We start from the raw sequence: 141,930 nt of genomic DNA on the forward strand, positions 1-141,930 counted from the left end.
GGCAGCCGTGAAATACTTTTCCAAAGCTGAGCAAATGAACACTCACATTTTTGGATGTGGACAAAGACCTCTCACCCTAGGCCAAGGTAGTGGAGGTTGGTGTTGGATTTTTCCTTTCTGTCCAGCAGAGGCCTGACTCATGTGGGTGCACAGAGCAAGGAAGCAGTCTGCAGACAGCAGGGAGTCAGTCCCGCTACTAGCATGACTAGTAGTGGAACTAAGCTGAGGCTGTGCCAATCTGAACCACACCTCGCACATCCCATCCCTCACCTCCACCTGCCCTGAGGGAGCTGCCAAAGCTCTCTGAGAAGCAGAGGGCAGAATGAGTTCTCCACACTCTCAGACCACTGTCCCTGGGCCTGAAGCAACAGCAGGAAGTCAGCATCATCAGGAGGAAAAGGACCTTTATTCCATACCTCAGAGAAGCGGGGGAGAGAGCACAGGCCAGGGAGTCCAAATCAATTGCAAGAGACAACGAGACAGCAGATGGAAGCAGCACCAGACACTGCCCTTGGGCCCCTGGAGGAGCTGGTGGGACAACCTTTGGGGTGGGGGCTGGGCCATTCAGACTGCAGGTAGTCCAGTCTGGGAGGAGAATGTGGGGGCAGGGAGATGGGAAAAAGAAAAGAAAGCAGGCTCAGGTCATAGGGCAGGAACTCATATCCAGTCCTCCTCTGCACTGGCCAGCAAGCCCCCTCCAGTTCCTCCGTTGGCCAGCCCTTAGCCCCAGACCTTCCCTCTCATGGGGAGCTTACAGCCCAGGCTGTAAGAGGACAGGGGTGGGAGGGAGGCAGTGCTAAGTCCCATGGCTCGCATAGGTGGAATGGGTTTTCTTTTAAATAGGTCATTGCACTTCACACACTGCTGAGCGGGGAGGGGCGAGGGGGGCTGGTGCACTGCTTCCCCTCTGCGTGGGGCTCGTTTGGCCCCAACCAGAAGCACCTGAGGGCTCTCCCCGAGCTGACTCTTGGATGCTAGTTCCCGATTCTGCCCGGCAGCCTCTCCAGCTGTGCAGAGAAAGGGGCCGCCTTCCCAGGAGTGAAGCCTGGAGAGGAGATTTCCCGGTGGTTCCCTGGGTGTGGGTGGGGGGAGGCCCAGCTGCTGCCGTCGCCCCCTCCCACTCCCAAGGATGCAGCTGCTATGGAGAGGTTGGGGATTTAAATTAAAAAGTAAAAAGACAGCAGGCACTGAGAAAAGAAAGCCCTCGCCCTCTCCTCCGGGTGGACCGGCAACTGAGACTGTCCCAGTCCTCCGTCCCTGAGCAGGAGGCCCCAAGCCGGAGGTCAGTGGGCCAACTCCATGAGGCGCCAGGTCACCTGGCAAGACGGTGCCATGGGCCAGGGTGCAAGCCAGCGGTGCTGCAGCTTTGAGGAAGGGAGGAGTCCACAGTTCTTTTCAGAAACTCTCTCCCACCTCTTCCGTGTGGTGACGTCAGACACCCACAGCCTGGTGGAGAGCCACCCCACGCTGAAGGGGGTCAGCATGTTCCATGTAGAGCAGCAGTCAGCTGGGGGGTAGGGACTGATGCCCCTCACTGCCACCTCCTGGGCTGCAAACAGCTCCCCAGGGTTATGCGTGGGTCTCTGTCAGCTTGGCCTCTGTGTCGCTGTCGCTGGTATAGTTATGGGAGTATTGGGCTCTGGAGGTGCTGTCGACGGGGTCGGGCTCATCATCTGACCGGTCATGGGCAGGGGACTTCCAGTAGCCGGTGGGGCTGCAGGGCAAGAAAGGTTAAAGACACAGGTGAGTATCCCTCCTCCCCTTCAAGCACCAAAGCCCCTGCCTCTAAGGAGAGCAGCAGAGCCTGTCAGACCCCCAACCAGAGCAACACAGGGCCAAGCAGAAACCAAGCCTGGCTTTACCTAGAAGGCACTGCAAACAGCACAAGGGGCAAGTGGCTTTACCCCACGAAAGATTAAAAAAAAATCCCAGGAAAGGGATGCTGACACACATGGGGCTCAGACATGAGTGAGCTTGGGACATCAGGATCCTCTGCCCTGGACATTTTGATCTAGCAGCTCCTGGGTGGAACTCGGGATTCTACACATCCAATACCCAGAAGGTGCATGACCTACCCAGGCCTTGGTGGGGGTCTATGACTAAGAGCTGTGGGGCTCCTGGACAAGTTATTCCTAAAGAGGTTCCGGTTTTTCTGTGAGGAGGTGTTTTCCTCCTTCCCCACGTCTTTCTTAGACCCTGACTTCGTAAGTCCTGTGAGAATTTCTTACGAGGTATACAGGCTCAGGTAGTAGGGATGGCAAGGCACATTTCAGTGTGGCCTAAAGGGAATGATCCCTTTTCTTGGCATGACCACCCAGCACCGTGGAACCTTCATCAGGCTCTGGGCACTGTGGCTCCAGCTGTCCTGTGTGTGGAGCAGCCTGGCCCCCCGCAGGGAGTCAGATTCTGACACCTGACAAAGGAAGACAGGGTCACATCTTCTATGTATTTCCTGTACACAGGAATTCTGGGAGTCCAACTGCCTGTAATTCTGCCTTAAGAATGTGAGGAAAGGACCCAGTGCAATGGCTCAATGGCTAAATCCTCGCCTTGCAAGCAGTGGGATCACATATGGGAGCCGGCTCCCTGCTTGTGGCCTGGGAAAGCAGTAGAACATGGCCCAAAGCCTTGGGAACCTGCACCCGCATAGGAGACTTGGAAGAAGCTCCTGGCTCCTAGCTTCAGATCAGCTCAGCTCCAGCCATTCATGAAGAGTGAACCAGCATCATTCTCTTTCTAAATTGCCTTCTCTCTGTAGATCTGCCTTTCCAATAAAAATGAACAAATCTTAAAAAAGATGAGAAGATTCCAGTTTCCTGGCCCTTTGAGAGTTTCAGCCCCAAACGCAAGGAGGAAGGCGGGGCTTCACCAAGAAAGACACATTCTTGGTTTTCTCCAAGGTTTCCATGAGATCCAATAGGCGGCACAGAGTTCTGTGTAGGAGCCGTGAACCTAGGCATCCTAGCTCTGCCATCTGATTCTGTATCATGACCCTGGGAAGTATTACAAGGAAGCTGATTCAAAGAGACAAGGCATTGTGTCCAAGATCATAAGGCCTGGATGTGAACCTGAATGGGGACTCAGACTGCAAAGCCTCTGAGAGGGCACCCCATTGTCCTGCTGGATGGGGTGACCTTAGAAGGAAAGAGACGAAAGCTGAATTCTCTGCATCCCAAGGTGGGGAGGAAGAGGCAGACAGAATCCATGTTCAAATTATGCAAAGTGGTTCAGGGATGGGACCGCCTGGTTAATAGTTACCGTATTTCTCATGAATGAATTACCATTTTTAAAGGATCCGGAATAGCACAAAACACATTTCATACAAACCAGACTGAACATAAATGAGTCTCACTTGGATGGGCCAGAGGCACTTAAGGACTCTGGGGTGTCTCTGGGACAAAATTACGAAGCTCCGTGATGACTGTATAACATCAGAAAAAAAAAAGTGGGGCTATTTTAGCTTTAGGGCTGTTTGAATTCTAAATTAGTGGAAGGCAGATCTTGTCTTTTTTTTTTTTAACGTCAACTTTCTGGGCACTGGGAAGTCTGCTGATAGGCACAGGGGTGCCTGGTGGGGGCGGGGCTCCAGATGCAGATGAGTCGGTGCTGAGAGCTGAATCTCTTCACCCAGGTCGTCCCCTTCTTCAAGGCTTGGATACACAGTTCCGGTAAGATGCTGGCAGTGGCCCAGGTGGCCAGAGCTGTGGAGCAGTCAGGTCACCTGGGTATGCCCCTGGGGTGCTCTCTGGCCAGTCTCCACAGTGGCTTCTACAGCCACAGGCACCAGAGATCCCACAATGGGCAACTCGTCTCCTCTTTAGAGTGGGAGCCGGTGCTGGCAATTTGAACATTTTAACCAAATTGTTTAAAAAGCTTTCCGTCGCCCCACAAGCCGGTGTCTCCTTCTCAGCGCTGTCACAAACAATTTGGTAAATAAGCTAATTCCTGCTGGGAGAGAGCCTGGGGTGGCAGCTCCCCTCCCCTCGACTTTGCTATGGATGCTGTGTTTCCGCGTTCCAAATCCTCGCTGTTCCTGCTTACCAGATGGGAAGCTAAGCGACAGTTCTGCTCGCCCCGCCCCCCCAAATCGGTTAATGTGTTGGCAAGGACCTCCCTCCACAGACCCTTTTTCCCTGCTGGCTCTGTGTGTCACTAGCTGGGTTCTGCCGAAGTGTGCTTCTGCCCAGCTCAGCACGATCCAGATCCTGCTCTTGAGTGGTGGTGGCTTCCTGGAGACCTGGTGGGACCGTGTGGCTGGCTGGTGGCAGGAGCAGGCTTCCTATCTTTTGTTGGAGCTGGGGTCAAGGGTTGCAGTGGGCTGAAGGCACTAGGGCCTGAAACCTGTCAGTCCTGCGTCGGGTGTGGGATGGCCCGGCCAGGGCTGTGTCTGCTTCTGGAGGGGAGGGCACAGCGCACAGAAGGGTCAGGCCCTCTGAGCTTTTAGACCTTTCCCTCCCTTGGTCCATCAGCTGACTTCCTGCCCGGGACTGGAAGGGAAAGGCTGAGATGCTAGAACAAATATTGTTACCCCTGTCTTTCTGCCTGTGGAACGGACAATGGCTGGCTCCTAACGCAATGGTGATGCTTTTCTCTGGAGTATCCTGCAACCGATGCAGGGGGGAGTGACACTGCAGGGCTGAGCCCAGGGGTTGGTCTCTAAGCAGCTCAGGTTTGAAGAACAAGCCGGTCACGAGTCTGGTCTGGGTTTGAGTGCCACATCCTCCCATCCCACTAGCCATCTCCAAGCAGCTCTGGTCCCATGCACTTCTTTACACACAGGTCTCTTGTGGTAAAACACATGTAAAGCAGATCCAGCTGCTTCACAGCACAAGCATGCGACGGGAGTGTGTTAGTTCATGCACATGGGACACAAATAGTTATGCCCCAGGGGGGCTGCACTCGGGAGTTCTACCTCCTGGGAAGCAGCAAACTTGACTCCCAGCCCTGCCCTAGGAAGGGACTATGCCTGACATAACTGGGGTGAGCCAAATGTCATCACCCACCAAGGGAACTGGCAACAATGGGCCCCCAGTGAGTCAGGCTCTGCCTTTCTTCTACAGTGGGGGGTGTGTGCAGAAAGGGGCCTACTGCCAGGTCTCTCTCCCCATGGGAGGAGAGCCGGGGGAGGAAGGAGAGCTGGGAGGGGACTGTCACTCAGTAGGTGCTAATTTCTATTCATTAGAGCTTCACAAGATAAGCAGTGCCAAGGGGACGCCCACATGGGGGATGTGGGTAGGAGAATTGGTGAGGGAGTCAGGCGTCTCCAGGGTCTGCCATGGGGTGCTTGCGGTGCCACGTGGGCTGCAGCCTGTGAACCTTGTCCTCAGAGTTTTACCAGGAAGGGAGATGGCTCTGCAGGGTGGCAGGTGAAGAACTGAGCAAAAGCTCCACAGTAGCTTATGGCCACTGACACACTAACCTGAGGCCAGCCTGTTAGGGCCACGGACAAGCACCACCTGAAAGGGTGCTGCCTGGCATACAGTCACGTCACAAACCCCATGGCCCCTGCATTGGGCCACGTGGAGACATCGGAGCAAGACTCCATTCTTATCCCGACCACCTCACTTCCCAGCTGTGTGACCTTGGCAAGTGATTTAACCACTGTAAGCCTCAGAGCTCTCATCTATGTAATGAACTAAGGAGATCTTTGGTATGAGCTTTTGAGGAGTAAGCGAATGAGGCGTGCTGGGGATCTAGACTGATCCCCTAGCTCAGGGTAATTACCACTACCCGCAGGGAGTTCAGCCAACTGGCTAACTGCCTAACTTGACCCCTGGTTCCCATGGTACCTCCGAGGCCAGGTGGCCCAGGAGGAAGGCAGGAGTGGGGTCTGAGATAGTGGCCAGCGGGGGCAGGGAGCATTAGTTCACACTGGTGGGAGGGACACGCCATGCTGCACTCCATGTCAGGTGCCACCTACTGCACTAGTCGCTCTCAGGCCGATACAGGTAGCGCATCATCAGGCTGTCCACCTCTTTCTTACGCTTCTTCTCCTCCTTCCTCGATGGCCGTTGGGCCCGCCCAGCCTCCTCACTCTCCACTGCTGGGCCCTTCTTCACGCTTGAGCGGCTGTGGCTCGAGACAGTCGAGCCACTGGACGACGAGGAGGAGGAGGAGGATGAGGAGGAGGAGGAGGAGGACTCGGTTCTCTTCCTTCTCGACTTGGACTTCTTGCTCTTCCTGGAGCGCCCCTTCTTGCGCCACTTGTGCTCTGAGGAGTCTCCGGAGCTGGAGCTGGAGCTGCTCCTTCTGCTCCTGTGCTTGCTGCGGCTCTTGCGGCCGCTGCGAGACCGGGACACGTCCGCTGCGGAGGCTGAACGGCGGATGCCGGTGGCTCGCTCAGGGGGGTCGAGCCGAGCGCTCCGGGCACTCTGGATGCTCTTCCGGTCATCATCCTCAGAGTCAGGCTCTAGGCTGCTCCGCTGGAACGGGACAGGTTTGTAGCTCAAGACCTCGTTGATGGCAGCCTCCAGGTCAGGGTCCAGGTAGGAGCGGCGGCTCACGGGGCGGCTGCTGGCGCCCTGAGGCTCAGCAGAGGCAGAGGTCAAGCCACGTGGAACGGACAGACTGCGGGCCAGTGATGGGTGACTGTACTGGGAGTGCGCCTCGCTCAAGGCCACACTGGCTCCATCATCCCATTCATCCAGGCAGCTCCGGCCCAAGGACAGGCGTGAATCAGGGCTGTCACGGCCCAGGCCAGAGACCCGGCTTGAGGAAGGGCTGATGGTCCTGGGCAGGCTGTCAAGGCGGGAGGTGCTGCGACGGGCGCTCGGAGACCCCGACAACGAGAAGCTCAGGGAGGAGCGGGCCCCTTCCTCACCAGATCCCTGCCGAGTGGCCGAGGAGGCCCGGCTCACGGGTGCGGAGACAACAGAAGCCCCATCCATGTCTGAACCCCAGCGCTTCTCCAGCCGGCGGCCGGCTCGGCTCCCGGCCTCGGAGGAGAACACGGAGCTGCACTCGTCAGGGTCTTTCCGGGGCCCAGAGGTGCGGGGCCTCCGGGGGGGCCTCTCAGGGGAGGCCGGCCGCTCGCTCAGCGTGGAGAAGAGCGAGTCCTCATCCCCCTTGCCCCCGATGGAGTCTTTTAGGGTGAGCCGTTTCCGGTAGCTCAGGGAGCTCAGCACAGAGGCCGGCCTATCCTCCACCCCCTTGCCCTCCTTAGGGAGCATGTTGAGGGCCGATCTGTGGGAGGGAAGGCCCAGCAGGGGGGAGAGAGAGAGAGAGAGAGAGAGAGAGGAGCAAGCATTAAACCTGGAGAATCAAGACCCAGGGGGTGGGAGGCAAAGGGGAGAGAAAACGCAGCAGCCTGGCAGAGTGGTGGAGAGAGCGTCGGAGGAAATGAAGCAAAATAATTTGCGTCAGTGAAAATAGCTTCATGGAGAATGTCATGTAAATTAGACTATTGTTCTATTTCATCACTTTTCCCCCTCTAAAACGTTTAGTTCAATTTATTTCATTGTCAACTACCTGGAGCCTCGTGCTATGCCGTGGTGAACGGCAGTGGGGCGGGGAAAGCAGCATTATCTGCAATAACAAAATGTTGTTTGGCCAAATAAATTAAACCAATTAGAGGGGGGTCTGCTGGCTGCTTGGGGTGAGTGGCTGGACTTGGGGAAGTGGCCTCTGGGGAGCTAGACAAGAGGGGAGCGGTAGTACTTGTTCTACTCAGCCTAAATGCTGTCTAGGGAAGGTGTGGGAAGGGTGCTTTGGAGGAGCAGAGTCAGCCTGAGGCGGGGGGTGGGGGGAAGGGACCCTGTGTAACGGGACAGCAGGAGAACGGTCAAGGAGACTTCCAGCCTGGCCAGTGGCTAAGGATGGGGAAGGGGCACCGAGACCCAATATCCTAATACCACAACCGTGTGGAAGGCAGAGCAGCAAGTTCTTCCAGCGAATGGGTGTTTGCAGGAAGCCTGGCGGGTGGGCGGCAATGAAAAGACGGGAGGAAGAAGAGAACGGGCAGAGCAAGACAGCAGTGTGCCTGTGGCTGGAACCACAGTCAGGGGAACCAGTGTCTTTTTGCTGCTAGTCCTTCCTATTAAGACAGCTGAGATTCAGCCAGGTAGTTCAACCAACATTTGTTGAGTGGGTATGTGGGAATGAAGGTAAACTTGTACCAACCCAAGCCTCCTGCCTAGGAAGAAAACATTACCTGGCAAGAACAAGGGAGACACAGCCCCTGGCTAAGCAGTGGCCGAGCTCCTCCTATGAGGAGCACACACCCAGCCCTCACAGATGCCAGGTGAGCAGTGCGGATGGCATGAGGCCTGTCCTCTTGGCATCACAGTGCTGCCCGTCTGTTTCTGGCAGCCTGAGATGGCTTTTCCCTCCCAACACACGACCACCCACTCACCTCGAGCTCTTCAAGCTGCCATCATCGGAGGCTGCCTTAGACAGTCCTTTGTTTTTTGACAACCAAGACTTGACCCCGTCGACCCGGTCCTCCAGCTCTGAGTCCACATCCGAGTCTCCCTCACTGTTAGAAGGAGAAAGCAGGAAAATGGACAAGGTTGGGTGGGAGGTGAGCCCCGGCTGCCCAGGAGGGAGAGCTGCAGGGGGACGAGGACATAGAAAGGGCAAGGGCAGGTGGCATGCACGTTGTGAGATGGGAAGGAGAACGAGAAGTTAGGTGAGCACACCACCCCTAGAAGCCTGCCCTGCTCAGTAGGTCACATGGTAGGTGCCCTCAATGACAAGCAGCCAACCACCCAATGAGGACAGAAGACCACCCTGCTCATCAGCTACAGCCATGTGGTTTTTGCTTAAAAGGAGGTATCCTGGGCCATTCAGCTACTCTGTGAGGCTTGTTCTGAGGTTTCCCATCTGCCACTCCCCAAACTGGGGGGATGGTTGCTACCATTTTCTATGCCTTTGTTCCAAGACCCAGGCTACAAGCTGTACGTGACTTCCACTTAGTTTGCACTTGGAGGTCTCCCTGGCTCATAGCATCAGCCATCTGGGCACTGGGTTAAGGAAGCCCAGGCCATGTCCTAGACCCACCCTGCAGCCCAGCCAACCTCCCTGGCCCTTAACAAACAAAAAAAAGAGGATGGAGATTGGGGTGATGGGAAAATTAGCATTTGCCAAGGAACTAACAACAGCTCCAAGACAGAATTGCCCCTAGAGACCCATGTGGGTGCATAAAGTCCCATTTGGGGTTGTTTCTCCCAATTTCTCTGTCTCCCGTCAGGCAGCCTACATCCATGAGTTTACAGCCCTTGCTCCCTGGTGCTGCTTCAGGCCACGCTGACCCTAGCACTTTCAGAAAACCCATAGGAGTTAAAGAGAGCCTCATCACAAAGCAGTTGGGGTCTGGAGATAGCGTCTGTCTGCAGATGCTTCTAAAATCCTGCAAAATGCCTGCTCTCTAAGTTCGCCTGCCATTGATAGGCTAGTATTTCTCCTTGATGTAAATTTCCTTTCATCTGTGTCAACAGGAACAGCCCCATTCCTGAATTATGTTCCTGAATAAATAGCCACACAGGCACGCACAACGCACACACACACTGAGACACACACACAGGGAAGCCACCAGACCTTGTTCTGGAACTGTGAGCGAGCCTGACTTCATGATGGCTGGGTGTGTGGTGGTGGGGTACAGAGGAAGAATGCAGATAAATAGGCATATGCTATGAGCTTCCGTCACATACACAATGGGAACCAAGATGAGGCTGGCTGATGCCCCAGTCAACCAGGAGTTTACCAGACAGTCCCATATCCACTAATGCAAGCTGTGTGCCTGTGTGAGCCCAGCAGATTTACTGCAGTGTGCAAGCCCCCACGGAACGCCAATGCCACCTGATTTATGCACCCGTGCAAAAAACCTCCCTCTCTAGCTCCGGAACCTGTAATTTATCACCGCTGTTCATAACCATATTGATTGCCTTTAGAAAGGAGGTGCTGTATGCATCGCAAAATCTATGTCTACATGTTAAAAGCGTTTCTGTATAAATCTCCCTTAATACCGTGCTGTTTACTGCTTTCATTAAGGTTATGGCAATAACAACTGTATCTCTAAGTAAATCGAAACATTATTTTTCTGCCCGCCTTAGCACACTCGCTCGATAACTTGGAGCTGGGGCCCAGGGTAACTAAGGAAGGAGCCACATCACTTCTCTACCATCACTGTGAGCCGGCTCAAAAATGGATGTCTTCATGTGCCTGCATGAGTGCAGGCTGAGGCGTGTGCACATGTGTGTGGATGCGTACGCCTGGCAGTGGTATAGAACGGCCTCTTCAGTGTACATTTTATCAGCCCCTGGCAGCCCTACTGCCCATGGATGGCAAGGCCAGAACACACTGGAGACTGATGGTTGTGGGTCCACAATACAAATTCTCGTCCCTCCATTCAGAAGGGGTTAAGGAGCTGCCCTGCCTGCTCATGCCTTTCCTTCAGCTGTAGGCATCTGGACAATGTTTGGGTTCTTTTCCTTAAATAATCAGGCCCGTAAACAAACTCCAGGGGCAGACAGGCTCAGGGGGCAGTTGAAATTTTAAATGGCCGGAATTAAACCTCGCGTCAAATACAATTTATGTCCGGGCTCATGTGCTATTAGTTAACTGGGAGCCGAATCACAGGGGAACAAACAAACGGAGACAGAACGGCAGGGGATATTAATTGTGTGTGACAACCGGGCTCCAGCGGCCCTCTATCACTGTTACACACTATTACATTTATCATTAGCTCTCCTGGAGTCCCCTGCACTGGCGCCAACCCATCCTGACCAGGGGAGGAGGCACGCCAGGCAAGAGTGAGTGGTGGTGGGTGGGGGTGGGGGATGGGGGAACAATGCTACAAGAGAACAACCAGCTTCCCAAACCCACCCTGCCCACAGCCTTGTTCCTATGCACTTGCTGTTCAGCTCCCGCTCAGGGAGAAGGGGTGGGTGTCCCTGGCTTCCTGTTCCCCGACAGTACTGACACGGTACCTTGGTCCCTCTGCCCAAGGTGCCCGCAGGGAACAGAGCAGCAACAGCAGAGAAGCCCTGATGAGCTGCCTGAATGAGTCCTCCCCACAAAGGGACTGTCAGGGCCTTCTCCAGCCCTTCAAGAGAAGGCGGTGGACTGGACCTTTAAGACAAAGCACATCCTCTTCTTTATGGCAGCGCTGGCTGCACAGGAGCCCAAGGATGCTGATTAAGTACTGCCCAGACCCAGACCAGGGAGGCGGGTGAGGGTGCAGAGGGTTGGACTCAGCAAGGCAGGCTGGGTCCCACCAAATGGGGCCGAGCCCCCTTCTCTGATGGGGCCCTCCAATCCTGCCCACCAAGGGTGGAGTCCAGCAAGTTCTGGACTTCCAGAGGAGCACAATTCTGCACCGGCTGGGGTTCAGCTTAAGGACAGAGTCTGCGGTGTTAGTATTAGAGACCAGCAAGGGACAGAGTGTGGGAGGCCGTGTGGCCATGCGTGCGGCATGCAGTGGGGGCCCAGCGGGGAGCCCAGGGTTAGGGGTGGTTAGACACCCGCGAGGAGAGGCAGAGAGCACATGCGCTCTGGTCCTCACAGTTTATTCTTTCTTTTCTGATACTTGGTCACCATGTCCTGCAAACTGGAAACAGAAAGAAAATGGTGGGCAAGGGGGCCGGAGGAAGCAGATGGGATCATCAATGGGAAGGCCCAGGTGGACCCCTCAGCTGAGGCCTCCTCCTCCCTCAGCAACAGCTGGCTCTGCCTGGCTGGGGGCGGGGGAGAAGGGGAGGAGTGACCACAGCCTCTGGCACTGGTATCCTGCTTGCCCCCTCACATCAGAGTAGGTTCCCAGGAGGGGTACAGGTCTTGAGAGTTTCTCCAGGGCCAGAGCCTCTTCCCTCCTACCTCCCCCTGCCACTCTGCTGCTCTTCTCAGCCCAAGACTTTGTCCACAGCGTAAGACAGCAAATCTCTCCCTCTCTCCTAAACCATTCCCTGGGTGGGTTTTATGCGAGCAAATCTCTGGGATGGTAACAAGGCACTGTAGCCTTTAAATCTTGCTCTCCCCAGAGTGGACAGGCGCCACTGGAAACGCGGCTAAGTGGGGGGATAACTCATCTCAGACAGGCAAAGGCAGGGAGCTGGGTCCTCAGGAGGCAGTAGGGAGGGGATGGAGACAGCGGGGACAGTATCTGCCTTCTTCAGCCCCTGCCAGCCGGACTCTGGCAGCCAGGGTAGAGTGAGATGGTGGCTTGGTAATGGGGAGACAGGCGGTGGTTCTACCTGGAGGCCTGGTCCCAGGGTATCATCAGGCCTCCAGGCAGGCTGCAGGTGCCATGGAGGGTGCCCCCACCTGTTGATGAGGTCCTCGTTATCATCACTCTCCATCTCATCCTCAATGGCAGCCTGCAGGTCACCGATGCGCTTGAATGCCAGTTTCAGGTCAGCCTGCAGGCTCTGATTGGCCGCCTCCAAGCTCTCCAGGTCCATCTCCTAGGAGGGAGGTGGGCGGTTTGGTGTGGAGTGCCGGGGCCTGCCCCAGCCACCCAGGAAGAAACCCGCTCGTGTCTCCCCTGGCTGGAGGAGCTGCCTGAGAGTTGCTTAAAACCTGCACAGCCTCCCTGCTCTGCTGTGCTGGGCTGTGGAGGACTGGCCCTACCTGCTGGAGACTCCGGGATCATCCCTGAGCCAATCTCTGGTCATGCTCCTCCCTCCTTCAGTTCTCTAACGGAGAACTCCCAGCCCCTGCTCCCCACTAGCCTGCAGGGAGCTGGACGTCCAGTAGCTGCTCAGGGGGCTTCCTGAGGCCCCATAGAGGTGTAGGGGTAGCAATACCAGTTCGTGCTTCTTGCGGCTCGCCTCGGCCTCCTTCCTGGCAAGCTCGCCCATCTCCTCCTTCGTGTCCCGGAGCTGCCGCTGAAGCCGCTTGTTCTGCTCCTTCTCCCGGTTCTCGGCTGCAATGCGCTGATCCCGCTCCTCAGTCAGCTTCTCCATGTTCTCCTTGAGTCGGCTGGCCAGGCCCTGGATCAACAGAAGGGGAAGACGGGTCCATCAACCAGGCAGAGAGAGAGGCAGGCTGAGGTAGGGTTCTGTGTCAGGAGCCCTGGGGCCCAGCTCTGGCTCCACTACTCACTGTCTGTGGCAGGAAAGAAGCTCAAACCCTCAGCAGCTTCCTTTGCTTTGCTGTAGGGAGAGTGGGTCCTTGAGGACCGAGTAAGGGGGAGAGAGATCTTGAAGGCCCCTCAGCAGATGAGTGTGCTGTTCCCATCATCAGCAGTATCCACATGGACAGTAGGCCCTGGGTGGGTCTGGGCCTGCCTGCTGCTGGGCCCTCCCTGCTCAGCAGGGCTTTTCTCTGAGACCCTGATCCCAAAAGATAGATGCTGTGCTCAGGGGTGAGGGGCCTCCCTGAGGGCTCTAGGGTTAGAAGGTGACTAAGCAGGGGTGACTCCTGTGCCCTGCAGCAGGATAAAGAGCAAGCAGTTGCCAGAAGACAATGCAGAGGCAGAAGAGAAGGACCCTGCATCTAGCACTGACCCTCCTGTTACTACTGTCTGCCCCCAAGCCTCCCTCCACGTATCTAAAATGCCAGACTCAGTCCATGTGTGGTTAACACTGACAAATCTGGACTACAAGCTTGCCTTTCTGAGAGACAGAGTAGAAGGAAGGGACCAGGTCCCAGAGCAAAGGGTACAAGTCCAGTAGGTGGGCCCTGCAGCTGCTGGCCCAGGGGCTCATCTGCCTGCCCCCAGCTCCATGCCCTTGGGCGGCCTGCTAAGACCTTAATGTAAAGTGGGCTTCAAAATATGATCCTCACCCTGGGGTTGTGTGGGCAGAAAATGAGCCACTGTGCCCCCATGTAGTCTAGTTTTCCTGGGGACTAGGGCCTCAACCAGAGGCCATCACACCTTCTGCTCACAACAAGAACATCAACACCTGCCTGTTTCCACCCCTACCCTGCATCGATGTGGAAGGCAGGAGGATGCTCGGCCCCCACAGTGCGACTGCAGCACCCAGCCCTGACAGCCAGGGCGTAGGCCAATGTGGGTGAGCCTAGAAGCACAAGGAAGAGGGGGCAAGCCAGGGAGAGTGCTTTGCTGCCTCTCACCTCCTCTCTCAGCTGTGCTGGGAAAGTGAGAGGAAGAGAGAGCTTGGAAGTTGCAGGGCAGAGGGCTAGTAGGACTGAAGAACATGGAGGTGAGCAGAGGGGAGAAGGGGAACAGACTGGGAGAGTGTCAGCCTGAGAGGAAAAACGTGCAAAGGGAAAGGCGGTCAGGTGCGGATGGAGAAGAGGCAAAGGCAGAGGCAGGAAGAGTGGGAAGGAGTGAGGGAAAAGGGGCATCGCCAGGCAGGGGAGAGGAGGTGCGGCAAGATGAGAGCAGAGACTTCAGCCCTCACACAAGCGCTGCCGCCCGCTGCATATTTATGACCCTGCCAGCGTGCAGGGGGACAGGCGGGGTGGGGATGGGGGGAGCGCGTGTGCAGGAAAATATGAAGACGAAAAGCTAAGCTGCTCTGGTCCCTTGGCAGAAAGCAAGCACGGAAACGGAATATAAAGCAGGCTGGCTCCATGGCGCCCATGGAGGCCCCCCGCTCCTGCAGCAAGCCCAGCAGCTTGGCGGGGCCTCAGAGGGGCGCCCGGGGCCTGCCCAGCTCCGTGGAGCAGAGCATGCAAGCCGAGCATGCGTGGCTCTTGGCTGCTCAGGTTACAGCTGGCTGTCAGGGACAGCCTTGGCCCGATCGCTGCAGACCCACCTCCAGCCGTTTCACTTGGGTCCTTTCGAACTCCAGGCGGGTCTCCAGCTCCCGGATCTTGGCTTCCTGCCTGCTCACAAGGGACTTGTCCACCATGGACTGCTCCAGGAATTCCACCTGGCTCTGGAGGGCTTGTAGCTGGGGAGGAAGGGACGCCATGGAAAGAAAAGAACTGAGCCCAGGGAGGGAGGTGTGAGGAGTCAGGCCAGGGTGTCACCACAGTGGACCGGAAGGCTGGGGCAGGGCAGGACACAGAGGCAGAGTGGAGGGAGGGGGCTTCTCCAGCTACCCCAGGGCTTGGCACAGATTCTGGCTTCTGAGAGAAAGGAGAAACCTAAGACCCAGAGAGCCAACAGACACACAAACGAGGCACCAAAGCCAAAACGTCTGTTGTGGTGATGGAGCTCCAAGCCCAGCTCCTTCCATCAACCTGTACTGCCTGTGGCAGAGAGAAGTGCTTGGTTTTCCATCCCGGGAATGTGGGGGCCCTCCCCATTTGTGGGGTCCCTCACCCTCTCTCCGTTAGGAGAGCCCGCTTCCCACCTTCTCCTGCAGCTCTTGCTTCTCCTTGTTGGACTCTTCAAGCTGAGCTTGGAGGTCATTCATCTGAGCCAGGTCCCGAGAGGCCTGGAGAAGGGGGTGAAGGCATTGGGGTGCAGGGACCTCTGTAAACAAGTGTCCAGCTCCCAGCCCACACGAAGGATCCGGGGCCCACAGAGAAGTGGTTGCACTGGGGGCCTTGGGGGAGGCCTGCAGGATGGCCTCCACAGCTGCGGTACCTGTGCCACGGCCGCCTTGTGCTTCTTCATCAGTTCGTTCATGTCCTCCTGATCCTCCTCCAGCCGGTTCTGAATCTCATTCTTCTCACGCTGAAGGCGGCTCAGCTGCTCCTCCAGCTGGACGGAGGCAGAGAAGGATCAGAGGGCATGGGGGCCCAGTGTGCCAGCCCGAAGGCTCTTGGTGGCAGGACGGGGCTTCCTCCCACATCACTCGAATAGGTAGGAGAGGGGCCAGATTTGGGGAGGACCATGGGAACCAGGCCCACCCTGGGGAGAGGGCTCCAGGACCAAGGCTGCTTAGAGAACTGTGTTGTGCTCTGGGCCAAGGGAATGGCGACGGGAAAGGCTGTCTCTGCAGCCTGGGCAGACCCTGGGCTTCTGGGCTAAGTGACAGCTGCTTTCTGGCAGCTCCTGGGAGGCTAATGAGAAGGCAGACAAAGCCTGCCCAGAACAAACGACCCATCAGCCTGGCACGGCCAGCCCAGGCCCTGACCGGCACACTGGCTGCTTCAGGCCCAGTAGGAGGACTCCCTGGCTCCCTCGCTGGGATTCTCTCTCCCCCTGGGACCGCCCACTCCCCTCAGCCCAACCCCCACAGCCAGGCCACTTCTGGGGTTGGGGGAGGGGAGGAGACAGCCAACAGCAGCTTCAGGAAATGAATGAATCTATTAGCCTGTAATTCCAAACCAGAATGACTGCGTTGGCTCCTTCTCGGCCCCATCCATCTTGTTACTGGGCTGTGGGGAACTGGGGGAAGCCTCTGCCAAGGAATTTATGAACTCGGATTTAAATAAAATGGTAATTTTATAACAGCCTTTTTTAACACAATTAAGGAATTTGAATTACTCACCTGAAAACTGCTGAGGGGAGCACGGATGTCACAGGAATAAGCCCAGCCCATGAGACTGGCATCACTCAGCAGCTGAGGGACTGCGGCCAGTGGGCTGTGATGCCTACCGCCCAGCCTGGCCTCCTTCCCCGCCCTGAGCCCTGCCCAAGGAGCTACCAGTGGCTGCAGCGAGTGGGGGAGGTGGAAATTAAAAGGGAGGCATTAAATAAGAGCTCTAATTAGCTGCCGCCTGGGCTTGTCAGTGGACCGGGCAGGGAAAGGGGAGGGCGGCCGAGCCATCCCGTCCTCTTATCGGTGCTTCTGCTAATCTCCAGGCACCTGTTTACATCCCTCAGCCACATTAGCTGCCTTTATTTATGGTGTCGGGGCCTGCAGCCAAGCTCCCACAGGCAGGTGGTTAAACGGGGAGACTGGCCCTGGCCGGCTCCCTCATCTACCCGCCCCCCTCCAAGGCCTGTGCTCAGAGTGGGAGAGACAGGGAATGGGAGGCCTGCTCTTCTGGCAGAGAGCCCTGTGGTGAAGGAACCTGTTCAGAGTGCATGGAGCCACTGTCGCGGCTACATTCTCCCTCAGCACCGCTCCCCCCGCCCGCCCCGGGCCCTGCCCTGCCTCCACTGCACCCTCACCGCAGTCTTGGCTTTGGCGATATCATCAATCTGTAGGTGCAGGTCTTCAATTTCCACCTCCATGGCTTTCCGCGCTTTGACAGCTGCTGCACAGGTGAACTCTGACTCTTCCAGCTGCACACAGGCCCCACCCCCCGCCCCAGGGAGAGGCATCAGCCATCCGCTGCGCTGCAGGCTGGAGGCTCTGCAAGCTGCTGGCAGGGCTGGAGGAGTCCAGCGGCTCTCCTCCCCTTCCTCCTCAATGCATTTAGACCACAGGACTGTGGCCGTGTTGTGATACAATGGCATCCCCTCCTCTGACAGGGACTGGCAAGCATCGGGCCACACCCACACCACACACTACCACACTGCATGGCACACAGACCCTCGGGAACCTGCCTGCTGTGAGTGGATTCTAACCAACCACTCTCTTTCAAAAGCTGCTGAGAGGAGCGAGAGGGAGTGAAAGAGAGTGGGCACCTGGTTCTTCAGCTGGGCGATCTCCCGCTTGCTGGGCGCATTGTTCTTCAGGTGGTCCAGCATGATTTGTGCATCAGCCAGCAGGGCCTTGGTGCGCTTCAAGTCTTTCCGCAGTCGCTTTTCTGACTCAACATCTCGCCGGCTCACCTGGGAAGGGAGGGGACACCAGCAGTGGGGACTCCGGGCTGCACCACAGGGTCTCCCTACTGTCTACCACAAGTCCACCCTCACCTCACCTCAATCCCATAGCCCCCATATGAGCAGTGACATGGGAAGTGCCAGGATCAGGCCAGCCAGTGAGAAAGGCCTGGGGTGTGCCAGTGCACAGGACTGCCCCACCCCTAGGGATGGTCACAGGTGCTGCAGAGCCCTCTCTGCTTACGCTGGTCCCAGCTTCCCATTGGCAGCCCCCCCCCCCCCAGGTCACTGGCTGCAGGTGTTTACCTGATCGTTAAGCGCCGTGAGCTTGCCCTCCAGCTCCCGCTTATCCCGCAGCACCTTCTGCTTGTCCTCGTACTCCTCCTCCAGCTGCACTTCCATCTGCTTCAACTGGGGTGCCCAGGAGACACAGACCCATCTGCCCAGTGCCACACAGATCCCTTCCCTTCTGGTCCCTCAGCCCAGGAAACCAGTGGAACAGGGCCGAGCCTGGACTATCCCTAACCTCTGACCCTGGAGTTCAGAGCAGCCTGCAGGGGAGAGGGGCTGGCCAGTCACAGAAGTCCCCTTAACCACAGTAGGAGGCTTCATGGCAGGGTGAGCCTGTGGAGTGGCTAGCAAGGTGAGTGCTGGCATAGAAAGCTGGACATTCCCACTTCTCAAGGGCCCAAGCTTCTCTAGACTCGGAAAGAACACACCCCAGCCAACACCAGCATCCCAAGACCCTTGGTCAAGCAAGGTAATGGCAGACCACGTGGCTAAGATAGGAAAACCAAACCTCTTGCTGGGAGAGACGCTTGCTCTAGCAGTTCAGACACCGGGATAAGATGCCCCTTCCCTTATTAGTGCTTGAGTTTGACATCTGACTCTGTTCCTGACCCCAGCTTCCTGCTAAGGCAGATGCTGGGAAGCAAGAGGTGATGGCTCAAGTAACTGGGCTCCTAACACCCACGTGGAAGGCACAGATTGAGTTTCCAGTTCCTGGCTTCGGCCCTCCAAGAGTGAGGGAACACCCTTTCTCATCCATCTTCCTTGGTTTCTCTCAAATGATCAACATTGAATTTAAAAAGAAAGAAAGAGAGAGGGGGGAAGGGAGGGAGGGAGGGAGATAGAGGAAGGCAGGCAGGCAGGCCAGCCCTTACTTGGAAGCAGCAGTGGTGTAGGAGACAGCTAAGTGCCCAGGTGCCTCACCTTCTTTTGACAGGACTGCCGGGCCTCCTCCACTTCCTCGTCCCGACTCTCCATCTCCTTGGTATGTGTCTGCCTCATCCGCTCCATCTCCATCTCTAGACGCAGCTTGGCCTGCAGTGGTTGAGAATGGGGCCAGGGTTCCATTTTCAGCAGCCTGCTGACCCTCTCCTGCCGCGCAGCCCTCTCAAATCTCAGAGCAGGTGCACCCAGCCAGGTTCCTTGACTTGCATCTTGCTTCCAAGGCAGCAAGCTTCTCTAGAAATGCAACTCCCTTTACTAGGTGTCTGGCATTGGCCCACAGACAGGCTGTTGAGGGTGGGGACAGCTCTGTAGCCTTTCCACTTGGCCTGCAGGCTCCAGCTCCCTGAATTGACTGGGGGGATTTAGTGGCAAGCTGGTGGGATGGCCCAGGGCCCTTTGGAGCGTCCCATGCTCCTCACTCCTAGAGCTTGATCAAGTTGTGTTTTTGCAGAAATCTCTGTGAGAGCTTAATTGTCTTCACACTGTGGCTGGCACAGATCAGGTGCTCACTCAACATTCTGTTGAGTAGGTGAGTGAGAGAGCAAATAGAATAGATATGGGATCCTGCCCTCCTCTGGCCCTTACCCAGAGTTGACTGTGGGGTTGCTGGCACCTCTGGCAACACCTCATCCCTCCCTTGGCCAAGCCCTCTGGCACCTGTTCCAGCATCTGGATGGTCCCCGCCTGCTCATCCAGCTCCTCTTCCTGATCCTTGACCTTGGCCTCCAGGTCTCGAAGTTGTTTCTTGACCTTGGCCAGAGAGGCCTCATCCTTGGATTCTTGGGAAGAAATGTCCTGGAGCTCAGCCTCTAGGGAGACGACCTTCTGGGTAAACCCTGCGATGTCCATGTCTTTTTCCTGGGGGCAAATGAGAAGATAAGGTTGGGGCTGGATGGTGAGGTGGATGGGACATCTGCAGATGGTGGAGGTTCCACCCACCTCCAGCTGCTGCTTCAGGCTGAAAGCCTCGGCTAAGAGCATGTCCTTCTCCCGCTGCAGCTTCTCCCGCTGCAGCTTCTCCCGCTGAGCCTCCTCGTGTGCCTGTGAGAGCTCGCTGTCAAACCTGCAAGGGTGCAGGGCAACTCTGTCATGTGCAGGGAAGACAGCCAAGAGTTCGTGTCACGGACATGCACAGGACACCTGCAAGGCTGGGGTGAGTGTGTGTTGTCCTCACGTGGGAGTGCTGGTAAGGTCAGAGGTCACAGGTCAGGCTGAGGTTGGGGATGGGGGCCAATTCACTGAATGAGCCCTTTTATAAGATGGACTAAGGGGGCTCATAGCCTGGAAAAGGCAGAGGGGACCCTCTCCTTAGGACTCAGGTCTCTCCACCTTCTATTTCAACAGAATAGAACGAGGGGCGAGGGTGAGGGAGGAATGGGAACCAGAACGAGTACAAGTAGATGTCCCACCTCATCTCACGCCATACAGGGTAACTTGGCAACTGCAGATAAAGCTGTTGGTTCCTGCGCCAGCCTCTGGGCTAGGCCCTGGCCAGATCTACCTGCCCCAGCAGTCCGTGTCCCTGGGACACCCCCTGTGTGGGTCCAGTAGTCCCCCATGTGCTCCAGTGGGCACACAGCTCAGGGTCTCCGCTCCTTCATTTCCTAGACTCGGGTTTCCCGCCCATTGACTCTGAATAAGGAGTGAACCATGACTGCAATTTCTCTTAACATTGTTCCTGAATAGTTAACAGGTTCCCATGGAGATCGAACAACTCCCCCCCCCCACTCCCACTTCACATCTGAGAAAAGTAAGAGAACCCCGGGTGGCTGAAAGCTAATAAGTTGCCCAGCGGGGAGTGTGGCAACATGGTAAGGAGGCTAGGATGGCTCTGGCATCAGGGTGCTCAGAAGGGGGGGGTCCCACTGAAGGTGTCAGGCTTTGTGTAAGAGGGCAGGTGGGGTGTGAGAGGAGGGAAGCAGATCCTGGGGTCCTTGGGTGCTGGAACGAGCCCAAGGCCTTCCTGCTTCCCCTTGCCCTTCCCAGGGTGGATGGCTGCCCAGTGGGGAAGGTGGTGGTGTATCGGGGAAGCCGGGGCTGATCTCCGAGGGCCATGGTTGGGAGGGCTGCCCCTCCCCAGAGGCAAGGGTGCCTCTACTGAGAAGCCTTCCCCTTTAGTGGGGAGCCGGGGACCCCCACTGCTACCAGGGTGTGTGGGCTCCTCCATGTTGCTAATAAAGGCACCCCATTCCCTTCCACAGTCAGGGAAATTAATTTAGATTGGATTTTCTCCTGTGAGGCTGCCCTCCCCCCCCTCTGAGTCATTACCGTAATGAGATGAAAGTGGTGCGGTAGTTTAGCCACGACATGAGTCGTAAGAGTGTTTGTGTAGCTGAGGCAAGCAGGTCTGGGGCTAGCCTGGGTGGGGGCAGGGGGCAGGGATGGAGGCGGTGACAGGTCCACACCTGGGGAGCACATCTAAGCGTGGAGGCCTGTGCAGGCCTTTGACGGAGATCTGGTCTGCATTTCCCCTGGAGGTTGGGAGTGAACTTCTGCTAACCTGCCAGGACCTGTGACCACGCCGGCAAAGCCCCCAGTCAAACTGAGGTGGTCCCAAGGAGGAGTTAGAGGAAGCCCTGTCTGGCTGCTCTAGAACATTCTCTGGGTCCAGGGCAGGGGCCCACTCACCTCCTCTGTTTCTTCTCCAGCTCGTGGTTGCGGACCTGCTGGCCCTCCAGGTGTAGCTTGGTGTCTTGCAGCTCCCCAGTCAGCCGCTGGCATTTCTTCTTCAGCTGCTGCAGGGTCCGCTGGCTCTCATCACTGTCGGCCTGTAGGTCCCCAAGCTAGGGGGTCCAGAGAGGTGCACAGTCAGCAGTATGGAGAGCAAGGGGACACCCAAAGGGGAGGCACAGAGTTGTGGTCATCCTGGGAACGTGAGGAGATCTAATGGTGCCTGTACTGAGGCCTGCTCCTCACAGGGTCTGCCTGCCTCCGGTCAGACAGCTGGGCAGCACATGGTCCCTCCTAGGCATGGGCTCCGGCACTACCCATTGCCTTACCCGCCTCTCCAGCTGCCTTTTGCTTTGCTGCTCCACCTCCAGCTTGTCTTCAAACTCCTGCTGCAGGCGCTTCTTGGTGAAGTCCACCTCTCGTACTGCTCGCTCATACTTCAGCCGCCACTCGCCACCTGTGAGGTTGGGGGCAGACGTGGCAGGACAGAGGTGAGGACAGCCCCAAGAAAGGAGAGGCAGTGGGAAACCACAGGTGGAGTCAGCTAAGATGCAGAGAGGTCCCTGGGTAGATGGCTGGGAAGAAGACTATTGGGGGTCCTTATTCTTCCCAGGTACTACCAAGCCAGGACCCTGACCCCACACATTATCCTTCTGATGATAACTCCGTGCATTTCCTGGTGCCTCTTCTTTCTCATTTGTTCCTTGCACGTTGTTCATCTTAGAATGGTCCTCCCGGGAAGGGGAGGCAGGTGTGGAGCAGGTCATGAGGGCCTGAGCTAGACTTCAGCTCAGGCCATTGCCGAGTTCCTCCTGCCTCAGACTCACCAGTGTCGTCGTCGTCTACCTCACCGTTGAGCTCGGCTGCCCGGATGAGCCGGGCCTCCATCACCTCCATTTCCATCACCTCCATCTGCTTTTTCAGGGCATCGTACTGGCCCTAAAGGGGTGAGGATGAGGAGAAGGCTATTCCACTCTTACTCAGAACCACCCAGGCACAGGGCCCCCCTTTCCCTGGGAAGCGGGGCTAGTAGTGAAGCTGCCAAGTGTCTTTGGGGGATGCAGTCACAGCCACTGTCCTCAGCCCGGCCCCGCACTCACCTGCAGTTCTTTCATCTCCTTCTCCGCTCGGAGCCTCTCAGCAGTCTCAGCGTCCAGCAGTTGGGAGGTGGACTCCCCAGTGTTCCGTTCATCTGTCAGCTCCGATGTCAGCTCTGAGATCTGGGGTTTGGGGGAGGGACATACCTCCAGCTGCAGCACCTGCCTTGCATAGCCAGAATCCCTGGGCAGGGTCGGGGCGGGTCACAATGATGGTGGGTCCATCTGCCTGGTGGCAGTGGCCACTCACCCGGGTCTCTAGCCGGTCACTGTTGAGCCGCAGCTCATTCCGCTCCTTCTCCACCTTCTCAAGCTTGCCCCTCAGCTGCTGGATCTCCTCCTGGGGGAGTAAGGAGGGAAAGTGGCCAGGGGTACTTCAAGGAGTCAGGGATCTAGGTCTCCACCCTCTGGTACAAAGCTGGTCAGGACATCAACTGAGAGGCAAGCCCCAGTAGAAGAGTAGCTGCTGCCCAGGACTCCTGTCCCCAGACCCTGAGGAAGTCCTAAATTGTATCCTCCGGGGTGCCAGCACCCCCGAGGGACCCTTGTCTGATGGGCAGGGCTCAAGAACTCCCACTCTCTGGACTAAACCCAGGCGTGCCTGGGAACCAAGATATTCCTTACGTCCTTGCTCCGGATCTGCTCCTCCGACAGCTGCACTTCGATGAGCGGCCGCACGGTGGTGAAGAGCTTCCACCAGGGCCAGTCCTTCACTCCCCTGTTCTTCTTGATGTTCTTCTGCACACAGCGGATGGCCAAGTCCTGGATCTGCAGTTGGTGGGAGGGGCAGGGTGGAAGGCAGGGCTCTCAGCTGTCCCAGCTGAGCCTGGCAAGGATTCCCACCCCTCGTGCCACCAGCATGGCCGTTGGGGGGGTTGCTTATATGGTCCCCAAACACTTCCCCACCCCAGCCCCCATTTCCCTCTCAGGGTGGGGGGCACAGCCCTGGGCACTCACCGCCCCACCGTCATTAGGGATAATCTCATCTGCTTTATTTGCTGCCTGATTATTTCCAGCACCCTGGCCTAGCTGTGCTATAAAACCTAATCTTGCTGAAACACAAGAGGCGGCAATACTGGCTGGTTTATGGACTTGCTAATAAGAAAAGGAGTCGCTGACACAGCTCCTTAATCTTCATGGAGCAGCCTATGGTGCAGAGCCCACCTTAGTCTGGGCCCTGCTCCCCAACCCCTCCACCCAGCCCTCCCACCAGGCCAAAGGGCCCTGTGCTGCATACACTAGCCTCCGGGAGCTGCTTGCTCCCTGCCCTGGCCAGGGCGTGGCATTCCAAGACTGCCCACCTCTTCTCCCCAGGTGGTAATAACCCAGCGCCCCAAGCTCAGCCTCCCTGCCCTGTACTTGCGGGAGAGCCCAGCTAGGCTGGGCCAGGGTAGGGCAGTCTTTAGAGCACCTTTCTCTTCTTGAAGTGCTGGCGGGCAAGGTAGCCCCTGCAGGCTGCCTGAAACAGGGTCAGATGCCTACTGGTCTGTTCATCCCGCTGCTCTTCCAGCCGCGCCAATGTGCCTGCCCGGAAGAACACCTGCAGGGAAGCAGTTGGGTGAAGGCCGGAGTCTGGACCGTGGATGGTTCTGCTGAGGGAAGGTGAGGAGCTGGAGGAGCAGGCAGGTTGGAGAGTGTGCCCGTGGGCTTGGCAAGAGCCTGAAAATCCACTTGTCCAGGAAAGGAGGGTGGAGTGAAAAGAGGCCCTGGGAAGGCTAAACCAGAGGGAGGCTGGGATGGGAGGAGCAGGCTGGGAAATCTAACTTCTAGGCCAGAGGAGAGAAGAGAGACGAAGGAGAGACCCCTGGGGCAGGGGAGGACCCCCTTTGGCCAGGGCAGCCACGGTTTCTTCCCCTGAGGATTGCAACAGCATGGCCATGCCCTGTGCCACACCCCACTTAGGGCCCACCCACTGTCCAGCCAGCTGGAAGCAAGAGGGAGTCACTGTAGGTGAAGAGTGGGACAAATGGCAGCAGTGGTGGTAGGGGGCTTCTGCTCTTCGGATCCTCACCTGTGCTCAGCTTCATGTCAGGCAGGCTCCTCTCTCAGGTCCCAAGCACTCCACCTCCACCCACCCAGGTTTCAGCTTGTCATGAAGTCAGTGAGGTGGGCGGAGTTGGCACGGAAGGTGACCCGTCATACAGGTTTGGGGGGTGAGAGAGCTGGCAGCTGAGTGTCCAGCAGCTGAGCGCCCCCACACCCAGCCTTTCCTCACTACTCTCGCTGCCCTAGGGTGGCGTCAAGTCAAGGTTCCCTGCTCACAGAAGAACAGTGAGGGGCTGGGGGCAGCCAGCCAGGGAATAATCTGGTGTCCTGGGAGACATGTAAAGGCATGCTTGGGTATATGCAAACCTCTACCTGGCACCTGGTGTCGAAAAGGTGTGAATGCCAAGAGAAGCAGGCAAGGCAAATGGTCTCAGAGGCCCCTTTAAAGGCAGACATGAGGAGAGGAATTAAGCTTTCTGCTGAGAAAGCCATGCCATGGGCCCATTCACACTCCCTGAGGCTAACCTGCTGACTCTGTGCCGGACCCACATAGGACTAAGAGCAGTCTCCCAGAGCCATCTCCTTCACTCTAAACTCATTTACAAAGTCACAGGTCCATAAGCCCACACCCCACCCCACCCCCAGAGTCCTTTCCTGCACCTTCAAGATCCTGTGGTCATAAAAAAAAAATAAAGAACCTGTGGTCTCTGATAAAGGCCCCTCCCCATGCTGAGGCAAGGTGATGGACACAGGAGCCCTCCTTGCTCACCAGCTGGTGCAAACCCAAAAGCCTGTGTTTTCTTCCCCTGACCAGATGTGAGTAGCAAGCATCTGGCTTTGCACCTGGGACACCAGGAAGCCCTGGGGCTCTTGGATGACGCAGGACACAGAGGAGCTGCGATGGTAGCTGGGGAGAGGAACAGCCCAAACAGGCCCTGTCCTGTTCAAGTTGTGCCCGAGAAGCTGGGCTCAGGCTTGGATGAGATGCCACCCCCAGTGCCAGCCAGCAGCAGCCCATCTTGCTGAAGTCAAGTGTGAATGGAAAGAAATCCTTGATTGCAGGCAGTTCCAGTGAGGAAGCCAGTCGGCCAGCAGACGCTGAGCTCACTGGGGGGGAGGGGTTTGGGGGAGGGCAGAAGCCGGACTCAGAGGGGTAGACACAATGGGAAAGCACAAGCCATGACTCCTCAGGCAGGATGGACACAGAGCACGGGGAAGGCTTAGTAACCTTCGAGCCTGTTTGACAAGAACTGGCTTCCACCTCACATACCCCATGGGGCCGAGACCGAGTCTTGCCTTTCTGCTGCTGGGTGGCCAGGTCCAGATCCCTGTATCTCTGGTGCCCCACTGCTCTCCCTCCCACCCCCAACCTCAGAGCACACATGCAGGAAGCTACTTGTGCAGGGGTCCCAGTTCCATGGGGAGAGGCCCACACTCCACGCAAGGCTCCCTGCCTGGGGGGCGGAAAGTTCCTGCTGACATCCAGGCAGAGGTAGGCCTGCCTTTCCATCAGCACGTTCAGGTGAGGAGTCTGGCCTGGGCAGGTAATGGCAGCAGAGCCTGCATAGCTAAGTCCTGCGTGCTCCTCTGGGAACCTGGCCGCTTCAGGCAACTCGCACGGGTGCTCTGCCCTTTTTACGGATGGCCTCTCTGCTCCTTCCCACTCCCCACGCCAAGATTCAGGCCAAGTTCAAGGCCACCTTCCAACACACACATACCCATTCCTAACATTACAGAGGGCATTCATGGCACAGGAGCCAGTAATTCAGAGTGGGTGAGTCACATTTACTGCCCCCCTCTGCCTGCCCTGAGCCAGAACATCTGCCTCCCTGGCCTCTGGCCTGGAGTGCGCAGCTTGAGTGGAGGGTAGAGGGAGAAGTGGGGCTCAAGACTCCGATCAAGGGGCGGTCAGGGAGGGCAGGCCTGGCTGTGCCTGGTGGGGTGGCTTACCCGGCTAAGCCCTGGGCAGCAGCTGCTCTTCTCCAGGTCCAAGGACTCCAGCAGCTCCTCCACGGCCTGTGGAGGAGAGACTTCTGTCAGAGAGCCCACAGGGGTTCCTCCTTTCCCCTTATCCCTCCCCTCCTCCTCCCACAGCATCTGTTGTCTATTCCATGAGCCCTCCTGCTGGGTTCTGTGGTGTCAGGCACTGTGCCAGACTTGGGACATAGGGGTAACCACCAGAGGAATGAGCTGTCTGGTTGGAGAGCAGAAGTTGGTGAGGAGGAGGCGCCTCTGTCAGCCATGGGAACCCTGGGAGGCCCCCTGAAGGTGATGCTGTTTGTACTGAATGTTTAGCTAGACAAAGTAGGGAAAGAGCATTCCAGGCCCAGGGGCCAACATGAGCAGAGGCCTGGGGGCAAAGGAGCAGGAGGAACGGAGGAGACATGCAGCAGGCCACCCTTAACTGCAGGCAGGGGTCAGGGAGGGTTCAGGTGAAACTAGAGAGGCAGGCAGAGCCACTATGCTCCGGGAGCCCTGCAGGCTTCTCTCGGGCAAAGATGTGACCAGACTGGCATTCTGTAATCCCATTGGCAAACGGGTGGAAGACACGGAGCGACCCTGCAGGCAGTTACATCAGAGAAGCTGGAGTTGGACCAGAAAGGGGAGGTAATGCCAAAGGAGGAGGAACCCAGGGCCACCTGGAGACCCCTACCTTAGGGGTGAATGGACCAAGGTGACCCCTACCTTAGGGTGAATGGAAAAGGTGAGAAGCAGGAGAGAAAAGACAGCCTGCGCTATATCTGTCGGCACCTGCTGAAAATGAGGTGCCTCCTCCACCCAGCGCGAAAGGCCTGGTAGCGGCTGATGGAACGTGTACGTGAAGCTCAGAGAGAAGCCGGCAGAGGTATTGATTGGGAGCCGTCGATATATATGTGGTAATTGAAGTGATGGGTGTGAATGAGGCTGTGTGGGAAGAGGCAGAACAGGAAACACATTTGGCCAGGGACAGTGTACTGAAGAGGGAGGCCTTGACTTGAGGGGCGAGTGCTGGAAGGGCTCAGAGGAGGGAGGAGGGAGAGGAACATGGAGAGGCTGTGCGGGGAATGTGCCGAGAAAAAGGGGGTGCAGCAAAGGCATGTGGTGCCAAGACTGCAGGTGACAATGGAGAAGTGCACGCGGCCAGCGGCACGGGCAGGTTCAGGGGTCAGGCAGCCAGCCCCAGGCAGCTCTGGTGGAGGAATGGATAACTGCCAGGGGGCTGGGGACACATCAGGGTCCCCGGCAGCAGAGGTGGCACCACACGGCTGCCCTCTCTCAGAGAGCTGGGTTGGAGACTGTCCCCTTGGAGAGAGAGCAGAGTTGGGGGCCTCTGGGAGAGACAGAGGGGGAGGGGGCGAGTGGAAGCCGAAAAGAGAAAGCAGCTCAGGAGCAGGCTGTCTGAAGAAGGCAGAAGGTAAAGCCTCCTTTTATCTGACTCTGGGGGCAAAGGCACCTGCTGGAAAGAAGACAGGATCACCACAGTGGGGGCGACTCAGGAGAAAGAGGTAGAATGGAGTGTCCACAAGGGAAAAAGGCCACAGCAACCTTGCTGGGCTACCTCCTGGGCCTGCCTAAGGTTGAGAGCCAAGGGCCTGCAGGAACTCAAGGTACACAATCTCCACCCACTCCAAGCCCTGGGAAAGCCAAGAGGAGGAGTGGGGACCCCAAAGGCAGGTCCTGCAGGGTTGGGGGCAAATGGTGGCTGTGCAGGGAAGCACAAGGATGTGGGTAATGGAGTCCAAGCAACTGTAGGGCTGGACAAGGAGATGAATCTAAGGGACAGGACAGAGCAGAGCAAACAGGTGTCCTGGGAGAAGGGCAACAAGACTTCCGGGCACTAGGCTGTGGTGAGGGAAGGCCATACCACAGCCTGGGACGTCAAAGGCAAGGTGCTGGGTACAGCCCAGAATAGGAGGCTGGAAGGAGGTCGTGGGTCAGTGAGAAGCAGGTGTGAGATGGGTCGTCAGCCCCCATACCTGTAGTGGGTCTGTCGGTGGACAGTGGGTCTCTGCAAGTCTCAGAGGGGTAGGCCTAGGACTTCTGGGGCAAATGGAGAAAGGCTGGACGGGGGGCGGGGGAGGCTTCCTGTACTGTCTTGCAGAGGAACTACCCTTGTAGAGGAACCTCTGCAGGGCTGAGGGGCACCAGGTTGGTTGCTGGCTGTGGTGCTCAGGGGAGAATAGGCTCCACTCAAGAGTCCCTTTAGCTGCCTGGGCAGATGCTTCTGGGATAAAGGGCATAGCCTGGGATGCACAGAGGTACCCCCTCTGCAGCTTAGCAGCCAAGGGGCCAGGGAACATTGCACTTGACCTGGCATCAAGGAAGGTATCTTGTCCCAGCCATGACAGTTTCCTGTGATGGGAAACCATCCTACCCCTGTCCTCTAGTCCCGTGATCCATTCCCTTGGGTTCATCCTCCACAGGGCCATTGCTGGTGTCCCTATACCAACCTTGGGCACCTCAAACTGGGAGCCTAAGTGAGGCCAGCCCACTTTCTCTGGGGAAGGGCAGCTGATGGGAGCAGTTTGGGAGGGGCAGTGGAGGGGGGGCACACTATAGATCCACACCTACCCGCCGTTCATCCACCACGATGTAGTTACGGCCATGTTTCTTGGTGAGGTGCGGGGCCAGGACATCAAAGCGACGGCGGAACTCAGAAAACACCATGTGGTCAGGGTAACCTGGGAAGAGCGGCCAGAGTCATTGGGGACAACTCCCCATCTGCTCCTCTCACACCTGCCACCCACAGGTATGCTGGACAGTGGGTGGGGAGGAGACTGTGGGGATGGGGGGATGTGAGGAGAGCTGAGCAGGAGGAGGCTGAGGGACAAGGAGGGTCCTCCATGGTGGGACAGGTGCCTCTTTGTGCAAAAGGCAGGGAGGGCAGGCTGTGGGGATTCTGGGTGGTCTCTAAGTGCTGTCCAGCCCCCAGTTCAGTGGCTCTGAAAGAACCCAGAAGGAGTGAGGTCTAGCCTGCATGCGCTGTCTCTCAGGATGCTGTGGCCTTGGGCCTCCAGCTCAGCCTCTGTGGGTCTTGGTTTCCTCTTGCACGAACCCGAGGGGATCAAGTGGGAAGGTGAATGGAAGATCCAGCTCAGCTCGCCTGGTGGGTACTTAGGGAGCTGTCCACAGAAGTAGGACTCAGGGCTCCCCTCCCTGGGCCACCTTGACCTAGAGCCTGAGGCCAGACAACCAAGAAGCTTGTGTAGATTAACATTCCCTAAGAGTGACTGGGCCCAGTGTCAGGGTGACAGTACGGTTGGGAGCAGGAGGCGACCCAAGTCCCAGAGATCTCACTGCTGCCCATGGCGTGAGACTCACAGCACCATTGCTATTTCAAACTGAATTTCAAACCAGAAAGGGACTCTTAGGTCAGACCCAAGTCCTCTTTGAGACACAGAAACCCAGGCCTGTGAGGCAGAGTGGCTGGCCTGCCCAGGGCTACAAAGGCTGCAGCTAGAGGTGGAACTGAACTCCAGGTCCCGGCGCTTCCATCAGCTGGCCGGGGTGAGGGGCTGGCTCCCAGATGTGGGAAAGCCTCCAAGTGGGAGACGAGGCTGATGCATGTGCCTGATAATTGAGACAGGAGGCGGGGGCTGCTGAGAGGCCAAGACAAAGTGAGCTATTGATTGTATCTGAATTGCAATTAAATTGATGGGCCAGGATAGCAGGTCCGGACGCCTGGCATCTTAATTAATCATCAGCGCTATCGATGGTGGCTGGGTGCAGGGGGAGGGGCGGCCACCGGCAGCCTCATCGATCTGCTTGTTTGAGTAAAGCACATTGATTTTGGTTCAGAGTGGTAACAGTCTGGTTTTGAAATAATAAACACCAACTCCATATCCCAACGTGGGGACAGATCGATGATTTACTTAGAGCAGGACAGGGAACCCGTTTCCTGGCTTAGGCTGACTCTGGGGGATCTGGCTGGGGGTGGGTGGGTGCCTGCTTGCTTCTCTACTGAGGACAAAAGAGCAAGTGCCCAGCAACTCAGTCCCAGGGCAAACAAAGCCTCACAGGACAGGCCTGCTCTGGGGCCAGCCTGCCTGAGCTGAATCCCACAATGCTACGTGTGAGTTGTGTGACCTTAGGTTAATGCCTTAATGTGTTGGGGCCTTGGTCTCCTCATCAGGGCAGGATAATGGGGGCCTGGCACAGGAGACGATGAGTGTGGAATGAGTTACGGACAGGGAAAGTTTAGAATCAATCGTGCCTGACGTGTGTGACAAAGGGTTGCAGTACAGTAATGACCTTCATGTCCTCCTCCGGGTTCCCTCCCACAGAAGGGTCCACAAGAGATAGGTCTGTGTAACCAACCTTTCTTGGGGAGCTTAAGCATTTGGGAGAAATTTAGCACCTCATGTTCACTGGGCAGGTAGCTCTGGGGTCTGCTGCTGCTTGGGGCAGAGCTGAGGTCAGACGATGTGTGGTGAGGTGTTGGAGGGGTTGGTTAGAAGGTGGCCGCAGCGTGGAAAGCAACGGAGAAAAGGATGGGCTGTGGGCTGACAGTTGTGGGAAGAGAGCCCCGGAAAAGACAGGAGCAACAGGAAGAGGACCAAGCACCACTCCAGCAGCCCCACAGTGCCCTCTGGGACAAGAAGCCAGGCTCAGAGGGAAGGCAGCCTCACCTTGGCGGTACATGCGCATGGCGTCAAGGAGACGGGAGCCACGGAGCTGGGCCCGCAGCAGCGGCACGTCGAGCTGCAGAGGCCCAGCTTCACAGGGGTCTCCCGGGGGCAGATCCAGCTCACTGCTGCTGCTGACACGGCGGGATGAGGCTGACCGGGGCTCCCCAGCCCAGCCCTCAGCCACGGGCAGGAAGCAGTGCACGAAATGCATCTTGGACTTCTTGATGGTATCAATGAGGGCGTCCTGCCAAGGGGGCGGGGCCTGTCCTCAGTGGGCTGTGCAGGCTGGGGCATCTCCCCTCCTCACAGGACAGCAGGTGTCTCCACCACTGGCCAGGATGCATGAGCCTGGACATCTCTGCCCCTGCCAGACCTAGCTGGCTGCTGCCAGGCTGCAGCATGGAGTCAAGGTGGGCATGGATGAGCTGAGTATGTCTGTGCCACCCAGCCCGCGTACTTTTTTGCCTGCCTGCCCTACAGGGACAACAGGGGCCAGAGCTAGTTTACTCACCACCTGCAGTTTGATCTGAATGCACAGGGATTTCTTCTTGATTGCGGCCATGCCTGTGGTGAAGGTCTTGCGCACACTGGTGGCCCGGCGCAGTGCCAGCTGTGAGCCGCCTTCCAGCCCTGCGATGGAACCTGACAGTACGCTGGCGCTGCCCGCCCGGCCCAGGAACAGGCTGCTGATGAGCTTCCTGTCAGGGCAGAGAGGATGCGTAGGGAAGGGAGCAGAGAAAAAGGGCTTTTGCGTTGTTCAGTGTTGTCTGCCAAACTTCCAGAAGTCTCAGTCATCAACCGAATAAACGAATGAATGATGGTTTATGTCACTGAGGGGCCTTAAAGACTGCTGCTGCCTTGCTTGCAGAATGTGGGGCACTATTCAAAGGAAAAACTCCAGGCCCCTCCAGCCACCCCTGTCCCCCATTTCTACTCTATGAGCCACCCACGCACCCTTCAAGGCCTTCTGGCCTTGGGTTTCTCTCTTCCCTCTAGCTGTTTCTCTTGTAAGAGGGGCCTTGGAGACAACTTTCCAGGACAGAGAACCCTGAAGGTGGTTGTGAGGGGAGTGGGGCTCTCACTTTTGGGAGTCCTGCAGGAGCCGGGGGGCATTCTGGGTGGCCGGGTTCTGCTTGGTGTAGCCCAGCCAGCCAGCCACGTTGTACTCCACCCAGTTTGTGCCACGGCCATGGCCCAAGAGGAAATGGTGTGGTTTGTTGCTGCGCAGAAGGGGACTTTGGCCTGAGGGTGGGAGAAGCAAGATATTGATTGATTGATTATCAGGGCACAGGGATGTCCCCATTGGCATCCGTCAGACCCTGACAGGGCCCCCTCTCCACGCATGCCTCCCACCTTTCTTGTCGCCTTCCTGGGGTCCATAATAGGAGAAGAGGCGCTCCAGGAGGGTGTCTTCCGTGGCCCCTGGCACCAGTGCCTCCTCTTCCAGCAGCCACAGCAGGCCCCTAGCCTCGTCCGTGCGAGCCAGTGAGCGTACCTGCGGAGAAGGCAGGAAATCCCAGCTTATCACATGGAGCCACAGGAAAGCAGCCAGATGAGGTCCCAGGTGCCATCAACAGGACACACACACACACCCTGGCCACTCATTCACTGCTGACACCCTGGAGCAGGGAGGTGGCAGTGACTGGGAAGAGACTCGAGGTGAGAGTGAGACCAACAGAAACACAGGCTTCCTGAGATGACTTAGTTATGGGCATTTGAGGAATGAACCAACAGATGGAAGATCTCTCTGTCTTTCTCCCTCTCTGTCCATTTATTTTTTAAAAAAAAAATTATTTATTTTATTACAAAGTCAGATATACAGAGAGGAGGAGAGACAGAGAGGAAAATCTTCCGTCCGATGTTTCACTCTCCAAGTGAGTGCAACGGTCGGTGCTGAGCCAAACTGAAGCCGGGAACCAGGAACCTCTTCCGGGTCTCCCACACGGGTGCAGGGTCCCAAAGCCTTGGGCCGTCCTTGACTGCTTTCCCAGGCCACAAGCAGCCGGGATTAGAACCGGCCCCCATATGGGATCCCAGGGCGTTCAAGGCGAGGACTTAAGCTGCTAGGCCACGTCGCCAGGCCCTGTCCATTTATTTTATTTTAAACAAATAAAAAAAAATTCTAAGGAAAAAAGGGACAAACTCTGCGGGGCCCTGAGCAGGAGCGTGGCATCATGGAAGCTCCCAGGGAGTGTCAACATCCATGGGACTAACAGGATTCTCTGTGAGGGGGGAGCGCAGGAGGCCCCGGGTCACTGCAGGTAAGACCCTTGCAGGACACGAGCTCAGGGACCAAAAGCATAAGATGGGTGGTTTCACAGGTGGTGGAAGCCAAAATGGGCAGAGCTCAGGCACCTGGAGAATGAGTGTCTTCTCCTAAAGGAACAAGCACCACTCAGTGGCCACCAGCGTTGTCCTTGAAAAGCACTGTTCCTGCTCCCAGGTCCTGAGTTTTCCAGAGAAGGCGAAAATCTTGGATTCTGGTTTCCAATACTCTGTGAAGGCCAAGCACACCAGGCCTATGGCTATGCCTGGCCTGAAGGTGCCCATGCTGTGGGACTCCCACGGCGCCTCGGCAGCAAGGATGGAATGCCCCCATCCCAGTTCTTTGTTCTTTTTAAGATGTTACTTATTTATTTGAAAGGCAGAGTTACAGGGAATGGGAGGAGATAGATCTTCCATCCACTGGTTCACTCTCCAGATAGCCAGCTAGGGGAGGGGCCTGGCTCAAGCCAGGAGCTTCCTCCAGGTCTTCCATGTGGGTGTAGTGTCCCAAGGACTTGTAACATCCTTTGCTGATTTCCCCAAGCCATTAACAGGGAGATGGATCAGAAATGGAGCCGCTGGGACATGAACTGGTGCCCGTGTGGGATGCCGGTGCCACAGTTTGTTGCTTAACCCACTGCCCCCTGCCTGCCCTCTTTTGACCTGGCCTTTACAGACACCAAGAAAGGAGATGAGAAAATTTTAAGTATGCTTTTCTATGGCCCCAGCTGCCTGGGCCAGCTCTCCCAGGTGGTCAGCATGGTGACCAGGGAGAGCTAAGGGCAGGACTGAGTGGCAAAGCTGGCAGAGGGGACTCGGCAGGCAGGCTCACGGAGGTCCCTTCTTCAGAGGTGCAGCTGCCTGAACCCAAGGCCCACAAACAAGGGAGACCCACAAAGAGAGGGAGTGACCAAGCCTCATGCAAACACACCATCCAGCCCACTGCTGCCAGGAGTCCTGTGTACTGACATCCCCTGCTTTGACGGAGGCCACCATAGGTAATCAGTGTCAAAGAAAGCAAACCCAGCCTCTCTGGCGAGACATGCCACTTAGGCACATTAAACCTTTGTCGCCAGGGAACTCTTGCTGTCCTCAGAGCCCTGCCATTTAGTGTTGGCCAAGCGAGTTCCCATGTGGGAATGAGCAGGAGGGAGGCAGGCATCCAAGCAGAGGAGGGAGGAGAGCAGCCATAACTCCCAGGCAGTGCCTGTATGTTTTCCCCAAGGTGGCCAGGCCCCCAGGGTACCAGGATGCTCAGGACACTCATACCCAGGGTGACAAAGCTGACCCCCCAAGTTGAAGGGTATGGGTTTCCATCTATGCCCACCCACCAGGTTGCATGACAATTTGGCACATCCCACAGAGTGAGACGCTGCCTCCTTGCCCGTCTCCCCAGGCTGTATCCCTGCCCCTCATGGGACTGGGAGGAGGGGATAGTTATGTCCTCAGGATTCAGGTCCTCCTCACTGACAGAACCCCGAGGTCTCAGACAGGTCCAGAACAGGGGTAAGAAAGGAGGTACGCCTTCCTGCTCAGCTGTAACACTGTGGGCAGGGCTTCTGTGGCACTCTCCCAGATGGACATGAGCATTACCAGGCCCTGCTGGCCACCGGGCCCTCCCTCATCTCTGGTAATGGCTTGGGCAGGGGAGAGGCTCTCTTAGGGGCAGGGTGGCGGGAATGAGAGACAAGAGGAACTGAGTCCATTGACCTGCCTACCAGGGACTGATGGGAGGCCTGGTCCACAACAGCCACTGCGTCGTCCATGGTCGGCTCCGGGTCATCAAACGCCACCTCGATGTTCTCCTAGGGAGGGAGACAGGCAGAGCAGTGCTGAGCTTGGGGCTATGTGCAAGGGTGCACCCAGTGAGCAGGCCCAGGAGCCTGGGCTGAGCCTGGGGAGGTGCTCTGGCACCTCAGATACATGCTGCAGGCTGCGTTCAGGTAGCTTGTCTCAGATCCAGTGCCCACCCTATGGTCCTGTCACTTGCATCAGATGGTTGGTAGTGCAGCCAGCCTATGGCCAGTGTTACAGTTACTGGAGAACATGTAACGACAGTGGGCTGGCTCCTCTCCAATGCCCTCCCTGGGCAGGCAGCATTCCTAGCTCCTCCTCCTCCTGAAGACACCCTCTGATGTAGGGGAAAGGAGGGAGGGAGGGAGCGGTAAACACAGGCTGTGGCACACATCAGGCAGGAGCTGCGTGCTGGCCTTGCAGAGCCCATGGGTGCCTTGAGAGAGGGGACTCCAAATGCATGCCCAGCTTCCCTGAGAGTAAACATCCCATAAAGGCCAGAGGCCAGGTCCAAGGCGGGGGCGGGGGGAATGAGGACTTGCACCCAGAGATCACAGGCTGGGGTAGAAGATGGATCGGGGAGTGGGCAGTGAGCAGCAGTGAGATGAGGGGGGCCTCCTTGCGGGGTCTGGGACAAGACCTACCTCTTTATATCTCTCCAGCTCCTGAACGAAGGTGCGCTCGTGGAAAAGCCCATGTAGCCGGTCCTGGGCATAGTTGTGACACAGTTCCTCAAAGCAGGCTCCCCGGGCTGAGCCCCCCTGCTCGGGGTTCTGGAATCCTGGTGTGTCCACGATCATTACAGAGCACAGTGAGTGCTGGCTGGACTTGAGGGCCCTTTGTGGAGACAGCTGGGGTCACAGCTGGCCAGTGGTCACTGCTACCCAGGCAACCCTAAAACACCCCAAGCCAAATCCCCAGCCCGTGCGGGTGCCTGACCATAAGGACAAGTGAGTCCGATGCTGCAGGCAGGATGCAACCGGCCCGACCCCTCCTCTGCTGGGGCCCTGTCTGGCACACACCTGTTCACCAGGGAGACGAGGAGGGTGAAGAGCTCACTGTAGAGGCCGGATGCCATGCCCTCCAAGCACTCCAGTGCACTCAGCTTGGAGCCTGTGGGGGAAGGGGACTCGCTCTAGCACCCTGTGCCCAGGAATTCTCCACTTCCTATCCAGGGCCCCAAGGTGGGGTCTGCCCTCTCCCATGGGCAGAAGCACCCCTCATTAACTCTGGCAGTTTCCCCACCTCCAAGGGATGGCAGTGAGCCCAAGGGGAGCGGGGAGCCTGCCAATCATGTCTACCCACAAGGGGTTCAGGGTACCTGTGCCGTCTCCCAGGCTGCTCTCCTCTGGGCCCTGGCGGAACGAGGTGGAACGCTGCAGGCTGCTGCCCTTGTGTTGGTGCTTGAAGATGGCTGAGGACAGCTCCTCCAGGCCGCAGCCCAGCAGATATGCGGCCTTCTGGGCCCACTCATGGCGAGCAAACTGTTTGCGTCCGGCTGTGGGTGGGGGGAAAAGGATCTGGCATCCTGGGTCTTTCTCCTTAGGGACCCTGATGGCCACCAAGCCCTTGTGCTCCCTCATTCCCACAGGACTGGGCATCGGGCATCTCCTGGAGGGAAAAACCAGCCCTGGGGACTTCGAGCTGACAGGGACAGCCAGCCACCATCAGCGAGCACTTCCTGGATCCCTAGGCAGAGTGGGAGAGGAAAGCAGTAATTCCACATGCTGCCACCAGAGGGCACTCAGCTGCAAGAATCCCTTCTCCAGAGCGTTCAACTAGGGAGGGGAAGGACAAAGTCAGAGGCTGAGGCAGCTCGCACACCCAGATGCGGCTGCCTGGGGCAGGGGGTATCATTCCGGCACCTCCCTTCCCTTTCTGGGACATGTGAGAACCCTCCCTCTTATTCTCGTATGCTAGGGCAGACCACAAACACCCACATAGGTCCAAGAGTGGGGAGGCAAAAAAGCCACAGGGGATAGGGTGCAGCCCACACAGAGCTACGTGAAGCAGCAGACATGTATCTAATCACAGCAATTAGGGAAGGCTAACAAGAAACAATGGTTTACCTTCAGTGGCTTCTGTAAGGCAAAGGACCAGCATGCAGCATGCAAAGGAAAACAGTGTGTTAGCAAACGGACCTAACGGGTCACGGATCTAACGGGTCACGGACCCAGGAGAGGACAGGAGGAGGCTGGGGCTTGTGAGGATTAGCGGGCAGGAAAATGAGGCCACATTCAGACCTGGGGATGCATAGAAAGATACGCACCTAGAGACACAGACACATACAACCACACACGCGGGTGTGCACATTAACCACTCAGACCCCTCAATGTTCCCATATACACACTCAGACCCACACTCTCACACACAGACACCCACACCTACAGACATTCACACACACACATAAAACCATTCAGATCCACTGTTAGACACACAAACACCTAACCCCACACAGACACACTCACACAGATATGCACACAGAAGCATAAAGTTTCAAAGGGCTGGATATTACTGCAGTGACACATGCAGAGGGCACAAAGACACCGTAATATTCATTCTGTCTCTCTGTCTCTCTCACACACACAGAGTCCTGGAAAACACAGGAAGCTCTGAGGCCGTGACCGTGCTCAGCAGCAGGGTCCGTGTCCACCTGAGGAGCTGAGGAGGGTGAGGGGACACCCAGGTTGTCGTCTCCTCAGAGTCCATCCAAGGCTCTCCCTCAGGACTCAGCCACACACCACCTGCCCGCCTCCCCTACAACCTGGGGATACTTCTGTAAGGTTGCTTGCTAGGAATGCCACCTGCTGGCATCCTAACCTCGATGCACCACCACCAGGATTCAGTGGCCCAGCCCCTTTGCAGCCCAGAGAGAGAAAACCAAAGCCCAGGGTGCCATGGAGAGCCAGCACTCCTTTCCCTAAACGGCAGGAGAAAGGGGTGAAGAAGTGCTCAAACCACCGCAAGCTAGTGCAAGCTGCATGGCTACAGCAGGACAGGGTGGGGGAGTGGGGAGACCACAGGATTCTTCCAAGGTCCTGCCATTCAAAGTGCGAGCCAAGCCCCAGCAGCGTCCATTCATTTCATGGTGCCTGCTGCCCTCTAGTGGTCTTCAACCCGGAATGCAAGAGGACAAGCAGTGATGGATCCCAGTGAACAGGAAAGATGACTCTGGGACAAACAGGCCTCAGAAAATTCCAGGAGACAGGCACCCCCACTTCACCTAGGCCCCATGGAGGCTACCCCGACCGGCTCCAGGCCCCAGGTGCAAAGCATGTAGGAGAAGCAGCAGCTATTGCCAGGCCCTTGAAAGAAGCCTCATGGACCACAGGCTCCCCTTGCACCTTCAGACCTGAGCTTCTCCCCAGATCAGTCCCCTCAGCTAGGACAGAAAAAGCCCCCAGCACCCCCTCCAAAGAGAGCCCAAAGCAAGCACCAAGACAGGGTCAGGCAGTCCCTACAGCCCCGGCGGGCTACAGTCAGTTACCCGTGTGCTCCTCAGGCTCCTCTGTCAGGAAGGGAATGAGAAGTCAGGTCACTGCAGGGGTGCCTCGAGGGAGCCCACCTCCCTCCTCTCACCTTGGTGGTCCCCACCCTCTCTGCTTCTCCCAGGGTAACCGGTCCCTGCCAGCTCAGGCCACTATGGGCAGCGTCGTTTCCTCAGCTTTTTGCTCCAACCCAGGAAACCCCAAGGCTGTGGCAGGTGGGGTCAGGTGGGAACACAGGCAGAACAGGGGCGTCTGGCCCAGCCAGGCTGCCAGGCAGCTGACCTTTGGTGGCGCCAGCAGCTCCCAGGTGGTAGATGGCAGCCAGGATGAGCCAGCAGGCCTTCTGTTCGTCGGCCGAGATGCCCAGCACCTTCATGGCTGTCTGCAGCTTACTGAACTGCTGTGCAGCCTTCTGCTTCTCCTCTGGCTGCAGGGACAGTTGGAGACATGGGCTCCACACCTCGCAAGGGCTGTCTCTCCCAGTAGACCTCCCCTCGTGCTGCAGGACCCTGGGGAAGGCCTGGCTTGGGTACAGCCATCCACTGGCCACCCCAGAACAACAGAGGTGTCTTCTGTGTCCAACGCCTGGGACCAGGCCTGTCTCCCCAGTTGCCTCACCTTGGCCAGGGGTACAATCCCAAACACGTTGTTCTCTGCCAGGTGGTTCAGGTGGAGCTCTGTCCTAGGGGTATAAACGAAGTGTCAGCACAGGCTGGGACCATAAGCCAGTTCTTCTTCAGGCTGGAAATGGGAGGCTCAGCTTCTGAACCCTGAACACCACTGGCTCATCACCTCTGATTGTCAGGCCAGCTGCTGTCACCCTTGCTAACTGGCTTGGCTGCCCAGTCAGAGTGCCAGCCTCCTTAGGAGAGGTTTCCAGAGATGCCCTGGGGAGAGGCCAGCTAGAGCCCTGGTTAGGGCAGGGCACCTGCCTGAAGTGGGGGGCAGTTGCTGCAAGAGCAGGAGACATGGCACCTGGGGTTGCTCAGCCTTGCTCAGCTTTTATCATTTCCAGGGTACACAGATGTTGGGTCCAGAGAGGACAGTATGGTGGGGGCAGCCCACAGCGGGCAGGAAGGATAGACGAAACCCTGAGTTTCGGGCCCTGGTGTAGAATCTGCCCTGCACAGGCTGTGTGAATGTGGGCAAGTCGGAGAGCAGCCACACCCCTTGAGGGCTCTCCTCTGACACCCAGCTCCATGGGACACAATGATCCCACCGGTGCCTTGGGAGCACCCAGGAGTCCCTGTGCTCCTCATGCACAGTGGCAAGGCCCTGGAACCTGGAGCCAGGAAGCTCTGGGACAGCGGCTCCAAATCCTTTGCTTCGTCATCCCCAGGGCAGAGCTCAGACGCAAACAAGCAGTCCAAGACACAAGTGTGTGGTCAGGTTCCTCAGTGTTTCCTCTGCCCTAGCTTACCTGAGTGTGCTGTCTGCACAGGCCAGCAGGTAGTAGAAGACATTGAACGTGGCCTCACTGGCAGGGCGTCGGGCCACACGTAGCTTCTCCAGAAGCATCGTCTGTGGCACAGGTAGGAGAGTGAGAGAGGATGGTGGTGGCACTGAGGGCTGGGAGCCAGCGGCTGACCCTGTTCCCAGGGCGAGTCTGGTCACCCACCCAACACCAAACAGGGCAAAGAAAGGTGGAAAAACAAGAGCCCAGCTCATGAAGGAGTCCCTGGAAGACCTGCCCAGACCCCAGAGGACAACCTTCCTGGGAGATGGTAGCCTGTGAGTTCAGGACTCTATCCTAGGCCTGACTTCACAGACAAGCTAATCCTCTGCTGGGTGTTAGCCCCCAAGAGACATGAGTCTTTCTGAGCATGGGTCTCAGAAAGTGGGTACTGCTGGGACCCCAGCAGTGAGCATGGGGTTGGGCTTGGCAGAGCCAGGCCAGGCCAGGGTCCCTCCAGGAGGTGTGGAGCAGAGTGGCGAAGGCTCTGTGTGGTGCAATGCCCACCTCAGTTTGGAAGCCTGGTGTTGGGGACAGAACAGCAGAAAGTAGCCAGGAGCCCAGCGGAACCCAGTCTGTCTCCCAGGGGTGAGCAGCCTGAAGCCTGGGTGGCATCTCCTCACCTGGATGGAGGCCGAGGCCACCTGGCCAGCTTGGTCAAAATCCAGGGAGAGGATCTGGGAGAAGCGCGTGGCATTGCTGTTCATGACAGAGGGGCTGTTCCCGAAGGCTTCCAGGAGTGTGAACAGAGCCTGCCACTTCTCCACTGCAGGACACAGGCTGGGGGTCAGTGCAGCCCAGGGATGGAAAGCTGAGAGCAACTCAGACCAGGTCTGCCCGGAGACAGAAGGGTGGCCAGGGGACGGAGGGGCCAGGCAGAGAAGGAGCTGGTGCCCAGGAGTGTCCCGCCTCCCCACTCCCTTCTCATCCATGTGCAGTCTTCTCAGTTGTCTCTGCCTTACCAGAAAACACCTTGCTCCCACTGCCCGCGATGGTGGCCAGGTACTGCACCAGGTGCTGGCAGTTGGTGGTCTTGCCACTGCCACTGCTGCCCAGCAGGATGATGGACTGATCCTGTCGGCTCATCAGCATCGTCCTGTATGCAGTCTGGGCCACGGCGTAGATGTGGGGTGCCGTGTCCTCTCGCCGACACCCCTTGAACATGTGCATCACCTTTGTGCAGGGGAGGGAGACGGAATAGGGAGGCTCTCAAGCAGTCCCTCTCAGCCCAAAGCCCACGTGCACCTGCAGCTGTATCCCAAGACTGCTTGGGAACATGGAGGCTGGGACCCCCCTGCAAACATAGGCACTCGCCCACTCCTGGGCTCCATCAAAAGTGGGGAGGCCCTTCCATCCTCTCTCTCCAGAAGTGACCCTCTGTCTAGGGTCAAACACGAAAGTAGCCAGGAGCCCAGCAGAACCCAAGGAGGGTGGGTGGATGGGGTCTGCAGGAGTGGGGACCCTACCTTCTCGGAGTACACAGCGGGGGCCCCGCGGGGGCTGAGGACCAGCAGGCTGGGCCCAGCATAGGTATGCTGCAGGCTGGCGCCATAGCGCTGGCGCAGGGTGTGCAGGACGCTGGACTCATTGAGGTACACCAATGAGGCCAGGTCCTCCAGCCGGTCGCAGGAGGGAGCATTTGCCTGTGTGACAGGACCGGTGGGTGGGTGATGGCGACGCAGAACCTCATCTCCACTGCCAGGGGCAGCAGAGCCCAGTCCAGCCCACCTCCAGCACCCTCCAACAGCCTCCCGCGAACCTTCTCTATGTCATCTTCATCCACGTCCAGGACTGTTCCGTCATGGTCTAGCTTCACGCGCACCTTCCCCTCAGGCAGGCTGAGTTCCTCTGATCTGAGCTGAGTGGCTGCAGAGCAGGGACCCACAGCTGGGTGCAGGCCTCCTCTTGGCCACACCGTAGGTCTCTTCCTGCTCGCCTCCCCACACTCCCAGCCCTGACCCGACCCAGAAGGCCACAGTCACCGAGACCAGAATCCCAGGAAGTAGACACTGGCCCGGAGACTCACCCAGGGAGAAGCCGTCCTTATGGGCCAGCCACACCTTCTCTGTCTCACACCAGGCCTCCTCGGCTGCAATCTGCTCTTCCGTCTTTGCCTGCCGGTGGAGGGAGACACACACACACACACACAGACACACAGAGTGAGACCCTGCTGTGGAAGATGGGACAATCAAGATAGCAGCAGAGAGGGGACGGCGAAGGGGACAGCTCTGTGGCAGGCACAGAATGTGGGGACATTAGAGGTGTCAGGGAAGCCAGGAGGCAATGGTGGTTCTTTAGGAGCCCTATGGAACAGGACCCCCGAAACAGGGAACAGGAGCCCAGAAGGGAGAGGGCCCCCAAAAGGCTCTGCTTCCACCACCTTCCTCCCTGTCAAGCTCAGTCCAGATCCCAAGCCTCAGTGACTGGGTCTGCCCCCTTATTACAAATAATGGGATCCGGTCAGCAAAGTGAAGAAAGGGTCATTCCATAGACCCCAGGGGGCAGGTGACTCCCTGGTAACACAGAACAATAGGCCAGCCCTGAGCACTGGCCTCAACCCCGGCTTTCACCTGCCCAGGAGCATACATGGGGCTCCCAAATCCTCCTCCAAGACTGTCCCCCACTCCCGGCCAGGAGGTGACCATCACACAGAACTAGTAGACACGGCAATGCCACGCAAGGGCACGAGGCAGCATAGCCAAGATGAGGGCAGGATGGCACTGTTGTCTCACGCAGAGGGACCTGATACTGCATGGATGTGCTTGGAAGGTGGTCCCTGATTAGAGTTGAGCATTCACAGGCACTGCCAGGCTGGGGGGCTGACAGGGTACCCCTGTAAGTGGGACACCTGAGCTGGAGAGAGACACAGCTCAGGTGGGGGTGCACAGCAGGAGGTGGTCTGCCATACACAGCCCATCAGCCCCTTTTGTTTGAGCAGAAAGTAATCAATGGCTCAATGGTGGCCAGGAGCAATCCCCCACACTCTTGGAGGGTCTCAGCTAGGAGATTAAGACCCCAAGAATCCCTCATCCCACATATCCTCTCCTTGGTCAAGGTCAAGGCCAAGGCCTAGACACTGTTCTGTGATGGTGACCCGTGGGTGAGGGATGGGGCAAGAAAACACAACAAGAAGGGTGTTCTCTGCCCCATTTCTTGGAGTTGGAGGAAACTGAGGTCATGGTCCCAATCCCAGGTTGGACTCTGACCTCTTGGGCTGGGGCTGCCCTGCCCACATGGGGGGGTAGCTACACCAGCACCTGGGGACCCTCCCGCCATCACAGGCCAGGAACTCAGTGTGCAGCTGCACGGTCACTAGGGGGCTGTCAACATTCTGTTTGTTAAAGGGGAACATTTTGTAGTCAAAGATACGAAGCTTCATTTTAAAAGTTGTAACCACACTTCCCTTTTTTTAAGGCACGTATAACCTTTGGATCAGGCACAACCTGATGCATAATAATGACATCCCAGGACCACGACCCACAACTGACAATGAACACGGTTTTCTCACAGTGGCCAGGAGGTGGAGACAGAGACTAAAACATCTTTAAGCCTGGGCTGGGGAGGAGGCAGAGGATCCAGTTTATTGGGTTTTCCCAAAAGAAGAAACAACCAGAACTCTCCTGAGCTCCAGTAGCTGAGAATCAGGTACACAGAGGCCACAGGAGCAGTGACGCTTAGATATGGCCTCCTCAGGGGGTCCCTGAAGAGGAAGGAGGCCTTACTCTCCAGCATGAGGCCCGGGTGCAGATGCCGGCCCAGGTACAGCCCGGGGGTGCTGGGTGGTCACTGGAAGAAGCAGAAGGCTCCGGGGTGGGGCAGGAGCACCCTACCTGGCTGTGGGCAGGAGGGGCAGCCTCAGAGTCCAGCTAACAGCAGCAAAAAGACAGAGAGAGAGAGAAAGAGAGAAGGAAGAGGGGTGAAGACAAGCAGACCACCATGTTCCCTTCAGCCAAACAGCCCTCTCCGCCGAGGAGCCAGCGCTGTCCGTGGCCAGGGTGCTTGGTGCCAGGACTGGCAGCTGGTCCGGGCAGCAGGGCTGCATCACATCAAGGAGAGGCCCTTGTGCGCACCTGACCTCATGCAAGATGTGCTTCTGAAGGCATTCGCTCCAGCCAGGGCAGGAGTCTGCCCTTCTGCGTCGAGCCAGGTTCTCCTGAGCAGGCCATTCTGTCTATGCTCAACCAGGCTTCCCTTCTATCTGCCCATCAGGCCAGCTTACCACACCCGCAGCCTGGTCCCTCAGGAACCCTCTGCCTTAGCACCAGGGCACTTCCCAGTTTAGCTCCCTCCCAGTCACCAAACATCAGCACGGAGCTGTCCCCGGCCACCAAGCACGTGCCCAATGGTGCCACTCCGTGTCATGGCAGCCTTTTAGATATCACCCCCACAACTCTTACAGCCCAAGGGCACCATCAGCCCAAGTGCAGGACCCCTTCCTCAAACCTCCACCTCACCCTGCACCACCCCCAGGAGGTATCCTGACCCCAGAGTCTTCAGGGATATCACCCATCTGGGCCCAATCTGGAGCCACCTGCCACCTGCCCAAGGCCTCTGCCAGGCAGAGGGGGATCCAGATGTCAGAAATGGACAAGGAGTTAACAGGTCCCACCTGGGCCTTGAGAGCCTGGGCATCGAACTTGGGCATCATCAGCTTCCTGCCTTACCACCCACCAGGCACGGGCACTAAGACATGGCTTGGAGTTATGAGAACAAGGCCAGAGAAGGAGGCTGAAGAGGGGCCATCCCCTGTGCATTGAGCTGGGGGGCTTTCTGAGGGATGACCCTCTGCTGACACAGCCCAAGTGGGGGCCCATGGATCACCACAAACCTCCCTCCCACTGCTGGCCACTCCTATACGCACACACAGCCCGATCACCAGCCTCCAGAGAGGAAGGCCAGGGACCAGACAGACACACACACATGAATGACAAAGGTGGCATTACAGAAGCTGTGAAGATCCTCTCAAGCCGCTGGTGTGCCTCCTCGGCAGGGGTCAGCAGGACCTCAGGGGCAGCTTCCGCCTAAAGGTCAAACCGTTATCAGCCCCAGCCCAGGGAACAGTGGACGCTCAGCACATTGAGACAGCAGCCCAGGAGGATACAGCGACCCAATGCGGGAGTAGAGCAGTGCTGAGGAGCCAAGCCAGGCGGCACCTGGGGTTTCTAAACCAGCAGACAGGGAGAAGGAATGGACACCTGGGAGTCCTGACTGCCTTGAGGGGCCCGGTGATCCCACTTAACCTTTCTTGCCCCTGCCTTGGGCTCAGGTGACCAGTAGCTTGGGTTCCAGCTCAAGGCATGACTCATTCCCCAATTCCAGCAAGAGGAGGAGGCACAGGGAGACAGAGGGGCTGGCAGCCAGCCAGCCAGGGGACAGAATGGTAACATTCCCACTACCTGTAGCATTTCCAGGGGGCCAAAGTGCCCTGGGCAACTGCCAGCATGCCAGGAAGGACTATTTCTCTAGTGCCCTCTGAGCCAGAAGGACTGAGGGAAGCCGCATATGGCTTCCAAGTGCTGCAGTGCCCAAGGGAACCATGCCCAAGACTAATTCCACAAGCTGGGGAACTCAGGAGCTAGCTGCTGGACAGCTGGGCTTGCAGCATTAGGCAAGGGGATTCCCATCTTCGCAGGGACTTGTCACACCCAGTGCTACCCCCAGGTACAACTTTACAGTCTCCAGAGTAGCCCCCAAACAGAGGATTTTTGTGAACTATTTAGGTGGCAAAAGCTATTTTTCTCCTGTTCTCATGCAGGTTTTGTTTAAGAGACGTGAAAGTGTTTGTTCCGAGAGCTGCTATGTACCCTGTGGGACTATCCAGTACAACATTCTCTCCCTTCCAAGGACTTCTGAGCAGAGCGCGGAGGAAGACCCTGCTGGAGACGCAGACCCAGGCCATGCAATGGCAGCCAACATTGTCATTCTGCCCCGGCCCGGACCTGCTCAAGTCCTGACCCTCAGCTTGGGGTCCGGGGCCTCCAGCTGGCACTGTGTGGCCAGAGACCAGATCCCAGAAGCTCACAGTGTAGCATCGCGACCCAGTAGCATGCTGGTTAGCAGTGCCCAGGCCACCATGGGGCCTGATGCTCAGGTGAGGATAGCCATGCAGCCTGGGGCCACTGCCACCTGGCCCTGGGCCAGCCTCTGGAGTCAGGCGGGATCTGCTGGGATGTGGTGAAGCAGGTGTGAGGTTAGTGACACACTCGAGTACCTCCTGCCGGACACCAGGGGTCGGTGACTTGGACTTCGGCTCTCCGGGGAGGCTGGACTTGGGGTCAGGCAAGTCTGCTGGTGGGGCAGGGGAGCCTGGTTTGGCTGGGGAGGCCGGCGGCTCCTGGCTGGAAGGCTTCTCGCCCTTCCCAGGAGATGGCTTGCTGCGGGGTTTGTGTTCCTTGCCTTTGCCCCGAGACATCAGGCTCCGCAGGCCCACTGACAGCTCATCCTTGGCTGCCTCCTTCTTGGCTTCAGACTTGGGCGGAACAGGGGGAGGAGGCGGGGGAGGGGGCGGCGGCGGCTTGGCACCAGGGGTTGTCTTCTCTCCTTTCTTGCCTCGAGCCGGGTGCTCGGGGGACTTGAGCCCCCTGCCTGGAGGCTCCTTGGCACTACTGGGCTCCTCGCCTGGCAGCACCTTGCTCACCACCTTCCTCACTGCATTCGCCACCCGCTTCCGGGACAGGCCCTGGGCCTCCTCGCCTGGGCCCTCTGCCGAGGCAGCCCCCAGGCCGTTCATGGCAGGGGTGGGCATGGGACTCGTAGTTTTCTGGGGAGTTGTGGAGGGCACTGGGCTGATGGGGGGCTGAGGACTCTTAGATGGGCCTCTGCTGTCCTTGGAGCTGCCTTCGGGCTGTGGTCACAAAGACATGGGGAGATGTTAGCACCAGCCCCTGCACCCCTGCCCACCAGAAACAGAAGTAGGGAGGGAGATGGGGCCTCTCCTATCACCTGCCAGACAACACACAGCTCTAAGAGCCTACCTTTTCCCAATTCCAGAGAATATATTTGAGTGTATCATCGGGTACAGGCGCCACCTGCTGTTTATCCCCAGGCTTAGCTTGGGACTGTGAGATGGGGATGTGAGACATCATCCAGGGCCCCTGAGGCACCCCAGAGTCACTGGCTGGCACTGCGTTATGGTGGCAAGAAACTGCCTTCTCCTTTACAGCCCAAACACAGCCCGGGTCACACACACACAAAAAAAGACAGTATCAGGCCCAGGCCTGACTCGGACTGCCTGCCTGCCTGTCTGCATGGGCCTCGCTCTTGCTGTCATCCCTTGGTTCTGTTTATCAGTCCCGGAGCCTGCCCATTCTGAAGACAGCAGTGGTCAGGGAGCTCCTCGGGCCTTTCGGCCATGGTTCACCTTCACCCGCACTCCCACCAGCGGCAGAGAGCAGGGCTGGCCACCAGGGGGCGCCCACTGCAGCTGCCTTTCTCCAGCCAGGCTCTAGTCAGCATTCCTCCCGCAAACCTCTGCAGCGTTTAGAGCCCTCTGAGCTCCCAGGGTGTCCAGACATGATGGGCAGGAGAGGTGGCAGCTGCACCCCACATAGGGTTACGCCCTGGAGGGACCAGAGCTCTATTCTGCCCTGAGTGGGGCTCCTGGCTCAGCTGGGCTCTCCGTATGTGGGCCTGCGGGCACTTGGAGCCACCCACCTGCTGCCAAACCTCCCCTCACACGCTGCCAGGGACCGTCTCCAGGGACAGCCACTGGGAAGACCAGGCTGGCAAATGGCAGGGCAGGGTTTTCTGCAAAGTCAACCCACACTGCCTGAGGGACATTAGGTCAACCTGGTGTCCAGGTTGTGGCTGGCCAGGCAGTGATCTGCCACTCACAGAGTGCTCACTCCTCACCATGATCTTGGTCCAGGCACCAAGGGTTTTGGGCTGTGTGGAGGCTGATTGTTCATGACTGCAGGGACTGTGGGGAGCTACTCACAGAGTGGCACACGTGACTGCTACACAGAGACTGCCCCAATCTCAGGGTGGAGCTGAGGCCCGGCCCTCAGTCCAGACATTGTGTTTCGGGTGGCTCTGCTGGAGGGGGTTGGTGGGAGGGTGGGAGGGCTTCAGAGCGCCTCTTCCTCCACCCCTTAGGCCAAGTGCTCTCACAGGCACGCCAGGGCACTGTGGAGCCAGCGGCTGGCCCTCCCTGCTGAATCCCCTTCCATGCCCCCATCCGAGGATGACGGCAGTGCCAATAACTAGCAGCACTTGCCCTGCACCTACTATGTGCAGATACTCCTTCAAGAGCTTTGTACATCATTCTTATATAGCTCAAACACCCCAGTCCCACATGTCTCAGACTCTTCCTCTGCTATTGCGGGCTGACCCTGCAGGGCTCTCCACACACCAGGAGGAGGTTGTGGTGCCTGACCAATGAAACCATCCAAGAAGTGGTGGCTGGTGTTGGGGTAGCTGGCACAGGCACCCTCTGGGCACAGAGGAATGAATCTGTTTTGTGACCTGGTCAGGTTCCTGGGCATACCCACCGCCTTGTGCTAACTACACACTTCCAGACCCATCTGTCCATCCAGGAACTGAACCCTCTTCCTTTGTCTCAAAAGTCATCTTTATTCAAGGTCTATCCTGGAGGGCAGTGCACAGCTGCAGCCTGCTCAGGGTCACCCGTGCCCAGCAGCTGACGGGGCCTTGGAAGAGAGTGGCAGCTGCAGTGAGAGCCCTTGGAGCCCTGGGCTCATGGCGTCCAACAGCTGTCATATGACCTCCAAATAGCTCAGGACGCCACAATAACTAAGGCGGGTGACTGTGGGGGGTTCGCAGGAGGTTAGGGGAGATCCCCACAGCACCTTCAATATCCCAGGCTGGCCCTGACACAATGCACTTTCTGCCCTTTCTAGTCAAACCACACCAGGACTGGCAAGGATGGGGCAAGCCCAGCCCACCTGGGTACACACACACATACACACAGAGCGTCTTGGAGAAGCACTTACAGCCCCTTCCTCCTTGCCAGAGGGGGCAGGCTTTGGCAGAGTCTTGTCCTCCTCTTTAACCTGGTTGGGGGGAGATAGATGTGGGAGTCACTGGCGGGTCAGAGTTGGCAGACAGCACTCAAGTGACATGGCCTTATTTTCCCAAAGAGCAAAAGCCACCTCTCCCCACCCTTGCCCTGTAGGCTTCAGCAGTTCTGGCATGAGGGGTCCTAGGCAACAGCTGCCCCACCATGGGACCAGAGCTGTCCACAGTGACTTCAAGAATGAAAAGCCTCTGTGGGGGTGACGATCCCTATACACACCCCCATTGGTCCCAGTGACCTGCCCCCTTCGCCCACTGGGGTTGTCTCAGGAGGTCCACCCATAAGTGACATGATGGCTTTGAGTGCACAGTCGCAAGAAGGACCCAGTGAGTTCAATAATGCTGAACTACAAGGCATTCATAGCTCAGATTAGCAGGAGACTACTTGGAAAAGCTCATGGAAAATGAAAGGGAGAGACATTTATTTCAGTGAAAAACAAAACAAAACAAAAAACATTCACTTGAGGGGTTCATAAATGGTTCATTAAAAACAAGCATCATGGGGTCCGGCAAGGTAGCCTAGCAGTTAAAATCCTTGTCTTGAATGGGCCGGGATCCCATATGGGCGCCAGTTCTAATCCCGGCAGCTCCATTTCCCATCCAGCTCCCTGCCTGTGGCCTGGGAAAGCAGTCAAGGATGGCCCAAAGCCTTGGGACCCTGCACCCGCGCGGGAGACCCGGAAGAGGATCTGGGCTCCCAGCTTCGGATCGGCGTAGCTCTGGCCGTTGCGGCCACTTGGGGAGTGAATCATCAGACAGAAGATCTTCCTCTCTTTCTCCTCTCTGTATATCTGACTTTGTAATAGAAATAAAACAAATCTTAAAAAAAATGCATCATGAAAAAAATCATGCAAGAAGTTTGAACTTTTCTTTCATTCTCTGTGAACTTTTTGAAGTCCCCTGTGGTAGTGAGAACAAAGGTTGCTGACCCAGTGGCTGAGGGAGAGTGACTGAGGCTGGCATGGGTGCCCACAGAAATGGGAGAAGAGGGTATGGGTGGCCCCCTCATGCTGACACTGGCCTGGCCTTGTGCCTGGGGCCTGAGGGGACTTCCCTCGGCTCTTAAGCCCTGCCAGACAGCTGAGCTTGGGTTGGAGGCAGGACTCGGGGCATCGGGCACCGGCAGGGAGTCAGGAGCTCAGATATTGTCCCAGCCTCAGACCCACAAAACTGCCAACCTGCAGCCGAGGAAGGGAACCCCCAGGCTCGGGGCAGGGTGCGGAAGGAGAGAAGGAACTGTCTGTCCAAGGCCAGGGAGAGGGACAGAGTTGGGGAGAACAACAGACCCCCTAACATGTCAGGTAAAGGGATGGATGACGTGGGAGCTCTGAGGGGCCTTCGGTTCCAACTGGCACAGAGGGCCTGGAGCTCGAGTTCCAGAGACTCCTCTCTCCTCCTCACCAGCAACTCTGCTGCCAAGGCCCTGGCTGTCTTTGGGGGTCTCATTTCTGTTCTTTCCCACCCGACCCTCTGCAGGCTTTTCTTTCCTGGCATGAGGGAGGAGTCCTAGAAGAACTGTTAAATTCCTAACGGATTGGAAACATCCAGAATCATTTACATTATCCATCTGGGGGGGAGGGGGAGTCTCTAATTTGAAACAGCGTCCCATGGGAAATTTGAGCTCCAATTAGCTACCTTGGGGCACTGATCAACGGAAGAGGAAAATTGGCAAATCTTCCCGAGAGGACTGGAGCAGAGAAGGGGGGAGAGGGAGGTGCTGGTGCAGAGGGAACTGACAGCAGCAGAGTGGGGGCCTGCACCTGCTGTCCCCTCCCCTCAGTCCTGCCCGCGGGTAGGCACACCATGCATTAGAGGTTAGAGGAAGAACGAGAAGCTCGCAAGCCACACACACACACTCATTACTGGATGCAGTGCTGCTAGCTCAGGCTCGGGAATGGCCCAGAATCCAAGTCCAATCCGTGTCCTTCACGAGCTCCAAATGGGACCCCAAAGGGCCAGCCCCAGGCAGGTAAGGCATTGGGGCAAACACCAGCTGCCCCCAAAGTGTCTGGGATGCCACACCCAGCTCTGAGCTCAGCTCTGGATTTAGCCTCGGGTTGACTCACAGGTCCCTCCCTGTCCGCAGGGTTCTGGCGGTGGTAGGTCATAGCCCAGCCAGGGACTGTACGCCAGCACAGAGGCACGCCCAGGGCTGCTGCAGCCTGGATCATCCTCTGCACCCAGGCGGCTGGCTCGCTCTTGGCTGACCCTGTCTTGGTCCCTTTTCCCGCTGCCCACCTCACCCCCACAATCTTCTAGAGGTCTCAGAACCAAGTGGTGCCCAGCAGCCCCTACACAGCAGCCCACAATTCCGGGAGTACATCAGAGCAGCATACTGAGGGTGCAGGGTTAGCGTGGAGGGGCACCAGAGGGACAAAAGGCGGCTCAGGTTACCCAAAGTGGGGAAGAGCGTGACTCAGCGCTGGAGCCCATCAGGACAGAGGGGTGAGTTCACCAGCCCCTAGTCATTCTCCAGCACCACACACACACACACACATACACACACACACAGCTCCCTTGCTCAAAAGCCTGTTTCCAGCCACAAGCACACCATGCCAGATGCAGGGAAGATACAAAGATTCTGAAATCCAACTTTCCTTTTGCTCCCAGAAGGCGAACCTGGATGAAAAGGCCATGGTGCCCAAGGTAGCCTGCACCCTGGGCTGGAGGAGACAAAGAGGGGCAGGGTTTCTCAGGGACTTGGTGTCTTCCTAATGGCCGGGACCTGCCGGGGACAGTCACTGTAGGAGAGAAGGAGAAAGGAGGGAGAAGGAATGGGAGAAGCAAGGTTACCAAACTCAAAAGGTCACACACAGGGTAGGGAAGTGATGGGGGAAGGGGGCCACAGCACACGGAACTTCCTACCCTTGGAGGCTGTGTGTCCTTGAATAAGCCCATTTCCCTCTCTGGGTCTCTGTGGAGGTCGAGGGGCTGCACCAGTGCGGAAGACGGCTAACGTCCCTTCTAGGTCCAGCACTCAGGGAGGCTGGGAGAGACATTCCTGATCTTCAGACCACAAAGGTTGAGGGACTGCGACCCTGGACGGGCCCAAGGCAGCTGTTATGCTAACCTGGTCACTCTGCCTTCTACCTGCAGGCCACAGTCACCTGCCAGGGACAAGGGAGCCCCTCATGCGGGCTGGAACCCAGGGCTGCCCTCCTGAAAACCAGCTGTCAGCGTTCACCTCTGTTCATGAAATGGTCTCAGCTGTTCAGTGGGCTTTAAGAACTGGTCCACTCAAGGTTTTTGTTTGTTCTTTTCATGGCAGAGAGAGCGAGTACTCCCTCCACTGGCTTATTTCTTAAATGCAGGTAACATCAGAATGGAGCAGAGGCTAAAGCCGGGAACTTAGTCCAAGCCTCCCCGAACTTAGTCCAAGCAGGATCCCAGCCACTGGGCCAGCGTTGCTGCCTACAGTCAGGCGCTGGCTGTGGAATCCAGGCCCTCTGAGGCAGGACACGGGCATCTCAACTACTCGCCCACGCACCCTTTTTCATTCTCCTAACAGTTAATGATGGGTTTAGAGTTTAAATTAGAAAATTTCTGCTTCCATTAATTTTACTAAGATTTATTTGAAAGAGTTACAAAGAAAGAGTGCAGGGGAGGAGAGACTGTCTATTCTCTGGTTCACTCTCTTGATGCCCACACGGTCAGCACTGAGCCAAGCCAAAGGCAGAAGCATCTTCCGGGTCTCCAAGCACTGGGATCATCTGCTGCTGCTCTCTCCTGGCCATTAGTAGGGAGCTGGATCAGAAGGGGAGCACCTGGGACTCGAATCAACACTGATATGATGGATGCTGGCATCACAAACCAGCTGCTCAATCATTTATTTTTAATTTGGTTGGCTGACTCTGCTTTGATCTAGCTCCCTACGAATGATCCTGGGAAAGCAGTGGCCCCATACCGCCCACAAGGGGACACAGCTGCAGTTCCAGGCTCTTGGTTCAACCCCGGCTGGCACAGTCATTTGGGGAGTAAACCAACAAGATAAAAAGATTCTATCTCTCTGAAATTTTGCCTTCCAAATAAATATGTCTCAGGTCTGGCGCAGTAGCCTAGTGGCAAAGCCCTTGCCTTATATGCACTGGAATCCAAATGGGCGCCAGTTCGAGTCCCGGTGGCCCTGCTTCCCATCCAGCTTCCTGCCTGTGGCCTGGGAAAGCAGTTGAGAATGGCCCAAAACCTTGGGACCTGCGAGGGAGACATAGAAGAAACTCCAGGCTCCTGGCTTTGGATCGGCTCAGCTCTGTCCATTGTGGCCACATGTGGAGTGAATCAGTGGACAGACCTTCCTCTCTGTCTCTCCTCCTCTCTGCGTATCTTTCAATAAAAATAAATAAATATTTAAATAAATAAAAAGATGTCTCTCGTTTTAAGTGTTCAATGAGCTCATCTGCTCTGTGATCTCTTGTTCACTTTTTCAGACTGTCCAGGGAGGTCCCGCCTGCCCATGGATAGTCAGCCCACAGCTCTGCATCAGCCGCTCCCTACGAGCATCCTTGGAACACGAATGTGGCCTTCTCCCCAGAAGAAACTCCCTCTGCAGCTTTCGTGCACAAGAGCCTGGATTTGCTCCTTTCCTTCCTTAACGCCAGATTTTAACTAAGATGTGCTGAGGATCAAAAGCAAGTCACGAGGGCTGGTGTTGTGGTGTAGTGGATTAAGCTGCTTGCCTGTGATGCCGGCATCCCACATCAGAGCACTGGTTTGAGTCTCAGCTGTTCCACTTCCCATCCAGCTCCCTGCAAACGTACTTTGGGTGGCAGCAGGTGATAGCTCAAGCCTTTGGATTTCCACCATCTACGTGAGAGTCCTGGATGGAGTTCCAGACTCCTGCTTTCCACCTGGCCCAGCCATGGCCATTGTGACCACTTGTGGAGGGAACCAGATCATTCCGTCTTTCTTTCTGTCACTCTTCCTTTTAATCTTGTGATTATTTAAAAATGTATATGAATAAAGTTGAACATCTTTTCACTGGATTATTGTTTGTAGTCCTTGCCTATTTTCTTTCTGGATTGTAGTCTTTTTATTTTTTATTTGCTGGACTATTTGTTTAGCAACACCATAAAGCTTCTACTATAATGTAAGTCAAAAGTATATTATCTTTAAAAAGTTAAAAATTAATGTCAAAATGTTGAAAAAAAAGGAGCCATCTTTATCCAGTGCAGTACAGCAAAGAACTCCCAAGATGGCAGCCACAGCTATAACACAGTCCCCTCCCCGAGCAGCAGGGCGTCCTGGGCCAAGGCCTCTCTGATCAGTTTCCTCTCTATAAAGTCCAGCCATTTCCAATATGAAGCTGGAATGAATGCCTACAACAGGATGGGCCTGAACAAGGTATTTAATGTCGATTTTCTAGGTACATCTGATAAGGTTCTCATGACATGGAAGTACACACCTGTTTTACTGATGAGAAAAAAAGACTGAGAAAGAGATGAAGTCACAAAGTTAGTGAGTGGTGGAACTTGGATTTAAACCATGTTGGTCTAACTTCAGGGCCTGTGCTGCCCCCTCATTGGACTGTCCTTCCTGGTAGGTTCAGTGGGCATCAGAGGGACTGAGTCATCTTTAGCAGCCCAATCTGGCTGACACACTCGGTCAGTGGTTAGGGGTCAGGGCCAAGTCATGGCTGAGTGGGCAGTGCTTAGGAGTGGTCAACCTTCCACACAGAGTTTCCGGATGTGTGGAGGGAGAGCCCGCCATGCTCCCGTGCCTCCCTCAGTGCTGCTGCTGAGCTGCTCCCTTAGGGGGAGGGAGGAGAAGCCAACGCTCAGGATGAGCCTGCTGCAGTCGCAGCGATGGGCCCTCCCTGCTGAGTCCCCATGCATTCCAGGTAAAGACCCCAGCAGCGTGAGGCCACACGCTGGCGAACCGGGGTCTCTGCACAAGCCCAGCCAGTCTCTTCTCCCAGCTGCAGACTATTGAGAGTCATGCTCAACTGTCTCGCTCCCTAAGGGTGCAGTCCAAACAAGGGCAGGGGGGGAATAATCTCTGAATTTAGCAACAATAAATAGATTGCAAATTCAATGTCATGGCTTTAGGAGAGGGCAAGCACACTTTCAAAGAGCTTAGCAGCTCTGTGGATCAACAATAGCCACAAAACACAGCATCCCCCAGCGTGGCCATCCCAACCTCAAGAATGGGGCTCTAATGAGTTGCCTTTAAGAAAGCAAGAAAAGGGCCTGGCATGACAGCTCAATTAGCTAACCCTCCTCTTATAAGCACCAGGATCTCATATGGGTGCTGGCTTCGGTCCCTGCTGCTCCATTTCCCTTCCATCTCCCTGCTTGTGGCCTGGGAAAGCAGAGGAGTATGGCCCAAGCCCTGGGACCCTACCCCCACGTAGGAGACCCAGAAGAAGCTCCTATCAGATCAGCTCAGCTCCAGCTGTCACAACCATTTGGGGAGTGAATCAGCAGAAAGTGCTCTTTTTCTGTCTCTCCTCTCTGTAAATCTGCCTTTCCAATAAAAATAAGTAAATCTCAAAAACAAACAGAAAAAAGGCAAGAAAAAAACCTGTAAACCCAAACCCAGGCAGATGTTCATGGACACATTCTAGATGACAACTCCGCATTGGAAACAAGCCAAATGCCTAGAATTAGGTCATGGTTAGGTGAACCACAGTGTCAGTTCAACACACTATTACATCACTGTTAAATGGAAATGGTGGCAAAGTCATGGACAATGCAACCATATTGAAAATTCCACATAAAATCACATCAGTCAAAAAGCCTGGAACTTAAATGGTTTGCAAATAGCGTTCATAATACTCCTGTAAACTGTTGAATTAGTCACAGAGGAGATACTTCGTGTTTATTTGGTTACGTGTTTGTTACTTACTGCTTATTTTTATTGTAAAGATTGCTAAGTAATGAATAAAAAAGAAACCACCACGGAGGCAACAGCTGCAGGCACTTGTTCTCAAAGAGGAGAAACCCGAGAAGCAGGCTGAGGGACCATCCATGGTGACCCCCACAGACTCCTGTCTTCAGGGAGGGGGCTGGGCTGGGCTTCACCCCCCACAGCTCCAGCGGGGGCTACACTCCCTCGCTAACTTATCTTCCTCTGTGACCCCGCAACAGGCAGCCCCTTAGGCCAGGCCAAATCTCCATATCAGACCCTCCCACTGTGAGTCCAGGAGCAGCAGGTGATCCTGAGGGGTGGGGGTGAGAATGCCCGAGTCTCTCCCCTCTGCCACAGCTCGAGCTCTGAGAGAGGGGCCTGGCCTTCTCCTCTCCCTTCTCTCTCCTGTCTCATTTGAGGCACAGAGACCAGCTCCCAGGGGACCCTTTCCCTGCCTGTCCCAGACTAGCACCAACTCATCTCAGGCACAGAGCAGAGAATAATGGGGTAGGAGAAATCACTCCTGTGGTTATGACGGTCCCTAGCTGAGCTTGCACCATGGTACTGCACTGAGTCCTCCATGACTATCACCCCACGGGAATCTCACAACACACCCTTGCAGATACACACCAGTGTGACTCCTGCCTCACGGAGGAGCAAAAGGTGGCTCGGAAGGTCTCCAAGGCCCACAGCCCCAAGTGGCAGATCTGAGATTCACACCCACATCGGTCCCCCAGCAAGAACCTCCAAGCCCAGACCTCACCCTGCTCTATGCACCTGTGCTGTTGTTCTTCCGTGGTGGTGGATACTGGACCACAGCTCCCCTCTGCCCATGACCTGAGTATGCTTTGCAAACAGGGAGGGGAACTCTACAGGGAGGGGCCGCAAGACCACGCTGTGGGCCCAGCACGATAGTGTAATGGTAAAGGTCCTCGCCTTGAACGCGCCAGGATCCTATATGAGTGCTGGTTCTAATCCCGGCAGCTCCACTTCCCATCCAGCTCCCTGCTTGTGGCCTGCGAAAGCAGTTGAGGCTGGCCCAGTGCATTGGGACCCTGCACCCGTGTGGGAGACCCGGGAAGAAGTTCCTGGCTCCTTGCTTCGGATCAGCGCAGCACCAGTCGTTGTGGCCACTTGGGGAGTGAATCATCGGACGGAAGATCTTCCTCTCTGTCTCTCCTCCTTTCTGTACATCTGCCTTTCCAATAAAATAAATAAATCTTTAAAAACAAATCTATTAAAAAAAAAAACACACACTGCAAGCCAGAGAAGAAGGTGAAAGAGTTTGACAGGGACACCCATGGCCACCCTGAGCAGCTTGCGGCCCAAACTGCAGCCAATCCCCATCCACCCCACCCCCCGCCCTCCGCTCCCGCCTGCCCTGCTCAGGGCGGAACAGAAAGCAGTCAAGTGTTGGTCGTTGTCACTGTCGCATAGAGGAAGCAGGTGTACCGAGACTGCTTCCTGCTGCCCCTGTAATTGCAGAAGGGCCTGAGTTTCCTCCAACAGTCCAGCCTGCTGGAGTCCTCCCTCCCCTAGAGCCCCTCACTACCCCCCCTCGTGTGCTCCTTGCCATCCACCTGGCCAGCATTGTGTGCAGTCCTAAGTCTGTGACCCACCTGGTACTGGTGTCCCTGGTGGTCCAGGGTGGGACGGTGGTGAGCCTGGCTAGGAAGCACCTGCCTCTTACAGTGGGAGCTCTGTGCAGCACCTCTGCCCACAGGCTCCTTGGCACTATAGCCAGTTGGGGCAATCTGTGGGCTCAGAGAGATCCAAATGGTCACAGGCACATCTTGAGCTTCTTCTAATGCACCTCCACTCCAGGCAGGCCTGGCCCACACACTGCCAAGTGCTGACACAACTGAAAACCTTACTCTTGGTGGCTAGGAAGGATTGAGTGATTGGGGCCAAGGTGGGGGTAGGGGGAAGACAGAATGAACAGGGTGGCAGCTTAAGTTTCTGTTCACTTTCTTTTTTAAAGGAACTTACTTCTCTGGAGTAATCGCTGCTAAAAAAGAGACTTACGGATGGCCAGGCAAGCCCAAGATGCCATCTGCATGCACGGAAATGGAAGAGGCCATGCTGGGATGGCGAGAGGGTCTCTGACGGGCCCTCCCCTCTCAAGGCCCTTCTTCCCTGACTTACAGGAGTGGGGGTGGGGGAAGATGTAGCAGCAACACAACACAGCGATAAGACTTCTCAGGGCCTGACGGGGCTGGATTGCAGGATTGGGAAGAAAACAGTTGCTAGGAATGAAGACCCCCTCCCCACGCCCTACAAGCTCTGTGTTGAAGGCATGTCTCAGCCTGCAGACTTGTGGGTGCCACCCAGGGTTTAGAAAACAGAGCCTCTCTAAAGCTCCCAAACTTAAGAGTCAGGCCCAGGGTGCTGGGTCCCAGCCTCTTCTTCTCTTCAAAGGCTTTTGAGTTGAGGCTGCTGGGGCTGGGTAAACCCCTTCCTCACGGAGAGGCTCCCAGAGGAGCCCGGAGCAGCCCCACCCCTTACTCCCCACCCACTCCAGTCACATCTGGAAAAAAAGAACAAAAAGGCCCCTCCTTTCCTAAATCAGGAAAGAGCCTGAGTGGGACGTTTCCGGGGTGGGGGTCAGAGGGACACTCACCCGCATGGCCTGGCCCAGAGCAGCCCAGAGCAAGCAGTCTCCTCTAGCGGCTGCTCCGTTAAAGCTCAAAATAGCTCTGCTGCAGCCCCGCCCCGGGCGCCGCCCTCGATGAGGCCCCTCCCGCCGCCAGAGCGGCCTGACCCTGGCGGGAGCCAGTGCAGAAAGCCCGCAGCCTGCAGGATGGCAGAGCAGACCAGGTACACAGGGCGCAGCAGGCGGCACAGCGTCCAGGGTGGCAGGGAAGAGAAGCAGGCTCTTGGGGTAAGAGCCAGTGGTGGAGGCAGGCTGCATGGGAGTGTCAAGGAAAGCAACAGGGAGGGTGGCCTTTCCTACTGACACATACCCAAGCTCCCTAGACAGCTGGGCTGATAGGGTCCCTAAAAATAGCAAGGGAATTTGACACCTGCAGCCCCCCGGGCTCCACAGGCCAAAGCTGAGACAAGCACGGCACATGCACACACACACACACACACACACACACACACACATACACACACACTGCCCTACATGCAGGAATGCTCTATCGCTGCCCCGTGTTCTTGAGAACACACAAATCACAGGCCTGCTCCAGCCCTCTAATTACTGTGGCAGAAGCCGAGACAGCCGCTAACATCACATCCAGTAGAACGCACCGGTGCCCTCCCCCCACCCCCCAAACACACACAATGTGCCCAAATCGCAGTCACACAGCCGGGTCCTTTGGAGTCCAGCCCGAGTGGAGCCGCACATGCCTGGCCGGAGGCTGCTATCCCTGCCTGGCTGTCATAATCACACTGGGGCAGAGAATCAACTGTTCCCTCCTCACACAACACACCGGCCAGCCCCTCCAGACTGAGGCCAGTGAGAATCAACTGCCAGGGAAGGGATGGCCTTGGTGTCCTTCAGGGAGAGAAATCCTGGCTTGGCCTTCCGGTCAGCAACATAGGAAGCTCAGTCGGAGCTAGGATACACACAGAGACACACCCACATACACACTCCCAGGCTGAAAAGAGAGCTGGGAGCAGGATGGGAAGGAGCCAAAAGACAGAACCTCTAGGAAAAGAAGACGGGTGCGGCAGGGTGGATCTAGGAAACCCTGGCTAGCTGTAAGATCCACTGGGTCCGGAGTCCATTCTACTTTCTCCAGGAAGACGGGTCAGTGCTGCCTCAGAGGACCAGGGCCAGCACTCCTCCCACCACACACGGCAGACGATGCCCAGGTCCAGGCATCTGGGCCACTAGGACAAGGCGCTCTCCTGCCTCCGCCTGCCAGGAGTGGGATGTCTTCCCGGGGGGGATGCCTTGCTGTCACAGGTCTCCACATAGCTGGGGCCTTTTTAGTACAAAGGTGCCAACTATACTGCTCACTGAAATCTTGGAGGGGGAGAAGGGAGAATGGACATTGATCACAGGGTTTAAAATTGTTTGCCACAACAACATCTTATGTCAGAGTGCCCAGGTGCATGTGCTGGTTCTGCTCTCACTCCCAGCTTCCTGCTTGTGTGAGCCCTGAGAGGAGGCCATCATTGGCTCACCCCGTCCGCCATGTAGGAGACCCAGAGTGAACTCCAGGCTCCTGGCTTTGGTCCAGCTCAGCCCTAACTACTGCAGACAGTTGGGGAATGAACTAGCAGATGGAAGATCTCTGTCTATATCTCTCTGCCTTTCAAATAGAAGTAATTAATTCAAAACAACAACAATACAAACAAGGCCTACACGGTGCCCCTTCTCCACCAGTTGCTGATTTAATTGGCCTGGGAAGGAAGCTTGAACACTGGATTTCCTAAAAGCTCCCCAGGTAGGGCTGTTGCAGCTATTTGGGGAGCAAACCAGACAATTAAGACCTGTTTTTCTGCCGCTCTGCCATTCAAATAAAATAAATTTTAAAAAACAAAATTAGAACTAGTCCATGCAATGCTACAAGAACAGCGTCCAGTATGTTGGTTTTCCATAAAATTCGTATCTATCTAGTTCATTAGGGGGACACAATAAGAGAGACATTGCTGTCACAATCTCCAGGTAGTTAAAGCCTATCCCCAGAGGACAAAATGTTTTCTATTTTAAGTAGTCTTCTAAGCCCTATTACCATGACCATAATAAAAATAACAAGCATTTTATAGACATCTCATTAAGTAAGACCCTTTGAATTCCTCCCAAGGTCTTGATCCACCTCCATCCATGTCCCCCACCTACTGCCCCATGATGTCTCCCAGCCTCTCAGCAGCAGTCCAGGCCCTGCTCCACCAATGCTCCAGGCCTCTCACCAAGGGCACCAGGCACTGCAGTCACCCTGACACCTCAAATCAGGAAGGCCAGACACCCTTTGTGGCCGTGTTCTGCTGTTTGGCTCTTTGTCGCCCACGCTGCTGGGCTGTCAGCTGTCCGTTTACCTGTCACACGCCTGTCTCCAGCAGTCCTGTTTCTTGTTGCTGGGAAGCCCCTTAACCAGGTCTGATAAGAGTGTTAAAAGCAGAATGAGTGGAGGCCAAGGAGCCTGCAGGCTTTCCTGAGAGTGAGGGGTTTGGGGTTACCATGAAAACTTCGAGTCCTCTATTGTGGCTGCCCATGGGCCTTCAGGAAGGGGATGCCTGGGTGAACGCAGCATCACTCTATCTGCCTCTTCTGATTTGTTAGTAAACAAATGCCCACTCTCACTGCCCTTTTACTTAAATAAGTCTTTTCTTAAGATTTATTTATTTTTATTGGGAAGGCAGATTTACAGAAAGATCTATCCGTTGGTTCACTCCCCCAAATGGCTCCAACGACTGGAGCTGAACCGATCCAAAGCCAGCAGCTTCTTTCAGGTCTCCCAACAGGTACAAGGTCCCAAAGCTCTGTGCTGTCCTCTGTTGCTTTCCCAGGACACGAGCAGGGAGCTGGAAGCAACCTGAAAACAACCAGTGTCTATATGGGATGCTGGATTAGCCAGTTAAGCCATTGCACTGGCCCCCAGTTTGCCTTTCAGATAAACAAATAAATCTTCAAAATATTTGTGTTTGAAAGGCAGAGACAGACATAGTTCTTTCATTTACCAGCCTACTCCCCAAGCGCTTGCAGCACTTGGGCCAGGCCACAGGCAGGAACACAGAACTCCATTTGGGTCTCCCACACGGTTTACAGGGACCCAAGTGCTGGAGCCATCACCCGCCCCCTCTGAGCAGGAAGCTGGAATCAGAAGCAGAGCCGTGACTTGAGTGCAGGCTCTCAGATACGGGATGCAGTTATCTCAAGTGATTTCTTTACTTAGCCAACATCTCTTTTGTGGCCAGATGACTGAACCCTGTCCATTCTGCCTCTTGAGCAGTTAGGTATTCCCGAGGGAGATTTATTTCAACCAGACTCATGCCCCCTTCCCTCCCAGTGGAAAGTGCAGGGAACCCTGGGCTCAGGCAGCTCACTCACCTCCCTTGCCAGCTGCCTCTCCCTGAATCCTGTGCTCTCGCAGTGAGACTGCCCACCACCACTGCCTGCTAGCGCTGCCATCACAGCCTTTACCCACCAAGGCATCTCCACCGCCCACTCTGCTTCCTGCCTGGATGAAGCCCTCACTAAAACCCAAGCCCCGCCAACAGCAGAGTCCTGGCAGCCATACGTACCTGGCTCCGAGTCCCAGTGTGGCCTCTTTCCTGTTGTCTGACCTAAGGGAAATGGACTCTGCTTCTTAGAGTTTCCACTTTTTTATCCCCACCAGCCCCCCATTAGTTAGACACTACTTAATGAGGTTGTGAGAATAGAAAAGACAGTACGTGTCAAGCACCTGGCATTAGGCTTGGCACTTTGTAGGCAGTGATTAAATGACTAATAATATCTTTAAATCATCATTAAAAACCACAGCACTCGCTGTCTACACCTAAACACAACTCACACACGGTGCTTCGCAATACACTGAGTACACTGCTTTGTTTTGTAGTGGGAGTCACCCACTATGTGGGCCTGAATAGTAACGTCAGGATACGAGGCAGAGACAGAGTAATAAGAATAATAAAACAACTCCTGAAAACCCCTCAAATTGTCCACAAAGTACAACACACATGGCTTTGTACACACGAGTCCCCCCTTTAACCAGTTTCACTTTTCAGTGGTTTTAGCTCCCCATTGTCAGCTGAGGTCCAAGAATATTAAGTGGAAAATTCCAGAAATAAGCAGCGTGTTAAGTTTTTTCTTTTTTAAGTGTATGCCATTCTGAGTATGGTAATGAAAAACCTTCCACCACCCTGCTCAGTCCTGCCCCTCTGTCCAGCATACCCACACTGGCCGTTAGCCATCTCAAGGATAACATGGGCTGTCGTGTGATTAGTGTGTTTGGGTCCAGGCAACACTTTTCCTATTTAATAATGATCCCAACATGCAAGAACAGTGATGTTAGCAATTTGGAGTAAAAGGGGAAGCCGTAAGCTGCTTCCTTTGAAATGTGGCAAATAACAATATTCTGAGATGAGAACATATCCACAAGCTTTTATTACAATTATTACAATAATCATTCTGGTTCATTATTTACAAAGAGAAGGAATGACAGAAAGATCTTTCGTCCTCTGGTTCACTCCCCAAGGTGCCACAACATCCAGAGCCGAACTGATCTGAAGCTAGGAGCCAGGAGCTTTCTCTAGGTCTCCCACGTGGGTGCAGGGTCCCAAGGCTTTGGGCCATCCTCTATTGCTTTCCCAGGCTATAAGCAGTAAGCTTGATGGGAAGTGGAGCAGCTGGTACATGAACCAGTGCCCATATGGGATCTTGGTGTATGCAGGGCAAGGATTTAGCCACTGAGTCATTGCACTGGGCTCCCTTTTTAGTTATTAGTTATTGTTGTTAATCTCAGTATGCCTGATTTTTAAATAGCATTTTGTAATATATATATATATATATATTATTATTATTATTATTTTTAATTGAGTGGCAGAGAAACAGAAAGACAAGAAGTATCATGATCTCACTCACTCCACAAATGGCTGCAAAAGCCAGGACTGGGCTAGGCTGAAGCTTATAGCCAAGAACTCAATCCATGTCTCCTTGTGAGTGCCTGGGACCCAGTCTATGAGCCACTGCTTGCTACCTCTCAGGGTATGCATCAGCAGGAAGCTAGGATTGGAAGTGGATCTGGGACTCAAACCCAGACATTCTGATATGGGATGTAGGGGTCACAACCAGCCAAACGCCTGCTCTGCTGTGTCTAATTTATAGAGTAGCCTTATCATAGATGTGTATGTGTAGGAAAAAACAGCACACAAAACTGGCACTACCCCACTGGGGGATCTGAGAACATACCTCCTGCAGACGAGGGGTGACCATCCTGCTCCGTCTCCAAGCAAACACGATGTGCACAACAGCTCTGAGTGTCCTGTGTTTAAGCCTGCTCTCCCCGAGGACAGGGGTCATTTCCTGCTTTTTTTTTCATCCATTCCATTGCCTACACTAGCACACAAAAGGGCAATCAACCAAAGTCCACTAGATTTAAACATCCCACTCAAAAGTTGCATGCGTAATAAGTGGAGTAGGGCAGAATGGGGAGCAAGAAGATAGCCACACCAGACCACAGCTTCGACTGCTCTGCCCTCCTCCAGGTTAGTGCAGAAGCTGAGCTAGGGGTAGGGTAGGGCAGAGTGGTCATACAGAACTGGAAACAAGACCAGATAGGGGGCTCTGAGGGGGCTCAAGAAGGGGAGCAGTTAATGCTCCAAGGTGGACACTATTGAGAAGCACCAAGCCAGCCTCTCAGCCTCCCCACACTGGATCCTGAGCTTCTTGAGCCAGAGGTCATGCTGTTGGCTGTGAGATTCCTGCACCCCCCGAGCCTGGGACCGCTGCCAGCACATGTCTGAGTGAAGCAAGACAGAGCAGACATCGTTCTTGGTTCCAACAAACACATGGAGGGAGTGGGCAGACAGGAGCCACAAATGTGCCCTGGTCACCAGAACACAGATGAGCGGGTGCTCCGCGCTCCCATGATGGGCAGTGGTAGTATAAGGGCCAAGATCATTTCCACTTGTAGGTGGGAGGACAGGTTACAGATGGGCAGATGGCTAATGGTGTGGAGCAAGGTTGTAAAAGCTGGAGGAATGTGTAATGTGAGATGTGGGATGAGGACAGGAGGGAGTATCAACATAGCCAAAGGCAAGGGCAGGCTACGTGGACACAACCCCTGCAAGTGCACTGGACGCACATGCTGGATACTGTCAGACCGCCTCTCTCTGCTACCACTGAAACCAGCTCACTGAATGTAGCATGGTGCAGTCAGTCCTCTGGGGTCACCGAACACCAAAGCCGTGTGGTGATGTGTCTCCCCCGTACATAATAACATCTCGATGTTCACTCTTGAGGGGTTCTTTTCCAGGAACCCCAGGCCTGGAGCAAAAAGAAACTTCGACCTGAGTGACAGGTATCTGCTTCACCATCACAAAAATTCCCCCAAAGAACACAAGTAGCTGACAACAAAGGCTGGCAAAGGGTGCCATAGACCAACAAGGAGCCTGGATGTGAGCTGAGCAGGTCCCCTTCAAACTCAACTTCAGTCTTCAACAACCCTTGCCCTTAGCCAGGAACTTGGCAATGGCTCCCAGGCCCATGGCTCTGTGCTTTGTAATGAACACCTACTTTGTTCTGTGCTCTGACTGGCATGCTGTGAGTCAGGCAGGTAAGCCTAGTCTGGGGGGTTCTATAGCAATTCCTCTGACCAGTTCTGGGCTGTTCTGTAACAGACAACAGAGAGAAAAACAATGGGAGAACAAGCTGGGGAGAGAGCTAACCACGTTGCTTTTGCTGCCTGCCTGCCAAGCCTCCATTCTCAAGTACCTAGTCCACCATGTGATTAGGGCTGGCCAATTGGAGCATCACACTATGGTTCATGGCCAGCAGGGAACCCAATCAATATTAAGAACTTATTGGTATAGGGCCTGGCGTGGTAGCCTAGTGGCTAAAGTCTTCACCTTGCATGCGCCAGGATCCCATATGGGAGCCGGTTCTCTTTCAGGTGGCCCCATCCAGCTCCCTGCTTGTGGCCTGGGAAAGCAGTCAAGGACGGCCCAAAGCCTTGGGACCCTGCACCTACATGGGAGACTTGGAAGAGCTCCTGGCTCCTGGCTTTGAATTGGCTCAGTTCCAGCCATTGCGGCCACTTGGGGAGTGAATCATCAGACGGAAGATCTTCCTCTTTGTCTCTCCTCCTCTCTGTATATCTGACTTTGCAAAAAAAAAAAAATAATAATAATAATAAATAAATCTTTTTTAAAATCTTAAAAAAATAAAAACCAGCCTATTGGTATAATGAAACTCTGGGATTACTGAAATGTCAGTCACACTTCCCTTCCCACATGATTTATCTGAGAACACGCCAGCCTGCAAGCAGAGCTGAGATACAGCAGAGGTCTGGAGCCTGGGTTCTCTGCTAAAACCTTTCAGGAAAAGCTCAACTGCAGCCAGTTCTACCCCTGGACTTGTCAGATGTGTGAGCCAAGCTGGCCCTTCTATTTGAGGCAGCTGTGCTGTCATCTGCATCTGGAAGAGCTGTGCCTGGCACAAGAGCCTCAAAGCATATCCCGGGCAGCCCCTGAGGTGGGTACAGGATGCCTCCATTGGTTCACAAAGGCCTGGGCAGTAGGTACTGACAGCGGCAACTGTGGACCAGGAAGCTGAGGTGGACGCAAACTGTCACTGCCTGCGCCCACACAGACTGCAGCTGGCAAGGTTTAGCCAGCCTGGGAAACGGGGAGTGAGAGCAGGTAGCTGGAGGGCCTGAGTGAGCCTGTGCTCCTGGGTGTCAATCCCACAGAGGAGGAGGCTTTACACAAACCACCAGAAAACCAGAGTGCATGGGGAAGCAGGTGGCGACAGCAAAGGATCTGTTGGACCCAGTGGCTCCAGGGGAAGGCGTGGAAGGGGGTGGCGAGGGAAGAGGAAGTGGAACTTTCAATTCGCTGTGGAAAGCAGGGAGGCTGAGTCAGGGGGAAACAGGTAGTTTGGAAAACAGTGAGACCAAAGTGATATTTCATATCTTTTTATTTTAAAGATTTACTTATTTTCATTGGAAAGTCAGATTTACAGAGAAGGAGAGACAGAGAGAAAGATCATCCATCCATGGGTTCACAATGGCCACAACGGCCAGAGCTGAGCCAATCCAAAGCCAGGAGCCAGGAGCTTCTTCCGGGTCTCCCACATGGGTGCAGGGTCCCAAGGCTTTGGGCCATGCTCAACTGCTTTCCCAGGCTACAAGCAGGGAGCTGGATGGGAAGTGGAGCAGCTGGAATACAAACCGGCACCCATATGGGATCCCAGCAAGGTAAGGACTTCAGTCACTAGGCTATCATGCTGGGCCCGTATTTAATATCTTCACAGAAAATTCCTCTGACCCATTGGTCCCCCAAGTTCCCTTATAAATGAAAACTTTATTTCTAAAAAAAAAAAAAAAAAAGAGGCGGGGGGCTCTAAACATGGTCTTTGTAAATGGATGCTAATTGCACAATACTTGCACTACTAATTTGCAGGGTATAGGATCTCTCTGACGAACCCAGTGTTTAGAGAGCTTAAGGTGAGTCCTGTTTCAAGCACTGGATATCAAGTCCTGTTTCAGTCCTCAGTGCCAGGTCAAATGAGCCCTCCCCAGTGGCCACCGCAGAGGCTCCTCAGCCAACCCCGGGCTATCACCCGTCCACCTGTCCTCCAAGAAAACGCTGGGGCAAGAAGGTTCAAGTTCCTGAGAGGGGGGAGTAGAAGGAGCTAGCCCTAATTCCTGTGTGTATGTGTGTAAAGAAATACCTCCTCAGGCCTGGTGCGGTGGCCTAGTGGCTAAAGTCCTCACCTTAAAAGTGCCAGAATCCCATATGGGTGCCGGTTCTAATCCCGACTGTTCCACTTCCCATCCAGCTCCCTGCTTGTGGCCTGGGAAAGCAGTCCAGGACGGCCCAAAGCCTTGGGACCCTGCACCCGTGTGGGAGACCCAGATGAAATTTCTGGCTCCTGGCTTTAGATTGACACAGCTCTGGCCATTGTGGCCACTTGGGAGTGAGTCAACGAACAGATCTTTCTCTCTGTCTCTCCTCCTTTCTGTATATCTGTCTTTGCAATAAAAATAAATAAATCTTTAGCAAGAAAGTAAGAAAGTAAGAAAGTAAGAAAGTAAGAAAGAAAGAAAGAAAGAAAGAAAGAAAGAAAGAAAGAAAGAAAGAAACCCTGAAATGGCCCGAGGCTGGATCCACTCAGTACCCTCGGCAAGTGCTCGGGGGTCCTGACTCGGTCCTTCCCATGCCCCACGCTGCCGGGTTTGTGTGCGCGCAGGGCCAGGCCTGGCACAGGCGCTGGCAGTCCGGGGGCTACACGGCCCTGCGGCACCGTTCAGGACCAGCAGGGGGCAACCGCGCACTTCTCGTGGATTTCACCCGGCCGGGCGGGCCTCGGGGCCCCGCCCCCAGGAGGCGTCCCTGGGGGGAGCCCGAGGCCCAAGGGGCTGCGGCCACAAGATGGCCTCCCGCCTCACATCCACTTTGTTTCCAGCAGCTCCCTGCCCCCAGAGCCTGGACATTCAATAAACGCCATTGATGGGGTATAATGAATGAAGGAATGCATGAAGCCTCGCGGAGGCCTTCAGTCTTATGTTGTAGGGACAAGCCATCATGACGGCCAGCAGGCATGGGGTACAGTCACAGATCACCGCCCCAGGGGTGCTCACTGGTGGCACAGCCCAAGGTTTGTTCTGAGCCTGGCGCCAAGTCACCCTACCTTGTGGGCAGAGTCCACACTCACACAGGGCTGCTTGGTCTAGTCCTGGGCCAAGGCCAGGAGTCAGTCCCCGGATCCTAAGGCACTCGGAGCTGGCAGCAGCAAGGACCACCTGGCGGGGCTGCTCCCTGGCACTGGGCTGTGGGGTTTTTCCTCACGGCCCTGGGGATTTCCAAACTGGCCCTGCTGGCCAAGCTCCCACAGGACCCAGGGCCAGGAAGCAGCCTGAAGGGTAGCTGACCTGAGCCCTCCCGGCCCTTGTGCCAAATCTCACTTTTGAGTCAGGCTCACACACCTCAGCCACCACTGCCACAGTGGCTAAATAAGGAAGGATCGGTGGGCCTCCGCTCCTCCCAACCCTGGCCACTCAGTGAATGAATTTCTCAAGACCTGTGTGTTCATCCCGGGAAGCCCCTTGGCGGGCTTGCTTCCAGAAACTCTCTGGAGTAAAAAGTAAAATTTGCAAAGCCAGTCTCCTCAGAGGCAGGCAGGTAGGAGGGCACCATCTCCTTACCCAGCCTCGCAGACCTCCGCCCCCGTGCCAATGGCTGCCAAGGCTGCTAGGCATGTGCGCACCTGTGTGCTACAAAGCTGGGCACAAGCTACATCAGGAGAGGAGGCAAGTACTGCCTGGGCTGGCATGGCACATGGCCAGGGCCTGCTGGCCCTGGGCTGCAGGATTCCAGAGCTGGTGAGGCAGAGAGAGAGCGAGCAAGCGAGAGAGAGAGCGTACCTGGGAGGATTCCAGAGCTGCTGAGGCAGAGAGAAAGAGACAGACAGAGAGAGCTCACCAGGGAGGACAAACCTTCCTTCCCTGGCGGTTATGGAAAGTGTCCTGGTGCCCAGCCCCAGTCCTTCCTTGGGGCCTGTCTGGGGATGCTCTGTTGAACACTGCAGCTGCTAGCCACATGTGGCTAGTGAAAGTGAAGTCAAAACAATGAGTTCAATTAAAATAAGGTAAAATTAAGAATCCAGGGATTTTAGGATTCAATCTAGGGATTGAGATGCTACTTGGAACACCTGCATTTGGTACTGGAGTCCTGGTTCTATTCCCAATCCCAGCTTCCCGGGATCCCAAGAGGTCAGTGCCGAGGCTGCTAGTGGTTGAGTCCCTGTCATGTCATGGAGCCCTAGATGGACCTCCTGGCCCCTGGACTCAGCATGGCCCAGCCCTGACTGCTGCAGGCATATGGAGGGCGAACAGCAGATGAAAGACCTCTCTTTCTCTCTGCCTTTCAGATAAATAGATTACTAAATAAATACAGATCATACATACATTATAATATGTAATATATAACATATAAATTATATAACATGTAATATATATTATAGAGTGTATAATGCTACAAATAATAAATAAAGATAATTAATAAATAAATGCAACACAGGGTCCAGTGCAAAAGCCTAGTGGCTGAAAGTCTTCCCTTGCATGCACCGGGATCCCATATGGGTGCTGGTTCACATCCCGGTGGCCCTGCTTCCCATCCAGCTCCCTGTTTGTGGCCTGGGAAAGCAGTTGAGGATGGCCCAAAGCCTTGGGACCCTGCACCTACATGGGAGACCCGGAAGAGGCTCGAGGCTCCTGGCTTTGGATTAACTCAGCTCTGGCCGTTGCGGCCACTTGGGGAGTGAATCATCGGACAGATCTTTCTCTCTGTCTCTCCTCCTCTCTGTATATCTGACTTTCCAACGAAAAATAAATAAATCTTTAAAACAAAAAGCAAGCACAAAACCCCGTTCCTCTTCATGCCAGTCTCATGCTTGGTGGTCAGTAGACACATATGGCTGGTAGCTGTAGGAACATTTCCTTCTTTGCAGAGCATGCCACTCGACAGGTATTGTCTAGAAGTTTCCTCTTGCACTTGTCCTGGTCACACTTGCCAAAGCTGCCATCACATGATGCCCCTGACTACCTGCTGCTCCCTCCCATTCCTGCCCCAGAGGCGGTAGGGCAGTCCCCTACCCCCATGCATCCTGTCTTATTCCCTAGGTCTCAAAGAGCAGTAGAGGAGGGGGGCCTGTGGTCGGTCACAACCACTCCCTATCCCGGACTGGCCCTGGCCAGGCCTGAAAGCTGAAGCCAGATGCCTCAGGCTGAAAGGGAACTGGAATGGGAACTGCCCCCACCCGGGGTCCTGGGCCTGAGAGAAAGCCCCTCATTGCCGCACAATGGTTCCTTGTTTTTGCAGTCTCTGGGCCACGCCTGGCTAAGACATCTGGAATGTGGTGGCCTGAGGGCTTCCCCACCATGGGCAGCAGCACCCATTTGATTATCAGTGCCCCAGAGAGAGAAGCCCCAAGGCAACCTTGAGTTCTCAGGGGGGAAATAAGGCCAAAGAAGCCTTGTCAAGGGCAGCATGATATTGCTCCCATTGGGCAAGGACCTTCTCCCTGCATGCCTGCAGCATGAACCAAACGAGGAAGAGGGTTCCAGGAGCACTGGTGGAGTGGACTCTGGCATGCATGGCCTGCCAGGTGTGCCCAGGTAAGCACCAGCTGCTTGGATCCACAGAGTACAGTGACTGTGTGTGCCAGAAGGGCCCCCAAAACCCAGCAGTCAGGGCTGGTCTTCTGCTCCAAGCCACATTCAGCTTAGTTCTAACCCAGACAAGTCATCAGGAGCAAGATGGGCGTGAGGAAACCGAGTAAGCTGCAGCACAACCCAAGAGGACAGGCCGCCTGTTCAGCTGCAAAACAAGGTAGGCAGGAAGAGACCCAGTGTGCCGAGACCACTGGCATCAGCTAAGACTCTAACATGGGCTGAGGCACACAAAAGAGCAGCTTTAAAACTGGATTGTGAAGTTGCTGAAAAACTATTGTGAAAACTGGCATCAAAGTACAGATTGGCTTGGAAACTGTGGGAAAAGCCACCTTCCCCTATCTCCCCACATGAACAGGTGGCCTTGAGTAACCTTGGACCTGTCCGCTATCTCCATCTGAAAACCAGCCTGGGGACAACAGTCCAGCAGCTCCCTGCCTGGCCTCTGGGCAGGGCTGAGTCACCAACAGGAAGAGGACAGGTGTTCTTGCTCCCAGTGACAGGTGCGTCCCCAGCTAGCAAAGACAGCTTAATGATGCTGCTGTGGATGCTCACTTGGGAGCCTTTGCAGTAATTCCTCCACCTGTTATATCCACAGCATTCCTTTCCACCATTTCAACTACCCACAGTCAACCGCAGTCCAAAAATACTTAAATGGAGGTGCTGACATCGTGGTGCGACGGTGGGTTGGCTGTGGTTTGTGAAGCTGGTATTCCATATCAAAGTACTGGATTGAGTCCCAGCTGCTCTGCTTCTAATCCAGCTCCCTGTTTATGGCCTGGAAAAGCTCTAGAAGAGAGCTCAAGTCCTTGGGCCCCTCCACCCAGTAGAAGACCTAGAAGTTTCTGGCTCCTGGCTCATGGCTTTGGATCAGCTCAGCCCTGGCAGTCAGGGTCATTTGGGGAGTGAACCCGTGGATGGCAGATCTTTCTCTCCCTCTTTCTCATGCAACTCTGCCTTTCAAATCAATAAATCTTTAAAGAAAAAAAAAAAAAACATTCAAAGGAAGGACTCCTGTTGTTCCCATTTTACAGATGAGTCAAATGAGGCACAGAGAACTTTCATCCTCTGCATGGGGCCGCTGAGCCATTGCTAGCAGAGCTGGGACTCAGTCCCAGACAGTGTGGCAGGAGCCTGGGGTATGATAAAGCATCAGCATACCACACGTGTAATCACCTCTCCTGTCTCTGATGCCTTCCTCTGCTTCCTCCTCCCCAACAAGCCGAAAGCAGCTCTACAGCCAAACCCAACCCTTCTACCCATCCACCCAGCTTCACATTTGCTAAGCATCTGTTTCTGCAGCAAAAGTTCTCAGATTTTGAAGAGAAGCGGTGGGAGATAAAAGGTCGAGGGTCCTTTACAGCATAAGTCTCTCTTTCAGGGACAGAGGGACCTCCAAACCAGTAGCCTAAGGAATACAAAGTGGTGGGACAATGAGTCCACAGTCCCAATTAAAGTAGCACCATTCCACCCTCCCCGGCCCCAGAGACCACGTCCTCCGGCTTGAATCTGACTTGTTCTGGATAGAGAAGGTGAGGGGTGGTTAGAAAGGCTGGAAGCTGATGGCAGAAATGCTAAGGCTCTGGAAGAAAAGGACAGCCCGGTCTAGATTCTCTGTGAGTGCATGTGTGTGTGACTGTATGAATATACACACGTGTGAGCCCTGTATGTGTATGTATGCATAGCACACGTGTGTTAGTGTATTATGTGAGTACATATATGTGCTATCGTGTGTGTGAGCTGAGTGTGTGTGGTGCCCAGCCTGGGTGTTCTACCACAGAACCCAGCTTTGTGATTCTCTTCCTCCAAATCAAGGCCAAGTAACAACATGTGGAGGCGGGAACAGTGCAGAGCCCTAGCAGAGGCATGCTGACGGGCATCTGTGCTGCCCCGGGCAGTTCCCCTCCCACAGGGAAGTGAAGGCATTGTGGGTGGGGTAGTCGGGCTGGCTGCAGCCTCACTCCTGCCTCTGTCCCCTGTCCCCAGCCCCACCTAAACAAGAAACTCCTGTCACCATGCAGAACTGCTGAGGCTATTTCTTCTGGTTCCTGGGCCATCATGTCACGGGGGCTCTGCTGGGCACAACCAAGTGCTGAGGAAACAGGGATGTCTGCCAGATTCCAGCAAGTCCGGCCACAGCAGTCCCCAGGTTTCTCAGGCTCCAGGCCCAGTTTCTCTCTTGCCTCTATCGATCTTGACGCCAGGCCAAGCGTGGGGGACTTGTCCTCACCCTGTGCCTGGGTCTTCAGGAAAACCTGCGTGCCTGCTGCAGAGTGTACAAGGCAGTGCCAGGCTCAGCAAAGGCCGGTCCTGCCAGAGCCTGGAGCACCAGGCACACAAGCTGCCAGCCTAGGCAGCTCCGGGGAGGGCGAGGCAGCCGATGCCAGGGCTTCTACCATCAGCACGTCAGCCCCACTGCCCTGCCAAACCAGTCCACAAGTGCTGGAGGTGGGGCTATGGGGCAGCAGGATACAGAGCCCCCAGGAAACAGTCACATGGGAAACAGCATCACACTCCTCCCTCTACTGTGCCCCTGGAAGCTTCTGCCAGACTGTCCAGATCCATACTCCCTGTGGGTGATGGGGCTGGACATGAGGCTGAGGGGGTCACAGGGAGCTCTGGCCATTGCATGATGCTGACGGCGCTGTTGCTGTTGGCCTCCAGTGATGCCAGTCAAAGCACTGGCACAGGACCAAGCCCACAGGGAGGCATGCAGCAGGAGCGCAGCAAGGGCAACACAACACCTGCCCCCGACATTGTCCAAACCTGGGGAGCATTCACACCAGGCCCTCCTCCCTCACTTATATTCAGCCTTCTCCTGCCCCAAAACCAGGGCCAGCTTCCTCATCCTGCCACTCAAGAAGAGAGCCTGGGAGGTGCCCTGGGAAGAATCTCCTCCCTGTGTGTCTCCTGCTTGCCACAGGGCCTGGTAGTATGAGAAGCCAGAGAGAGAGGGAGGAAGTGAGTCAGCTTCTTGCAGAAATGGGAATGGGAGGGAGGGGCCAGCAGAAAGGACATCAGGAGGCAAAGGGCACTGGGGCCGGAAAGGTCACCAAGAGGGAAGCAAACTCTGGAGGTGCTGGAAGACCACAGGGTAAAGGACAGCTAGCTACAGGTGACAAAATCGGCAGAGCTACTTCCTTCCAAGGCTGGGGGGGCCCCTGCGGGCCAGAGCTGGCCCCACCTGAGGATGGAATCCAAGGCACTCCCTTCCTGACTCACGCAGGACTGGAAGAAGTAAGGCCTTGCAGGCCACAGCCAGCCCTGTGCCCTCCTCACCCAGGTGGAGTCTCTGGTCTCCCAGGATTCCTCCTGCTGTGCCACCAGCCCACCTTCCTCCCAACCTCCCAACCACAGCAAGGTGGGGGCTGAGTCTCCCAGACAGAAGTGCATCTGGGGTCCGACCCCCGACATAAGCAGGAAAGCTGGGACTACCCAGCCCCTCCCCTAGCCCAGGGGAGCTGTCCCCCAGGCCTCAGCTGGAATCTGTGCAGACTCTCAGGCTGCTGACATTCCAGCACACAGCCAGCCCCTGGAACGGAAGGCAGCAGAAGGGAAGAGAGCCTGGATCCCTGCTGGCCACACATCCGCCCCTCCAAGACCTGCAGCTAGACACCATGGTCCCCACGGGACCCTGTGTCTTCTTCCCACCCAAGTCTGTCACCCTCCCTAAGACTCCTGTGCAGGGTAGGGGGCAGGCTGTCCCTTGAGACCCTTTGCTCAGTCAGCAGGATGCCTCCACAGCCCATTTCTCATCCATGCCTGTGAGATGCCAGTCCCTGGGCACACAGGAAAGTCTATGGGTGGAGACATGACAAGGTAATATCCTACAAACTAATTACAAGGCCAGGAACCAAAATCATGCTAACAGTGATAGACCAGGCAGAAAATGGGAAACCACCTTCCCTCCTTAATCAAGTATCCATGGCTCTCAGGCTGCCACGTTGTGGAAGTAATCAGATAATTGGTTATAATTCCAAGGACTGTTGGGAAGGAGAAGGGTGCAGTGCACAGCAGGAGGGTTGGGAAAGACTAACTGAGGAAGTGCCAGAACAACTGGGGCCAAGGTGTGTGGGTAACATGCCAGGTAGGGCCCAGCAGCACAGATGAGGTCAACAGCAGGGACTCCCAGGCGGTGGCAGCAGCAGCAGCAGCAGCAGCAGCCGGAGCCCTGCCCTGCACACACCCACCACCCACCAAGCCCTAGCCTCCCCGCCTTCATTTCTGCATGTATACAGAGAAAACCACAGTGCACAGATTCCCTACCATGAGGAGGAGTCTACCCCAGGTCAGGGGTAACATCTGGTAGGAGTGGAAACCAGCTACCTTAAGTACTGTGGAGATCAGCAAGGGCCAAAAAAGGCAGGAGGAACAAAGTCCTTGCTTCCCAGCCCAGGATGAGTCGGGGCAGCAGAGCATCCAATCCTCCCTGGGGACCACACCCAGAAGCTGTCAGGGCAGGTGTGCCACCCTTCCCAGTTCCCACCACCTGCTTGGCCACTCCACCCAGCAGAGATACTGAGCCCATGGCCACACCATCCGCAGAGCCCGAGGGGTACACCCATCCTGCCTTCCCCTTCCCTAGAGGGAAGAAGACAAGGAAACAGAAAGGCTTCAAGTGATGATGCAGCGGGGCTTGGAGGGGCTGGGCTGGGCTGATCAGTGAGCTGTGCAAGGCTGTTCTGAGCCCACCTCCCCTGCCCTTACCGAGCACGCTGGTCCAGAGCCAACAGCCCAGTGGCACACCTCACAGCTGTGCACCCCCCTACAGCTTGCTCACCTATAACCTGTGTTCCGGTCACCTGTAGCACAGTTCCCCCCTCCCCTGTGACATAGCGCTCACGGCAATGCCCACTGCATTGTGAGTGTGTGTGTGTGTGCACGGGCGTGCACGCATGGGGGAAATCAGTGAGTGAATACACGTGAAGCATCTAGAACCCTGCCTAACACACACTGGGTGGGCGCCAGCCAGCTCCTTGCCCTACCATTCTTTTTCCTGCCTTCCATTGGGGCATGTGTTCATCAGCCCAGCAGGACTTCTCCGAGGGACCCCACTGTGACCCACAGTGCAGAGCACTCTCCCTCCATTCTTCCCGGACGTCAGCTTCTGCCGGGGCAGTACAATGTGGCGGGACTGCAAACAGCAACAGAGGCAGAAGAAGGGAGCCAGAGCAATGGCCCAGGTCTAAGGAAATAGTTTCCCAACCAGCTGGGGCCAGAAACCGAAGACAACAACTCAAGCTTTGCTGACTATCCCCTGGACTGGAGAGAACACAACAGAACCTACCCTAATGCCTCCCTCCCATCTCCAACTGCACGGCAGGGGACTAAGCACCCCCCCCCCCCCCGCAAAAATAACACCACTCCTCCACAGTCTAGCATGGTGGGCGCCCAGAGTGCTGCCAGATGCCTGGGGCACATCCATACCCACTGTCCGGGACTGACAATGGAGGCGCCAGGCGGCCTGCCCAGGCAGCAGGGGAGCTCCATTCACATTGGGGTCACAGGACCCACGGCACTCCCCCACTCCTGGCCCCCCAGATGCTGCTCTCCAGTCGAGGCTGCAGGGAGGAGAATCCAGCAGCAGCGGCATGGCGGGAGCCCTGCTGGCAGGCAGAGCGCGTGCTTGTGGCTTCTGGGAAGCGCTGTAGAGATTTGCAGCATTTTTAAAATATTTGTGCTCCCACCCCCCTTCACCCCACTCGGCACCCACTCCCTGACTGGGTGTTTGCCTATCTGCTATTTCCCAGAACTGCTTCAATGTAAATAAGAGAGATTAGGAGGGAGCAGAGGGCAGGGTGGCCAAGGGTGCTGGGGCAGTGGGAACAGCCTGGGGGGGGGGGCGTGCTCTGGCCACACACAGCAGGAAGGGGGCAGGGCAGGCCACCTTTCAAGACCCTGCCTCCAAGCTGCCTGTACAAAAACAGCCAACAACCATGATGCATTCCCATACCCGGCTCCGTGTGGCCTGGGCACCATGCCCACTGCCCACAGCTGAGTGGCCAGGGCCCAGCTCCTCCCAGGGCAGAAGGCAGAATGTGGCTTCCGAGGCCATGAAGTGGGGCCTGGCAGGAGACAAATGACCTGGTCCAGTGCTCTGCCTGTTGGTCCCATGTGCCATACTCAGGCAGGATAGAGAACCCCACCCCAACCCGCAACTCTGCTGCCGAAATGCTGCCAAGCGCCTTTCCCACCCATGGACCCCTCCTCACCAAAAGGCCTGAGTTGGGTTCCACACCCAGCCCCCAGCCAAGGCTCTCATGTGGTGAGACTCTGAAGCCAGAGGTGCCTGAAGCTTTGGCATAAAATGAAGCAAAATGTCCTGCTTACAACAAAAACAAAAAACACAACCCCCAAACCCTCTAAGGATCATCTGGAGTAAAATTAGGAACAGAAGCATTCTGGAACACCGAGCCAGACAGCCCCCAGCTCCTCTGTCATTGCCAGAAGCCCCAGGAGGAGCCCCATGCACACACAGAGGTCCGACAGGCCTGGAAGTAGCATGGCGCCTGGACTCCCCACGGACTGCCCCATGGTGCTGGGGGCAAGGTACACCAGGCTCCAAGTCCAGGGCTGACACAGCCAAGGGGGTTCTCCAGTCCCTCACGCCCGGTCTGGTCCCTGCAGGACCACAGGGGATCAGGGCTGCAGGCTTGAGACGCTGAGAGAGGACAGGGAACAGCCTCCATCTCTCCCTCCTAGGGCCACCAAAGCAGCAGGAGGCCCAACAGGGCAAACCCGGCCCAGGAGCGAGGATGGGGGACACTGCAAAATCACGGGCCCTGGGTGGCTTTAGAGATCAGGCAGAAGAAGGAACACTAAGTGTTCTTGAGCGTTAATCCCAGCCCAGGTCGCACATCAGTGAGTGCACCCCAAATGCACATATTGTGGGTATAGACCCATAAAACACAGCATTCAAAGTGAAGCCAAGGCTCTTCAGAGCCCTAGAGACAGTAGGAGTGAGGTCCCCTTCTTCAGCTCAGGGAGGAAAGCACACATCCACTCGACCTGCACCAGCTTGCCTCGCCTTCCTCTTCGGCAGAACAAGCCACTTCTTCCTCCTTCCCAGCCCACAGGGTCCCTCCTTCCTGCCCCACTCCATGTGCCTGCACAGCCTCCTGTGACCACAGCCATGGCGACCCTTCTCGCGGGGCCTCCAGTTTCCCACCCAGCCTTCCTGGAAGTATTCTGGACCCAGCTGGGGTTTTCAGAGCCTCATTTTCACCTTCCCAGACTCAGGGAATCCTTGGCCTTCAGCAAACTTTAGAGTAACTCATGGCCTCCCCAGAAGAAAGGGAAGAATGAAGCCTCTTCCTCCAGCGTGGCAGTCATGCTGGGTCCCTCCTCTCCTTCAGCTTCCACGCCAGTGAGTCGTCAACGCTACAGAGCCTGCCTCCATTGCTTGAGTTTGCCACATCTCTCCAAATTCACAGCTTCTATCAAGTTCAGGGCTCTATGCAAGTCCTGGCAAGAGCTCTCTCTGCTCGCCACAGCTACCCTTACTGTACCCTAAAGCACTCCCCACAAGGAGTCAGAGGGACTTTCTAAGATCTGCTTTCAATCACTCCCAGATTAAGAGGGCTTCCTGGCCCTTCAGTCCAAGTTCCCACTGCCTGGCATGGCTCACAAGGGCCTGGGTGGCCTGGCCCCTGCATCCCTCTTTTTCTTTCTTTCTTTTTTTTTTTTAAGGCAGAGCAACAGAGAAGGAAAGACATACAGGGAGAGAGAGAGAGAGAATCGTCCTACCGCTAGTTCATTCCTGAAATGGCCATAATAGCCAGGTTTGGGCTAGGCAAAAGCCAAGAGCCAAGAATTCCCTCCTAGTCTCCTGCATGGGTGTCAGAAGCCCAGGGACTTGGGCCATTATTCACTGTCTTCCCAGGCACATTATCAGGAAGATGAATTAGAAGCAGAGCAGCTGGGACTGCAACAGGCACTTGAAATGGAATGCTGGTGTCACAAGTTGCCCAACCTGCTGTGCCTCTAACACATCCTCTCCCCAGCCTCTAGGCCGTGTCTCCTATACATTTTCCCTTCCTCCTGCCTCCCAGCCATTCATCTCCCACCCAGTTATCTGCTTTTGCAGGCCCATGCCCTCAGACTCTGCTCAAAGCCCCTCTTGTTGCCAAGACCGCTGGCCTGGTTCCTGTCGCTGAGCTGCTCAAATACACTGTGTTGCTCTCTGGTACTTGAGCATCTCTCCACTCAACTAAGAGTTCCTCACAGGTCAGGACGGTGTTCTGCTCAGCACCAGACCCCGTGACCCGGCACACAGCAAGTCCATAGCAAATGCTTGTGTCATGGGTGGGTGCCTGGAAAGATGAGCGGCAGAACAAAGAGCTGCTTCTCTCAGGCCTGCTGGCTGATTCACCAGACTTCACATCACTCCAACCACTGTGCTCATCCCTATTCCTAAGGCACCCTCGTCCAGCAGCTACAGGGACACGTTAAAGAGGTGGGAGTCCAGCATTCTAGACCCACATCATGTGAGAGGAAAGCCAGAGAGCTGCCTTTCCCTGGGGCTTTCTGAGGTGGCCTTGGAGGGAAGTCAGAGGCCCTGGCCCAGCCTGTGTGCAGACAGGGAACAGATGGTCACTCGGTGCCTTGGAGCTCCCCAGGGACAAGCAGCGTGTGGACACTGTTGATGGATGGCCTGACGGTCAGGGTGGCCACCGGAAGCCGTCCCTCTGGGGCTACTGTCATGGGGTGTTCCGCCCAGAAGCCTGGAGGAGGCTGGAGGACACTTGTCTTGGCACAGTACTGGGAGCAGAAGTAAAGCCAAGAAAAGAGGCGGGAGTAGGAGTGGGAGGAAGAGGAAGAGGCAGAGGTTGAGGGCTGCTGAGCAGGCTGCAGCACTCCCACGCCAGCTCCTGGGGTCTGGCCCAGGAACCTGGAAATGCAGGCTTCACCCTGCCCACCATCTAGGGGGGAGGAATAGGGGAGAGGGGGCTTTTCTCAGCCTGTGCCTCTGGTTCCCCCAGGATGGCTCCAGGACATGTGTGGGGACAGGATTGCCTATGACATCCTTTGCCAGGTGATCCCTGGGATGCTACATGGGGAAGAAGTTCTCTGTGCACCAGGTGGCTTTGCTCCTTGGGGGCCTGAGTGAGAGAGCATTTCATGGATGACAGCTGTAATGGGGAACCTCACAGGCCACCTCCCCACCTCCCCAAGGGATGGGAGAGCAGCCCCCAGCTGGAAAGAGAAATGTGAGATGCCAGGAGATGTGAGAAGACCTGACAGCAGCTGGGATGCCAGGCCCACGGAGCCCTGCTATGGTCCAGCTGGGGGCTGACAGTAATCCCCTGGGTGAGTCATTCCTGAAGAAGAAAATTCCATCCGTGTAATGGCAGTGCCAACCTGGGGAAATGCAGATGGTCACGGTGACATGTTGGGGTCTTTGGTTCTGAGACAAAAGCCTCTCCTCCTCCACTCCCACCCTAAGTCATGGCTCCCTGGGTTGAGCCTAGCTGGTAGCTGGCACACAGGAGGTACCCAATGTGTGTTTCCAGAATGAACAAGTTCAGGTCCTTTCCTGAGTCCACATATGCTCCCTCCCAGTCATAATCATGCCCTGATCAACAAAACTACTTAGACCCAAATAACCACATAGTAAAGGAAGACCTGGAGCCTCAACTAGCACTTCCTACCAGGGATGACCCCGCCACTCCGAGCGTCCGGAGGCCCAATGTGCTGCTAGGGTGAGCAGCTATCCTTTGCACTCAACTGCTTTCCCAGCAGGACTGGACCCTGCTGCCTTCCTCCGCACTTCCTTCCATTTCTGACATCTGGCTGGTTGGTCACTTAGTGCTGAAAAACCTTAGCCAGGCCACACCCATACTGGGCTGCAGGGAGCAGACCTGGGCAAGTCTGAAATCACAGTTAGGAGGAAGGAAGGCCAGAGGTCAGCTTGTCCTTCATGTGCTCTCTCCAGACAGCACATTCCAAAACAAAAACAAAATGAACTTTCATAAAAACTTATTCATTTGCTTATCTGAGAAGCAGACAGGCAGGGAGAGCTCCCATCCATTGGTACATTCTCCAAATTGCCTGTAGCTGCGTTGGACCAGGTCAAAGCTGGGAGCCAGGAACTCAATCCAGGCCTCCCATAGGGTGATGGCAATTCAATTCCCTGGGCCATCACCTGCTACCTCCCAGGGTTTGCATTAGCAGGAAGCTGGAACTGGAAGCAGATCTAAGACCCACATTCACCCACTTGGAAATGGGATGTGTGTGTCTCACCAGCAATTCAATTGTTAGACCAAACACCGTAACCCCTGCTTCTCTGCTGCCTGCTGCTGTGTTGTATGAGTAGGAGGAGGGAAAAGCCCATAAGAGACTTGTGCCCAGAGCTGGAGAGAGGAGGATACCTTTGAGCACGGGGCACCAGGTGGCGTCTCAGGGATGGTCAGCACACATGTGGTACCTGTGCATCTGATCCCTGACCTTCCCCAGGCTTCATTTTTCTTCTTCAGAGCACAGGGAGCCAAGCTATCCCTACACCAGGATAGCTGCTCCCCTGTGCCTTCAGCAGTCCCATTTCACAGGAATAAAATCTAGAGTCTAACCATGATTTATAAGATTCTCCCTAGCCGGTTGACACTTCACCTGGCAGCCAGCTCCTTGCACACATGGAAGCCACCTCCCTGGAAGCTGCAACCACAGCAGCCAGATGTCCCAGATGTCCACGTCAGCCCAGCATTGAAATCATTTACCTTTTTTTTCCTTTCACCTTGGAGACCTAAATAACATGGTGATTTTACATTCTAGTGTCCAGATTGTCTCTCATAGCTGCAAGGGGCACATGTCAGCCCACACAGCGCTACTGAAGGCTCAGGAAACACAGTGCCCAGGCCCCTGCTCCCTCTTTACATCATGAAGCTGAACACTTTGCTGGCAATCTCCAACCCACATCAGACCCTTCTTGGGGACTCTGATAAGCAGTTAAAGGTAAACCAGAATGCAGCCTGGCCCCAGCTGCTTGTGAAAACTAGTCATGTCAAGACAACAGACACACAACACTGGAGACAATTGGTAAACTATGGGCCCAGCTCGGACATGAGAAACTGACTGACAAGGTACAGAGATACAGGTGTGACTCCTGAGGTGGCCCAGGTGTGGCATGGCTTCCCCTACTTCCCCACAGACTACTTGAACCTCTGCACCCGGATACCCCCCAAACAGCCACCCCAGCTCACCCTTGCTTCCCAAGGGAAACACTCACATCAGCTGGCTCCCTGCGCGCTCCCTCGCCGCTCCGCAGCCAGCTCCGGCTGAGCTCACTAAGCTCTGGGATGGGCTGCACCTTGAGCCGCACGCTGTCCCCTGACTGCCGGATCATCTCCACAATCTCATCCCTGGACTTGTTCTCCACGTTGTGCCCATTAATCTCCACAAGGCGATCTCCTGGCACTAACCCCAGGGCCAGGTCCTTGGTGCCAGCACCGGGCTCAGCAAAGTGAACCACACGCCTGTAGGCCTGGCCCTCCGGGCCCCGGTCCAGCATGGTTGTGCGCCGTAAGGAGAAGCCGAAGTCCCCAGTTGGCCGGCGCTGTAGTTCCAGCTCTCGGATGGCGGGGGGTGGTGGGGGCACCACGGGTGGCAGGCGCAGGTCAGCTGGAAACCTTTTGGTTACCAGCTCAGGGACACGAGTCCGGAACCCCGACCGAGGGATACCTGGGCCGGGGTATTGCATCAGCTGTCCCTCTATTGTCCTCACCTCTACCTGAGGCGAAGGGGCAGCTGAGTGCTCTGAGGGGGTTGAGGTTTCTGACGCGCTCTCGTCCCGGCTACGCTGGGAAAAGGAGAAGCGCTTGGCAATCATCTGTGAATTCTGCTTGGCCAGTGAGCCAAACTTGGCCGCCCGCTGCAGCACAGAGCCCCGGAAGCTGCCCTCCTCCCCCTTAAGGTCGTCGCTCGAGCTGGCCGTGCTGAGGTGGCCCGAGTCCAGGATGATGCTGCCGCGATTGCTGTCAGAATCGATGTCGGTGAGGTGCAGGTCAGAGCCACTAGCCACCTTGATGGGGATGGGGTTGGAGATCTCCAGGCGCGTCTTGGACTCGCGCTTGGAGGAACGGTTCAGGTTGAAGAAGCCGCGGCGCAGGCTCATCTCCTCCAGGCTCCTCAGCTCCGCTGCCGACATGCGCTCCTTTTTCTCCTTCTTCTCTTTCTTCTCCTTCCGCCCACCATCTTTGTCCTTGTCTTTCTTCATTAGGTGAAACATGGTGAAGGTGCTGGGCTAGGGGTGGTACCCCCAGACAATTGCAGGTTTTTGTCAGACGGCCTCTGCACCCCACCTTGCTGTTGCAAACAGAAGCACACAGAGACAGGTTAATTGAGCAGTCACTTCCGGTGTCTCCAGACCAGGCATAACCAACTAAATAGGCACAACCCCCACTCCCTGAGTGCTGGCCAGACAGATCTGTGTCACCCAATACCAGCCCAGGTGGAGCCAGCACCTTGACTCAATAGGCTAATCCTCCACCTGCTAACACCAACATGCCATATGGGCACCAGTTAGTGTCCTGGCTGCTTCACTTCTGATTCAGCTTCCTGCTTTTGACCTGGGAAAGCAGCACAGAAGGGCCCAAAGCCTTGGCAGGAAGCTCCAGGCTCCTGGCTTCGGCTCAGTTCAGTTCTGGCTGCTGCAGCCATTTGGGGGAATGGAAGATCTCTCTCTGCCTATCCTTCTCTCTGTAAATTTGTCTTTATCAAATAAGCATAATTTTTAAAATCTTAAAAACAAACAAACCAAAACTAAAACCAGCTAATTTAATCCCCATAATATTCTTATAGTTGGGTGCTGTGATAATCCCACTTTACAAATGACAGAAACTTGAGGTTTGGATACAGTAGTAAAAAAGTTCCAACTTCCAGGTCTGACTTTGCTTTCAGTCCCCGAAGGACACAGCTCAAAGTGTAGCTCTCAAGACACCTGGCCACCTGGCAAGAGGGTGCATCAAGTCAAACTTGGTCCTGGATTGAAGGAAAAGTGTCCAGGACTCTGACCCCCTTACCCCCTGCCACCCCGGCCCCATTGCCAGGGTCCTGAAGCAACACATCCCGCCTGCAACGGGACTCTGTGCTAAGCCTGTAATCCCTAGAGCAGCATCCTCAGAAGCTGCCTAATAAGAGACCTCAGAAGAACCCACACTTACTCAACACACAGTGTCAGACACCTGCCGTATACTCTCTGATCCTCACAGGCTTCCTAGCTCTCTCTGCTTCAGAAACTGACTTTAGGTTCCTGGTCACCCAGCTCACCAGAAGTGATGCTGAGCTTCTGGGAGCAAACGCTGTGTTCCATCTAGGCCCTGGGTGCCCAAAGCAAAGTGGGGAGGACAGGAAAGGGAAGTTCCAGACTATACAGCGCACAGGCAGCTGTGAAGTGGGGGAGGGGTGGGGTCTGCTGGATAAACAGGATCCTGAAAACCTCACATCCTTTTCCCCAGGCCAACACCTAAATATAGACTCGGTAAGAAAGTTGTGGCAATGCAAATTCCAACTCCGGGGCACATGCACACATGGCACCAACCTACCCACAACCCACGCACACCCAGCTCAAGGACAGGACTGAGAAAAACCTGGTTGGAGTGCAATTGGGAGCACCTCTCTGTAAACGGCAGGAAACAACAAGCAGAAATAGGCCACACCATCTAATTCAGAATTGAATGTAATTTTTTTCTCTCTCCAGGAAAGCCTCCCCCCTCCGAGTTCCAGACACAGGATCTACTTGGAAGCGGAAGCGCTTCCAGCAGTGGCCTCAGGCCAGGCCCTGTGCATCCTACTCCCAAAAGCAAGCATGGCTTTCCAGATCCTCATTCCACTAGGAGAGTCCCCCCTCACCTACCCAGAAAAGACCCAGAAAAATCCTTAAGGCCAGGAACTCCCAAGGGCTAACCGCTTTCCCTTGCTAGCCCTGGCGGCTCCTGGCAGACGAACACATCTTCCCTGTAAAGCAGTGCTCTCCACAGAAACACAATTCAAGTCACAGAGGTAATTTGTAGTTTCCTAGAAGCCGGGCTATAAAAGGTACAAAGAAACAGGTGAAATTGACTTTAATTATATATTTGCTTAATGCAGTAAATCCAAAATACCATCATCTCAATGTGGAACCTATATAAAAACATTGAGATGTTTGTCATTCTCACTTCCATTTAAAGTCTTTGAAATGTGGTATGCAGTTTACGGTTCGAGCACACCTCAGCTCAGACTCAAGTATTCAGTAGACCCATGGGGTTTGTGGTTATTGAATTAGACACTGCAATTCCAGAGAATTCTCCAAAGAGATGGAAATCTGGGCCAGTAACCAGTTCTCTATGGACTTAGCATGAACCCCTTTCCCTCTCTGACCTCTGTTTCTACTTGATAGAATGAAGTTCCTCTCTAAAAGTTTTGGTTCTAAACGCTCCCTACACAGTACCTGGGAGCTGCAAGAAAGGAAAAGCTGGGGCTCAAAAGACACACAGGGGCAGGCCTTAGGCCAACGGTCAGGCTGGTGCTGTTACGGATGCCCACATCACAGATGTAGGTGCCTAGTTCAAGTCCCAGCTCCTCCACTTCTAATCATGCTTCCTGCTCAAGGTGAACCCTGGGAGGCAGCAAGTGATGGCTCAAGGATGGACTTGGGTCCCTGCCAATCACATGGATGACCAGGGTAGAAATCCAGAATTCTGGCTTGGGTTTGCCTGTTGTGGGTGTTTGTGAGTGGACAGAAGATCTCCTTCTGTCAGTCTGTCTCTCTGCCTTTTAAATACAGTGAAAATAAAGTCCTTGAGGAAGAGGTATACAGTCTGGGTAGGCTTGCCCAGCTGGGTCTGTGCTAATTGAGGTGAGGCAGTATCTGACAACTGGTACCTCTCTCCAGGGCTCCACTTGAACAAGCACAGTCTCTCTCTCTCTCTCTCTCTCTCTCTCTCTCTCTCTCTCTCTCTCTCTCTCTCTCTCTCTCTCTCCCCTGCATTTTGGACAGCAATGTGGCACAGACATGGGATCTCTGGCTGGTCACTACTCTCCTCACCCTTTGCCTACAACAACCCACATGGTCTTAAAGGACTTATTGAGAAGATGGCTCCAGGGGGACATAAGGAGCAAACACAGACAGAAACCTGCCTTTAAGACTTGGAGGGGACAGACAAGAATATCTCAGCCACAGCTTAACCACTGAGACTGAATGGGCAATCCTCACTCCACAAGCCTTAGCCACACCTGGCTCTTGGCTGGGGGCAAGAAACCTGAGTAGTATCAATGGAAAAGAGCCCCCAGAGTTCTGGAATCTTTGGGTTGAAAAGGTGTCTGAGGAGTCATTACACATACAGCCCTGCTTCACTGCCACTGCAACAGCACAGGGAGCGCCCTGCTAGAGAGTTTAGGGGATCTGGCATCTAGGTCTGGATCTGCCAACAAACCATCAGGGAACCTTGGGTCTGTCACTTTGCTCAAGGCTGAATGATATGATCCAGGATTCTTCTAGCTCTCAGATTCCAAACATGTAAGTCCCCTGCGGATACAAGTCAGTGATTAGGGCCCGGCGGCGTGGCTTAGCGGCTAAAGTCCTCGCCTTGAAAGCCCCGGGATCCCATATGGGCGCCGGTTCTAATCCCGGCAGCTCCACTTCCCATCCAGCTCCCTGCTTGTGGCCTGGGAAAGCAGTCGAGGACGGCCCAATGCATTGGGACACTGCACCCACATCGGAGACCCGGAAGAGGTTTCAGGTTCCCGGCTTCAGATCGGCGCGCATCGGCCCGTTGCGGCTCACTTGGGGAGTGAATCATCGGACGGAAGATCTTCCTCTCTGTCTCTCCTCCTCTGTGTATATCTGGCTGTAATAAAAATGAATAAATCTTTAAAAAAAATAAAAATAAATAAATCAGTGATTAGCCATCCCAACCTTGGAACTTTCCCTCACCACTCTGCCTACCACTGCTACCTGCACAGCTCACAAGCCAGCCCTGATGAACAGCCATCCACACAGTCTCCAGGCCTGGCTGGGGCCTGGTTCTTTCTTAAGCCCCGTGGCTGGAGCCACCTAGCTAGTGGGAGTCCTTACTTGCAGGCCCAGATCTGCGATGCAGCCGTGGTAACAGCTGCCGTGCCTATGCTTCTCAAGCCCTCATCTGCTTGAGAACTGGGCTCTATTACCTTCGTGTAAACCTCATACTTGCCAGCATTGTCTGTTCTTGGCTCCAAAATTTCCGACAGCTCTGACCCCACCATCTCACCACTCCCCCCTCCAGGCTACAGTTTCACCCCTCCTCCCTTTCCTCGCTCATCCTCTCCCTTCATGCCCGTGAAGGTAACTTTTCCATTTTTTTTTAACCTCTTCCTCTGCATTTTTTTCCTTACATTACTGTAGGAAGCCTTTTCTAACTGAAAGTGGAGGAAAGGTATATACATGAATTAGGATAGATACTTAAATTAGTTTCACCACCCTGAAACCAAAGGCAAGGGTAACCTGTCAATTCAGCTGCTTTATCACTTTATAAGCATCTTGAAGGCAAGGAATATTCAATTCAAAAGGGCATTGATGTGATGTGTCAGCAACAACAGCGGATAAACAACTTACACATTAATACAATGGAATACAACTCAGCAATAAAAAGGAAATAGCTATTGACACGCTCATCACCAGCGATCAGTCTTAAAAACACGCTGGTAAGTGAGAAGATGAAGCCAGGGACACAAAGCAGATCTTGGTAGGATTTCAGTTCTATGAATTTCTAGCGTAAGCAAAAGTAATCCAAGGTGAAAAGAAATCAGAACAGCAGTTCCCTTCAGGGAACAGAGGTGAAGGCTGCCTGAGAAGCAGATAAAGGGAACTTTCTGGGGTGCTGGCCATGTTCTGTCAACTGTCATCAAACAGTACACATAAGATGTGTGCATTTGTTGTGTACATACTTACTCAAAGGATCCACAAAACTGTAAACAAAATATTGAATTCCAGATCATGCTAAAGCACTGACGGTAAAGTAGGCAATTGACTTTCAGATGTGTCGAAAATTAGACATAACTTCATAGATGAATCAAGGGATAAGTAAATGACAAACTGAAAATGTTTTTCAAAATTTATTTTTATTTATTTGAAAAACAGAGTTATGAGGTTGGGGATGGGGGAGAAAGAGAAAGAGAGCTCTTCTATGTGCTGGTTCATTCTCCAAATGGCCAACATAGCCAGGACTGGACAAAGCTGAAGCAAGCAGCCAGGAGCTTCATCCAGATCTTCCATGTGGATTTGAGGAGCCCAAGAACCCATCTTCCACTGTTTCCCAGGCACCTCAGCAGAAATCAGAATTAGAGAAGGGCTTGGAGCAATGGTTCAATTGGCTAATCTTCCTCTTGCAAACACTGGAATCTCATATGGGAGCTGATTAAGATAGCTCAAAACCTTGGGACCCTATACCAGAAGAGGCTCCTGGCTCCTGGGTTCTGATTAGTTCAGCTCTAGCCATTGCAGCAATTTGGGGAAAGAGCCAGTGGATGGAGAATCTTTCTGTCTCTCCTCTCTGTGAATCTGCTTTTCCAATAAGAATAGATTAGTCTGGACTTGAACAGGGAGTCCTATGGGATGCTGGCACTGAAGATACAGCTTAACCTGTCAGCCACAACACAGCCCCAAGAAGAGGGTAACTGCAGGTGTGGGTATGGGAGATATTGACTGTAAAGCTCCTTAACTTCTCAGAATGTTTAAAAATCTTTGTGATAAAACGTTGGGGGAAAATACATATCTAACAAGCACCTAGAGAAGGTGAAAAAGCTAAAAGGAAGTAAGCCTAGTAAAAGAGTTCAGACTTCAGGTCACAAACTTGAACACAAAAAAGTCAATGGCAAAGCAATCTAGGGCAAGCCACTGAAGGCCTCTATACCTCCATCTCCCTATCACATCAGGATTAATGTATATAAGACTTTAATACAAGGCCTAGCTCATGGAAGGTCTCAGGACTGATTCAACAGTCGCAGGGCACACTCTTCATCCAAACAGGATGGTGGAGAGGATAACAGAGCACACAAAGAAGCATCAGCACAGATGTAACAAAAACGAGGTAAGACCTTTATGGGCAGAAAGTAGAGCTCAAAGAAGTGAAGGCCACCCAGTAAGAGCCGGCCAATCTGGGAACACACTGGCAAGAGCCATGTGGCTTCTGCCAAGGATGCAGGTGGATGAGAAGCACAATGCCTGGAACTCCAACCAGCACTTCTATATGAGACACAGAGGGTCCCAAGTGGTGCTTAGCCTTCTGCATTACAGTGTCTATCCCAGTATAATTTTTTTTAAAGATTTATCTATTTTTATTGGAAAGGCAGAAAGATCCTCCATCTATTGACTCATTCCCCAAGTGGCTGCAACGGCCAGAGCTGAGCTGATCCAAAGCCAGGAGCCTTTTCTAAGGGTCTCCCACATGGGTACAGAGTTCCAAAGCTTTGGACCATACTCAACTGCTTTCCCGGACCACAAGCAGAAAGCTGGATGAGAAGTGGAGCAGCCGGGACACAACCATCACACTGGGCCCAGTATAATTTTTCATGAGGGCGAGTTGGTGCTATGTATGAGAATATTTATGGGGGCTGGCATCGTGGTGTAACAGATTAAGCTGTCAACAGCAACACTGGCATCCCATATAGGTGCCAATTTGAGTTAAAATTGCTCCTCTTTTGATCCAGCTCCTTGCTAATGCACTGGGGAAAGAAGCAGAAGATATCTCAAATCCTTGGGCCCCTGCATCCACATGAGAGACCCAGAAGAGCTCCTGGCTTTGAAGTGGCCCAACCCACCCACTGTGGCCAATTGGAGAATGAAATAGCTAGCAGACAGAAGGTTATCTCTGTCCCTCCTCTCAGTGTAACTCTGCCTTTCAAATAAAAATAAATAAATCTTCAGAAAAAAAAAAGTGTTAGATTTGTATATACCAACCTGGAAAGGTTCCATACTACAGTGTTATAAAGAAAAAGCAATTTACATGGTAGTATAGAATATCTAAAAACTATGCATACATGTGTATATATGCAACATGTCTAGAAAAATAAATGCTCTGGGAAGAGATATCTGGTCAAAGCAAACTTGGGTTATGCATACATTGCTTTGCTTTTTTTTATAGTAAGAATATTTAGCACTCTGTGTGTGTATCTTTAAATGCTTTGAGTACTGGGATTATGAGAAAATTTTTTCCTGCATGCTCTTTACTTCCCACAGGAAATAATATTTACATTAATGATATTTTAACATAGCACACTAACCTATAAATATATGCCATCCACATGTAAGTCATACATAGGACAGGCCTTTCAAAAACAGTCTGTAAATATCTATCATGAAACTGCATCTGCTTATCTCTGGGGCATATGGGGAAGAGGGGTTAGTGCCTCAGCCTTCCACCCCATGAACTTCCTACTAACTGAACACCTTTCAACACATGCTGTTTTCCTGTTTTTAAAGATAAAAAATAAAAAAAAGAAAAAGAGGAGAGTGTGCTGACAAAAGGAGAGAGCAGAGCCTTGGCCTCCAAGCTGTCCCAGGCTTTGCAGCGGCCACTTTCTGGCTTGCCTTTCAGTTTGGAAAGTTCCCGGTAACTTGGGGGACTCAGTTAACATAGATCTCACTGTTGTCTTGTGGCTTTCAGTGGGGACAGACTTAAATGGGTCACTCTGCAAAGCAAAAGCCCCAGGAAAGGAAACTGCAAATGCTCACATCCAAGACAAGGGCGCCCGGACTCGCCCTTGGTGGGCAGATCCCCAGTCCCCCAGCCCCCACTCATAAATAAATACAAAGGAAATACTCTCCCCTGAGAGCAGGCCTGTTTCCCTCGGCCTCTGACCTCCCAGAGTGACCTGCTTCCTACAGCCCAGGGGCCCCAGGCCGGCATTGACTGGCACCCAAGGAGTGCAGAAGCGACCCTAGGGCGTCCTGCAGCACCTGGCTTAGCCTGGCCCAGCCCCGAAGCAGCGGGCGGGTGGCGCCTGCCGAGCCTGCTCCCGCGGTTCTGCTGAGCTCCGTGGCGCCCCATGACTCACCGCCAGGTCACCCGGAGCTTATCTGGCTCCAGGTGTGCTCCCTAGCTCCCGACGGCCCGCCTCTCACATGACAGTGGCCGGCCCGCCCGCTGCAGCACCCGGAGCCTACGCAGCCCCAGGAGCCGGGCGGCAGGCGGACTACCCAGGAGGCCGGGCCGGCGCAGCCGCAGCCCGCAGTGCCTCCCGTCATAACACGGTGTGGTCTCTCCTGGAACGCGAGGAGCCCGCGGGTCCCGGGAGAAACAGCAGCAGGAGAGGCGCCAGCAGCCCAAGCAGTCCCCTGCGGCCCTGTGACCTTGAGCTAGTCGTGTCCCGGCTCCTGGCCTGAGCTCCTTCAATTATCAATCTCTGAGGGCCAAGGAACACAGACTTGGCCCCGAGCCTCTGCCCAGAGGTTTTCAGAGCAACCGCAAACTGCAGGTTCTAATCCCGCGCCGCCTCCACGCTGTGTGACCTTGAGTCCGTCATGCTAGTCTCTGAGAAGCCAGAGAATAAGAAAAATAATCCCTTGTAAATGAAGATAAAGTGCCTGGAGGAGGGGAGGGGCTGTAGTCCCCATAACACCACCAGTCCAACAACCCCAGCCCCTTCCCTAAGTGGTTTGAAGAGTCCAGGGAAGGTGGATAATTTACAAGCCACACAATTCCAGCCTTGAGCCAAAGGGCAAGGAAGGTGGGGAGGGGGAGAGTGGGCCCTTCCCGGTTTTTCTCCCCGCCCCTCCCTATCCAACTACTGTCTCTGCATACCACCTTCTCAGTCACCTCAAACACTGGTGATTGACACCTCAATAAAGGTGGGGGAGTGATAGGGTGAGGGGTGGTGGGCATATCTTAAAATCCGCCCCAGGCCCAGCTCAAAGCAGAACTTAAATCTGCATGGAGCTGTATCCAGAGTCCAAGAAAATCTGTCAATCATAGCAGAGTGGGCTTGGCCCACCCATCCGCTAAAGAAAACAACCTTTAAGTCAGAGCCCCCAGCTTTAACCCACTTGGTTAATGGGGGGGAGGGTAATGGGAAGCCCAAGTCACATGGATGCTGTGGTTCCTGCCTGTGGCGCCCACAGCAGCTGAGGGGGTTTATTTGCACAGGTCTCTGACAGAACAAGAACAGCTTCCCTGCCCTGGAGACCAGGTCTGGAGCCAGGCGTCCTGGGTTCCAGCAACTCCCAGCTCCTGCCCTGCAGGTGGATGCTCCCAGATGTGCCCCACCAGTCCACCTCTGGATTCCTCCCAGGTCCAACTTCTGCAGATACACGCAGCCTAAAGCAGGGACATGAAGGGGCTGCAGACAACAAGCTGGCTGTCCACACTACCCAGGAGTGAGCTTGACAGCCCAGGTGGGAGGCAAGAGGGCTACTGGGAGAGCCTGGGTATGGGAGAGAAAGTCCTTGGCACAAGCCCAGCCACCTGAGCCAGAGCATGGGAGAACAAACAAATTTGACACTGGCAGCTGCCAGGCACACTATCATCCATTGTCCCAAGTTCATAGCCCCTGAAAGAAGTGACCCCCCCCCCCCAGCCAACAGCCCCTCTCCTGGCCACCCCCACCTATACTCCTCACTCTCCTGGGAATGTCCTTCATATACTAGCTTACCCCCAAAGCCATTGTCTTCCTGGAATCCAGGCCTCAAACTCCATGTCCTCAACCCCAGATGGACAAGCACACCTCCATCCACAGCTATATATAACCAGTCCTGTCACGTCCAGCAACCAGGAGCTAGTTTCCTGGAAAGTACTCATCACAAAAGGACAGAGGGGAAGCTATGGAGGAGGCAGGCCATGGCGAGGCTGGTCAGGAAGCCAAAGGCCTCAGGAGAGCAACTCTCAATAGCTCCCCGAATAGGAAGGAACCTCTGGACCAAAAAAGGGTGAGAAACGGTGGGCCAGACCTGTTGCCATGACAACAGGACACGAACCAGCTCAAAAGAAGGTTTCCAGAACTGGTAAGCACCAGGAAAGGCAGCTGATTCAGTATCCTCCAGCATCAGTGTCCTGCTGTGGTGGTCTCAGTCACCCACGGTGACCTGCTACCCCTGCCAATGTGCACACACACACACACACACACACAGGCCTCCATTTCCATCTCCATTCACAAGGCCTCCCCAGCTGCAGACATATCAGGGACTTTGGGAGACAAATCAAAACCAAAACCAAGAATCACAAGTCACTGACAAGGTAGAGTGGGGTCAGGGTCAGGAGGCCAGTTTTTAATTCTGGGGGACCAGCAGGGGCAGGAAGGCCCTGGCCAGGAAGATGCTTCCCACCAAAGTGGTCGCCCAAACCGTGAGGCCAAGCCCACACCCCACAGGCCAAGTGAGTGACCAGGCCAAATAAGCCCCAGTTTAAAACACAAACTGGCTGTCCTTCTCTCCACCACCACCCACCTCCACCCCCAACACACACACACTAGCTCATTCTGGCAGCAGCAGCCTTTCTCACTAATCAGCAAGACACATGTGTCTCCCTCCTGGGTGCCACCCCCAACCGCCCCTCCACAAAGCCCTGCTCCCCCATGAATGTGTGTCCCCACAAGACCCACTCCTCACCAGGCTTGGTACCCAGCTGCGTGCCCACCTCCCATGGCACAGGGGCTGTCCACCGGCATGGCAGGCCGGCTGGCCGTACTATCTCCCCTTCCCATTGGTGAAGCAACTGGCATGACAGGTTCGCAGGGCGGGGCGTCAGGGCGGGCTCTCCCTGAGGCCTGGGCCGCCCCAGCTGCCTGACCTTCCCACACTCACCCCACCCCTCAGTAGGCAAGGTGAGGTGAGCAGCCAGTCACAGGCGAGCGCCCGTGCTCCCTGAGACACCCTCACCCCTCAGTCCGCCGTTCAAGCACCCACCCCACCCCCACCTCCTGTCCCAAGAGGAGGGGGACGGCAGGGAAGCGGGGTCTCCATTGTTTTACCAGCTGTCTAGCAGCTGCTCCTTTGAGTGCAGCCCGCTGGCGGCCTGGCAGTGAAAGGGTGAAGGCCGCTGGGAGGGATAAAGGGCTCGGTGGAGGTGCTTGCTGTCCACCGCCTTCCTCAACGCCTCGTTTTCTCGCTGTATTAGGGGTTCCCGGGCCTGGTCCTGGGAAGCCCCCCGACCCCCGAGGCGACTGCCTGCACTCCGTAGCTCTGGGTCACCTGGGCGCCTCCAAACCCCAAATCCCCACCCCACCCCCAAAACTGAAGGCCACCCTATTCTGCCACCCTGCGTCCCCTAGGCTGGCCAAAGGGGACCGGGCTGCCCTCCTTGCCCCTGCTGCTCGGCCCCAATCCCCGCGCGTCGAGCTCCGTGGCGCCGCCAGGGACGGGAGCCGGGAGTCCGGGCCACTGCTTCCAGCGGCCAGGGGGAGGAGGAGCCGGCGGGCCCCGCCGCCCGTCCGCCCGCCCGCTCGTCCAGAGCTCGCCCCGCCGCCCCACCGCCCCACCGGGCAGGGCCCGCCACCGACCGACCGCCCCCGCCACCCCGCACTCACCGGCCGCCGGAGCCCGCCCGGCAGGCAGCAGCAGCGGAGACGCGGCATCCAGCGGCCCCGGCCCGGTGGGGCTGGAGCGCAGCGCGGCGCACCACAGCGCCGCCCCCCCGCAACCGCGCGCGCGGAGCCGAAAGGGAGCTCCCTGCTGGCGGCTGCGGGGATAAACTCCCGGCAGCCCGCGGGCGCGCCGCCAGACGCGCGCGGTGCGGGCACTGCAAAGGCTCTGTCCGCTGGGGGCTCCGAGGCTCCTCTTGCTGAGCCCGTGAGGCCCCGCCTGGACGTCCGGCCTGCTTGTGGGCCTCAAGACTGCTGAATGGGTACAAGAGGTTTTGTTCAAGGCACACTGGGGTCTCTCTGCTGGCTGTGCCCAGGGTAATGTTGCCCAAAGCCAGCGACTGAGTCTAGCTGGCCACCTTTTCACAGGTTAAGGCACACACAGCTTTGTCTGGTGTCAGTGGACTCAGTCCAGAGCAGGTAGCCCTGCCCGGATACACTCCCCAAGATGAGATCAAGCTCCTTGTGACCCTGTCTGACAGCTCTGTTTCCTGTGCAGCTGCTCAAAAGGTGTACCAAGGAGAAGCATACGAGTGCCCAAGGTATGCCAGAGTTCAGAGGTCACAGTGTACCAGGGCTCAGAGGGCTCAAAACGGTAGTCACTCCCTGAAGGAATCCAACGATGCCAAGATCAACACCCTTCAGAAGCTCTTTGGAATGAAGTCCCTCTCTGGGCTGGCCACATCCTGTACATATCAAGTGAGCTGCAGCACCCGGCAAGGAGAGATTTCAGACCTCCTGGGAGATCCCAAAGGGCACTGGGAGACCAGACCTCCAAGACAGATGCCACATCCTGAATTGAGAGAGAGAAAGAAGCAGACATTTCCCTGGGCAGTGTCTGGGATGGAGGGGAGGGAGGTACCCCAGAATGGGGAAGAAACCAGGTGGGGAAATATGGGACAGAAGGTATAACAGACAACAGCAGGTGGCTCCGATCATAGCCCAAACAAACTTTTCAAGCAAAGGTGGCCTGACCTGACAGACCAGGGAAGACCAGAGCAAGGTGGCACTGCAGCATGTACATATTGGATGGGGGGAGGCCATCTATTCAAGCTCAACTCAGCAAACATCTACTGCTGCTGAATGCCAAGTGCAGCTCTAGGCGGTGGCAGGGGCACAGAGAGAAATTAGACTTGGCTGGTGTCTTCAGCACGTTCACCTGGGAGCAGGTGGAGTGGAGCAGTAACAGCAATACGAGTCAGCAGGTTGTCACAGGTGCTGTGACGTCTGTGTGACCTGGCTGGAAGAGTAAGGAAAACTTCGAGGACTCAGTATTTGGGCAAAACCTTGAGGGCCAGTGAGGATAACGACTATCACTACTGCTTCCTGAGCACCTACTAGGAGCCGGACACATTGCCTAATTCCTTGCAATACACTTGTCAAGGAGACATGAGTATAAATAGGAATTGAGTGCATGGACTCTAGAGCCGGGCTCAAATCTCAGTTCTCACATCTCTCAGTTCTGTGTTACTGGGTGGTTTGTAAAAACCCTGTTTCTGCATCTGAAAAATGGGGTAATAGCAATGCCACCTTCCCTGTGTTTATTTTGAAAATGGCCCAGTCTGCAGCAATCTGGGGAGCAAACCTGTGGACAGAAGATCTCCCTCTGTCTCCTCTCTCTGTAATTTATGTAGCCCTTGACCCTTTGTGTCCTAATCAACTATGTAAAGATTATCAAAATAAAATAACAATAAAAGTTTTTAAGTAATACAACGACATTGAAAGACACTTCCTTACAAAAACTAAATGTATTCTTCACCATCCAATCCAGCGACCAGGCCACTCAGTATTTACCAAAATGAACTAAAAGTTTACGTCCACACAAAAGCCTGCACACAATGTTTATAGCAACTTCATTCATGATTGCCAAAACTTGGAAGTAACTAAGTAACTAAGTAACTAGTAAACTCAGTAGGTGACATGGTAAATAAACCATGGTACAACCTGTTAACAGACTATTACTCAACACTAGAAAGAAATGAGCTTCCCGGTCATGAAAAGATGCAAGGAAACCTGAATTCATATTTCTCATTAAAAGCCAATCTGAAAGCGTCTCAGTGATTTCAATTACATGATATTGCAATAAAGGCAAAACCATGGAAACAGAGCCAGAAGTTAGCAGGAAAGAAGGGGAGATGGGACAGTACTCTGTAGGACATCTGATGGGTGCATACAAGTCATTGTACATTTGTGGAAATCATGTGCTATATGCCACCACAGCTAATGTAGACTCACGGAATGTGGGTACAGAGATGTGTCAGCGTAGGCTCACTGGCTGTAACTAAGTACAACTGGTATAGCATGTGGAGGAGGCGAGAGGACAGGGGAACTTTGTCCTTACTATTCAGTTACACAGTGATGCTAAAAAGGCTTGAAGAGGGGCCCGGCGGCGTGGCCTAACGGCTAAAGTCCTCACCTTGAACGCCCCGGGATCCCATACGGGTGCCGGTTCTGATCCTGGCAGCTCCACTTCCCATCCAGCTCCCTGCTTGTGGCCTGGGAAAGCAGTCGAGGACGGCCCCAAGCTTTGGGACCCTGCACCCGCGTGGGAGACCTGGAAGAGGTTCCTGATTGCTGGCTTTGGATCGGCACAGCACCGGCCGTTGCAGTCACTTGGGGAGTGAATCATTGGATGGAAGATCTTCTTCTCTGTCTCTCCTCCTCTCTGTATATCTGACTTTGTAATAAAAAATAAATAAATCTTTCTTAAAAAAAAAAAAAAAGGCTTGGAGAGGCAGACACTGTGGTTGAGTCCATTAAGTTGGTGCTTGGGACACCTGCAATCCATATCAGAGTGCCTGCTTCTGATCCAGCCTCCTGCTAATGTCCTGAGAGGCAACAGATGACGGCCCAAGTACTTTGACCGCTACTACTGATCCATGAGAGTCCCAGACAGAGTTCCTGGCTCCTGGCTCCTGGCTCCTGGCTCCTGGCTCCTGGCTCCTGGCTCCTGGCTCCAGGCTCCTGGCTCCTGGCTCCGGGCTCCTGGCTCCTGGCTCCTGGCTCCTGGCTCCTGGCTCCTGGCTCCTGTCCCCATTGTGGCGCCAATTCAGAGAATGAGCCAGCAGATGCTCTCTTTCCCCCTGACACTTTGACTTTCAAATAAACAATTTAAAAATAATAATAATAAATGTGGGGCCCGGCCTGGTGGCCTGGTGGCTGGGGTCCCGTGTGGGTGCTGGTTCATGTCCCAGCAGCCCCACTTCCCATCCAGCTCCCTGCTTGTGGCCTGGGAAAGCAGTAGAGGACGGCCCAATCCATTGGGACCCTGCAACCATGTGGGAGACCCAAAGGAGGCTCCGGGCTCCTGGCTTTGGATTGGCGCAGCTTTGGCCATTGTGGCTGCTTTGTGGAGTGAATCAGCAGTAATAATAACAGATGTGGTAAGAAAAACCACTCTCATCAACGGAGCTGACAAAACTCTGAACCAGATACTCGGTTGATCTCCATAATTACCCTACTGGAGAGATATTAGCATTAGCCCCATTTCACCAATTAGAAACAGCTTAGATAGGGCCACCTGACTAATGGCCACACAGCCCACACACTTGCTGCATCTGAGCCACCCCACTGGGCTGCATCCTGAGAGTGGTATGGAATGGAGAGTGCCTGGGGTGACACAAGGAGGACATCTGACTGGCAGCTGTCCACAGCTCCTTCACCTCTTGAAACCTTGATTTCCTCACCTATAAAGTATGGATAATAATAGTGCCTACCTCGTAATAGTGTAAGATAAAATAAGCAATTAACGCAGCACTTGCAACCTCGTAAGTGGTTAACAAATGTTAGCTATCATTAGTCTCTCTGGCCCTCTATTTCCTCATCAGTAAACTGGGGGCTGGTAATAATATGTATGACAAGAAGTTCCTGTGAGGCTTGGGAGAAACAGCAGACACAAAAGCATGTAAAATGCTGTTTGTTATATGGTAAGCTGTCATAATAGGGTCTCCCAAAAGAATGGAAAATAAGCAATCCTACTTTTAAAAAGCCCATAGATCCGCCTACCAGCTGGTGTTGTTCAGATGACAAAAGCACACCTTTATGCTGTTCTTCAAAATGCAGTTATAAAAATTTAAAAAAGGCCAAAAGAATCAAAATGCAGTTACTAGCTTAAGATCTTTTACTACTTTGCACAAAAGGTTGGACTATGAATGAACAACACTCTAAGGAACTTTAAGCTAAATTCTTAGAAGATAATACCTGCTAAAACTCATTTCAGGGGTCGGTATGGTGGCATGTCAAGCTAATTCTCTGCTCACACATACCATGTGGGCACCAGTTCGTTCCCAGCTGCTCCACTTCCCATCCAGTTCCCTGCTATGTCCTGGGAAGGCAGTGGAGGACAGCCTAATCCCTTGGGACCCTGTATTCACATAGGAGACCCGGAAGAAACTCCTGGCTCCTGACTTTGGAGCAGCCCAGATATGTATATGCTAAACAACATATGTTAACAACATATATGTGTATGTGCATATATTAGTGCTGGTCAGGAGGTGATGTAACTCAGTTAAATTGTACCCAAGTTAAGAAATGTTTTCTTTTGGGAAGTGTAAATACATATGAAAAGAAACCCCAGGAGCCAGCATACTATGGACACTGGAGTCCTGGCTGCTCCACTTTTTATTTATTTATTTATTTTTATTGGAAAGACAGATATACAGAGAGAAAGATCTTTCGTTTGCTGGTTCACTCCCTAAGCAGCCGCAGTGGCCAGAGCTGAGCTGTTTTGAAGCCAGAAGCCAGGAGCTTCTTCTGCGTCTCCTGCATGGATGCAGGTCCCAAGGCTTTGGGCTGCCTCCACTTCTTAGGCCACAAGCAAGATGGGAAGTAGAGCAGCTGGGATACAAACCGATGCCAATATGGGATCCCAGTGTGTGCGAGGTGAGGACTTTAGCCACTAAGCTGGGCCCAGTGGCTGCTCCACTTTTAATTCAGCTCTATGATAATGGCTGGGGAAAGCAGTAGAGGACAACCAAGGTGTTTGAGCCCCTAAATCCACATGGCTCCTCATCTCAGTCTAGCTAAGGCCTAACCCTTAGGGAGTGAACCAACAAATGGATGATCTCTCTATCTCTCTGTCTGACTCTGTCTCTATCTCTCCCTCTCTCTTTCTCTGCTTTTCCTTCTCTCTGTTACTCTTTCACATTAAAAAAAAATTTTTTTAAGTAAATCCCTGAATGCTGAACAATCCCCAAGTGTCTGCTACACAACTTCACTAGTTATCAACTCACAGAAATCTTGTTTCAAGCATCTGCCATCCCTTGATACTAAGTAGAATTTGGAAGCAAATCCTAGGTAACACATTAGTTCATCTGAAAATATTTCAACAGGCACTCCAGCCATGAGCCAGTACCGCACCTATGGCTCAAGTCATGAGACAGTCAGGGAAAATGGTTCTGAAGACAAAAGACCTGAGTCAGGGCCCTGTTTCAACCATTTAGGTTCCCTTGGAGCTTAGTCAAATGACTTAACCTCTCAGTTTTCAATCCTGTAAAATTGGTGCTATGAACTCCCAGCTCCCAAAGTTGTTGTAAAGATTGACTGGCGTTATATGATAATCAAGCACTGTATATATAGAGAGAGCTTTTCACTACTGCTTGAGTAACTGCCAGAGGATTAGCCTAGGGCTTAGGCAATGAGTTCACTGGAAAAGCAATGCCTTCAAAGGGGAGTTACTGGGCCCAGCGCAATAGCCTAGTAGCTAAAATCTCACCTTGCGTGTGCCAGGAACCCATATGGACACCACTCCTGGCAGCTCCACTTTTCATCCAGCTCCCTGCTTGTGCTGTGGGAAAGCAGCAGAGGAGGGCCCAAAGCCTTGGAACCTTGCACTGTGTGCAAGACCCGGAAGAAGCACCTGGCTCCTGGCTTCAGATCGGCTCAGCTCCAGCCATTCTGGCCACTTGGGGAGTGAACCAATAAAAATAAATAAATCTTAAAAACAAAAACACAACAAAAAAACAAAACGAAGTTACTGGGGCCGATATGGTGGCGTAGCAAGCTAATCTCCCACCTGTGGTTTGTGTCCTGGCTGCTTCATTTCTGATCCAGTTCTCTGCTAATGGCTTGGGAAATTAGCAGAGGATGGGGACTCTGTACCCACATGGGAGACTAGAAGAAGCTCCTGGCTTCCAGCTTCAGATCAACCCAGCTTGGGTAGTAGCAGCTATTTGGGGAATGAGCCAATGGTTGGAAGATCCACTAGAAACTTTGTTTCTTTCTCTTTGTAATTCTTTCAATTAGATAATAAATCTTTTAATTAAAATAAATAAATCCTCCCAGATTTGCCGGAACCTCGATGGCTACCCCTTTTCTGGGTGAGTCCCGGGGGTCTGTGTAGCGAGTCTGGGCCTCCCCTACTGCTCGCCATGTGGCTGGAGCTGGGGGGAGGAGCCAGGAGGGGCGGGACTGGGGCCTAAGGACTTGAACCTCCGGCAGGCAGCCACCTTGCTGCCTGCCGGGGGCCTTGGGATGGCCACGCCTCAAGCCTGGGAACACACAGTAGCTACCACGTACACGTGGTGAGCTGCTCCGGGGCGGCCAGTGCGCCATTTGGCGCCAGGCTCCGCCTGCTGGCCGCCGGCCAGAGAGCTTTGGACTTTTGGTTCTTTGACCTGCTGCCTGGGAGGCTCCCTCCTGAACCCACAGTGCTTTAGGGCGTGAATGATTCCTAAAGATTTTCCATTGCAGTAAATCATCCTCAGAAGAACCTGTAATCACTTTATAATGCAGATTATCGAACACCAGTTCATTCATGAACCAAAATCTGGACTTGTCCAGCAGGATGTCCTCCTTGCCTAACCGGATGAGCGATCAGCAGAGGGGTCACAGCAGGCAGGATCATGACATTGACTGGCATTCGAAAACCATACCCGGTGGTAGAAGGGGTCGGGGATGTGTGGACCAAACCCCGTGGGAACTCTGACCCCACTGGATGGCTTAGGAGGGCTGTTGGAGACAAGGCAGGAGACGCCACAGGCTGTGGGATGTGCTGAGCTGACCCAGAACAACCACTGGCATGCTCAGTACTGGCCGGGAACTGGCCTGGTTGGGGAGCTAGGGGAAGGCCCTGGCTGGGTGGAGTTTCCCAATAAGGGGCACAGGAGCCGGAAGGGGACTGAGTTCTGGCCGGGTCACAGTTGTAATCTCCCTTGGCATAAGTGCCGATTGGGACAAGCCGCACCGTGCCGGGTTAGACCGCAGCACAGTTTGGTGCTCCAGAGGACCAGGGTGGATGAGGGACGGATTCGGCCAGGTTTCAACCCCAAATGAGCCATATATGAGCTATACATGGGTACGGACGAGTCGTGGCTGGGCTGAAACTTCCAACCGCAGGAACCAGAACGGGTTGAAGACCAGTTAAGAATGGCCGCTGCTCGTGCTGGGGCAAGAGATGGAAAGAGTGGTGCTGACCCATGGACCTGCTGGTATGCGCGAAACATGACTCCAAGAGGGGGTCTGATGGAGGAACCTGAACAGTTCCTCTGACAGGACACTGACCCTACAAATAAGCGCAGGAAGCATGGAGGAAAACAACCCAGAAGCGGCTATGGAAAGTGTCCCATTGGCATACATCTGGCTCGGGTTGAGGGCGGACCTGGCTGAGTTGGTTTGTGTCATCCACTGGTAAGTCTGAGCGCTGGAGCTGTGTGGGGGTCTGGCCAGGTTCGGTTGCGATAAACACAGTACACAACACAAAATGCCAAGGCGAGGCTGCCTGTGCCTGTTAGGAACGCAGCACCCAACCAGCACACATCCCACTGGTTTAGGTGAGGGTCGAGTGTGTGATGGGCAGAGCCGGGATGGACTGCAATACTCATTGGTTCTGGTGGAGGTCAGGGCTGAGAATAGAACCAACCCAGCGGTTGCAACCACCAGCTGATGGGGTGACGGACTGAGTCGAGCACTGTGCTTGCTAATACATATAGGAACCTGATCTGGGAACACCTCAAAGTCTCTTTGGGGATCCCTTCAATCAAAATGGAGGAAACAGAACATTAACCAAGAAAAGATGGAAGATGGAGTAGATCAACCAACCACCTCAGCTATATGTTGACAGCGAGACACTGGGCAAGGGGAGACTCTATGATGAACTATGTCAATCAGTGGACTCTGCACCTGCCTCATTGTACCTGGATTGCTGCTGATGGTATGTTGGAGCTTTTGACGGAGCGGGATGATACTCTGCTGGCTCTGCCTTCAGACCAGAGGGGGTCTCCCTGAGGAGGTGTTGAACTTGACTGGACAATGGGACGCTGGACCATATGTTTGTTATATGCTGGCAATGAGGGAATCCCAAATGAACTAGAGCTGTGGTTATGCAGTGGGGTGGAGGAATCCACCATGGGGGGAGGGTTTGGGGAGGGGTGGGGAAAATCCCAGTACCTATGAAACTGTCACGTAATACAATGTAATTAATGTATAAATTAATTCAAAAAATGCAATAAAACTATTTAAAAATAAATAAATAAATAAATAAATAAATAAATCTTACAAAAATGCTAGTCACTCTGCACCTAAACTTTTCCTGACATCACCCTTAGTAAGGTAAGCTGGAGGGCAACCAACTGTCCCAGCCTGCCTATGACCAAAAGAATTCTCAAGATGTAGATTTATACCACAGTCTTCTCAGCGTCACCTGTTTCCACTCCATCCTTTCCAACCTGTTCGCCATGTTCTCTCACCAGGATGATTAACCTAAAATATCAATATGATCATTTCATTCCCTAGTTTGAGATTCTTGAAAGACTCTCAATGGTCTAGCAGAGTGTTCAGCAAACTTTTTAAAGTGCCGGATAATAAAGAGCTTGAGCTCTGCTCATCAAGCGGCCTTTGTCTCCACACTTGGCTCTACTGTTGTAGCACAGAAGCAGTCATGGACCACACATAAAGGAATGAGCATGGATGTACTCCAAAACAATTTGATTTATGAAAACAGATGGTAGGACAGATTTGGCCCGAGGCTTTTAGTTTGCCAATCCCTGGCCCAAGGAATCCAAGCTTCTTGGCAACAGGCTCTTTACAACTGGCAGCCATGGGAAATAACTTACTCTTCCCTGAACATACCACTGTGCCTTTGTACCTGCTGCCCTTTCAATTCAAAACACCCTTTCCCAACTCCTGGATCTAAGGAGTCCACTGATTCTTTAAGGTCTGGTCTCCCTGTTGGCTCCTCTATGAAAATGCCTGGTAATAAATAAATCCTAAAAAGGGTTGGGGAGATGGGGGCAGCACTGTGTTATAGTAGCTTAAGCCTCCATCTGTAGTCCCAGCATCTCATATGAATGTCAGTTTGAGTCCCAACTGCTTTTCTTTTGATCAAGTTCCCTGATAATGTGCCTGGTAAAGCAGTAGAGGAGTGCTTGGGCCCCTGCACCCACGTGGGAGACTGGGAAGAAGATCCAGCTCCTGCTTTCAACCTGGTCAAGCTCTAGTTTTTGCAGCCATTTATGGAATAAACCAGTGGGTGAAAGATCTCTATCTCGGGCCCGGCAGCGTGGCCTAGCGGCTAAAGTCCTCGCCTTGAAAGCCCCAGGATCCCATATGGGCGCCGGTTCTAATCCCCACAGCTCCACTTCCCATCCAGCTCCCTGCTTGTGGCCTGGGAAAGCAGTCGAGGACGGCCCAATGCATTTGGGACCCTGCACCCGCGTGGGAGACCTGGAAGAAGTTCCTGGTTCCTGGCTTTGGATTGGCACAGCACCGGCCGTTGTGGCTCACTTGGAGAGTGAGTCATCGGACGAACGATCTTCCTCTCTGTCTCTCCTCCTCTCTGTATATCTGACTTTGTAATAAAATAAATAAATCTTTAAAAAAAGATCTCTATCTCTGCATAACTCTGACTTTCAAGTAAAATAAACAAAGCTTCATGAATATATACGTCTTAAAAAAAAACATCCACCACTTCTTCAGAAAGAGCTGGCCCTTCCTCAATGCTTCAAAGCCAGTCTTATTCATACTTCTTCCTCCACCCAGTGTCACACACAGTGTAGCAGTTGTGATAGGATAATCACAGCCTTCACTAAGCCATGCATGTGTTCTCATTTAACATTCTTTGTTACTCTGATGGGAGAAGCTCTGTTGCTGCACCCATTAGACAGATGAGAAAGTGAGGCTTAGACAGTTGAAATGACTTGCCCAGGCCATGCAGTTAGTACGTGCACAGCCAACAGAACCTGGCCACTGAAGTCTATAGTTTGATTATCAAACGCTACTGTTATTTGCTTAATGAATAAATATTCATTGCTACAATATCAATGATAATATGCTTAATGAAAATTTGCTTCCAGAGAATCAAAATGGCGGCATAAGATGTAGAAACGTTCAGGAAAATGGAGAATCATTAGACAGACTGAAGCACAGGGAGCAAATTACAGGAAAAGACAGGGATCAGGCAGTGAGCAGGGGGTACCTAGAGACTCCCTGAACAGAGGGAAGAGGTGGCGATCGCTGAGTGGTGTTACAGGGAACAGAAAACTCACGAGCCACCAGTGAGTAGCAATCTGGACTACAGTGGAGAGTTTCCAAAGAAGAATGAATAAAGCAGAAGAAAGAATCTCAGAATTGGAAGATATTTCCTGTCACCAGGGGAAACAAACAAAAAGCTGGAAGCAGAGTTGGGTCAAGCTGAAGAAAGTATCCCAAACTTAAAAGATAGGATTAAAAGGCCCAACATAAGAATTATGGGAGTTCTGGGCCCGGCGGCGTGGCCTAACGGCTAAAGTCCTCACCTTGAATGCGCCAGGATCCCATATGGGCACTGATTCTAATCCTGGCAGCTCCCCTTCCGATCCAGCTCCCTGCTTGTGGCCTGGGAAGGCAGTCGAGGACGGCCCAATGCTTTGGGATCCTGCACCCGTGTGGGAGACCCAGAAGAGTTTCCTGGCTCCTGGCTTCGGATTGGCATAGCACCGGTCATTGTGGTCACTTGGGGAGTTAATCATCAGATGGAAGATCTTCCTCTCTTTCTCTCCTCTCTGTATATCTGACCTTGTAATAAAAATAAAATAAATCTTGAGAAAAAAAAAAGAATTATGGGATTTCCAGAAGATGCAGAAAGAGAAACTGGGGCTAAAAGTTTATTCAACGAAATACTAAATGAAAATAAAATAAAATTTTTAAAATTTTTAAAAAAAGAAAAACAAAAGAGAAACAATAAATGAAAAATTCTCTAATCTGGAGAAAGACTTGGAAAATAATATACAGGAGAGTCACAGAACTCCCAATAGAGTTAATCATAAGCGAACTTTACAACATATGATAATCAAGCTCTCTTCAGTTAAATATAAGAAAAAAATCCTTAAATGTGTATGTTAGGGCCCGGCGGCATGGCCTAGCGGCTAAAGTCCTCGCCTTGAAAGCCCCGGGATCCCATATGGGCGCCGGTTCTAATCCCGGCAGCTCCACTTCCCATCCAGCTCCCTGCTTGTGGCCTGGGAAAGCAGTCGAGGACAGCCCAAAGCTTTGGGACCCTGCACCCGCGTGGGAGACCTGGAAGAGGTTCCTGGTTCCCAGCATCGGATCGGCGCGTACCGGCCCGTTGCGACTCACTTGGGGAGTGAAACATCGGATGGAAGATCTGCCTCTCTGTCTCTCCTCCTCTCTGTATATCCGGCTTTCCAATAACAATAAAATCTTTAAAAAAAAAAAATGTGTATGTTAGAAAAACAAACGATCTATAGAGGAACCCCAACTAAACTCACACCTCTCAGAGGAAACACTCCAGACCAAGAGAGAAAAGAGTGACATATTCCAGACTCCAAAAGGGAAAAATTTTCTGCCCAGAATAATGTATCTTGCAAAGCTCTCCTTTGTCTTTGAAAATGAAACAAAATTCTTCCACAATAAAGAAAAATTCCAAGAATTCGCCTGTTCTAAACCTGCCCTACAAATAATACTCAGTGATGTTCTTGTGAAAAACAAAAGAAATAGCAATTACCAAAACCAAAGGTAAGTGTGGAGAACACCCCACTAAAAGGCTAACGGAAGACTCAAAGAACAACCCATTGCTAAAATGACAGGCCCAAACTGCCACCTGTCTATATTAAAATTGAATGTAAATAGCTTAAACTTGTCAATCAAATGCCATAGATTAGAGGACTAGATCAAAAGTGAAAGAAAAAAAACCTATCTATCTGCTGCTTACAGGAGACACATCTCACCAATAAAGATCAGAGGAAACTGAGAGTGAAAGGATGGAAAAAGATATTCCAAGCAAATGGTGAGGAAAAAAGTGTGGGTATAGTCATTCTCATATCAGATAATATAGACTTTGATGTGAAAAATATTAAAAGAGATGAAGAAGGACACGATAATGATCAAAAGATCCATTCAGCAAGAAGAGATCACCATAACAAGTAGTTCAACATTCGGAAGTCAATAAATGGGATACATCACATCAACAAATTGAAAAATTAAAACTGTATGATCATCTCAATAGATGCATTTGATAAAATCTAACACCACTTCATGCTGAAAACCCTAAGCAAGATAGGCATAGAAGGAACATTTTACAACACGATCAAAGCAATTTACAAAAAAACCCAATGCCAGCATCATACTAAATGGAGAAAGATTGAAAGACTTTCCACTAAAATCTGGAACTAGACAGGGATGTCCACTGTCACCACTATTCTTCAATATAGTATTGGAAGTCCTTGCTAGAGCTATTAGGCAAGAAAAAAAGAATTAAAGGAATCCAAACTGGAAACAAGGAACTGAAATTATCTCCATTTGCAGATGACATGATTCTCTACATAGGAGAACCAAAAAAATTCATTAAGACACTACTGGAACTTATAAGAGACTTTGGCAGGGTAGCAGGATACAATATTAATGAACACAAATTGATGGCACTAGTATACACAAATAATTCCATGGCTGAGAAAGAAAGTGTAAGTACAATCCTCTCTAAAACAGCGGAAAGGAATCTTAAATACCTAGCAATTAAGCTAACTAAATATGTGAAAGACCTCTGTGATGAAAACTATAAAACATTAAAAAAGGAAATAGAAGAAGATATTGAAAAGTGGAGAAACCATGTTCCTGGATTGGCAGGATCAACATAATCAAAATGTCCATATTACTAGAAGTAATATACAGATTCAAAGCAATTCCAATAAAAATCTCAACAAATTTCTTCTCAGAAATAGAAAAGAAGATATAAAAGTTCATCTGGAAACACAAGAGACCACAAATAGCCAAAGCTATCCTGAAAAATAAAAATCAAGCTGGAGGAATCACAATTCTAGACCTCAAGGCATACTACAGAGCAGTGGCCATCAAAACAGTCTGGTACTGGCACAGAAACAGAAAAGAAGATCAATGGAACAGAATAGAAACGCAGGAAGGGAGCCCACAGATGTATAGCCAACTAATCTTTGACAAGAAAACGGAAAAGAATCCAGGGGAGAAGCCTGGTTTATTCAACAAATGCTGTTGGGACAATTGGATAGCAGCCTACAGAATTAAGAAGACCCGTACCTGTAACATTATACAAAAATTAGCTCTAAATGGTACGAGGGTCTAAATCTACACCTATAAACCACTAAACTAATAAAGGAAACAGAGGAAGCACTCTCCAAGATATAGGAATAGGAAAAGACTTTTTGGAAAAGACAAATAATTTATTTGGCAGTCAAAGCCAAAATAAACAAATGGGACTACACCAAAGTAAAAAGCTTCTGTACAGCAAAGGAAATAATTAATAAAGCAACCAACAGAATGGGAGAACATTTTTGCATACTGGGACACAAGTGATAGAGGACTAATATCCAGGATTTACAAAGAGCTTCAGAAACCCAGGGACAGTAAAAACAAAACAAAACAAAACAAAAAACTGAAAAATGGGTGAAGGAAATGAAGAAACATTTTTCTTTCTTTTCTTTTCTTTTTATTGGAAAGGCAGATATATAGAGAGGAGGAGCGACAGAAAGGAAGATCTTCCTTCTGGTGGTTTACTCCCCAAGTGGTCGCAGTGGTTGGAGCTGAGCCAATCTGAAGCCAAGAGCCAGGAGCTTCTTCCAGGTCTCCCACGTGGGCACACGGTCCAAAGGCTTTGGGCCATCCTTGACTGCTTTCCCAGGCTACAAGCAGGGAGCTGGATGGGAAGCAGGGCCGCCGGTTTAGAACTGGCTCCCATATGGGATCCCAGCACGTTCAAGACAAGGACTTTAACCGCTACGCTATCGCACCAGGCCCTGAGATATTTTTCAAAAGAACAGATTCAAAAGGCTAACAGACATGAAAAGATGCTCAGGCTCCCTAGCTGTCAGGGAGATACAAACGAAAACCACATTGAGGTTCTACCTAACTCCAGTGAGATTGGTCTACATTCAGAGCTCAACTAACAACACCCGCTGGCATGGATGTGGGGAGAATGGCACCTTCCTTCACTGCTGGTGGAAGTGCAGGCTATAGTACAACCACTAGGAAATCAGTATGGAGAGTGCTTAGAGAATTGCAAATAAACCTGCCATATGACCCAGCTATCCTGCTCGTACGAATATACCCAAAGGAAATGAAAACTGCATATGAGAAAGGGGTCTGTAATCCTCTATTTAGAGCAGCACAATCTGCAATAGCAAAGACATGGAAACAATCCAGATGCCTGTCCAAAGAGGAGTGGTTAAAGAAACTGTGGTGCATCTACTCCATGGAATATTACTCAACCATCAAAAAGAATGAAATGATACCATTTGCAACTAGATGGTCCCAACTAGAGACCGTTATGCTCAGTGAAATAAGTCAATCCCCAAAAAGACAAAAAAAAAAAATTCTCCCTAATATAAGGAAGCCATCATGCAAACTGGAATGTATAGTGATGGGGTAATAGAAACTACCATATCCAGATGTGAGGACAAAACGCAACACGCATCCCTACTTCCAAATCAAGGATGAACTCCTAATCAAGCTTGAACTCCTAATGAAACTGTTGGACATATCTAGACAAAGGGCACACTTAAATAACAGACTGGTAGAATTATAACTCCTTATGAAGGACTATACTAATGTAGCAATAATGGGGAGAATCAGTCGGGTGGTGGGAACTGGGTGGTGGTGGGGAATCCCAGACTCTACAGAATTGTACCATAAAATTCAAAATTTAAAACTAAAATTAAAAAAAAGAAAGAAAAATTTACTTTCATGGCACAAGATGTCAGGATGTGACTTCCTCTTGGGAAGAGATCTCAGGTTCCAGCTGAGGAGAAACATGCATCCTCTAACTAAACAGCAAGAAGGGAAGCAGACATATGCCGCATTTCCGCTGCATGCCAAGCACAGGACAAGACACTCTAGGACCACTCCACGGGAACCCTGCTGCTATGCCTGTGCTGTAAACCGGGCTAGAAGAAGGCAGAGTTTGGTCAGAACCGGTCAATTGAGTAGGGTCAGAGAAATTAAAACTTAGGGCTCAGTGGCTCCATACATGCACACTGTTCCAAACAAAGAGGCACCAGCAGAGTTTCCATGTTCCCCACACAGTGCCCGCAGATCCTGTGGGCTGTAACGCACAACTGCCACTCACAAAAGGAAGGGCAGAGTCCTCCCAGCAGGGGAAGGAGAAAAAGCAAATTATGTTTCTATTATTCTTTTCTTGGAGAATGACTTCATATAAAAATTGATTTAAACTGTTCACTTTAAAATAGCCTTAAAAGTACATTTTATGTTACATAAGCTCATATGTTATCACAATTAGCAAATATAAATAGTCTATTTGGTGCTGTTTGCTTTAAAACTTTAATGCAGTTTAGCACAATGCAATGTAAATAACAAAAAAAAAAAAATCAGGAAGGAACCTATGCGCTCTTCAGTTTACATAGCATGGTATCACTCAAACTCAGTCTAATCATATGGTGGAAATTCCTGCACAGCTTCCCCCTTCCCAGTGGCATTTCCATGCATTTTTACTATGTGTTTATGACATAGTGAAGGACCTCATGTTGTTTTAAATTATTATTTTGCAACCTTGTAAAAAAATAATGCTGCCTTGTTTTTATTCTTCTGAAATTTGTCTTTCTCATCATTGAGAGATTCATATTAATACAATTTGGTTCTAATTTACCCCTTTTCACTATTGTATAATTTCCACTATGTGAATATACCACAATCTAATTATCCATTCTTCTGTTGATGGATGTTTTTGTTTTTCTGCTAATGCAAATGATACTGATGTGGGCATTTAAAAACATATCTTTTTCATAACTTTTAATTTGTTTTTATATATTGACAGAGGGAGATTTCTCATGTTCTGATTAATTTCCTCAAATACCCATAAGAACCAGGACAGGATCGGGCTGAATCCAAGAACCCAGAACTCCATCTGGGTCTCCTACATGGGTGGCAGGGACCCAATTACTTGAGCCATCACCTGTTACTTTTTGAGGTGTACATTAACAGTAAGCTGAAATCAGTAGCAGAACTGAGATTTCAATCTATTAGCCCAGTACGGAATGCAGGTATCTCAAGTAACATCTTAGTTGCTACACTAAACACCTGTCTCTTAAAACATTTCTTTAGATGCTAACTGTGCAAGAGACTTTCTGTGGCATATACAAGGACATTTTAAATAATTAGTGAAAATGGAATTAAAATTAAGCTCATTTTGGTGCAAAAAAATTGAAATTCATGTATACAGGAGGTCTTCAAAAATCGTTAAAATGTGTATTATAAAAGAATTGTGCATAGGTTTAGGAAAGAATTGCTGGGTCACAAGAGGTTCATAGCTTGAGTTATATTTGATATCATCAACTCCTCACACCATAGACATCAGTAACCCGAAGCCCTAGGAGAACAGCTTCAGCTGCAGCATGTAAGACACACATTAGACCTGGGCTGGGGGGTTGGAGGGAGCTTCCTTGGTAAAGGATTGTTAGAAATTGGTCCATGTCGTAGAAGGAGCTGGAAGATTGGCTGTGTCTTCTGGTCTCCTGACACGCTTTGGGTGTAGCCCTTTCTGGACTGAGCCTCTGATTCTACCCTAAGGATATCAAAGATACTTAACTCTACATTTGTGAAGTAAGCTGTGCTCCACGAAAAGTACCAAGTCAGGGGCCAAAATGTGTATTTTTTTCCTGCAAAGCACACCCTCACCACCTTCCTCCTTGCAGGTGAGAGGAAGAATGAGACAGGCAAAGCTACACAGCTGGAGGGGATTTAAACAGCTATTCCAGGCTGCAGGGAAGAAGTCACTGTGCAACCAGCAGAGGCTAGAAGTCACCTGGTAGAGGTGGCTGGTGCGGAACATCCAGACAGGCCTCACAAAAAGAGGGTAGGGCTGGATGATGATAGCAAATAGCAGCACCTTCTGCTTGTAGGGGAACATTGGATGCCGGGCACTCACACTATTTTGTGTCATTGTCACAACAACCTGTGAAGTGGGTATCATTCATCCCTTCAGGCAAAAGGAAGTGATCCTAAGAGCACCAAGTAGCACACCGAAATTCACTCAGCCAGCAAGGGGCAGGAAAGGATTTGAACTTGGTTCAATTCTGAAGATTCTCAAGTCAAAGATCTCCAGAAAAATGCTCAGGAAAAGGGTGGGTGATGAAGAAGCTAGGAAGGTTCAGGAGCTGATGGGAATCAACGGGGCCCTGGTTGAAGGGCTTGGGAAGCAGTTAGTTGGAACCGAGGGAGGGGACAAAGGAGGCACAGTGCAGGCACAGAGGAGCTTGGCAGATTCAGGGCAATGAGACCACAATCCTGAACAAGGGAGTTGACTCAGGGCTTGACCGGGAAGAGACGGGTATAGGAGAGCCCAAAAAGATGGATGTCAGGGCTTGGCTACAAAGCATGAAAGCAAGTGATAGAGAAGTTAACAGCTGTTTCCCTATTTGCATTTTAATTTGAGTGACATAAAAACACACACACTGGGCCCGGTGGCATGGCCTAGCGGCTAAAGTCCTCACCTTGAACACACCAGGATCCCATATGGGCGCCGGTTCTAATCCCCACAGCTCCACTTCCCATCCAGCTCCCTGCTTGTGGCCTGGGAAAGCAGTTGAGGACGGCCCAAAGCTTTGGGACCCTGCACCCGCGTGGGAGACCTGGAGGAGGTTCCAGGTTCCTGGCTTCGGACTGGCATGCACCGGCCGTTGCGGCTCACTTGGGGAGTGAATCATTGGATGGAAGATCTTCCTCTATGTCTCTCCTCCTCTCTGTATATCTGACTTTGTAATAAAATAAATAAATCTTAAAAAAAAAAAAAAAACACACACACACACAAGATAGGGAGCTCCAAACCTCTGATTCACCCCCAGAACGCTAAAGTAGTCAGGGCTGGGCCATGAGTTAGGAGCTGGAAAGTTGACCCAGGTCTCCCCTGTGGGCAGCAAGGATCCAAGGCCTTGAGCCATCACTCTTGCCTCCTCAAAATGCACATTAGCAGGAAGCTGGAATTGGAGTGGAGCCAGGAAATGAACCCAAGCACTCCAATATGGAATGCAGGCATCCCGTGTTATCTTAACCACTAGCCCAAATGCCTGTCTCTAATCTTGGATTCTCAGTGGACCAGGGAGCAAGACAAAATCAGGCTCTAAGTAACAAAGGACAAAACGATGGCTGATATTTATTGGTACCAGTAACTAACTAATCTTCACATCATTTTTAAGAGACAGATTATAATTCCCGTTTTTTCCAGGTAAATGAACTGGTTACAAAGAAGTTAAGCAATTTGTCAAACGGTACACAACTAGTAAGTGGCACAGCTGGGACTTGAAACCAGTCTGATTCCAAGAGGTCTCCATCTTTTTAGATTGAAAAAAATTTTTCTTTACTTTAAAAACAGAGCAACAGAGAGTTAGGGAGAGAAAAAAAATTTCCATCTGCTAGTCCACTCTCCAAATGTCCAGGAGCTAGAAAGTCCACCCTTGTCTCCCACATGGGTGGCAGGCACCCACATATTTGGGCCATCATCAATTGTCTTCTGAGGCGTATTAGTGGTAGTTGGATCAGACAGAAGTGGAACAGCCAGGACTTGAAGTGGCGCTCTAACGTGGAATGCCAGTACCATAAATATCACTATAACATTCTGTGTCACAATGCTGGGCCCCAGAGGCTCCAGTCTTAATCATCCCTGGAATACCATATCTGTTGAAATATTGGGTCCTTCAAAATACTCATGGAAAATGGAGTTAAAATTTGAGTGCAAAATTAAGTAAATACAATCACACATAGTGCCTTCATAATATGAATTTTCATGAAGTTTTTGAAGATTTTTCAAATGCATGGATTGCACTACAGTATTATTTGCACAAAAATAAATGTACCTTTTAATTCCATTTTCCACCAACAATTTTTTATTTAAAAATCTTTTTATTATTTATTTTTGTTGGAAAGACATATCAGGTTTATGGAGAGAAGGAGAGACAGAAAGATCTTCTATACGCTGGTTCACTCCTCACATGGCTGCAACAGCTGGAACTGAGCCAATGCAAAAACATACCCAGGAGCTTCTTCCAGATCCCCCACGCATGTACAGGGTCCCAAGGCTTTGGGCCATCTTCGACTGCTTTCCCAGGCCACAAGTAGGGAGCTGGATGGGAAGTGGAGCAGCCGGGACACGAACCGGTCCCGATATAAAATCCCAGGCACTTGCAAGGTGAGGAATTAGCCATTTCATGCCTGGTCTTCCACCAACAATTTTAAGTTCTCTTGAAATATCTCCTGGAGGAACCAGGGTTCTCTACCTGCACCCTTCATTCTCTCTTCTCCACCCCCTCCCCACACACATACTCCTCAAAGAGCAAGCAAGAGAGGTATGGGGAAGGCAGAATTGTGCTGGGAGGTGTTGCCTAGTCAGAGCTCAGGTCTCTGCTGTTACCCTGAGCCAGTTGTGAGCTGCGCTTTCTGGACAATGACCATCAGGGAGACTGGCTGAGGAACAAGGCATGGAAACAGCACCTCTGAAAGGAGTCTCAGGGTAACCCCAGAGCAACCGAGACCAGACACATGCTCTTGTAATCAAACCTTTGTTCAAATGACTCTAACTGAATAGATATGGGGAGCTTCCAGCTCTCCTGGACTTTTTCTTCAACCCTGAAGTATTGCAGGCATATTTCTCCTAAGATACTATAGCAGACACTCTTTGACTCGGGTTATTTTTCCTCCAATTTCCTGGGTGATGCATGAATTGGGGTCACTGTATCAGAGTCTGAAAAAAAAAAAAAAACAGATGTCACACATCCCTGTTCTGTTCATTGCCTGCCCTTTAAAGCTTCACATTGGGGGGAAAAGTCATCTTCCTTTACATTTCTGCAGCTTCTAAATGCTGGGCACACACATCCCTCACCTCTATCACAACCTCCTGTGGGGCAGGTGTCTGGCACTGCACATTCCATATTGCAGTGCCTATGTTCAAGCCCTGGCTCCTCTACTTCTTGTTCTTTTTTAAAAAAAGAATAAACTCATTTTATTTTTGATGATGTTTACATAGTTGAGAGGGATGCATGCCCATGTGGACCACCAACCAAGGTGGGGAGGTTCAAGGAATGGGGAAAAGTGGATGAGACAACTGCCTCCAATCTCCTTTCTTCTGGTATCTGAGGAAAGTGGAGAGAGAAGGAGAGAGGACCACTCTTGTAATCCAACTTCACCAACACCCAGGAATGGCAGAAGGCCACCTGATGTCATCCCAGGGTCCCCTATGGAGTATTCTGCAAGGGCACTACTCAAGTAGTCTTAGTAGTTCTGAGATGCTGTTGATTTCACCACTATAAGATTGAGGAAATCCCTTCAAGGCCCATCGATTGACATACTCCCCCAGAGTTTCACTTCACCCAGATACTTGTCCCCGAGAGCTGTCCAATTTCTTCTGCCCTCCATGGTACTAGATTTCCTCTGCAGGTTTCAATGAACTGGCCATCACATCCCTCATGAGCATCTGGGCACATCGTCCACTCCACTGGCCCCAGCAACCGTGGAGACCCAGTTCTGACACATGCACTCCATGGCCAAACCACAGATTCTGTAATTTTCATCATGGTTGGAGCTCTGAGTCCAGTGATCCAGCTGGGAACAGCCCCAAAGAAACATCGCCAGATGTGATCCCAGACCCAACTCTTGTGTGTGCCAGGCAGTGTGGGGTCCAGCCCAGTCCACCACCCGCATCAACTCCTACACACACTGGTAGTTGTAGTCACCCAGTCAGTTCTATCCCCAGCCCCATCTCATATGCAAACCAATGGATGCTGTGGGCCAGCCTAATCTTGTCCACCACACACTCTACCCTCGAATACACTAGTGGGAACTGCAGTTTAGTTGGAGAGACCCCCCAGCCCTGGTTCCTGTGCATGCCAATATGTGCAGCAGACTGGTCTAGTCTGTCCCACTTCCTATTCAGTTCACGTATACATCAACGGGTGTTTGAGCCTAGCTCAGTCTAACCAACACCACTATCTAGCCCATGCACATGCCAGTGGGTACCAACATCTGTCTAGCCAGGCCCACTCATAGCTCTGTTTCTCATGTTCACCAGCGGGAGTTCCATCCATCAGAGAGGTGCCCACAGTTTCCCTACTGGGCCCACTCCCAGCCCCAGATCTTGCACTTTCCAGGTGATTCTGAGGTCAAGTCTGACAGGATTTGCCTCTGTTCCTAGCACTTACCAGCTGATGTTACGGCAAAGCCCAACCAGTCTGCACTTATTCTGGCTCATACCTGCACCAGGTTAGCCCAGCCTGGCTCCCCCCACAACCCAACTCAAATGCAGGCTGAAGGGCTTTATAGCGCAGCCTGGTGTGCCCCTGATCCCAGCTCTCTCACCAACAGAAGCAGTGGTCCAGCAGGGGAGTCGCCACAACTCCCCAAACTGGACTTGTCCCCATTCCAGGTCTCATGCGTGCTGGTAGGTGCTGGGACCCAGTATGGCATGGCTTGGATCATGTTGGTATCTACCAGTGGGTGTTATAACCTGGCTCAGCCTGGCCTACCCTCAGTTCCAGCTCAGGCTGGCAAGTGCTACAGTCCAGCCCAGCCACCCCCAGTCCTGGCCCTAATCTGGACTAGCTGGTGTTTCAGGCTGTCCCTCACTGTTTTCTAGACTCACATCTGCCAGAGGGTGTTATGAACTGGCCCAGCCTGGCCTGTCCCCAGACCTGAACCATACATATGCTGGTGGGTAATACAACCTGACTTGATCTGGGGTGCTCCCAGCCTTGGTTCTTGTGCTCATCTGCAGGGACTGCATCCTGACAGAGGAGTTACCCAAGCTCCTCTATCAGGTCACCTCCCAGTAGCAGATTTCACACACACCAGTGGGTCCTTGGCCCAGCCTAACTTGACCCACCTCTGTCCTGGCAGGAACAATGGCCTTGTCCAACTGGCCCACACCCATTCCAGTTCTTACTGTTGGGTGCTACAACCTAACCATGCCTGGCCCACCACCAGACCCAACTCTGGTACGGTACACCAGGTCTAGCAATCTACCCCAGGCTATCCTATGCCCACCCTGGCTATTGTGATCATCAGCAGGTGCTGGAGCCTAGCCCAGTCTGGTGCACCCCAGATCCAGCCTATATCCATGCTGAGGGCTGCTGCAGCCATGTCCAGCCCAGTTTGCTACCCCATTGTGGCTGTTGTACTCACTAAAGGGAACCACAGACCAGCAGGGGTGTTCCCTTAGCTCCCGACCAAACTTACTCCCAGCCACAGATACTGCGCATGCCAATAGTTGCTCCGGCCCAGCCCAGCATAGCCTATCACCCATCTTGGCCTTTTCCATCAGATACTGCAGCATGACCTGGCCTAGCCCATTAGCAGTCCCAACTCTCGCTTATGGGTGCTATAGCCTAGTCCAGCCCAGCCTGCCCCCATCCCTGGCTTTCATGCATACTGGTAAGTGTGATAGCCTATCCTAGCTTGGCATGGCCTGCACCTCCCTTCCTGACTCCTTCACATGCCAGTGTGCTATGGTTTGGCCTGGCCCTGCTTGGTCTACCTCCTATAGAGCCAGTCCACATGCTTGCAGACAAGTGAGGCAACCCCACCATACCTGATCAACACTCAACCCTAACTCACATGCTCACCAGTGGGAGTTATTGCTCATCAAGGGAGTGCCCCAAGTTTCCCCACTAGACCCACTCCCAAACCCAGATCTCATGCATGCCAGTGGGTGTTAGGCCCTTACTTGGCAATCTGCCCTCCAGTCTCAGCCTTTGTGTGTGCTGGTGGATGTTGCTGCCTGGCCTGACCCATAGCCAATTCTTGGGTGTGCCTATGGGTGCTATAGCCTGGCCTGTTCCCAACTCCAGCACCTATAAGTGTTGGTGAATTCCATAGTCATGCCTAGCTCAACCCAGCACCACCCCAACCTCAAGCAAACCAGCAGTCACACAGGGGTGAGCCCATGATCCCTACAGAATCTGCTCCCAGACCTAGCTCTGTTGAGTGCTAGTTAGTGTCATAGCACAACCTAACATGGTCTACCTCCTGCCCCACACCCACTGGCAAGTACTGTGGTCAAGATTTGCCAGCCAGGTCCCTAGCCATGGCTTTTATGTGTACCAGATGGCAGTGGTTAATTCCAACAATCCCAGCTCAGATCTCCCACATGGTGGGTATATTGGTTTGGTCCCTAAGGTACTCTGGTTTTCCTCCACTAAACCACCCAGTCCAACCCCCTCATTTATCTGCAAGTAGAGTAGCCAGGTTGGTGGAAGTCACCCAGAGTCATTCTTTACCTGTCACATTCTCCCTCAGCAGTTCTCCTGCTCTCCTGAACAATCCACAGTCCCCCATGCCTGTTCCTCTGGTGGTGTGCTGTGTCAGCCAGGGGGCTTGCCTGCTTACCCAGGGTCTATGCACACTTGCATGTGGGTCCCCAGACCCTGTCTGATGGCATACATATCTGATGCCCACATATCTTAAAAAAATAGAACAGGCACTATGCTGTCATACTGGTATATTTAACTCAAACTTGGCATTAATAGGTCCAGGATGCCCATCAGCTATTAGCTATTTTTCTCCCAGCAGTGTAACACTTGCCTAGGTACAATGTAACCTAGGCTGTTGCCTACAGCTGGTTGAGGGGGGGTGCTCCTCTACTTTTGATACAGCTTCCTGCTAATGAACACTGTTATAAACAGCAAGTGAATGCTCAAGTAGTTGGGTCCCTGCCTTCCAGGTAAAAGACTTGGGTTGAGTTCCTGGCCCTCAGTTTGAGTCCTGGCTCTTGCAGACATTTTGGGGAGTGAATCAGTGCACAGAGGATCGCTTTGTATCTTTTTCTCTGTGTGTCTTTTTTCAAATAAATAAATATATATATATATATATATATATTTAAAGATTTATTTTTATTACAAAGTCAGATATACAGAGAGGAGGAAAGACAGAGAGGAAGATCTTCCGTCTGATGATTCACTCCCCAAGTGAGCCGCAGCGGGCCGGTGCGCACCAATCCGATGCCAGGAACCAGGAACCTCTTCCAGGTCTCCCATGCGGGTGCAGTGTCCCAAAGCATTGGGCCGTCCTCTCCTGCTTTCCCAGGCCACAAGCAGGGAGCTGGATGGGAAGTGGAGCTGCCGGGATTAGAACCGGCGCCCATATGGGATCCCGGGGCGTTCAAGGTGAGGACTTTAGCTGCTAGGCCATGCCGCTGGGCCCAAATATATATATTTTTAAAGTATATATATTTTAAAGTATTTATTTTTATATATATTTATATATATATATATTTTTTAAATATATATATTTTTTAAGTATTTTCCCTTCAGGCTCCCAAATAAATACATAAACACAAAATTACTTCAAAAAGTTTGTGGAAAAGTAAAGTGCAAAGACTCATTTTGCTGAAAAGCCTTATAAAATGCACACATATATATTTTTTCCCAACACTGACTTCCCATGCATTCTTTATGGGTGTCCTTCACCACAGCAGCAGCAGGAGATGTGTGGTGTGTGGTGTGTGGTGTGTGGTGTGAGGTCAAAGCCCAGATGAGCTCTCTGCTTTCAAAGGCTCTCATTGCCCTCTCTAATCCCCTCCTACCAAGACCTGGCCTCTTCCCTCTGGGGTCTTACCTGTTGGCTGCTGCCTTTGAGTCGCTGTGCTGTTCTCTGCGCCCTGAAAGCAACAGTGGTACTCAAGATACCTCGAACTTCCTGCTCCTCCTGGCAGATGCCAACTGTGGAGGCATCCATGTGCAGCCTACATTGGCTGCCCGTGGAAGTGGTCCAGCGGCTAGAAGCTGAGGTACAGGCTTAGATGCCCAGCGTCTTTGAGCAGGTTCCTTTCTTCCTCTATCAGAGGTGATAAAAACATTTACCTCAGGAGTTGTGCGGCTTACTTAATAGATATAAAAACAATGCCCACCCAACACGGCATAAATGCTTCATTCACGACAGACACCGTTATCCTCCAGAACCCTCTCTTCTTCCTGTCATAACGAGGGCACCACAGTCCAAATCCCATCTCCACCGTTCCCCTCAAGGCCTTCCTTTTGCTTTGTTCCCTTACGGAGTTGGTGACCAGGCCCACTAGCGCCGCCTCCTCACACGGCAAGCCGCAGACCGGCCGCTCCTCACTGGGTGTCTTTCGCCCGAGATGCCTTTTTTCTCTTCCTGAGGCAATCTCGCTGGTCTCCAGAGAAGTCGCTGAGCCACCTCCGAGGCCGTTCCTCAAATCCAAGTGCGGCCATTTCTTTATTTCTATCAGTCCGACATCTCCCCGCGTAACAGCCCCCTCTGGCCCTCTCGCCCTCCGGCTCTCCCGGCCCTAGCCGCCGCCTCGCACCCAGCGCCCTCTGTCTGGACAGCCCCCTCAGCGCCCGCTCATTGCCCTCCCTAAGACCCCCTGCCCTTCCCTCTCCCCGGCTTGACTTGATGAAGCCACGTTCTCTGGGAGGCGGGCAGGGTTCCTTAAACAGCCAAGTTCTCCCTCAGCTCCCAACGTCCGGCTCAAGCAGCTCGCTGCAAGACGTTGCCCGGACCCTGACCCTGACCCAGACAGGATGGACCAGCCCCGCTGACGTCTCCAGGTGGAGGTCTGTCTGCTGACCGCAGAGTCGGCCATCTCTGTCAGATAGGAAATCGTGTACTTCCCATACTAGATTTTGGGGCATTTGATGGCAGGAGCTGTATCCTGTGGCTGGATTCTACTCCTGTTAAACTCTATTGTTTAACAAGAACGGTAGACTTTTGATATGTGTGAACGAGTGACAGAATGAATGAGAAGATGACGAAATTCCACCATCCTTGGGCAAACTCCCAGAGCTACGGAGGGAGAAGTCCTTTCCAATAGTTCTGACCTATCCGTACTCCCAAAACCTTCTTGGCTTTTTCTTTCACCCTAGTCCTACTAGTCTCTTGACACCCACTTCCTCTGGCAGGGGTGGGGGTCATTTGGATATTTATAACATCATTCCTAGGCCACATAGAATTCTCAGTGTAAAATTAGCCTGCTACAGACTTAGGGGCTTTTGAATTCCACCTGCAGTTACCTGAACACATTCTCAACCTCTGCTTTGTTGTGTCTTCCCTGTCAATTCCAACTAACCTCCAAAGCCTCCTCCCCTATGCTCCTTTTGCCGTCACTGCTGTTCTGAACCACACTGGCTTATGTGAAGAAGTACCGTAAGGCCTTCTCCTGCTGTGCTGTCCTACAAAACTGGGTACAACCAGAAGAGCTCACCCACTGTTCAGGGACAGAAAGGCCAGAAGGGAGGGAGTTTTAGAAGGAAGACCTCGGACCCAGAGCCACAGTTCAGTGGCTAAAATCCTTGCCCTGCAAGTGCTGGGATCCCAAATGGGCATTAGTTTGTGTCCCAGCTGCTCCATTTTCCTTCCAGTTCCCTGCTTGTGGCCTGGGAAAGCAGAAGAGGACCCCCAAAGCCTTGGGACCCTGCACCCGTGTGGGAGACCCAGAAGAAATTCCTGGCTCCTGGCTTTGGAACAGCTAAGTCTCAGCCATTACAGCCACTTGGGGAATGAACCAGTGGATGGAAGATGTTTCTGTCTCTCCTTCTTTCTGTAAATCTTTCAATTTAAAAAAATAGATAAATCTTAAAAAATAATAATAATGAAGCCCTGGCAGACTTTATGCAGAGCACACAATTCAGATTCCTACCACTGTGGCTCTGAAGAGAGGTTAGAAGAATTTGGGGAGAAAGAGGCACTATGCAAGCCAAATCTCATCCAAAGCTCCAGGCTTGCACTAGGAGATCAGCAATTAGCAAAGCAGTCACTGAATGTTAGGGAAATGGAGAGCTATTGTTTAGTGGGTGCAGAGTTTCTGTTTGTGGTTTTGCAAAAGTTCTGGAAATGGTTGACAGTGATGGTTGCACAACACTGGTAATCTGCTTAAAAGCAGAAAATGAAGGAAAGTATTGAATGTTAGATATTTCTTCTTTTTTAAGATTTTTTTTTTTATTGCAAAGTCAGATATACAGAAAGGAGGAGAGACAGAGAGGATGATCTTCCATCCAATGATTCACTCCCCAAGTGACCATAATGGCCAGAAATGTGCCAATCTGAAGCCAGGAGCTTCTTCTGGGTCTCCCACACAGGTGCAGGGTCCCAAAGTTTTGGGCCGTCCTTGACTGCTTTCCCAGGCTACAAGCAGGGAGCTGGATGGGAAGCGAGGCTGCCAGGATTAGAACCAGCACCCATATGGGATCCCAGTGCGTTCAACGTGAGGATTTTAGCCACTAGGCCACCTCACTGGGCCCTAGATATGTCTTTTTAATCACACACACACAGTCTCATAAACAAGAGAAGAGATCTTACCCAGTAGCTGGCACCTGGTAGGAGCATGATGATAAACAAAAGCTATTATCCTTATTCCTGGCTGCTTGCCTCATAGCACACCCAACCCCAACCCATTTCCCTTAGCTCCTCAGGAAGAAGATACTGGGAACTCCTAGACAGATTGTTCAAATTCCTCTCACCTGAAGAATAGGAGCTGCTATGGAGCTGGCACCTTTGGGAGCCTTATTCTTGCCAAGCAAACACAAAAGAGTTAATGGAAGACAAAACCACCTGTCCCTCATTATTCAAATAGTTATCAGTCATCTGGGGGGGTGGACTCCTGGTTTATCCTGCCCCATTCTGGTCTCAGCTGCCTCGGACACTTGCCTTCTTACTCCCTGCTGCCGCTCCACAGAACCAAGGTTCTGGCTCCTTCTCAAGCCCAAGAAAACTATCCCTGAGCCTCAGCCCCTCCCCTTGACTGCAGCCCTGGCAGGAGAAAGGAATCAAGCAGACACAGGAATAGTGAGGGGGAGATGCCAGTTGGCCCAAGAAGACAAAAGGGATTAAAGAATTCCTTTTCTACCTCCTTTGAGGCTAGAGGGTGAAACATTCTAGAATAACCTGAGGAGTGAATGAGGTTAGATGTTTCCAGTTGCCAGAGCCCTAAGGCAGTAGCAAAAACCACCGTCTCCCAGGAGAACGTTGAAAATGGGGCATAGATCTCTTTTCAGGCCAGTGTTTCTCAGCTGCAGTTCTGACCTCAGCACACTGACACTATGGACAAGATCACTCCACCGTGCGGGGCACTGTACTATGTCCTGCAGGTCCTGCAGCACCCCTGACCTCTATCCACTCAACAGTAACACCATCCCCACCCAAGCTGAGATGATCAGAAAGTCAGACTAAAGGTTTCCACCTCTGAGAACTGCTGATGCAGGCACAAACTCCTGGAGGTAGGGAAATGAACAAGCTGAACTTTGGATCCAAAAAGTAAAAAGCCACAAGGAACAGGTGTTGTGACCAACTGAGCGCCACGGAGGGGAGCCTGGGCCCCATATCAGGAAATCGTGAGCTCCTGTCAGCTTCCCACAGTCACAGCACCAGGGCCATACAGTCAGGAGTGGTGGCTGCCTGGGTTTTTGGCAACTGTAAGCCTTTCCAGGCAAATCCCCTCCACCTACAAGTGGGCAGATCCTTTTCCTCCTCCCAGCACCCACCTGGGGTTGGGGGTGTAAAGGCTGCTGGGAAGGTATTCTCAGGGCATGCCTGGGAGTCCCATAGAAAACAGGAAACCAAGACCTGGAGAGGAGTTTCTGAGTTCTGAATCTTTGCATCTGTCTGCCCTGCTTCAACCCTAGAAAACTGGGCCAGGGCATGGCATTCCCCTAGTCCAAAATCTGTTACAGACTTCTCTGTTTGCCTTAGGTTCCAGTGTGACCTGGAACAATGCCTGATATTGTCTTTATTGAATCCTGTCTTTATTGAAAATGTTACTTTTGGGCCTGGTGCGGTAGCCTAGCAACTAAAGTATTTGTCTCGCACTTCGGGATTCTATATGGGCACCGATTCTAATCCCGGTGGCCCTGCTTCCCATCCAGCTCCCTGCTTGTGGCCTGAGAAAGCAGTCAAGGACAGCCAAAAGCCTTGGGACCCTGCACCTACATGGGATTGGCACAGTTCTGGTTGTTGTGGTTACTTGGAGTGTGAATCAATGGATGGAAGATCTTCCTCTTTGTCTCTCCTGTCTGTATATCTGACTTTGCAATGAAAAATAAATAAATCTTTAAAAAGGAACAGAAAAGAAAAGGAAAAAGAAAAAAAAAAAGATCTTCCATCTGCTGGCTCACTCTCCAAATAGCTGCAATGGCTGGAACTTAGCCAATCTGAAACCAGAAACCACAAACCCCCTTAGGGACTCCTGTGTGGGTGCAGGGTTCCAAAGCTTGAGCCATCCTCCACTGCTTTCCCAGGCAATAAGCAGGGAGCTGAATGTGCAGCAGCCAGGACACAAACCGGCACTCTTATGGAATGCTGGCACTTGTCAGTGGAGAATTAAACAGTTTAGCCATTGTACCAGTCACCAGCAAAGAAGTTTTTAAATATGTGCCCATATGCATTGCCCATTGGCATCCACTTATGCTGCTGACATCACTACTGCCTATTCTATCAGACCTGCCCTATTGGTTAAACCAGTCACAATCCCACCAAGATTCAAGGAGAAGCAACACAAACTCCTCAAAGGGAAGATTATAAAAAATGAGAGGATCCTGGGGCCAGTGTTGTGATGTAGTGGGTGGGGCTGCCACCACAACACACCAGCATCCCATATGGGTACTCATTCAAGTCTGGGCTACTCTACTTTCAATACAGCTCCCTGCTAATGTGCCTGGGAAAGCATCAGAAGATAGCCCATGTACTTGTGTCCCTATAGCCACATGGGAGACCAGGAAGAAGCTCCTGGCTTCAGCCCAGCCCATCACTGGCCATTGAGCCAGTTGGGGGAGTGAACCAGCAGAGAGGAGATCTCTCTTTCTGTCTCCATCTCTCTCTTTCCATCACCTTGCCTTTCAAATAAATGAATCTTTTTTTTTTTTTTAATCTGAGTACTCACAGATCTATTCCTTTCCAGCTCTCACATGGAATATTTGACAGCCTGCCACGTGTAGGTTACTTCCTACTCCTCTAATGCAAAAAACCAACAAAAAGGCAGTTGACTACAAACAGGGCCCGGTGGAACATGCTGCCAGCTGCCTGGCAGCCTTGACATCCTTCACCAATTCCTGAACTCAGTTCTCTGTCCCCTCAACCCTCCAGAAAGCTCTTCTTCAGTGCCTCAAGCCACTCCTGGTCCAATCCACTAACCCACCCCAACTATCATTTTCTTAAAGAGCAACAAGAAATAAAAATGATCCTTACCCTTCCCTTTTGTGTGACATTTTGTCTACTTTCTCCAATAGAAATGGCATTTATTGCACAAAAACCATGTGGTAGGCACTGAGCCAGGTTCTAAGGCCCTGGGACAAAAGCAGCCTGCCCTTCCCAGAAATGCAGGGAAGAGAGTGAACAATGGGATTCAATAGGCTAGAACCACACAGGAGCTGCAGGGACACAGGAAAAAGTGCATGTGTGTGCACGTATGTGTGTGCATAGGTGTGTTTCCAGGGAGACCTTTGACCCTGTGAAGTACTCATAAAGCATCAGCACTGGGAGGGATCTCACAGACCAGTTTCTCCTGCTCCTTCATTTGAACTGTGCAGACTCTCAGGATAAGAGAAGCTGATTGACTTGCCCAGAGTCACACAGCTGGTAAGTAAGAGTCACAAAGCCTAAACTGGAACAGAATGTCAAGCTTTCTTCAGTTTCTGTTCATTATTTTCTTGCTCTCTCACCCACTCTTCCTGCTAAGGTTATTCAATAACAGTGGTTTACTTTTTTTTTTTTTTTTTTTGAGAGAGAGAGAGATTGAGGTGAGGGAGAAATGCTTCTATCTACTGGTTCACTTTTCAAATACTTAGAACAGCCTGAGCTGGGCCAGGGCCAGAACCCAAAGGTGGGAATTCAAATCAAGTTTCACATGTGGGTAGCAGGAATCCAACTACATGAGCCATCACTGCTGCCTCCCAGGGTCTGTTCTAGTAGGAAGCCAGTGTCACGAACAAAGCCAGGCAACCTGGTGTGGGTTGCAGGCATCATAACTACTAGGCCAAATGCTCACCACCCAGGAATGATATCTCAGGAGGTTTAAGTGCCAAACTCTTTGCATGGATTGATGCATCGATTACTCATAGCAACATTGAGAGTTAAGGTATGCTTTTATCTTCCCCTTGAATTATAACACTGACTCATAGGTCAATTGATTTCCTTGAGGCCATACAGTTAACATGCTAAAAGATCTAATATGGAATTTAAGTCATCTGTATACAGTGTTGTGTACATGGGTAAAAAAATAAAATTACTTAGTAGGGCTGGCATTGTGGCATAGTGGGTTAAGTTGCCTGAAATGTCAACATTCATATAAACACCAGTTCAAAAACCAGCTGCTTGACTTCCAATCCAGCTCCCTGTTAATGAACCTGGGAAAGCAACCAAAAATGACCCAAGCGTTTGGACCCCTGCCATCCACATGGGAGACTTGGATGGAGTTCACAGCTCCTGGCTTCAGTCTGGCCCAGATCCAGCTGTTGTGACTATTCAGATCAACTGTTGTGAGCCAGCAAATAGAAGATCCATATTCTCTCTCTCTTTCTCCCTCCCTCCCTCCTTTCTTCCTTCCATTCCTCCCTCTGTGATTTCTATAACTCTGATTTTTGAATAAATAAATCCTTTTCAATAAAATCACTTAGTGGCTTTGTTTAGCATCCCAGACCTTACCCCCAAAATTGGATTATCTAGGTCTGGAATAAGCAAGCTGGAGTCTGTCTTTTCATCATGCACGCTAATTGAAGAGGACTTACCACCCCTGGAACTGTGCTCTGAAAAACCCAGTTCTGGTGGGACTTTCGAGTCTTCTGGTCCTTCCCTGAGATGTCCTGGTCCCCAAGGAACTAGGTCTCAGGAGTGGGCTAGGAATGAGGGTGTATGCCCCCTGGCGGCCAGAGACAAGAGGCCAGGAGCTGCAGTCCACAGGTCACTAGTCAAAAGCACAAATGTGAATTTTTCTAAAATTTAATTTTGTCAATATCCCTGAGACGCCTCTGTGTGCCAACACTGAGCCAGTGTAGTACACAACACACTCAACAGAAATAAGACATTTCAGGGCAGACTTCTCACAGGTGATTGCTCTCCTATTTCACTCACTGATGCAAAGACCACAAGTGCAAGCTGCAGGATCTTATTCAAGTATTTGTATCTGACAACATGTGGCTGTTCCTGTTAAGTTGTTGGGAAGGCAGCAAAAGAGTTTGCTGAAAACGACTGAAGCTACACTCTGGAGTGATACTACAAGAGAGTATGCATTTGCACACAGCATGAATGGCCCTGGCTTTGGTGTCATGCCGTGCCTCCTCTGTTGTTCAGTCTCTGCAACCTTAGGATGTCCGTGCCACCTCTCTGAGCTGCAGCTGCCTCACCTGTTCCATGTGAATTATAATCCCTACCTTCTAGGGTGGGAAGGAAAATAGAATAGCCTCTTGGAACAGCACCTAGGGCTCGGTGTGGTAGTTTAGCAGCCGAAGTCCTCACCTTGTACACACCAGGATCCCATATGGACGCTGGTTCTAATCCCGGCAGCCTTGCTTCCTATCCAGATCCCTGCTGGTGGCCTGGGAAAGCAGTCAAAGACGGCCCAAAGCCTTGGGACCCTGCACCCGTGTGGGAGACCCAGAAGAAGCTCCTGGCTCCTGGCTTTGGATCGGCTCAGCTCCGGGAGGATCTTCTTCTCTGTCTTTCCTCTTCTCTGTGTATCTGATTTTCTAATAAAAAGAAAATAAAAATCTTTAGAGAAAGAAAGGGGAAAAAAAGGACAGCATCTACACAGGATAAGTTGGTGAATCAAATCTGTAGCAATTGCTTTGTTCTTCCTAGTTCTGTATCATGATATATAAAGGATACCTACATTGCTTTGAAAAGCAACAGTAGGGCTTGGCAGCGTGGCCTAGTGGCTGGGGTCCTTGCCTTGATCCCATATGGCCGCTGGTTCTAATCCCGGCAGCTCTACTTCCTCTCTATCTCTCCTCCTCTCAGTATATCTGACTTTGTAATAAAAATAAAAAAATAAATCTAAAAAAAAGAAACGCAACAGTAGTAATTCCCAATCCAGCATAACTGAGAGACAAGATCTTTTCTCATCCTGAATCTCCCAGGGGTAATCCATGGACATTTAAACTCTTCCTTCTGGATTGGGACTGGTATTGGGGGTACAGTGGGATAAGCAGCACTGTGTTGCCAGCATCTCATATCAGAGGACTAGTTTGAGTTCTGGCTGTTTTGCTTCTTTATTCAGCTCCCTGCTAATGTACCTGGGAGGGCAGAAGAACATGGCCCAAACACCTGGCCCTCCATGTGAGAGACCAGCTTGGAGTGTCTGGCTTCTGGCTTTGACCTAGCTCAGCCTAGGTTAACAAGGCCAATAGGGAAGTGAGCCCTGGGATAGGAAGATTCATTCTCATTCTATCTTTCTCTGCATTTCAAATAAATATTTTTAAAAAGCACTTCCTACCTTGTGGGTAGGAGTGTAAATCAACACACATCTTTGGAAAATTTGTTTGACAGTATCTCCTAAAACTAAGCATATTTATGACCCAACAATTCCATTTCCATAAGGAATGCATATATCTGTTATCCAAAATACACATGCACGAGTGTTAATAGCAATACTATTTATAATCACCCTACAGTGGAAAAACACAAAGTGCCTAACAACAACAGAAAGGATGAAAATGTGATGTTTTTGTAATATAACATACAGTGGTATTATACAGGATATTACACAGTGATGAGAATAAACAAACTACCACGTCCAATGACATGGGTGATGCTCCTGAGCATAATGACGGAAGCTGCCAGATTCTGATGAATATGGATCCCACAACTCCTTGAAGCTAAAGCACAAAATGGTCAAAGTATATTGCCACTGTAAGAAATTTGAACAGTTGCCTTTGGTGGAGAGCGGGGATTAGAGGCGACCTACAGGAGGCATCCAGGAGGGAGTTACCAGCATTGCAGTTTCTCCATTTTGGTAGCACTGGCACAGTATATGCACTTTGCAAAGACTCCCTAGGGCAGAGCATTTGAAGCAGGGGTATGGAATTTGCTTGGAATGCCCACACCCCACATCTGAGTGCCTGGGTTCAAGTCCCAGTTTTGCTCTCAATTCCAGCATTTTGCTATGATGCACTCTGGATGCCAGTGATGACTTAATGTCAATGGGTCTCTGCCTCTCATGTGAAACACCCTGGCTTCATCCTAGCCCAGTCCTGGCTGTTGTAGGTATTCAGGGAGTGGGTAGGAGATCCTGTTTCTCTGTCTTTTCAATAAAAGGGCAGTGGGGGACGGGAGGAAGACAGAAATGCTCTATGAAACCTCCCATTTTTTAAAAAAAAACATCATCAGACTGCTGGCCCATGTTTTGTGCACTTTTCTAAGTACTTCAGATTTCAAAAAACAGGTCCCTCATGACCTGTCACTGACTACCTCAGGACTCACTTATCACTAGAGCTCAAGTCCCACTGGACATTAGTAACAGGAATGCAATGCCCCTCTGGGGAGGGGAGATGTGGCCTCAGGCCCAGGAGCTGGATCCAGGTCTCTTGCTCAAAGACAGGAACAAAAGGGTTGCCTTGTAGATAAAACAGGTTCTAGAAAAAACCGCACCATTAGCTGTGGGACTCAGCAGGAGAGCCAGATAGCTTCCTGGAGGTGATAGGTGGAAAAATCAGACCTCCAACTCAGCCAGTCCCAGAGGTAGGACCTGAATACACCCTGACCTGCTATTCTTGGTTGTCTTTATTTGTTTGTTTGTTTTAGACTTATTTATATTTATTGGACAGGCAGATTTTCAGAAAGGTCTTCTATCCACTGATTAACTCTCCCAAGTGGCTACATTGGCGGAAGCTCAGACAATTCAAAGCCAGGAGCTTCTTCCAGGTCTCATATGCAGTTACAGGGTCCCAAGCTTTGGCCCTTGACTGCTTTCCCAGGCCACAAGCAGGGAGCTGGAAGAGAACTGTAGCAGCTCAGACTCCAGTTGGCACCCATATAGGATCCCAGCATTCGCAAAGTGAGGGTGTAGCCACTGACATTGCACTGGGCCCTCTTAGAAATTGGAAAGTGCAGCCAAGACTTGAACTCAGGCACTCTGATACAGGATGCAGGAGTCTCACACAGCATCCTCATTGTTGCAACAAACAGACACCCCCAGCCAATAAATTATAAAACCTGGGCCCGGTACAATAGCATAATGGTTAAAGTCCTCGCCTTGCACGCGCTGGGATCCCATATGGGTGCCAGTTCTAATCCCCTTTCTATCCAGCTCCCTGCCTGTGGCCTGGGAAGGCAGTCAAGGATGGCCCAAAGCCTTGGGACCTGCACCTGTGTGGGAGACCCAGAAAGAAGTTCCTGGCTCCTGGCTTCGGATCAGCGCAGCACCAGCTGTTGCAGCCACTTGGGGATTGAAACATTGGACAGAAGATCTTCCTCTCTGCCTCTCCTCCTCTCTGTACAACTGCCTTTCCGATAAAATAAATAAATCTTTAAAAAAAGAAATTATAAAACCTGCCTAGAAGTGGTCAAATGCATAGCATAATTCCATAGAGAGACACAAAGCAGCCTCCAGTGGAATTCGTTCAAGATCTACAGAATGAACAAGACCATGCTTCTGAAAGAATAAAGAAGCAAGTCATGAGAAGTGGCAGATGTAATGAAAGAGAAAACTTACATCCTGTGAATTGTAGATAGAAAAACAATCTGAAAAAAAAAGCTTCAGTTCATGAAACACGAGAGATAATCTAAAATAACTAGCTTAAGATGCTCAAATACATAAAATCAAAAAAAATACAATCTATATATGATTAAAAGGAGACGTTAAGGGGGTGGGAAAGGTGGGTTTGAAAAAGAACTGGGGGCTGATGCTGTAGAAAAGCACTGCCAGCAACATTCCATATGACATCCCATATGGGAGCCTGTTCATGTCCTAACTACTCCGCTCCTGACCCAGCTCCCTGATAATGTACAGGAGAGGGCAACGGCAGATACCCCAAGTCCTTGGACCCCTGCCACTGAGTGTAGAAGACTTAATGCTCCTGGCTCCAGGCTTTGGAATGGTCCAGCTTGGGTTGTTTATAGTCATTTGGGGAGTGAATCACAGAGGATGAAAGATTTCACTCTCTCTCCCTCTGTCCCTGTAACTCTGCCTTTCAAATAAATAAATCCCCTTTAAAAATAAAATTTGTTAAAAGTAAGAGTGAAAGTTGTTTCCAGACATACAAAGGTTTAAAAAGTCTATTACTTACAGAAATTTAGAAAAAAGAATTACTAAATCATTACTTCAATAAGGAAGGCAAATCCAGAGATAAGGAATGAAATGCAAAAAAAAATAATGAATTGATAGCTGATAAATCTAAATAAAAGTTGATCACTAAAAGATAAATAATAAAGCAAATATTCACAGGGCTGGCACTGTGGCATACTAAGCGAAGCTTCCATCTGCAGCAATAGCATCCACTGCTCCACTTCCAATCTGGCTCCCTGCTTGTGGCCGGGGATACCAGCAGAGGATGTCCCCAAGTCTTTGGTCCCCTGCACCAATATGGGAGACTAGGAAGAAGCTCCTGGCTCCTGGCTTTGCACTGACTCAGCTCCAGCTGTTGCAGCCATGTGGGGAATGAACTGGAAAATGAAAGATCTCTCCTTCTGTTCTTTCCATCTTTCTGTAACCCTTTGAAGTAAAAATTAAAAAAAAAATTAAAGCAAATATTTACATAAAACATGAGATTGGAATATCCCACCTCTAACTTGCTCACAAGGGAAGCTGAATATACTAAAACTAGGTCCTGGTATGGTAGCCTAGCAGCTAAAGTCCTCACCTTGCATGTACTGGGATCCCCTATGGGCACTGGTTTGTGTCCCAGCGGCCCCGTTGTTTCAGGTCCCAGTTGTTTCAAGTGTTGTTTCAAGTCCCAGTTGTTCCATTTCTAATTCAGCTCCCTCCTAATGGGCCTAGGAAGACATCAGAAGATGGTCCAAGTATTGAGCCCCTGCTGCTCATGTGGGAGACCTGGATGAAGCTCCTGGCTTTACCGTGGCCCAGTTATTACAGTCATGTGGGGATTTGGATGCGGAAAAAAGAAAATTTTGAAATACTATGAAGAGGCAGCAATGGCGGAAGTGAAGCACAAAAATTTATAACAAATGAAAGATTAAAAGTAAGATGGCAAAACTGCTTTATCTTCATACTGTTCAATATATACAATTTATTACATAAGTCAGCATTATCTACTTGTATGTATATGGGCAGATTTCAAACATACAATATTGAAAAAAAGTGATCTTCAAAATCTGTGTCATTACATTAAAACTGGGTCTGGAGGGCAGGCCTGGTGAGTTATTGGGAGTCACTCTGACTAGGCCATAGCACCTGCTAACATTTGTGAAGACCAGATCTGTGGTGAGCTGGGCTGGGCTAGGCTGCAGCACCCAAAAGTTCATGTGAAAATTGGGACTGGGGGGCCCGGCAGCGTGGCCTAGCGGCTAAAAGTCCTCGCCTTGAAAGCCCCGGGATCCCATATGGGCGCCGGTTCTAATCCCGGCAGCTCCACTTCCCATCCAGCTCCCTGCTTGTGGCCTGGGAAAGCAGTTGAGGACGGCCCAATGCATTGGGACCCTGCACCCACGTGGGAGACCAGGAAGAGGTTCCAGGTTCCTGGCTTTGGATCGGCGCGCACCGGCCCGTTGTGGCTCACTTGGGGAATGAATCATCGGACGGAAGATCTTCCTCTCTGTCTCTCCTCCTCTGTGTATATCTGACTTTGTAATAAAATGAATAAATCTTAAAAAAAAAAAAAAAGAGTGAACCAACAGACAGAAAATCTTTATAAAAAAAAAAAAAAAGAAAGAAAAGAAAAGAAAATTGGGACTGGGGGTGGAATTGACCAGGCAGCTGCATCCATTGGTATACACATTGGTTAGTATAGGTGACAGACCAAACCTGACCCTGCACTGGTGCATACAAGAGTCAAATCTGAGGGCTCCCCAGGTGAAGTTTTTTGGAGAACCCCCAGCTAAAACACTGAATTCAAACCCTGACCATAGGGAAAACCACAATACATGTGGTGTGACCTTGGAGTGTATGTATCAGGCAGGACCAGGCCCCTTCAGTTGCTCATGCCTGAGGAATGGACAGCATGCCCAGGTGCATACGGGGGACATGACAACCAGCTCAACTAGACCAACAGAGGATGTTGAGTGCCTTGGAGGAGGAAAACCAGAACAGGTTGGACCACTCTCCTGGCCAAGTTCTGAAATATGGTCCTGGTCATGGGATGCACTAAGGTGGACCTGGGCAGCCAACAGACCTTGGAAAGATTTTGTCAACTATGCTGCAATGAAACCAACAGCATCTCAGAACTATCAGAACCACTCAAGTAACATCCTTGGAACACTCTTCTCCACACTGGGGTCTCTATAGTGTCACCAAATGACTGTTCCACATCACTCAGTGCTGATGCAGTTTGACAACAAGGAGCAGTACCCTCCCCTTCCCTTCCTGCAGACACAGGAAAAAAAAAAAATTGAAACAGTTTTCTCACCCACATTCCTCCAGATCTAGATTAAGAGGGGTGTCCGATTAGGGCATGCATCCCTCTTAATTATGTAAACAATACTAAAATTAAAATTAAACAAACCAAAAAATTGTGTTATGCATATGCAAAACAGCTTATGCAGACATTATTTATGTGCATTTTAGACAAAGCACAAATATCCATACGGTCTATTTTGTAAGTATGCAATAAATGCACACAGGCAGCTGATGTAATGAAATACACCAACTGCAACAGCATTTATCGCTGAGGAAGAGGAAGGCAGAAAAAGACTGAGGAAAAGACTAAAGGATTCTTTCATTTAAAAATTTTAATTATTTCAAATTAAATTTAAAACGAATTTAAAAATTAATTATTTGAGCCATGCTAGCAGTCATGGCTGTTGTGGGTGACTCACAGCAACCTAGTAGTACACTTGTGGGGACTGGGGAGTGTGAGCTTGCAGGGAGTGTCGGGGAATGGTGCTGGCAAGGGTGTGCGGAGGCCTGGGGGCTCATGATCAGGCAGGCAGAGTGAGCCTGGGGATTTCCCCACATGGGTGGTCCGTGGATTGATTAGGGAAGGGGGTAAGAGGCTGTGTGGGAGGGAGGCCCGCTGAGGGAGTATATTGCAGGTGAGGAATGACTTCTAAGGGACTTCCATCCATAGGCCACTGTATTTGCAGGTACATAATGGTGCTGAGACCAAGCACTTTGGAGGGGGGATGCTGGAGGACCTATACGGGTCATACCAAAGCACCAACCCACATGGGAAACTTGAGCTGGGCTAGTTAGCATGGATCACCACTGACCACCACTCACCAGTGCACATTAAAGCTAGGGGAGGGAGGCCTACCTGGCAGGGATAGATCACAGCACCTGCCAATGAGAGTCAGAATATGGGATGGGTAATGTTAGGCTGGGCCATGATACTAACCAGCACTTGACAGAACCAGGTCTGGGGGTAGATTCTGTGGTGGATGTGTAGGCCTGCCCTGTGGAGCTACATTTTCCACTGGTTTGCTCAAGAGCAAGAGGTAGTAAAGGGCTGAGCTAGGCATGACCATGGAACCCTCTGACACTCAAGGGTACATGGGCTAGTCCAGGTTGTAGCACCCACAGGTGCACCCGAGAATGGGGTGTGGGGCAGACTGAGCTGCAACATCCACCAGCTCATACAAAGGCCAGGACAGAGGGAGCAGCCTATGCCAAGTAAGGGCCTAGCATCCGCCAGCACATGTGAGATCTAGATCTGGGAGTGGGCCTGAAGGGGGAGCTTAGGAAACTCCCCTGCTGGGATGTAGCTCCCACTAGCGAGCATGTGATTCAGGCCTGGGTATTGGTCAAGCCGGGCAAGTTAGCTTCACCCATGTGGGTTGGTTCTGGAGGGTGGTAGATCAGGAAAGCCAAGCCAAATCTTAGCTCACCAGCATGTGCAGGAGCCAGCCTGGTGTACAGGTCATGCTGAACTAGGCTATCACATCTATTGGTCTGCCTAAGCCATTATGGGAGCACACTGGGCAGGGCTAGGCTGCAGCACCTGCCAGTGAGAGTTGGAACAGGGGCAGGCCGGGACAGGACAGGCTGAAGCATCCAATTGCAAAGGCCAGGATGAGAGGTGGGCTTTTCCGAGCTAGGTCAGAGCAACTACTGGCACGCGTAAGATCTGTGACTGGGAATAGGCCAGGTTGGGGAACTAGGGGGCGCCCTGGCTGGGTTATGGTTCCCATTGGTGAGTGTGAGAGCTGGAATAGGGGTGGTGATCTGGGCTGGACATGACTACAGTGTCCCTTGGCAAGGATGTGGACTGGGTCTGGGGAGTGCCAGACTGGGCTAGACTCCAGCACCCACTGGTGCTCGTCAAAGTCATGGTGGGTGTAGGACAGTCTGGGCTAGGTCTTAGCACCCACTGAACCATGCAAGAGCTGTGTCTGGGTATGGACCATGTGTGGCTAGGCTGTAGCACCCAACAGTAAGAACCTGAATGGATGTGGGCCAGATGGGCAAGGCCATTGTTTCTACTAGGACAGAGGTGGACTAAGTCAGGCTGGACCCAGGACTCATTGGTGTGAATGAAATCTGCCACTGGGAGGAGTACTGATAGAGGAGTTTGGGTAACTTCTTTGTCAGGATGTAGTCCCTGCAGGTGAGTGCAAGCACCAAGGCTGGGAGCAGCCCAAATCAAGCCAGGTTATATTACCCACCAGCATATGTGTGGGTCAGGTCTGGGGGCAGGCCAGGCTGGGCCAGTTCATAACACTCACTAGCATATGTGAGAACCAGCAAAGGGTGCAAGAAAGGCCAGTTTGTTCTGCAACACCAGCCAGTCCATACTAGGGCCGGGACGGGGGCTGGCTGGGCTGGGCTGGCATAGTTTGCAACACCTACCAGCATGAGCTGGAACTGGGGACAGCACCCACCAGCAAATGCTGAGCTGAAGCAGGCCATGCCAGGCTGGGTCCAAGCACCCACCAGCACATGTGAGACTTGGGGGGTTAGGGTGCAGTATGAGTCTGATAGGGAGGTAATAGGGAACTCTTCAGCTGGGCCACTACTCCCACTGGTGAGTGTGAATACTGGGACTGGGGGCAGACCAGGCAAGGCAGGACTACAACACCTGTTGGCCTGCATGTCAACTGAATTAGGGCGAGAGCTAGGCTGGGCTAACCGACTGTATCAATTGGTGTAGGCATGAGCCAGAATAAGTGCAGGCTGGCAGCCAAACTTGGAGCAACTGGTGAAATGGAGTTGGAGAACTGAGGACCTATTTAAGTAGCACTATTAGGGTGGCAGAGCTGGAAATATTCAGTCTAAAGCTGGATATAGTAGTGAGAAAAAGAGGTGTTGATATTGATTCCTGAATTCCTGGCTTCAGCAGCACAGTCTCTGAGACAGGGAACGTCACAGGAATTCCAGGCTGGGCTCAGGAACAAGAGTGGAGATAATGTGGACAGCTTGTATTTTGGGTTTGAGGATTGCTGGAAGTCATCCAATTGGAGATATCCAGGAAACAGATGATGACTCATATCTGAAATTGAAGAGTATGCTGGGCTGAATAGTGTCTCCCCAAAACTCATGAGTACTTGGAACCTCACAACATGGCCAAATTTGGAACTAAAGTCACTGCAGATGAAATAAGGTAAATGAAGATGAAGTCATAGTAGATTAGAATAAATGCAATGACTGATGTCCTTTTTAATAAGGTAATTGGAAAACACAGAAGGACACATCAAGAATGCATGTGTAGGGCAGACATAAGAGTGGCAGCATCTCCTCTTCTTTTTTTCTTAAAATTTATTTTTGATGATGTTTACAAAGGTGATTAGAATGGGAAGGGTCAAGAGTTAGAGGAAAGTGGGTGAGACCATTGTTTTCACATTCTCCTTTTATCTTCCTGTATCTAGGGGACAGGGGTGGGGGATAAAGGGGAGAAACCACACCCAGCGTCCTAACCACCTCCTAACCTACCTGGGATGGGGGACAGACACTTGATGTCATCACAGGGTCCCCAGTGTGGGGGATGCTCCAAGAGTCCTGCTCAAGTGGTTTTGATAGTTCAACAGTTTTGTACTGCTGCCAATTGCACTGCTCCAAGTACAATGAAATCCCTCCAGGATTCACTGGCTGACATAGTCCACCTTAGAGTCTCCGTTTACCCAGTTATTCACTGCCAACTCTTGGCTGGGGTAGTTGATCGATTTGTTCGGTCCTCTGTCCTCTGTTATGGTATCAGTTGTCCTCTGCAGGCTCCAGTGTACTGTCATATCCACCATGTGCATCTGGATATGCTCTCCACCACTCTGCCTAAGCCACTGAGGGGATCTCTTCTAATCCAGTTTCCTGCTAATGTGTCTTGGGAGGCAGCAGATGACAGACATTAACAGGGACACCCAGATGGAGTTCCTAACTCCCGCCTTTAGCCTGGCCTAGCCCCAGTTGCTATGGACACTGGGAAGTGAACCAGCTGGTAGATGAAAGATACTCTATCACCTATCACTCTCCCTTTTAACTAAAATAAATAAACCTAAAAGAAGGAAGAAAGGATGGAAGGAAGAGAGGAAGACAGAAGGGGAGGGAGGGAGAAAAGAAAGAAAGAAGCAATGGGGAGAGGAGCAGTACTGCAGCATAAGTTGAACTACCATTTGGGATGCCTGCACCACACATTGGAGTGTCTGGGATTCAGCCCCACTTCTGTTTCTGATCCAGTTTCTTATTTGTGTGCTGAGAGATGGAGCTGACTCAGATGCTTGGGTTTTTGTCACCTGTGCAAGAGACCTTGATGGATGTTTTTATTCTTGGCTTTGATCTGGCCAAGTCCTGGTATTTGTGGGGAGTGGGCAGACAGATGGAGGATCTGTCTCTGTCTCACTCTGCCTTATGAATAAATGCACTTAAAAAAAAAGTTGGTTTCAGTAGAACAGTGGCTGAAGTCCTCGCCTTGCATGTGCCGGGATCCCATAAGGTGCCGGTTCATGTCCTGGTGGCCCCATTTCCCATCCGGCTCCCTGCATGTGGCCTGGGAAACAGTCGAGGACGGCCCAGTCTTGGGACCCTGCATCTGTGTGGGAGACCTGGACGAGGTTCCTGGCTCTTGGCTTCAGATAGACTCAGCTCCAACCGTTGCAGCCACTTGGGGATTAATTTAGTGGATGTAAGATCTTCCTCTCTGTCTCTTCTCCTCTCTGTATATCTGACTTTCCAATAAAAATAATTAACTCTTAAAAAAAAAGAAGGAAAGGTATGCATGCAGCAGCAGAATAGCATTTGACCTAATGGTTGGGATACCTCAGAATCCTTTTTGGGAGGATCTAGATTCTTTTTCTTTTTTTTAAGATTTATTTTCTATTGAAAAGGCAGATCAAATTTATGGAAAGGAGAAAAGGAAAGAGCTCCCATTTGATGATTCACTCCACAAAAGGCTGTAATGGGGCCTGGTGGCGTGGCCTAGCGGCTAAAGTCCTCACCTTGAACACACCAGGATCCCATATGGGCGCCGGTTCTAATCCTCAAAGCTCCACTTCCCATCCAGCTCCCTGCTTGTGGCCTGGGAAAGCAGTCGAGGACGGCCCAAAGCATTGGGATCCTGCTCCCGCGTGAGAGACCTGGAGGAGGTTCCAGGTTCCTGGCTTCGGATCAGCGCGCACCGGCCGTTGTGGCTCACTTGGGGAGTGAATCATCGGACGGAAGATCTTTCTTTCTGTCTCTCCTCCTCTCTGTATATCTGACTTTGTAATAAAATAAATAAATCTTTCAAAAAAAAAAAAAAAAAAGGGTTGTAATGGATAGAGCTGAGCTGATCCGAAGCCAGGAGCTTCTTCTGGGTCTCCCACATGGGTGCAGGATCCCAAGGCTTTGGGCCGTCCTCGACTGCTTTCCCAGGCCACAAGCAGGGAGCTGGATGAGAAGTGGAGCTGTTGGAACAGAAAGGACGTCTGCTGTACACATTGGCAAGCACACAAACCAGGGCAGGACGTGGGCCTGGTGGGGTTATTGTGGGTTACTCTGACTAGGCTACAACTCCTACTGGTTTGCATGGGCAGGATCAGGCTGGACAGCAACACCCATCAGTTTACTTATAAGACAGGGCTGGAGACAATTGATCCAGTACTTGCAACCAACAGTGTGCATGCATAGGCTGATCTGGGCGATGGACTGTGCCAAACTTTGTACTGGCGTGCACACACAAGAACTAGGTCTGGGGGCCCAGCACAGTAGCCTAGCAGCTAAACTCCTTGTCTTGAACATGTTGACACCCCATATGGGTGCCAGTTCTAATCCCGGCAGCCCCACTTCCTATCCAGCTCCCTGCTTGTGGCCTGGGAAAGCAGTTGAAGACTGCCCAAAGCCATGGGATCCTGCACTCATGTGGGAGACCCAGAAGAGCTCCTGGCTTCTGGCTTCGGATCAGCACAACTCCAGCCGTTGCAGTCACTTGGGGAGTGACTAATCAGATGGAAGATTTTCCTCTCTGTCTCTCCTCCTCTCTATTTTTCTGACTTTGCAATAAAAATAAATAAAAAAATCTTAAAAAAAAATAAGAATCCGTTTTGGGATCATCTTAGATGAAGTTTCTTTGTGAATCCCCACAACTGAACTGGTGGACTCAGCTTCCAACCATGGAGGAAATTGCAGGTTCCATGGTCTGACCGTGGAATGCATGTGTCAGAGCTGGGCCTCCTCAGTGGCTTTGAGCAGTGGAGAGCATATCCAGATGCACATGGTGGATATGGCAGTACACTGGAGCCTGCAGAGGACAACTGATACCATAACAGAGGACAGAGGACCGAACAAATCGATCAACTACCCCAGCCAAGAGTTGGCAGTGAATAACTGGGTAAACGGAGACTCTAAGGTGGACTATGTCAGCCAGTGGAGTCTGGAGAGATTTCATTCTGGAATGTAAAGACTGGCAGCGGTACAGAACTGTTGAACTATCAAAACCACTTGAGCAGTGCCCTTGGAGCATGCCCCACACTGGGGACCCTGGGATGGGTGGGAGGTTGGGTGTGGCTTCTCTCCTTATCTCTCCCCTCCCCCCCAGATACAGAAAGAAAAAAAGAGAATGTCAAAACAATGGTCTCACCCACTTTCCTTTAGCTCTTGACCTTTTGCACCCTAATCAAACATGTAAAAATATCAAAAAAAAAAAAAAAAAAAGAAATTTGGTGAGACTGAATGAACTGCAATACTGAAGAAATAGAACCAGACAATGCAGGCTATGGAAGGCAGACCCTTAGGACAACGGTCAGGAGCAGGTAGGAGTCCATTTATGCCTGGAAAGGACTCAGGAGAACTGGAGGCTAAATTTGCCTCCAGTGTTCAACTGCAGAGCATGTGCCACTGCCTTTTTCAACCTTTTTCTCTCCTGTTGAAAGAGATGTCTGAGTGCCTGGGTCCAACTCTTGCCTTCTCCACTTGCCATCCAGCTTCCTGCTAATGCACACCCTAGGAGGCAGTAGATGAGGGCTCAGTTGCTTGAGTCCCTGCCACCCATGTGGGAGACCCAGGCTGAATTCCAGACTTCAACCTGGCCCAGCTCTGGCTGTTGCAAGTCTTTGAGGACTGAACTAGCAAATGTAAGATTTCTATGTCTCTCTGCCTCTTAAATGAAATAAGAGTAAATAAATGAAAGAAACAAAAATAAAGAGGTCAAAAGAGACAAGGTGAAGAGGTGCCCCCAAAGCAGCCCCTTGTGGGGGTTGGTGGGGACCGGCTGAACGCTGAGTGTGCCCTTTGCTTTGTACTCAGCCTGCTTTTCCCAAACAACAAAAGTGCTGCTCAGCTGCCTGGCCAGCCCCTTTGTGTTCTTTACACAAAGTGCTGAGTCCAAGGGCTTCCCTGGCCCCATGACCTCACTCCCTGCCTCACAGAGCCCAGAGGCAAGGCCAAGGGGCCCAAGCTTCCGTAGAGATCTGTTGACCACCTCCCATGCTTGCCATGCAGTCCTAGGGTCAAGAAACCTAAGGTTCAGCTTTTCAAGGTTACACTTCTGGGGCTGTCACAGACGCCCTTTCTGTAGCTCAGTACCCCCAAATCAAACAGCCCATCCCACCGAGCAGGCAGCTGTCCCACCTGTTTAATGCCACCTGTGTGTGGGCTAAGAGCATATTTCATCAGCCAGGTCCCCAGTCCATCGTTGCCCTTCAGAACACCAGACTAGCAGAGCAGGCTACCGGAAATACTAGAAAATAAGAAAACTGAAATTAATGTGATCTTTTCCAAATTCAAAGATAACATCCTTTCTTTTTTTTTTCCTATAAACTTTCCTCAAACTCCTGCTTGCTTCCTCTTGTCTATGAGAACACAGCACTGCATGCTATCGAACTTGTCACAAGCTATAAAGCAGCTTCCACTTACTTAGCTCTGAGTACTTAATATGGCCCTGGACACCTTTACCTTCCTTCTGATAGTAAGTCAGGGCCAAAGAGAAAAATAAAGGAGATTTTGGAGTCAGACACGCAATGAGGTTTCAGCTAGATTCCCTAGCCTGGAACTTGGCCTCTCAGAATCTCAGTCAACTCATCTATCATTAAGATGGGTGTTATCACAAGCCACTCTACAGGGATGCTGTGAGGATAAGATAGACATTGTCTGGCTCATAGTCAATGCTCAATCAGTTCTTGTTAGGGTTATTACATATGACATAGACCCCAAGGCTATCTCGAAACAAGGGACTGCAAGCTGGCTGCTCCCTTTGCTCCCACTCCTTGGATGGTGCTGCCTTAACTTCTCACAAACAGATAGGACTGCGGGCTGGAGCTCCGAGGCTCCAACCCAAGTGGAGTAGGAGAACAGCAGTTCCAGACAAGATCAAAGAAGGGGAGCCTCGAAGTTGGATGAGAACTATAGTGAGTTAGATTCGGAAAGCTCGGTGGTTAGTGCTGAAGGTCTGTGAATTCTTCTGGAGCCTCTGGGACAGAAGGCAATAGAGGAAAAGAGGACAGGCTACAGCTATTGGAGTCCAGGGGGTACTTGATGAATATCTGGAAGTGGGTTGAAAAGTAATGGAGAACCTCCACCCTAAACAATGGTTTTTGAGTACAATGTTTTTGGGGCTTTTCAATAAACAGCTTCATATTTCTGTAAAAGTAAAATTAGCTAAATCAGTCCTCATTGTATTGACAATTCAGTAGTGTATATAGCTCCCCAGCAAGACACCAATAGTGTATAAGGC

At 52.6% G+C, this 141,930-nt stretch overlaps 1 protein-coding gene across 8 annotated transcripts; it reads right to left on the reverse strand.

The window, feature by feature from the left end:
* Positions 1-384: 384 nt before the first annotated feature.
* Positions 385-94,430, reverse strand: MYO18A (myosin XVIIIA). 8 transcript variants are annotated; one of them, XM_058676707.1, is made up of 44 exons: positions 94,292-94,430; positions 82,050-83,125; positions 43,937-43,972; positions 42,133-42,220; positions 41,866-41,972; positions 41,573-41,749; positions 41,069-41,279; positions 40,730-40,872; positions 40,074-40,174; positions 39,272-39,335; positions 38,936-39,080; positions 37,235-37,246; positions 36,487-36,663; positions 36,188-36,278; positions 35,810-36,002; positions 35,090-35,176; positions 32,460-32,601; positions 32,189-32,348; positions 31,618-31,804; positions 31,107-31,350; positions 29,050-29,159; positions 26,449-26,514; positions 23,924-24,052; positions 23,137-23,280; positions 22,763-22,852; positions 22,516-22,635; positions 22,243-22,354; positions 21,745-21,872; positions 21,374-21,528; positions 19,685-19,808; positions 19,403-19,603; positions 18,725-18,835; positions 17,819-17,923; positions 17,375-17,521; positions 16,916-17,029; positions 15,440-15,556; positions 15,204-15,287; positions 14,661-14,798; positions 12,741-12,926; positions 12,259-12,398; positions 11,501-11,545; positions 8,351-8,473; positions 5,921-7,182; positions 1,577-1,714 (listed from the first exon to the last, which is right to left on the reverse strand). In XM_058676707.1, the coding sequence occupies exons 2-43, from the start codon at positions 83,046-83,048 to the stop codon at positions 5,925-5,927; spliced, it is 7,311 nt and encodes a 2,436-aa protein (XP_058532690.1). In that variant the 5' UTR covers positions 83,049-83,125; positions 94,292-94,430; the 3' UTR covers positions 1,577-1,714; positions 5,921-5,924. The 8 variants fall into 8 exon arrangements, with proteins under 8 accessions (XP_058532693.1, XP_058532694.1, XP_058532695.1 ...); XM_058676708.1 differs by lacking the exon at positions 43,937-43,972; XM_058676710.1 differs by lacking the exons at positions 5,921-7,182; positions 43,937-43,972 and having other exon boundaries at positions 385-1,714.
* Positions 94,431-141,930: the final 47,500 nt, after the last annotated feature.

This window comes from Ochotona princeps, chromosome 17 (assembly GCF_030435755.1).
Source record: "Ochotona princeps isolate mOchPri1 chromosome 17, mOchPri1.hap1, whole genome shotgun sequence".
Classification (NCBI taxonomy): domain Eukaryota; kingdom Metazoa; phylum Chordata; class Mammalia; order Lagomorpha; family Ochotonidae; genus Ochotona; species Ochotona princeps.

What these genes read in the sequence shown, in the direction of transcription:
- MYO18A (XM_058676707.1), bottom strand. Translation starts at nt 83,048, where the DNA reads ATGTTTCACCTAATGAAGAAAGACAAGGACAAAGATGGTGGGCGGAAG. An exon ending in AGCAGATCCGGAGCAAGGAC is followed by an intron (nt 22,853 to 23,136) that starts GTAAGGAATATC and finishes TTACTCCCCCAG; the next exon opens with GAGGAGATCCAGCAGCTGAG. An exon ending in CAGAAAAGAAAGAATAAACT is followed by an intron (nt 8,474 to 11,500) that starts GTGAGGACCAGA and finishes TCCTTCTAACAG; the next exon opens with TGAGGGAGACTCGGATGTGG.